This window comes from Schistocerca gregaria, chromosome 1, assembly GCF_023897955.1.
Source record: "Schistocerca gregaria isolate iqSchGreg1 chromosome 1, iqSchGreg1.2, whole genome shotgun sequence".
Lineage (NCBI taxonomy): Eukaryota > Metazoa > Arthropoda > Insecta > Orthoptera > Acrididae > Schistocerca > Schistocerca gregaria.
The window spans coordinates 140,979,424-141,102,876 of record NC_064920.1 but is presented as its reverse complement, the minus strand read 5'-3'; the positions used below and the strand labels follow the sequence as shown (position 1 = coordinate 141,102,876).

Sequence of the window (123,453 nt, the reverse complement as noted above, 5' to 3'; positions counted from 1 at the left end):
TTGTCATTGACACGTCCGGTATGATCTGATGCAATTCTTTCAATGTGAGACGTCTATTCGCACGAATTGCTTCCTCCGTTCTCCGAAGAAGGGCATCAGAGATCACAGAAGGCCGACCTGTTCTTTGGTCGTCATGAACATCGATCCTACCTTCAGAGAAATGACGACACCATTTCGTTACATTTTGTCGGTTCATAATGTTCCCATAAACAGAAACAATTTCTTTGTGAATATCCGCTGGTCGCTGACCTTTTGCATGAAGAAAATGTATGACGAAGTGCACTTCGCATTTGGCGGGATTCTGAATCGGCGCAGCCATTTTAAACACGCCCTACTCCAACCAGAAGCCACGTTCAATTGCCGAACGACCGCGAGGAGAAAGCTAACGGTTCAAAATTAACACCAGTGTTGCCAACTTGCTCCCCAAAACTCTTCTGTTGCTCTGGCGTACGGTGTATCTTTACTTTCCGAAATGCCCTCGTACAAGCCATGTTAAGGGATCTGGTCTCTCTGAACGAGAAATTGAATCAGGTGATAGTGCATCCACAATCGAATATTTTGAGACATAGAACCAATGGTCAGAAATGCAAATTTATTGTGTTATGGACACACAGCGTACACCATGTAGCAATAACACAGCTTCAAAGTGACGACTGACAGTCTCAATGCATGGATGGCAATAACACAAGAATTCCTGCCATGCTCTCTCAAAGATCCTTGGTGGCTGTTGTATTAGGAGACAGACAGCTTGGATGCCAGCAACCAGGTTTTCGTCTACTTCTACGGGGGTTTCACACACCAACATCTTTACATAACTCCAGAGGAAAAAGTCCAGAGGTGTGAGATCTGAAGATAGCACTGGCTATGGGACTGGACTCCCCTTCAGATCCAACGATGAGGCTATGTGTTGTTCAAGTGCTCATGGACATTAACATTGAAGTTGGCTGGCACCACTGTGTTGAAACGACACCCTTTGGTGGACAACAAGGGGTACAGCCTCCAAGAACTGTGGCACAACATTTTGCAGGAACACCAGGTAACATGGACAGCCAAATGGGGTAGCAGTAAATAAGGTGGTGATAGGTGATTTTGCACAATGCCCACCCGCATACGTTGGTGGAGCACTGTTGCTGGCAGTCATCGATGTCGTTGGCGTGGGGTATGTTCTCACTCCAGACGTGACTGCTGCAACTCTTAGACACACCATCATGGATGAATGAAGCCTTATCCGTGAACAATACAAACTGAAGTTCAACAGTACAGCACTGTGATGGATAATACGTTAACAGAAAGAACTCACGTCTCAAAATCCGTTGGTCTCAGTACTTGTGCAAGTTCTTTGTGGTAGGGGTGTAATTTTCTTTAACGTTTCTCTCTGAACTCTCTGTTCTCTGGAACTGTGGATTACACCATATTCTGCTGATTTTCGGATTTTTCTGTGTTAGATACATTTTATGCACAGTAAAGTATGCATTAAAAAACAAGAACAGTGACTCTAAATTTTTCAGATTGTGTTTTCTCATTCGTATTGTCATGCAATGGGTCGTCTGGGACTGGAGCATTCTGTAATTATGCGCTACAGCCATTGCTGAAAGACGATGTATAAGTGTTAGTCCATTATAATCACTAGTAATTTAGTTTCTCACCATTACTGCTGAAAATTAACAGCTGGGTATTGTTTCGTGGTAACTTCACACCTTATCTGCCACTGTCCTACCCCACATGCATTTGTTTTGAAAACATAGAACAAGGTGGAGTCTTATTCAGTTTGCTTCACTGTAGTCGCATTGTTGTCTCTCTGTGGTATTCTACCTCTTCGCTACTCGCCTTATCTATCTGAGCCCCAGTCGATTCTGTGGTCTCAGGCTGCACCTGAGAAGCTGGTCACTGCAGTCGGCATCATAAGGCGCGCCATGTATCTGTACCCATGATGGCGACACCAATTTGGCAGACGTCAGATTCTCAATAAATTGAGACAGAAAAAGGATGCAACAAGGGATAAGTCCACTTTCTAAGTCACACTCACCTGGGTGCTGTCATACACTGCCAAAAATCTGCATCTGAATTTACATCTACACTAGGTACGCATTCTTACGATGTATGACAGCGGGTTTTTGTGGGTATCACTATCAATTACCCAGTTATTACTATTAACTAATAGTGTGTTGTAAGTTTCCATTTCGGCCGACAGGAGTGGCCAAGCGGTTCTGGAGCTACAGTCTGGAACCGCGCGACTGCTATGATCGCAGGTTCGAATCCTGCCTCGGGCATGGATGTGTGTAATGTCCTTAGGTTAGTTAAGTTTAAGTAGTTCTAAGTTCTATGGGACTGATGACCTCAGAAGTTAAGTCCCATAGTGCTCAGAGCCATTTGAACCATTTTAAGTTTCCATTTCCTCGATTTTTCCGCCACAGTCATTTTTCGAGATGGATGTAGCCCAAATTAATTTATTGCTTGACTCCTCTTGGAAAGCACGCTCTCATAATTTTAATAGTAAACCTCTCTGTGGGCCACAACGTCTATCTTCTAGCGTCTGTCACGAGTATTTGACGATAATGTATGTGACGTACTTGCACTTACTAAACCAATTCGTGAACAAACGCATTACTGATGTCTGGATCTTCCCCAAGTCACCTATTGGTCCTGAGCTCGCAAATAGCCCTTCAGAACTTGTCAAAATGAAGTTTTGTGATCTACATCTTTGTGAGTGAATTACATTTTGTAAATATTATTCCAATGAATCTTAGTCTGGTATCAGTTTTATCTACAACTAATTTTATGTCGTTATTCTGTACACATACTTCTAGAAATTTTTCTTTTGTTACTGTCCCCAGAAATTGGCTGCCGATCTTGCAATAAAAAATATATTTCCTGTGGCCTACTTCAGGGCAACACACTACATTTACTCATGTTGAGCCTCAACTGTCATTTCCTACGCCAAGCATTGACCTTCTGCAGGTCTTCCTGCAATTCAATTTGTAACTTTTCCATATACGAAGTATTATCTGCGAACGGTCCCACGGAGCCTCCGACGTTATTCGATAGACCATTTGCGTCTTTTATGAAGAGTTACCTCCCAATAGCTCTGCCTTAGAATAGTCGGATTTCCTATTACGTACGTTGGTTTTGTCCTGTTAAGAAGCTTTGAGCTTCGTGTGTTAGGAAGTTCGTAATTCACTCATAAAACTGGTCAGATATCAGGTAAGCTCGTATTTTGTTCACTCCAGTGTGTAACTTTATCGAATGCCTACCAAAGTTAAGGGTCACAGCACCAACCTGGGCGCCTTTAACTACTGTCTTCTTGATCTTACAGATGAAGAGAGCGATCTGACTTTTACAACATTGATGTTCGCAGAATCAGTGTAGATTCTTACACTGGAGATTTTAAGTGTGCAAAAGTGATCGTAGCACAGGAGCATGAATCTGGTCCACAGTTCTACAACAGACTGAGAAAATCAGCTGATCAAAGTGATGACCCCTGTGTTCCCCCCTCCTCAACTTCGTCATAAACCTCTGCTTTACAACTATACATGAAAGTTTTAAGGGAGAGGGATGCTATTATCTCTGAAAGTAATTGATAATAGAGATGTTGTGTTCACGGTAACTACTCAGTTAAGAAGAGCAATACCAATAATGGCCTCAACCACAGCAGATCACATCTTCGCAGTATTCTGGTACACTGTGGACTCTTCACTTTGTGATATTCGCTTATGTTGGTCACATTGTTTTACCAAACGGATCACTTTACTGTGATCTACGCTATCCAAAACTTTTTTTTGTGGACATACTACGAAATATTGTAAACTGTGCTGTAGAGACCTGTATCACAGTCAGGTTCATGTCAGTGACTGATTCAGTGCATGTTCGGCAATGCATCTGGCATTCTCTACTGTCTTCATTTGTGCTTTGAATAGGAAATAGAGTATATCCAATAGATGGTGTTTTTCACAGTTATAAAAGATTCCAACAATGAACCACAGTGACATCAAATGGCTGATGTATCTGGCAAGAGCAGGGCTTTGGCCTAACCTCTTACTTATCTGTAATAATCCCTATTTTGCCACATCTTTCAGCACTGTAGCTCATGAATGATACATTCTTTCTTTTTAATGTGCTACTGAAAACTTAAGCTCGACATTAGCTTTAGCAAGATTACCTGATTTTATTAATAACATCATAGCAATTTTAATGCGTTTCGTATTTTGCAGATTGACGCAACTGAAATTTTACAAACCAATTGCATATAGAACTTGAAAACCACTAATTTACATACAAATGAAGATTCAAAATGATGATATACATGGACTATACCTTCCTGATTCTTAATACTTCTTTGTCAGTGAATAGCATGTTACTGAAAACATGTGGTAATAAATTGCTTGTAAGTGTTTCTCTATTCCTGGCAAAGCAACCTTTATAAGAGTGCAGATTCATTGTATCAAAAAGAGGTGCATGATATGGCAAAAGTCCAAAGTAAACGGAGCCAGAGTTTAGTGAATGCACATTTAGAGGCAAATAACGCAGAACACGATTCACTTGTCTCACTTGACTCTGAGTCTACATCTGTACCTTGTACTTTGCAGGCAAACATTTGGTATGTGATGGAGGATGAATGGCCTGCCATCAGGTAGAGAAAAATAAGTAAATAATCAGCAAAGTGTACTGTAGGAAAGATCAATCTCATTCGAACAGAATCTGCATGGTGGAAACCAAAAGTAGATAACAAAAGAATGAGACCGTGCAGAAATCAGTGATGGCTGCTACAGCTATACACTTTTGGAGGATTAATTTCTGTATAGTATAATATTCATAAAGCGATGTGGCTTTTGGAGTATAGATGCAGATGTAGAAGTAGAATTTTTCATCTTTTTTAAAACCACTTTTTAGTAGTTATAGAACGGTTTACTTACTAATAACAGGAATTCGCTAGTGGATCTTGAAAGTTGTGCTTCTGCTCGAATCAGTACGAATCTTTAACTTACAGATGTCATTGTTCTTATTGAATTGAGAATATCGAGAATAAGAAACTATAATGATTAGTTATGTATATAGTTTCTCCTATTGGGATATGTGTAACAACTATTATTTTATTTTTGTAACAGAGAAGTAAATCTAGCTGCCAGTACACCTAAAATTAGAAATACTAAAGGATGATACAGTGACTTTCCAATATTACACGTGATCTGAATCAGTTCTTGAAAGAGACATCCTGTAAATGAGCCCCACTAATTCTGGAACACCAATTCCACCTAAATTGCTCATTCTTGCTTCTAACATTCTGTGTAGCATAGCCAAATCTGCACTGTGAATGACACTCTTCACTTCACGAAATGTTCATGTCCACAATATGTACATCTACAATGGTATGTATATCCAAAAGAGTTAGTTGTGTGCGCTTATATCATGCAAATTTGGAGGCATGTAACCCAAAAATAATTCACAAAATGAAGTCCTGAAATTATGTGCTTTAGACTAATTGTGTGAAAGACAGGTGTGTTATGAGCAGAATACCAGTGAAACATCTGGAGAATTCAATCTGCCAAGTAACAAGCATATTCCTGACATGTAGAATATTCAGGTCTACTGCTGGATGTTTGTGTTGCTCTGGCATAAACATCTGGCAGTAGACCAGATTATTCAACATGTCAAGATCTCGCCGGGAAAGCCTGTAGAGTTACAAGCATATTCATTCATCACAGTAGCTGATACATAAAACTGAAATTTGTTTGTCATTGCAGGAACTGTATCATCAGTTGTTTCATTTATGACACTTTCAGATTTTTCATAGATGCAATTTCAAATTATTGAGCATCTTTTTATGGATACTGGTGGGGATTAACTGAGAGGTTGACTGCATGTTTTCAGTAGAATGTTATTGTATTCTTATCAGTGTATAAATCACTGTTTAAGTATTATCTCTATTTTGCACAATTTTGTGGAACCAGATTTTTTTTTTATTTTGAGCAGACAATAGTTTTTCCAAAGGTTTTAATCTTCAGGAATTTCGTATAGTGACAGGTTGTGACTGTAATGTGTAATATTGAAATTCGATGGAACAGCTACCATTTCATCACTGTGAAAGAAGTTACCATAAATGAAAAAGTTTTCATTATGAGCACACAAATCATAATTACGCTTGTCTATCGCTACTACAGTGTAGTTCATTCTGCAGTCGGTCTGTATGTCCACTCAGAACTAAAATAACGATGTTCCCAATATTTGGATATTTAGAGTAAACCAGATTGCTGGGGTAAACCCATTATTTACTTGTTTCTCTAATTCCTTATTGCAGAGATTAAATATAAGTACACTACATAATATAAAACTAATTCTAAACCATAGTTTACAATTAGTTCATTACTATATCAGTTTAATATTTATCACAGTTCAACTTAAACTAAAGACTGCTACAAATCAAATTCATATGAACTTAACACATTTAATGTCTACTGATAATCAAATAAACAATGATTTATTATTGTTTGTATGATAAAGCCCAAAATTGTTGTATAAGTGTGTATAATTTCTTTATTCATGAGTTTCTTCCTCTTTATTTTTGTAGACAATACATATCTGTGTCAAACAGATCACTCTTGAATCAGGTATGAAGGTGCGTAATTTACCAAATGACAGTAAATTATAGATTCTTGCATATTTATAAAATTGCAAAACAACCATGATGAAGTTATCAGGTAAGTAAAAAGTCACAGAGTAATATACTGTTTGTGAATCTTTGGAAAATGATATTTATTGTCACAGGAAGTGTTGCATGGTATTATGTGAGCAAAGTCAGTAGTAAATTACCAAAGAAATTTGCTATAACGAAATAAAAGTTTTAATAATGTGCTTTTCTCCTTTGAATGTAAATTATGTTGTATTAGTCTAATGCAGAGTTATTTTTAAATTTTGTTAGAATTCATTTAAATTACCTTTTTAGTGAAAATGAATAGCTAGTAACGTATCTAGAAATAAATCTTGAGCATAGACAGGTAGTTACAGAGTGGCTGTAGGGTATGTGACATGGTGCTAAAACTTTAAATTCCTTTTACACCTTCATCTACTTCTAGACATAGATGTCGATAATACATGTTGAAATGCAAGTTTAAAGCAAAAGTGACAATAAACCATTGTCTTACAAAGAATTTTTACACTTATTGGATACAGGTTGCTGTAGAGGTAAGTTACAAATGTAGCCATAAGGCACAAATGAAGATAAAATTTCACTTCAGTAATAATACAATCACAACATATATGCTTAGTGACACCAGAAAGTGCTATGCTACTGCACCTATAAGGTGCATCATTTATGTTGGCGGCCAAGTTTAGGTTCGTTCTACGCATGTGACGCCACAAAACACAGTCAGCCAATGAACAGAGAACGACGTTGCCAGATCTCGACTGCAGTGCAGAGCATGGACGAGTGTCTTCAGTTTTAGAAACGTTCAATCATAAATAAAATAATAGAACAAAAGCAATGCCTTGATAGCAGACTTTCTTTTATAGAAAGTTTGGACAAAGCATTCTTTATAGCAATTGCTTCATATTCTATTAATTAATTAAACCAAACAAGCAATAAGACTCCTAATTCAGGCAGTTCGGCGCTAGCGGCCGTGCGAAGCGGAGGTCCGATACTTCCGCCTGTGCGGCGTGTGCGAGTGTTTGTTTACTTGTGGACGGGCTAGTAACAACGATCATGGCGAACAAGTACAGGAAAACTACATTACGATTCAATTTCTGCAAAGACTACGAACGACCAAAGAATCTAGCTGTGGAACGATTCATTCGAGAGGACGTCAAGATACCGCCAAACGATACTGTCGGAATTCACCTGTTCATCGTTAGTCCCACGGTGTAAGTTAAGATGGTAAATGACGCGGCGTGTGAGAGAATTCTACAGGCGACAAAAGCAGGTCTCCGATTTTGCCATAGTAACGGGAATGTCGGCATGGTAACTGTAGAACATGCTGGTCTGGGTGTACGGACAATATGTGTTTTTGTGCTGCCATTTGAGCTCCCGGCTGACGAAGTTATCGAGGCTTTTAAGCCATACGGCACGGTACATGGTCAAACAGCAGAACGCTGGACACAATTCGCCACGTACCCCGTTCTTAACGGAGTGCGACAGATCACTATTGATCTTCAGAAGCATGTACCGTCCTATCTGACAACTGGTGGTTGTCGGGCGATGGTGATTTACGATGGTCAACCACGTACATGTTCTGGGTGTGGCCAGGAGGGACACCTCAGGTCGAACTGTATGCAACGGCGGATTACACAACTGCCTTCAGATGTGCGGGAGCCGTCGCCGGCGATGATAGTACTACCGATCACCTATGCCAAAGCCCTCACTGCGTCCGCTGATGACCGAAAGGACACAGCCCCGGTGGAAGATATTCAAACGAATATAATTTGTTAAGTGCGGCACTTCAATATTATTTTTAAATAATGAAAATATTAAGCACCGCACAAGGTTTGAGCTCATAACCTTTCGTGTAGAAGTCCAACACTTTAACCGTTGTTTTTTTATTTGTTTTTTATGTTTTAGAAGCAGCATGTTAGCGCTCTTTTATTTATTTATTTATTTATTTATTACGCAGTTCACAAACACTAAATGAAATGCATCCTCTGCAAAAATAAATAAAAATACAATAAAATATAAAAATAAAAAATAAAAAATAAATAAAAAAATAAAAAATAAAGAAATAAAAAATAAAAAGAACATTGTAAAACAAATCACAAATTTAAAGGAACAGGGATGTTATTTTTATTTATTTATTTTCCATCAAGATCACTCTGTTAAAAGGAACATGTAGATCATTTAATGGCATAGTACGTGCATTACATATTGAGTGGTGAGAGAAGCGTGAGGTTCATTATCAGCTGTCAAATGTGCACACCGACTGCACCCAGTACATCCCAACTGTGTGGTGGGTCATGGAAGACTGCCTAAAGATAGTTGGCAAAGGTTTTCCGATAGTGTGACCATCTATGAACCTCATTGTGGGCTTGCTGCAAGAAATACCAAAAGTCAAGTCGCGACTTGGCAGCATCCCCATAGAGGTACGCGATCGTCCAACCTTTGACCCAGATGAGCGACTGTGATTTAGTCACCGGAAAGTAGTCACTCTCCGGATGTAAGAAGGAAGCAGGTGTAATATGTTGTGGGGTCACACGGAGGTAGCAAGCCACCATCTGTCGTCCTAGGAGCCATATGTCCTCCACCGCGATACAAGTTAAGCGGTGATGGTCGTCATCCATTTGGCGACATTTCGGGCATAGTGGAGTGTCCAGTAGTCCAATTTCATGGAGCCGTTGGTTGGTGTTGTACTTGCCACAGGCGGCAGACAACCACAGTGCCCAAACGATAGTAGGAAGGAATTTTTGGTGCACATGTCTCCAAATCTTCGGCCAATGCAACTTGGGGTGTTTGAGTTCAATGACATTACGACTTATCCGTCGTAGCAGCCAATCATAAAAATCCTTCGCCCATGGCGGTCTCGTGCGCGGAAGCTCGTCTCTGATATCAGAGTTACACGATAAATGTTGATACATGGGCAAAATGTGGCGTAATGTTGCCCATCGCCGCCGGAGGTGTAAGGGACGCTGGAACTAGGAGATCCAGTGGGCGAGATGTAAGGGAATCACGCCCGCTACGCCATTGCTTGTACATCGTGGCTAGAAGGAGCGCCGTCGCACGGCAGTGAACATTCGTTATGTCCGAGTCCCCCCTTGTCCGTAGGGAGCGTGAGCGTTGCGTATCGCATCTTGAGGGGCGACCCAATCATCACAAAATAGTCTAGTGCTGATTGAAGTCGACGTCCGAGCGTGAGTGGTAGGGGCAGGATCTGCGAAATATGCACCATTCGAGAAACCACATAAGTGTTCAGATATTCGACTCGCTGCAAAGGATCAAGGCGCCGTAGGAGATGTTGTCGGACCATGGTACGTGTTGTCTGTAAAATACGTCGGAGTGTAGCCTCGACGATAAATAGTTTGGACAAGAAGAGAATAGAAGCTTTCGAAATGTGGTGCTACAGAAGAATGCTGAAGATTATATGGGTAGATCACATAACTAATGAGGAGGTGTTGAATAGGATTGGGGAGAAGAGAAGTTTGTGGCACAACTTGACAAGAAGAAGGGATCGGTTGGTAGGACATGTTCTGAGGCATCAAGGGATCACCAATTTAGTATTGGAGGGCAGCGTGGAGGGTAAAAATCGTAGAGGGAAACCAAGAGATGAATACACTAAGCAGATTCAGAAGGATGTAGGTTGCAGTAGGTACTGGGAGATGAAGAAGCTTGCACAGGATAGAGTAGCATGGAGAGCTGCATCAAACCAGTCTCAGGACTGAAGAGCACAACAACAAACAAGTTAACTGCCGCAGTATGTTTTACAAATGAGGTAAAGGCTATGCCGAGATATCGGAATCGTTGCACATAAGGAAACGGCGTAAGGCCCCTTCCAACCGGCATTGCTGCCGATTTGTTCATATTCACTGCACTCCCCGCCGTCACACTGTGGTCCAGCAACAGTTCAAGGACCGTCTTCACCTCTTCCTCAGAACGAACGAGCAGCAGGAGGTCGTCCGCATAGGCACGACATTTGAAGGTGTAGCCCCGCAGTTCCATCCCAGAAATAGAATTTGTTAGCCTCCCAATTAATGGTTCCAACGCTATCGCGAACAGCAGCATCGAAAGAGGGCAGCCCTGGCGAATGGATCGTCGAATTTGAATGGGCCCTGCTAAACGCCCATTAACCTGTACCAAGGATTGCGCGCCCCATAAATCCTTTTAATGACACCAGTAAAACGGTCTGGAAATCCCATTTGTTCCATTACAGCGTACAGATAGTTGTGGCGCACCTTATTAAAAGCATTGTCAAAATCAACCGCCACCATCGCCGCTTTAAGCCGGCACTCCTCCGCCAGCGCCTATTCCACCGGACCGAGCGAGGTGGCGCAGTGGTTAGCACACTGGACTCGCATTCGGGAGGACGACGGTTCAATCCCGTCTCCAGCCATCCTGATTAAGGTTTTCCGTCATTTCCCTAAATCGTTTCAGGCAAATGCCGGGATGGTTCCTTTGAAAGGGCACGGCCGATTTCCTTCCCAATCCTTCCCTATCCCGAGATTGCGCTCCGTCTCTACTGACCTCGTTGTCGACGGGACGTTAAGCACTAACCACCACCACCACATTCCACCGGCTATTGTGGAAGGCCTCTTGGTGCCAGTACATAAACCGAAGGCAGGAATCACGGTCACACATTATCGCCCCATCACTCTGCTTAATGCCGACTATAAGATCTTTGCATGGTTGCTAGCGTCCAGATGTCGTATGTTAATTCGTAGCGTTCTCTCTCCCGAACAGACGACGCCGGGTGGATCGGTGAATGTGAAAACAGCTACTGGCGAATGCCGTCGCACTTCACTGATGGACGGTATATTCAAGTCCTAATGTTTATGTAAGTCCACAGTTTTATTTAATGTATTTTGTCTACTTACTTTTGATTGATTGAAGTGCTTTAAAATAAAGCCGAACGTGCCCATTGTAAATAAAACTTTTGTTACAGTCGCGAAAGATGGAATATTTCTCAATATTACATATGACACCTATGTGGTACTTAAATTAAATGAGATATTGTTACACAGTAAATTTTATATGAAATTTAGGAATCTTGTCCACATTTCATTTTCAACATCGTGGCAACTAAAATCGACCATACGGAAAGTATACTCTATGGACTTTTACTTCTGCAAACTCTTCAAAAATTCGTGCAATGGTTTACTATATTTAATGCTGCATAATAACTGCATTGAACATCGAAACAAGTTAAGTCATTTATGGGGGGAAAGTAAGTCAAGAAGATGTGTAAAAATCTAATTTTTGGGCCAAATGGTTTTTGTGGAATCGAATGATAAGTGTCAAAACAGTCGGAACACCATGTGTCTGCACAGGCGAGCAGTGCAGTGACAAAATCGTGCACAGCGTGGAATGGAGGGAGCACGTCTTTGTAGCAGCGAAATGGTTAATGCGGCCGTGATGCCTTTACTTCATGAACTGCGCGCTCCCCCCTGAACGTAAGCTTGTGAGCTATGCTATACTATGGTGCTGCTTCTCTTGGCGCGTGCATCATGTGCAACTGGCAATGCAGCAATCTCCGCGTCTGAGCGGGCATGCGTGAGCCGCTAAGATCAAAGAATTGAACTATAGTGATGTTGTGCCAATGTCCGTTCAGTTAAGGAAAATGTATAATGTGGGAATGCTGTACACGTATGTGTGGTACAAGTGGGTGGCATCAATCCTTTGAAATATGAAAAAAGTGAACTAAATTTCTTAGATATGAAGTTATTTTTACAGAATAATAAAATTAGTCTCAATATTTTCCATAAACCCACCTACACAGAAAATATATACCTGCAGATTCATGCCACCCAAATGTCCATAAAACCACAGTTTTTCCCTCCACAATAAATCGTCCTCTGTGTACACTTCTAGCCAAACACAGTTTTCAAACAGAAATAAATGTAATCAGATCGATTGTAGTTAATAATGAGTATGAACCTCGTTTAGTTGATCACATCTTAAACAAAAAAATAGCTAGTAGATGTTCAATTTTAGATATGGTAGTAACAATAAGATAGAACAAGAAGTTTCTTTCAATATCGTTTCTACATAATGTATTGTACTTAATTAATGGATCCTTGAATAAAAAATATGACTGAAGAGTCAGTATCTTTGTTAGCAATTGTTTGAAACAAAATTTAAGCTGTAGAATCGATGCAGAAGATGATCACCACACGAAGTTAGGTGTATGTAGAATTGTATGTAACAACTGTCCTAATCGTTATGTAGACCAAACAGGCAGATATTTTAAAACAACATGCAAATAATATTTTATGGGTAAGGAAGGTTGAAATGTATACAATTCAGGTTTTATTGAACACTTGCTACTTCTTGAACATTTGTCATGGGAATATGAAGGTTTAGCGCCCATGCATCAGGAAATTAAAGGCTATAGACTTGATTTGTTTGAGGGATCTTTGTGCATCTTTAAACATTTCTCTCATGAAGATGGTTTTATTTTAAACAGGTACAACTTAAAAACAGTAATTTTTAGATAGTTTCAAGCCTTTATTTTTGATAACGTTTTTACTTATTCCTTTTGTATATAGGATAAGTTTTGGTCTCTGCTATAGACAGCGCATTATGTGACTTGCAATTTGTACTGATGCATTTTTAGGTGTTTTATATTAAGTTTGGCATATGTTCTGTGAATTTCCACTTCGAATTTATGGTGATGTTTACACTGTAGGCAACTAATCGAAACTCCCCTTTTCTCCCCCCTTTTTATTGTATTTTCACATCATTTTACTTACTCCCGTCTCCTCCTTCTTTCATCCTCCCTGCCCCTTTCTTATCACTTGCAGATGATGTATTTCAAATTATTTTTTATTTGATTTATGTCACTGGTTCCAAAAAATTTTGGATGATAATCAAATAAAACACTGCATTTATGTCTTTTCATACAATGATACTGGCACCATGTCACCCATTTCTTATGTTAATATGTTAATATTGTAATTGTTATCCAGTCAGTTCAGTGCCATTCTTTCCCTTACTTCCCCATTTATCCCATGCACACACAAACAGCACTCCTCAAATACTGAGACATCAGCATGGCATTAGTTCACTAGGTACAATTGAAGTACTTTCTAATGTAGTCAGTTTGTATGTTGTGATTTTATTATTATAGAGGAAAAATTTTATATTCGTTAGTGCTTTTGGCTACTTTTTTACTTACCTCCACAACATCATGTAACCAGAAGTGCAAGGTAGTGATTTATTGTCACTTTAAATTTTAATACACATCTAATGTTAACCATTTTAGGTGCCAATCTTTGATTTTTCTGAAGAAGCAGTTTTTAAAGGCATCAGGTCAAAGGTGAAGTGGTTCTAATAGACTTTTTTTTTACTATTGCAACTGATTTGGTTGTGTTTTACCTTTTGCTCACAAAGACTAAATTGTACAGTTGCTGCCTCCTGACATGTTCAATACTTTACAGTTGTCTCTACACATCAACACTATCCTCATTAATATACAATCACTATTTACTCATGGAAGCTATTATCAGGACTGAACTTGCTTTATAAACCTATCTGTGGAAGTTATCCATTATTTAATTTAAAGGGAATATGAATGGCCTATCCTGCTAATGTTAAATTTGCTATCTCCATGACCCATTTTCTCAAGAACTACTTCATGCACCATTATGAAACTTTTGTGGGTTACTTATACATGCTTTGAGTACCTATTCCTATTGATTGAAATATATATCACATAAGTTAAGATAGAAATTTTTTCTCTGTTGTACCTTTTTTATTACAATTTTCTATACACTTTTGTGCATTTTGCCAGAAATGTGCAAGTTATCTCTCGCATTCTAGAGGTATAGTACAATAACGGTATTACAAATTAACTGTAAAAAAAATGAAGAGTTGTCTTTTACAGTTATGAGAAAATGAGTCATTTGTCTCAGTAAAATAATTTTTCAGAAATTGCAATTGAAAATTATTTTTAAACAACACTCACCTTTAAATAGAATCAATAGCTAAAAAGCACCAGCACTGCAGTCTTTATCTTCATCTGCATTGGCAGAATGCATCCCCTTCCCCCTGTTCAAAGATCTTGCCTCCTTGAACACTCTCTGGACTAGCAGCTCAGCATTCTTGACTCGCTGCTTGTTCAGTTCCTCTAGTATGTCTGATGTATTCCAACCAGTCTTCACTTACAATTCCTCTAAGATTTTTAGTCTACCGGCATTACCATAATTAAATGTAACAAGAGCATCAAACACACCAAGCTTCAATGTATGGTACCCCACAAATACAGTTTTAGGTACTTTTGACCACACTACATTGTTGAATGACTCATTCACAATTTGTGTTTTCCCTGTTAGACATTTCTTCAATAGATATGGATTTTCCAAATCTCTATAAACTGGCTTTATAGCCAACATGATAGCCTCAGGTAAAGAGTTGTTGTGGGTAAACTTATCTACAGTTCCAGCTGCTTCAACTTTTTTATATTTACACCACTCGCCTGAGCAAAGGTTGTGGATCAGACTGTCATCTGTTGATATTTTATGGAAAAGTTGCCCAAACAGCCTTTTTCATATCATCTAGGTTATTTTGGTTGCTTCTTATGGCTTGACCATAGACCTCTGATGGCTGATTGATGGTTTTGTCTAGTACACAACCTCGAATAGTCTTGGCATCAGTCAGCTGCGTCTTCAACGGCTCCTGTTTCCTCCGTCAATTTCGTGTGCCCATTCTTTTCTGTATATGGTTGACACACTCCAACTTTTCTGGTATATTGTTGCTGTAAGGTCTGCTATCAACAACAGATCTGAATGAGCTACAGTCATCATCTCCAATGAACTGCACATAGCGAACCCCTTGATTTCGTACAGAGTGATGATAAATGTTTACAGCTGAGGTACTCCCCGTTCCTCCACTAGAGCCTGTATAATTCTTGATGCACTTTCGTTCATGTTGCCTCTTTTTGTCTACATTTGACTTAGCAATATTGGATCCATGGCAATGTTTACATTAAATTTCTACATCTAGGACATTAACTGTGTCAATACTTGTGACAGCTGCACAGGAGTTCAGAGATTGGTGGCCCCTCTTCTGCCAAGTATCATCAAATGCAACTGCTATGTCTGTAGGTGTCTCACTATCTCTATTTTCCTCAACTGCCTCCTGCGTTGCGGTTTTCATTGATTCCTCTGCTACTTTTTACACTTTGTCTAGTAAAATGTCTCTGGATTTTAATATGCTTGTAGTAGGGTGTGACAGATTCATTATACTGCATAATACTTCCCCAGCAGTAGGCCCTTTTTCAATGCTCCTGAGTCCATAAAAATACCTTATGTTTCTATCAAATAATTCGTTATATTTGCACTTTCCTCTACTAAAAAATTGCTTCTGAAGTATAAATTTTTCACATGAAACTGTCAAGCTACAAACTAACTCATATTGCTTTGAGGTGTCTTCAGTGACATTAATTTTTCCTTCACATAAACTACAACTTGTAAATTCGCTCAGTCACATTTCTCTTATTTGAACACATTTCACCACATTTCGCAAGTTTCTTTTTGGAAGAGGAACTTGTGGGTGTATCAGTAGGTGGAGCTGTACCTGTATTGACTGAACTGTCATCCCCAACCTCACTTGTAACCTCTGGTACACAGAGAATAAGTTCTGTAGTACATATTTCCTTGGTTTTCTACTATCTTGAAAACTCGTTTTGCTCTTGTCATAGTCAAAGTGATAATTAGCTCACAGCATCAAGAGTACACTAGCGCAACAGCAAAAAGAATTAAGAACTCACAAATATTATACCAACATTATCACATGCACAACACAAAAAAGTCTGGCAACTGTGATGCAAGTCTTACCAACTTATGCAGCAAAGTTTCCACTACAAATTCAATCAAACCACAGCCTTCTATATCTCATGGTTCTTGAAATATTAGGTTTTAGCTGTCCAGTGGTTTACTAAATCCTAAAAATGTTAAAAAAAGACCTAATTCCGCCAGCGGTATTAAGGCGTTTGTTTTATTGGCAACTAGTTTTGATGTTGTTAGAACATCATTTTCAGGACCATACTTGTTGACAGTAACCGTATGAGTCTAACACTAGTAGTCAGTGGTGAGATAGTCGTGTTCCATGCAGAAGGCGGGTAGTAACTACCTGCCATCCATATGGAACACGAAAGCTTAGTATCTGATGTATATGAATCACTTTCATACAACCATATTTGATGTAAGACTAAGAATCGTAGAATATTTTTGGCAGTGAAATCATTTATTTAGGAATATCAACATATATGAGTCTAAGGGCGAACTTTATGAACTTGTGATGACCTGACAGTGTGTGTAAAAAAAAACTGAATATTTCATAATGTTATAGTTTAAGAGAAAATTTGACAAAGTAGAGATGTGAGATTGCTTTATTCAATGACTCATCTAGTAAGGTACATGTGTAGCTCTATGGGAGCTCATAATAAACAGTGACACATTTGCAATCAAGTGATGCACAGAGCTCCAATTTAATAATATATTATATACATTAATGTACATATAATGTTAACTGAAAAAAGTATTTTGGTTATAGAGAGACAATCATTGCAATAGCAGAGACACAAAAGACTTTACAACCAGTACTGATTATTAAAAGAACTAAACTGAAGCTCTTTAATTTTGTCAAAGATTTGTCTACTAGGCTCAAAAAGCTGTGGTTGTACTTATCTACATCAAAGCTTTAGACTATTTTGTGTTAGAGCTTGGTGAAACTCAATAAATCTGTTATTTGTTTCATACATTGCTGGTCTCTGAAATAATATGAGACAGTTATCCACAGTTCAGAGGACAATTTCCTAATTTTCTAGATTGGTCTGATACAGTAAATTAAATAATCTGTAGGATCCATTTAGAATCTGAAAATAATGAATTTCGTTCAATTATTACAAAATATGTTATGGATTCACAAATAATAAATATTATAACCTATAAAGAGGCAACAGTGCTTACATAATTACCTAATATAATATGTATGATGCACATGTAAATCATGTGCAGATTTATTTTAAGCACACACACACACACACACACACACACACACACACACACACACTAACACACACACACACACACACACACACACACACACACACACACACTCACACACACACACAACATTTAAGTCATGGTCTCTGTCAGTCCAACAATGCACATGACAAATTACCCAATAAGCCTACAAAGGTACAGGAAAAAAGCAATAGTTTGATCACTATATTACAAAAGGATGAGTTAGCCATTTTTAACACAGAGACTGGAGTCTTTACAACACACAAAAGTTTAAGAGTTGCATTACATTGGTTTCGTCATCAGAGAAGTTCTCCACTTGCCTTTTCTTGACAGTGATGATCGTATAAGTTCAAGTGTTGTTGTGTTTAGGTGTCTGCTTCTTGCAAAAATTGTCCCCCAAAGAATTTCAGTACCTGCAGATTTAATGCACTGACTGTCTCACCACGAGGAACCAGTTACTGATGTGCAATTAGAATGTGTCGAAAAGCTATCAGCCTTGTTGTTTGACACTTACAGTTCATCATTTTTTCTCATTAGCTCATTTTTTCTTCCAATTGTATCCCTTATCAATTCATCTCACGATAGTACTTGCGTATAGTTCATTATTTGTAATTAGGTATGAAAAGAAGTTTGTTTTCCCTGACCAGTCTCCACAAACACCCAAGTGACTTTCTTATTGTTCAGCTCATCATTTCTTGTAAACAGTCATCACTCACTTGTGTGTGAATTAGGTGTGCAGTCTCTCGATTAATATCAACATCATTGTTTGCCATAAAGGGACAATCTGGATTGTGAGCTTGTTTAAACTTCTGGAGATAGATATCTTTATGTACAATGATAGAACCTCCTGCACACTCTTCATCCAACTCTGAACTTCAGTCTTCACTGAACATTTGGATGTGGTTGGAGAACTATTTTTTTCACAAGGCATTCTGTAAATTTGTTTTATCTTTTCAAAAATAAATGTATTCATTTTATTCAATTTCACTAGAATGTTCACTACAGCTCTCTGGTCAACAAAATTACTACAGCTTTCTATAACAATAACAGATAACACATGTATAAAAACAGATATACACCCAGTATGAAGTTAACTGAGTGGCTGAAACAATTATTTTTTTAATTTTTTTGGCAGTGATGGAGCACAGAATCAGTGTTGCCAACATGCCAGTGTTACTATGGCACCTACAACATATCAGTCCACAACTTTATAATGACACCACAACATTTTTTAATTTAAAATACTATTTTTTATTCTTAATATTGTTCTTGTTTTTTGTTTCAGTATCCATATCATTTTGACGAGCTATAGTTTCACATGATATTGTTCTGTTTTTGTTTTTTTCAATAATTTTTATGTACGTGATGATGTATAGCTCTTATACCATGTGTATAACTTATGCGTATGTTGCATGAAACAAAAATTAAATAAACAAAATGATCAATTACAATAAGTATCAAAAGCAAAACACAAATAGACAGTAGCAAGTGATGTTAAGGAAACAGGATGCCTTCACTACAGTGGAACAGGGAAAGATAATCTGTTTGACAATAAATCCTTCAGATTCTAATTTATTAGGTAACAAGTTGAGTACAGATGGTGAGCTAGTGTCTTCTGAGTAAAATGAAGACACATCTTCTGAACTGTCTTTCTAACTCTGGGTGTTTTAAGACTCCTTCTATTATTTACACTGATTTATTTAGTCAAAGATTATTTTTGAAATATGCTACTGTGACTCATCATAGGTGGGCCCTCTAACCAGACAGGTCCAACCCGAGCTATTCAATGTTTACAGGAAAGTTCAGCATAAATGGATACAAGTTTGTTTGACCCACAGGATAGTGTCATGGAATATCTAGAAAGCCTGAACTGACAGACAGCTGAAGATAGACACCAGCTATCCTGCTAAGACTGCTTACAAAATTTAAAGGACGAGTATTAAGTGGGTGTAGGAATATACAATGCTTCCTATGTAGTGCTCCTGTGGGGGCTATGGAAAGAAAAATACAATAATTACCATGCTCACGTTGGCATTTAAGCAATTATTCTTCATGCTCTCAATGCATGAATGACCTGGGAAGAAACCCCAAAATGTGGTACTCACTGCCGTTCGCTTTACCTTGGTTTGCAGATAAGAGATGTATATCTTGGTCTAGATGTGAGTATATGATTATAGACGTACCAGTATTCTTGAAATTACTATTATCTGCATTATTCTACATCAAAATAATGTATACATTCCTTTGGTAACAGCACAGTCCATACATGTTTTATGAGTGATGATAATAAAAACACAGTTTAGTGTGGTACTTATTGGTTGGTGTACAAGAATTGTTTGAAATTCATTTGAGCCTTTAGTCACTGTGCCATGCAAATCATATATATGCATCCATCTATGAGATCATGCTTTGATTGTAATTAGTATTACAAATTTATTTAAAATTATATTGTTTTATAATGACTCTTACGCTATCAATTCCTAAACTTGGCCACATCAGTCATAAGGCATCAAATATTTGATTTCAACCACAATGTGAAGTCAAACCAAACATATACCACTGCATTATACTTAACCAAAAGAAAACACGTATTAACTAATTCATGCACTTTGGTGTTCATGAACAAAATGCAACACATGCAGTGTTAGAAAGTTCACATTCTTAGTTACACTTATATTAACAGAAATAATTAAGAACCCCATTACAAAAATTGCTGCAATATTATGTTTTAATAACATAAAAGGTTTTAAGCTGATCCTTAATCAGGACACAACATATTTGTCTTCACTGCGATTCTAATGTTCTTCATATGTCTATTGTAACCTGCATTTTAGATCTGAGAATAAAAAAGGAGGTTTGTTGTTGTGGTCTTCAGTCCTGAGACTGGTTTGATGCAGCTCTCCATGCTACTCTATCCTGTGCAAACTTTTCATCTCCAAGTACCTACTGCAAGCTACATCCCTCTGAATCTTCTTGGTGTATTCATCTCTTGGTCTCCCTCTACGATTTTTATCCTCCACACTGCCCTCCAATACTAAATTGGTGATCCCTTGATGCCTCAGAACATTTCCTACCAACCGGTCCCTTCTTCTGGTCAAGTTGTGCCACAAACTTCTCTTCTCCCCAATCCTATTCAATACTTCCTCATTAGTTATGTGATCTACCCATCTAATCTTCAGCATTCTTCTGTAGCACCACATTTCGAAAGCTTCTATTCTCTTCTTGTCCAAACTATTTATCGTCCATGTTTCACTTCCATACATGGATACACTCCATACAAATACTTTCAGAAAAGACTTCCTGACACTTAAATCTATACTCGATGTTAACAAATTTCTCTTCTTCAGAAATGCTTTCCTTGCCATTGCCAGTCTACATTTTATATCCTCTCTACTTCGACCATCATCAGTTATTTTGCTCCCCAAATAGCAAAACTCCTTTACTACCTTAAGTGTCTCATTTCCTAATCTAATTCCCTGAGCATCACCCGACTTAATTCGACTACATACCATTATCCTCGTTTTGCTTTTGTTGATGTTCATCTTATATACTCCTCTCAAGACACTGTCCATTCCATTCAACTGCTCTTCCAAGTCCTTTGCTGTCTCTGAGAGAATTACAATGTCATCGGCGAACCTCAAAGTTTTTATTTCTTCTCCATAAATTTTAATACCTACTCCGAATTTTTCTTTTGTTTCTTTTACTGCTTGCTCACTATACAGATTGGATAACATCGGTGAGAGGCTACAACCCTGTCTCACGCCCTTCCCAACCACTGCTTCCCTTTCATGTCCCTCGACTCTTATAACTGCCATCTGGTTTCTGTACAAATTATTAATAGCCTTTCGCTCCCTGTATTTTACCCCTGCCACCTTTAGAATTTGAATGAGAGTATTCCAATCAACATTGTCAAAAGCTTTCTCTAAGTCTACAAATGCTAGAAATGTAGGTTTGCCTTTCCTTAATCTTTCTTCTAAGATAAGTTGTAAGGTCAGTACTGCCTCACGTGTTCTAGTATTTCTACGGAATCCAAACTGATCTTCTCTGAGGTCGGCTTCTACTAGTTTTTACATTCGTCTGTAAAGAATTCGTGTTAGTATTTTGCAGCTGTGGCTTATTAAACTGATAGTTCGGTAATTTTCACATCTGTCAACACCTGCTTTCTTTGGGATTGGAATTATTATATTCTTCTTGAAGTCTGAGGGTATTTCGCCTGTTTCACACATCTTGCTCACCAGATGGTAGAGTTTTGTCAGGACTGGCTCTCCCAAGGCCGTCAGTAGTTCCAATGGAATCTTGTCTACTCCAGGGGCCTTGTTTCGAATCAGGTCTTTCAGTGCTCTGTCAAACTCTTCACGCAGTATCGTATCTCCCATTTCATCTTCATTTACATCCTCTTCCATTTCCATAATATTGTCCTCAAGTACATAGCCCTTGTATAGACCCTCTATACACTCCTTCCACCTTTCTGCTTTCCCTTCTTTGCTTAGAACTGGGTTTCCATCTGAGCTCTTGATGTTCATACAAGTGGTTCTCTTATCTCCAAAGGTCTCTTTAATTTTCCTGTAGGCAGTATCTATCCTACCCCTAATGAGACAACCCTCTACACCCTTACATTTGTCCTCTAAACATCCCTGCTTAGCCATTTTGCACTTCCTATCGATCTCATTTTTGAGACGTTTGTATTCCTTTTGCCTGCTTCATTTATTGCATTTTTATATTTTCTCCTTTCATCAATTAAATTCAATATTTCTTCTGTTACCCAAGGATTTCTACTAGCCCTCGTCTTTTTACCTACTTGATCCTCTGCTGCCTTCACTACTTCATCCCTCAAAGCTGTCCATTGTTCTTCTACTGTATTTCTTTCCCCCATTCCTGTCAATTGTTCCCTTATGCTCTCCCTGAAACTCTGTACAACCTCTGGTTCTTTCAGTTTATCCAGGTCCCATCTCCTTAAATTCCCACCTTGTTGCAGTTTCTTCAGTTTTAATCTACAGGTCATAACCAATAGATTGTGGTCAGAGTCCACATCTGCCCTGGAAATGTCTTACAATTTAAAACCTGGTTCCTAAATCTCTGTCTTACCATTATATAATCTATCTGATACCTTTTAGTATCTCCAGGGTTCTTCCATGTATACAACCTTCTTTCATGATTCTTAAACCAAGTGTTAGCTATGATTAAATTGTGCTCTGTGCAAAATTCTAACAAGCGGCTTCCTCTTTCATTTCTTAGCCCCAATCCATATTCACCTAGTACGTTTCCTTCTCTTCCTTTTCCTACTGTTGAATTCCAGTCACCCATGACTATTAAATTTTCGTCTCCCTTCACTACCCGAATAATTTCTTTTATCTCATCATACATTTCCCCAATTTCTTCATCATCTGCAGTGCTAGTTGGCATATAAACTTGTACTACTGTAGTAGGCGTGGGCTTTGTGTCTATCTTGGTCACAATAATGCATTCACTATGCTGTTTGTAGTAGTTTACCCACACTCCTATTTTTTTCTTCATTATTAAACCTAGTCCTGCATTACCACTATTTGATTTTGTATTTATAACCCTGTATTCACCTGACCAAAAGTCTTTTTCCTCCTGCCACCGAACTTCACTAATTCGGTCTATATCTAGCTTTAACCTATCCATTTCCCTTTTTAAATTTTCTAACCTACTTGCCCGATTAAGGGGTCTGACATTCCATGCTCCGATCCGTAGAACACCAGTTTTCTTTCTTCTGATAACGACATCCTCTTGAGTAGTCCCCGCCCGTAGATCCAAATGGGGGACTATTTTACCTCCGGAATATTTTACCCAAGAGGACACCATCATCATTTAATCATACAGAAAAGCTGCATGCCCTCGGGAAAAATTATGGCCGTAGTTTCCTCTTGCTTTCAGCCGTTCGCAGTACCAGCACAGCAAGGCCGTTTTGGTTATTGTTACAAGGCCAGATCAGTCAATCATCCAGACTGTTGCCCCTGCAGCTACAGAAAAGGCTGCTGCCTCTCTTCAGGAACCACCCGTTTGTCTGGCCTCTCAACAGATACCCCTCCGTTGTGGTTGCACCTACGGTATGGCTCTCTGTATCACAGAGACACGCAAACCTCCCCACCAACAGCAAGGTCCATGGTTCATGGGGGGGGGGGGGGGGAATAAGGAGATATGTGTTGTAATACGACTTGAACATTGATGAAGAAAACCATTGCACTATTCATGTCAGTCCTATAAATGTTAAGTACAGAGTCATTCAGGATGAATGTTAAATATTTCAGAAGGCAGTTGAATAGGTAATGCTGTGTTACAAAGTTCATATAAACATATGTCCATGTTTCAGCAGATGGGAAATTACAGCTATTTGAAATGACCATGAACAGTGATGTTGTGGGTGTGAGTCTGGAATAGATGACATACACTCGCTCATATTTTTTATGTCTGATTCAGCAAAGAATGAAGTTTCAAGCTGGTTGTGTTCACATACAATTATTTGAGACAGTGTACAAGCTTTTCTTTCCCCTCTACAAAAAAGTATGCCACATGTTCATCGAATATGTCATCACAATGCCCTGCTGTATTTTATTTGAGGACTCAGAGGACTTCATGCAGCTTTGGACAACAATAATTGCAGCAGCTTAGATTTATTGAAAATAAATGGTTATGTTGTCATGTGTCGTTCTGTTGTACATCACTGACTGACGCTATGCTATTTTAATTCAACGGCTCCTTTGTGCAGTTTCAACTTAACAGTTGTTTCAGTCTTCGAAATCAGATGTGAGGGGTCACAATGCCAACAGCTTGGATTTAGCTTCAAATGACTTCCACTTATCTCAGGTATTAAAGGAACAGCCTGGCCAGTGATATTTGATCTCAAATACAGTCTAACATAACACATTTGATACACTCACTGCTGTGTACATTGTTGTCGCCATTTAGCTGGACACTTAGCGCCCCAAGTGGTGAAGGAATAATGTTTTTTGACTTGCCTGCGTAATTTGTGAAATAGTTATCAGATGATTGCATTTGATGCATTATTAAACTATCAAGAGGCATAAATGACTCTAAAATATGTGCAGCAAATCAAAAGACATAAGCGCAATTTACATAAGCAACAACTTATTCCAGAAGAAATATTTTCTAACTTATTTTCATGTTTTCTTTTCGATGATACGCAAATCTAAATCTGTCTTAACAAAAAGCTAGAGCGTTTTTTTTTAAAGAAACTGGATCCAATATTTTTAAAACTTGCTTTTCTTTAGGGTAATTTGTTTCCTGAGATATTTGAATGGGTATCCATTCTTATTATGACAGGCACTTTCCTTGTCACATAATAATTTAGCATGAAGTCTGATACTTTCCCCTTTATTAAACATCAATTGATTTTGCATCACATGAATAATTTTAATTCAGATACTTTTAAAAGTTGTCTGCTTAAGTTTCCAATGTTTGTGGATCTGATGCTTCTAACTATGATTTAGTAAAAACTCTGGAATTAGCTTATTCTGTGTGTTCATTTTTATTCCGTTTGACATTTTATTATCACAGCTGTATGGCAGTTTTCTCTTCAGTGATGGTGTTCATAAAGTGGTCTGCTTTAGAGTGTAGTGAACGAAACTTCACATTATTATTAGATATAAAGTCTTTCTGATAACAGTCTTGTCCTTCACAACATACCATCTATTTTATTCTTCTCAAAATAAATGTTAATCATCACTAAAGGTCTACAGATTACAAGAGATTTCCAGCTAACTAATCATGTATTGTGATATTCATACCTTTCTGGAAATCTAAAGAAAAATAAATGTGTGGGGTTGAAATCTGTCCCATTATTTACAGGGTTTCTCGTATTTTGGGCCAAAATTTTAATTTTTTGTCCAGTAAAATTAGATGAACTCAAGATGTCTGTAAAAGATAACATTTAAGGTTTTGGTACTGTCAACTGACAAACCACAATATTCTGTTTAAAACTGTTGCAAACTCTATAGTCGTATCTCTAAACTCTTGGTACAAAAGAAAATAGTCTCATGTGTTATGTTTGTGGTTACACAGGGAGAATGGTTGCAGCAAAGGAGAAATTGCAAACGCTTTCAGGTGTCACCGAAGAAGGACACCTTGTTAATTGGCAGAAGAAGCCAAGCTGGTGGCTTTCCTGCCATACTGTGGGGCAGCGAGCAGCAAGTTAGGATGTGTACTGCAGCAAGTTAGGATGTGTACTGCAGAGGCATGGACTAAGACCAGTGTTCTGGCCCTCCCCCAAGATACTGAAGGCTGTTGCACCCTGTTAACGACGACATAGTTCTTCATGTGCACTGTGTGTATGGCGTCCCTTGCGAGATTATATTAGATTTACTTTCATTCCATTTGATCCGTACTGAGGAGGTCCTCCGGGATGTGGAACATGTCATTGTGGCAGCGTCTATATAGGCCAGACAATCGTCACAGTTGCAGTGTTTTGTACCGCGCACAAGAGACATAGTAAACAAAGGGAGGTCGACAGGTCGACTATAGCTCAGCATGGCCTCGCAAACGAACACAAAATACAGTTTGGAAACACAAGAGTCTTGGCTCATGCATCAACATTCTGGGATTCTGCTATAAAAGAGGCGGCTGAAATTAGAATTAACAGCAACAATTTCAACAGAGATCAGGGCTACACACTGAGTAGGGTGTGGGGTGTGGGGGCTTTGGATGTCGAAAGGAAGCAAAGGCAGATACTTTAGGGAGGCGGGAACGGCAGTTTCAAACGTGGCGCAGGCCCATCCCGCCACCTGACGTCACTCGATACCATGGTGAGCTGGAGCTGTCCAACTCGCCTTCTGCGCATGCGTCGTTTCGGCTCTTCTCTGACTGGTCGCCAGCGGTCGTAATCGTAAGTGTATAAGAAGGAAATAGTGACAGCCCCAGCAGTCAGTAGTTTTACTCCTGACGACGATTGCAGTACTAGCCATCGAAAGCTCGAGAATTTTGTTCGAATTGACACGACTTGAAAACCGAGGAGATTTTGTCCGGCCAAATATTGTTTGCCGCATATTTAACGTATGTGATTGTGACGAAAAGTACAGTGATTCAGTTTCACCAAAAATAAGGAAGAAGTGCAAACAAATGTCTTGTTATCAAGCATCTTGGAAGGCAACTTACATGGTACTTGGGTAAAAATCAGCACATGGTAATGAGTTCAAAGCGACATGCATAGTATGAAATAGAATTATGGGGCTTTCTGAAGGAGGTGAATCAGATTTGAAACAGCAAGCCAGGAGTGAGGACCACAGATTCAGTACATGGTCATAACTTCAGTCTAAAGGAACAGGTCATCTTTTTCACAAACCGAATCACCTGAAAGTAATCTTATTTCTGCTGCAGAATTAGCCCTTGTGTTTCACGCTTTCAATCATAATCCGAGTATTCGAGCATGGGTTGTTTCAATAAGTTAATGCCTGATATACATTACGATTCGAAAACAGTAAGACAACGTTCCTTTGCAGAACCAAATCACCTCATTATGAATGTACTAGCCCCCAGATGTACTGAAGATATTGCGAAAGTACTCAGCCATGAAGATCTGTACTTACCGATTGCATGTGATGTCAAGATATGTTTCAGTTATGTTTAAGATATTTATCAGTATAAAATCGGATGGAAAACAAATTACTTGACTTCTATGAAACTGCAAATGAATGTGCTTAATTCTGTTCCTGAAAATGTCGCTGACATAATTAGTCAGAGTGCTTAAAGAATGTCTCATGTTTTCATACTCTGCCAATAATACTAATTTAATTCTTGAGTTTCTCCCGGCGTATTTGATAATCAAAATATCCACGGGTGTACTGCCGGTCTATAGTGTCCAACGGGCACAATATTTCGGCGATCAAACATGTCGCCATCATCAGGTGAACTGACGGACTGAGCTCCTGAGAACGCGCCGGCACAGAGATCCGTACGCTATGGCTGCTCAGGGTTCGGTCGCGGCGGCGGTGGCACTCTCGGGGAAAATCGCCCGCATTCTGAAGAAACACCGAGTCGGAACTCTGTTTTGTCCTCCGAATAAAACTCGTGCACTAGTGGGGAGCGCCAAAGATGACCTCGGTTTGAGGAAGGCCGGCGTGTACCAGATTCCGTGTCAATGTGGCAAGTCGTATATTGGTCAGACGATGCGTACCGTCGAGGATCGATGCCGTGAACTCCAGAGGCACACTCGACTGGTGTATCCGAGCAAGTCGGCGGTCGCTGAATATTGTTTATCGGAAAATCACGCTATGGAGTATGACCGCACGAGGATTCTGGTACAGACGTCGAGATACTGGGACAGCGTTGTTAGAGAGGCCATCAAAATTCGCACCAATGACGACCTCATAAACCGTGACTGTGGCTATAATCTTAGCAAGGCTTGGGAACCAGCGATTGGGTTAATCAAGAGTAAATCAAGTAAACGCATAGTTTTGACGACCACGGCGGACAGAGCCATCACACCGACGTCATCTCAGACGCCGTCGCAATCTGTTCCACCGCGCTACCGTGGCGCGGAGCGCGGACGGCGGAGGGAGCGCGCCGCGGGCGGAGGGTATTTAAATCATCCGCCGCCGCGACCGAATCCAGTTCCCCCTGAGCAGCCATAGCGTACGGATGTCCGTGCCGGCGCGTTCTCAGGAGCTCAGTCCGTCAGTTCACCTGATGATGGCGACATGTTTGATCGCCGAAATATTGTGCCCGTTGGACACTATAGACCGGCAGTACACCCGTGGATATTTTGAATACTAATTTAAATTATGGCAATCATACATCTGTGTTTAAGCTAGCAGTAGTTAAATCTACAAACGGAAAAAATTGGTGTTTTAACTCTTGTGCACATATTGTGCATAATACAAAGACACATGATAATGACTGTCTAGATGTTGATGTGGAATGTCTGAGTATGAATGTGGATTATCATTTCTCGGCATTTGCTAAGAGAAGAGAAGAGTTACAAAGGTATTTCGAATTTATGAATGTTAAATTGAGGGAGATTCTAATCTGTGTATAAACAAGCTACCTTTCTTTAGATGCTGCAGTTGATAGACTACCTACCTCATAACTGGCATGTTATTTAAAGTTATTTGTACTCAGTAAGGGAGGATTACCCCAAAACGTTGTAGAAATATTTTGATCTTGAAGATGATACAAAGAATGCTGTTGTTCTTCAGCAAAAATTATTGTAAAATGTGTCAAGAATTTGGAAAAAGATATTACATTTATTGCTAAAGTCTTTATGTGCATTTCAGCATTAAGTGTAAATTTAGAACAGAGCAGAGAAGACAATTTTTTTTAATTTTCAGTTAGAAATAATTGGAAACATCTCCTAAGGTTTGAGAGAAATAAAAGAGAAAAGTTTCTTGCATTCAGTATCTCCCAAATACTTATGAAAATAACGTTGCCAAAATCCTACAAATTTTTATGGAAATAATGTTGCCAAAACTCTACAAATACAGTTTTGTGAGTTGTAACAAGTAGCAGAGAAGCTTCATCTGACAAATGACATCAATATGGAAGAATTAAATGAAGACATTTGAACCTGTAAAGCTGATTTACATGGAATTTGTGGATGTCAACAAAGTTTGGTAGAAAAATCGACTGTTAATGTAAAACAACATGGTGCAGCTAACACAAAACAGTTCAAAAAGGTAGTGCCCTTTATTTTGACTTTTCCAGGTTCCAATGTTTGAATGTTTATTATATCTCTTGGTGAATAAGTAGACAAATAGAAGAAACAGATGTTCAGCTTCTCTGATTAAGAGTGAGGTTCTGATTGGTGTTAATAATAATATTTCTTCTAATGGATTCTATAATGTAGTTACAATGACATTACTTTCTTGAAAGCAGCTAAATCTGACGTGAAATACTCTTGGAGGAATTTGTAAAGTGATGGCTGCCAACTTGAGGAAAATAACAGACACTTTAAAGTTACTTTCAATAAGTATTATTTACTTACATTATTCTAATTAATGATGTGAAAGCATTAAGTCAGTTGTTGAATATCTAACCGTTTTAAATTTCTGACACATTGTTGACAACTGTTTAACATATCCAAGAACCTTATTTATATGTTTTTGTCCCTTATTTCATTGTTACAATTGTGGCGATCCTACAAACGTGCCTTCTTCTTGTGACCACTGCAATTTATTGCGTAGCAAACGCTCCATTTCGTAAAAACCATTACGCCTTATCACAAAAGACAATGTAAGCGATATTAGTCACATAAATCATTGTATTTAGCTGCGTAGTTTACTGGCTACATGGCGGACTGCAGTTACAGTGTGATTTAGAGGTTGTTTGGCACATCACTGTTACTGACTAGCTTACTGGTCACTTGACATACTGATGTCACACCGTAGCTTACTGGCTACTTGGCACACTATTGTCAGGGTGTAGCTTACTGTCTGCTTGGTGACCGGCTGTCACAGTGTAGCCCAGTGGCTACTTGGCACACTGCTGTTACACTTTAACTTAGTGGATAGTTGATGCACAATGTAGCATACGTCTGGTTCGTGCACTGATTTCATGGCATAGCCGGCCGCAGCGGACGAGCGGTTCTAGGCGCTTCAGTTCGGAACCGCGCGACTGCTACAGTCGCATGTTCGAATCCTGCTTCGGGAATGGAGGTGTCTTATGTTAGTTAGATTTAAATAGTTCTAAGTTCTAGGGGACTGATGACCTCAGATGTTAAGCCCCATAGTGCTCAGAGCCGTTTGAACCATGTTTGAACCATTTCATGGCCTAGCTTAGTAGCTGCTACACAGATTGCACAGATTGCTATCACAGTGTAGCTTCCTTGCTACCTGGCAGTCTAGTGGTGCAGAATTGTTCACTATCAGCCTGGTGCACAGTTATCAATGCAAAGCCGACTGGTTGCTTGGTGCACAGATGTCACAGTATAGTATACTGGCTACTTAATGCACTACTGTCACAGGGTAGTTTACTGGTTACTTGGCACATTCCCAGAGAAGCTTACTGGCAGCTTGGAACACTGCTGTAATACTGTAGTTTATTGCTGATTGGTGGACATCAGTCACAGAGAAGTTTACTATCTGGTTCATGCACCTCTATCATAGCATAACTTAAAGGATGCATAGTGCATTGTTGTCATAGTGTAGTCTGCTGGATACCTTGGTGCACCACTGTCGCGGTATAGCTGACTGTCTGCTAAGTGCCCCACTGTCACAGTGTGGCTTGCAACCTACTTGGCTCACTGTTATCATAGTATAACTTGTTGGATGCTTGGAGGACCACTGTCACACAGTTTACCGAATGCTTCACACTCTGTTGCAGTCACGGTGTAGACTACTGGGCACTTGGAGTACTACTGTCACAGTACAGCTTACTGTCTGCTTAGTGACCATTGTGACAGTCGCTTACTGGCTTCTTGGCTCACTGCTGTGACAGTGTAGCTTACTGACTACTTGGTGCACTGCTGTTACAATGTAGCTTGCTGTATACTTGATGCACTGCAGTCACAGTGTGATTTAATAGTTACTTGGAGCACTGTTGTTGCAGTGTAGCATACTGGCTACTTGGTATACAGCTGTCACTGCAGTTACAGTGTGATTTAGAGGTTGTTTGGCACATCACTGTTACTGACTAGCTTACTGGTCACTTGACATACTGATGTCACACCGTAGCTTACTGGCTACTTGCAGTACTGGCTGCTTGGAAGCTCACTGTCACAATGTGGTTTACTGGCTACTTGATGTACCACTGTCATAGCATAGTTTACTGAATGCTTGGCATACCACTGTCAAAGTGAAGCTTGCTGTTTGCTTGGTGCACGACTGTTACAGTGTAGCTTACTGCCTGTTGGTGCACTGCTGCAAGAGTGATTACTTTGCACAGGACTGTCAGAGGCTAGCTTACTGGCTGCCTGGCTCACTGCTGTCAGTGTAGCTTACTGTGTACTTGGCCCACCACTGTCACAATATAGCTTTCTGCCTGCTTAGTACATTGCTGTCACAGTGTAGCTTATTCTTTGTTGGCAAGCTGCTATTGCAGTGTAAATTAGTGGCTAACTGGCGTATTGCTGTCACGGAGTAGCTTACTGGCCTCCTGGCCCATCACTGTCACAGTGCAGCTTACTTTCAGCCTGCAATACTGATATGTCATAATTTAGCTTACTGGGCTCTTAGTGCACTGCTCTCACAGTGTAGCTCACTGCCTATTTGTTGAACTGTTTCCACAGTACAGCTTATTGGCTGGTTGGTGAATGCTGGTCTCCAGATCGTCAAATATGGGAAGACACTTCCTCAATTACACTGCTCTGCTACTGATGACGGAAGCTTGAATATTTCAGCGCGAAACCAATCTCCAACCCAGCTATATATCACCACATACCGTATCGATGTAGTAAACACACAATTCGTATCCTGCACCATACAAAATCATCACCTCTGCATCCTGCATACAGCTAGCAACCGCCAGACACTCGTACATATACCGCGAAGGCAGATAGGATAAGCACATGGATCGTATATATTCCTTGCAGCACTAGATACACTATGTGATCAAAAGTATCTGGACGCCTCCAAAAACATATTTTTTCATATTAGGTGCATTGTGATGCCACCTACTGCCAGGTACTCCATATCAGCGACCACAGTAGTCGTTAGATACCGTGAGAGAGCAGAACTGGACACTCAACGGAACTCAAGGACTTCGGACTTGATCAGGTGAATGGTTGGCACTTGTGTCATACGTCTGTACGCGAAATTTCCACACTCCTAAACATGCCTAGGTCCACTGTTTCCGATGTGATAGTGAAGTGGAAACGTGAAGGGACATGTACAGCACAAAAGTGTATAGGCCGACCTCAACTGTTGACTGACAGAGACTGCCAATAGTTGAAGAGGTTCGTAATGTGCAATAGGCAGATATCTATCCAGACCATCACACAAGAATTCCAAACTGCATCAGGATCTACTGCAAGTACTATGACAGTTAGGTGAGAGGTGAGAAAACTTGGATATCATGGTCAAGTTGCTGCTCATAAGCTACACATCACACCGCGAAACGACGCCTCGTAGGCGTAAGGGGCGTAAACATTGGACGTTTGAACATTGGAAAAACGTTGTATCGAGTGAAGAATCACGGTACACAAGGTGGAAATCCGATTTCAGGGTGTGGGTACGGCGAATGCCTAGTGAACGTCATCTGCCAATGTGTGTAGTGCAAAAGTAAAATTCGGAGGTGGTGGTGTTATGGTGTGGTCGTGTTTTTCATGGAGGGGGCTTGCACCCCTAGTTGTTTTGCATGGCACTATCACAGCACAGACGTACATTGAAGTTTTAAGCACCTTCTTGCTTCCCGCTGTTGAAGATCAATTCGAGGATGGAGATTGCATCTTTCAACATGATAGAGCACTTGTCCATAAAGTACGGCCTGTGGCAGAGTGGTTACATGCCAATAACATCTCTGTAATGGACTGGCCTGTACAGAGTCCTGACCTGAATCCTCTGGGATGCTTTGGAACGCCGAGTTGATGCCAGGCCTCCTTGCCCGACATGGATATTTCTCCTCAGTGCAGCACTTCGTGAAGAATGGGCAGCAATTCCCCAAGAAACATTTCAGCACCTGACTCGACGTATGTCTGTGAGGGTGGAAGTTGTCATCAAGGCTAATGGTGGGCCAACACCATATTGAAGTCCAGCATTACTGATTGAAAGCGCCACGAACTTGTAAGTCATTTTCAGCCAGGCGTCCGGATACTTCTGAACATATAGTGTATTTCCCACAAGGGCGGTAGGTCATCCACCGCAGCCAACAGTCACAAATCTCTGCCCCTGCACACACACTGGCCTGTCACGTGAGCAGAGCATCTTCAACAGACTGAGGTAACTCTCCACACTGTTGTACAAAGGCTGTGTCTGTTCCCCTCAGCACAAAGGCGTTACTATTTCTGGTCCCAAACTGCTTGCGTGCTTGCTTTCTACACCCAACTCCAGACTCTGGTATTACAAGAACATCTGTATTTTCTCATGGTTTGCCAAAATATATTACAATTTACGCGGTACTTCTTGATATCAGGTAAATAGCAGTATGCTACCTATTGCTTGCACAGATCTCCGAAGATATAAACTGGAAATTATTTCTCTAAAAACCTGAAACTTTAGCGAGGTGCAGCGTGCTCTAAACCACCGAGTAACTAGGAACGTATCCTGTCTGCGAAGATCTTAGAGGAAACTAATATTTTCACTCACAAATACCGATGTCAATGATATAACAGATTTCAAATCACTCCTATAATTTACAAAGTCACACTGACAAGCTTTTTAGCCGCAATTACCATGAAATCAATACCCCCAGCTGCGTACAGGAGTTGATATAAGTCAAGGAGGACAGCTGAATATGTGTACCCTGATCGGGACTCGATACGGGATCTCCTGCTTACATGGCAGACGCTCTATCCATCTGAATCAACGAGGGCACAGAGGATAGTGCGACTGCAGGGACTTACCTGTGGCACATCTATTGTGAGATTCACATTCCCAGCTTATTGTCCCACACTATATTCATAGTGCCCATGTCCACCGACTTGTTACATGTCCGAAAGCTACGGCCAAACTTTCAGGAAACATTCCTCACACACAAATAAATAAAAGATGTTATGTGGATAAGTGTCCGGAAACGCTACAAAAAGCTACGGCCAAACTTTCAGGAAACATTCCTCACACACAAATAAATAAAAGATGTTATGTGGATAAGTGTCCGGAAACGCTTAATTTCCATGTTAGAGCTCATTTTAGTTTCGTCAGTATGTACTGTACTTCCTTGATTCACCGCCAGTTGGCCCGATTGAAGGAAGGTAATGTTGACTTCGGTGCTTTTGTTGACATGTGACTCATTGCTCTATAGTACTAGCATCAAGCACATCAGTACGTAGCATCAACAGGTTAGTGTTCATCACGAACGTGGTTTTGCAGTCAGTGCAATGTTTATAAATGCGGAGTTGACAGATGCCCATTTGATGTTCGGATTAGCACGGGGCAGTAGCCGTGGCGCGGCACATTTGTATCGAGATAGATTTCCAGAACGAAGGTGTCTCGACAGGAAGACGTTCGAAGCAATTGCTCGGCGTTTTAAGGAGCACGGAACATTCCAGCGTATGACTCGCGACTGGGGAAGACCTAGAACGATGAGGACACCTGCAATGGACGAGGCAATTCTTCGTGCAGTTGACGATAACCCTAATGTCAGCGTCAGAGAAGTTGCTGCTGTACAAGGTAACGTTGGCCACGTCACTGTATGGAGAGTGCTACGGGAGAACCAGTTATTTCCGTACCATGTACAGCGTGTGCAGGCACTATCAGCAGCTGCTTAGCCTCCACGGGTACACTTCTGCGAATGGTTCATCCAACAATGTGTCAATCCTCATTTCAGTGCAAATGTTCTCTTTACGGATGAGGCTTCATTCCAACGTGATCAAATTGTAAATTTTCAAAATCAACACGTGTGGGCTGACGAGAATCCGCACGCAATTATGCAATCTCGTCATCAACACATTTTCTGTGAACGTTTGGGCACGCATTGTTAGTGATGTCTTGATTGGGCCCCATGTTCTTCCACCTACACTCAATGGAGCACGTTATCATGATTTCATACGGGATACTCTACCTGTACTGCTAGAACATTTGCCTTTACAAGTACGACACAACATGTGGTTCATGCACGATGGAGCTCCTGCACATTTCAGTCGAAGTGTTCGTACGCTTTCCAACAACAGATTCGGTGACCGATGGATTGGTAGAGGCGGACCAATTCCATGGCCTCCACGCTCTCCTGACTTCAACCCTCTTGACTTTCATTTATGGGGGCATTTGAAAGCTCTTGTCTATGAAACCCCGGTACCAAATGTAGAGATTCTTCGTGCTTGTATTGTGGACGGCTGTGATACAATACGCCATTCTCCAGGGCTGCATCAGCGCATCAAGGATTCCATGCGACGGAGGGTGGATGCATGTATCCTCGCTAACGGAGGACATTTTGAACATTTCCTGTAACAAAGTGTTTGAAGTCACGCTGGTACGTTCTGTTGCTATGTGTTTCCATTCCATGATTAATGTGATTTGAAGAGAAGTAATAAAATGAGCTCTAACATGGAAAGTAAGCGTTTCCGGACACATGTCCACATAACATATTTGCTTTCTTTGTGTGTGAGGAATGTTTCCTGAAAGTTTGGCAGTACCTTTTTGTAACACCCTGTATATATACGTAGGGTGGTCCATTCACGAAATAAGCGTCAAACGAAAAAACTACAAAGAACGAAACTTGTCTAGCTTGAAGGGAAAAACCAGATGGCGCTATGGTTGGCCTGCTAGATTGCGAGATGGCGCTGCCGTAGGTCAAACGGATATCAACTGCGTTTTTTTTAAATAGGAACCCCCATTTTTATTACACATTGGTGTAGTACGTAAAGAAATATGAATGTTTTAGTTGGACCACTTTTTTCGGTTTGTTATAGATGACTCTGTAATAGTCACAAACATATTGCTCACAATTTCAGACGATCCGTTGGTAACAATAAGGTTTTTTTTTATAAAAAAATGCAGAACGTAGGTACGTTTTAACATTTTATTTCGGTTGTTCCAATATAATACATGTACCTTTGTGAACTTATCATTTCTGAGAATGCATGCTGTGACAGCGTGATTACCAGTAAATACGACATCAATGCAATAAATGCTGAAAATGATGTTTGTCAACCTCAATGCATTCCGTAGTGATCGCACATGCATCGACAATGCGCTGACGCATGTTGTCAGGCGTTGTCCGTGGATCACGATAGCAAATATCCTTCAACTTTCCCCACTGAAAGAAATCCGGGGACGTCAGATCCGGTGAACGTGCGGGCTATGGTATGGTGCTTCAACGACCAATTCCCCTGTCATGAAATATGCTATTCAATACCGCTTCAACCGCACGCGAGCTATGTGCCGGACATCCATCGTGTTGGAAGTACATCGCTATTCTGTCATGCAGTGAAACATCTTGTAGTAACATCGGCAGGAAATCAGCATACATTGGATCATTTAGATTGCCATCGATAAAATGGGGGCAAATTATCCTTCCTCCTATAATTCCGCACCATACATTAACCCGCCAAGGTCGCTGATGTTCCACTTGTCACAGACATCGTGGATTTTCCGTTGCCCAATAGTGCATATTATGCCGGTATACATTACCGCTGTTGGTGAATGACGCTTCGTCGGTAATAGAACCCACGCAGAAACTTTGTCATCGTCCCGTAATTTCTCATGTGCCCAGTGGCAGAACTGTACACGACGTTCAAAGTCGCCACCATACTATTCTTGGTGCATAGAAATATGGTACGGGTGCAATCGATGTTGATGTATTCTCAACACCGACGTTTTTGAGATTCCCAAATCTCGCGCAATATGTCTGCTATTGATGTGCAGATTAGCCGTGACAGCAGCTAAAACACCTACTTGGGCATCATCATTTGTTGCAGGTCGTGGTTCACGTTTCACATGTGGCTGAACACTTCCTGTTTCTTTAAATAACGTAACCATCCGGCGAACGGTCCGGACATGTGGATGACGTACAGGATAGCGAGCAGCATACATAGCACACGCCCTTTGGGCATTTTGATCACAATAGCCATACATCAACACGATATCGATCTTTTCCGCACTTGGTAAACGGTCCATTTTAACATGGATAATGTATCACGAAGCAAATACCGTCCGCACTGGCGGAAAGTTACATGATACCACGTACTTATACAATTGTGACTCTTACAGCGCCATCTATCACAAAGCGAAAGAAGTGGTCCAGCTAAAACATTCATATTTCTGTACGTACTACACGAATATGTAATAAAAATGGGGGTTCCTATTTTTTTAAAAAAACGCAATTGATATCCGTTTGACATATGGCAGCGCCACCTAGTGGGCCAACCATAGCGCCACCTGGTTCCCCCCTTCAAGATAAACGAGTTTAGTTCTTTGTAGTTATTTCGTTTGATACTTATTGGCCCAGTCACAATCAAGAGACCACCCTGTATTTATGTAAGCCTCACCGGCCATTTGACAATCTTCTTGTGTGCGGATGCACAAACAGTGCACGAACTCTTACAGGAATCGGCAAAAAGCCGCGAGTAATGAGGATAATGGGCAGGGGCACTACGAATATAGTGCGGGACAATAAGTTGGGAATGTGGGTGTAACGGGATGTGTGCCAGAGATAAGTCCCTGCAGTCGCACTATCCTCTGTGTCCTCGGAGGCTAGCCGGCACGGTAGCTCAGCGTGATCGGTCAGAGGATTAGCTACCCTCTGTAATAAAAAATAATAATAATAAAAAATATAAAAAATGGATGTCTCACGATATCCACTCCAAGCAGATGCAATGAACGAAAGGGAACAATATGAGATTTAAAAAAAAGGCTCAGATGAATAGAGCATCTGCCATGTAAGCAGGAAATTCCGGGTTCGAGTCCTGATCGGTGCACACATTTTCAACTGTCCCCGTTGACTTATATCAACGCCTGTATGCATTTAGGGGTATTCATTTCATTGTAATTTCATTCTAACGAGCTGCATGGTCACCGACGGTATCTGATCTTTCGGACATGTCCAAAACAACAGATACCATCTTCATATATACGTTTTAGCTGCGCCTGCATGGGTGAGTCGCTAGGGAAACATCTCGCTCTGCAACTAGGCCAGCACTGGACTCGCAGGTAAGCACGGTGGCTAGGGAAACACATGCAAGGCCAGAGGTGTCGCACATTTTGGATGGGCTGTGCTGTTAGGATCACTAGTAAGAATACATCCTGTATTATTTTGGGAAGCATTGTAAAGGATTTCTATGGCGCATTCAGAGGGGGACTTGGCTGTTATTTACATAGACATGAGACATCAGCATAACACTGACAACCTTTTAGTAGCATCTGCGAAAGTGAGCCGCTATGGAAGCATCTCGCTGGACTACAGGTACACAGGCTATGCATCAGCCATGGTGACTAGGTAAACACTTGGTTTGATGGGAATTTCTCAGGTGTCAAGTATGAAAGCAGCGCCACTGCTTCAAGCTTCCAGGACACGAATGGAAAGCTGCGAATGGCTTGGCAGCTGATGGCCATGTCATGGCTTTGTGGAGCCCAGCGATGCACCCCGTCTCCTGGCAGCTTGTGTGGTGGTGTTCTGTGCAGTCCCGTGGACAGCAGGCAACGCACGCTTCACGATGGAAATATTTTTAGCTGTGTAATTGCGCATGATATGTGTTTCATGATGGTATTCCTTGTGAAGTCATAATAAAAAGAAAGCCAACTGATTTAATTACATCTTACAAGACCTGCATCTTCCCAAAAAGCAGAGAATGATAGGCAATAGAAATCCAACCCCCATAAACAGAACTGTTTATAAATACACAATATATTCTGGAATTTCCTGTCATGAGATCCTTCCTCTCCACCACAGAGTCGCCAATTTCCTTGTAGAGGAGGGGAGGTGAGAGAGGAAGGGGCGGGTGAGGGCTGATACCAGAGGGAAGGAGTCAATTAATTGACCAATATAATGAAGTAGTCAATCAAATTGATAAAAGAGTGAGAGGATGCTATTCAAAGAACTCAGAACTGAAATTGTACTTGTATCAGCGAAGGGGAGGGCATGGTTGGAGGTTTCCTCAGGGGTAGAGGTGTGGGATGTGGCAGGGGAACAATAGGTTAAAGGACCTGTCAATCAAAAGGAAGGATCCTTTTAGAAGAACAATAGGTTGATGACCTGTCAGTCAAAGGAGAACAATAGGCTTGCCCCTGAGCGCATTCCTGCCCCTTATATAGGCAACTCGCACTAACCAGCACACCTTTGCCTTTCTGCTCAGGGGTTAGCACACTAGAATTGTATGCAGGAGGACAATGGTTGAAATTTATGTCCAGCCATCCTGTTATAGGTTTCCTGTGATTTCCCTAAATCGCTGTAGGCAAATGCTGGGATGGTTTCTTTGAAAGGGCACATCTGACTTCCTTCCCCATCCTTAGCTAATCCGACTGGATCGACGGTCCCCCCTCCCCCCAACCAAACAACAAGATGGTCTGTGTTTTTTTTTCTTTTTCTGTAGATTCAAGGCCTATTCGTAGTAAGTGGATACTGACAATTGTTTTTTGTCGATGAGTAATTATGAACTGCCAATTAATTACACTCATATTGTTAACTGATAAATGTACTTAATACATGACAGCATCAGTAACTAAAGTAAGTGGGTGACGTAAATCTCCACACTATTGTAGAGACAAAATTCAGCTGGACTTCCTTGTGAATGTGGGGAATGATGTGTTCGAAACTGTGTAACTGAGTCTGTTGCCTTTGTGAACCATATTCTAAAGATGACCTATGAACACTTCATACAAAGTCAGTTTATTTAGGTACAAGATGAAGCCAGAGCACCTGCAAGCGTTATTCCTTATGTAACGCAAGCAGTGCACTTATTCCGATTCTGGTACACTTTGCACTTAAATGTGGCATTAAACCCTGCAGTAGCACTGAAGTCAAGTACAAGCATTAAAGTGGATTGTCTACATGCAGGTGCAAAGACAGCACATTGCAAGATGCCGATAAGTCACGCCCCTTCAATCTACCACGTGACATGCCGTGCTCTGTTATCAACACCGGGCGAGGTGGCGCAGTGGTTAGACACTGGACTCGTATTCGGGAGGACGACTGTTCAATCCCGCGTCCGGCCATCCTGATTTAGGTTTTCCGTGATTTCCCTAAATCACTCCAGGCAAATGCCGGGATGGTTCCCCTGAAAGGGCACGGCCGACTTCCTTCCCCATCCTTCCCTAATCCGATGAGACCGATGACCTCGCTATCTGGTCTCCTTCCCCAAAACCAACAAGAACTCTGTTATCAACAACATCATGTTGCGCTCTCCTTTCCCTCTTCAGTCCTCTCGAGCTTCACACCATAGTATTTTGGTCGGTATTAAGTAAGACAGCCACTAAAAATACATTTGTCAAATTCCATAACACTCTCTTGATTTGTGTAAAAATGGCACCAGTTGCGAGAAGAATTCACGCACTGATGGCTCCATACAAGCGTAATTAGGTATATATACAGTTCATCCATTCCAGGGATAGAGAATGTCCACCATTTTTGCCAGTTATTGACATTGATACTGGTAAGATATCGGCCCCAGGGGTTCCAAAACTTTCTAGAATGTATAATTTCAACTGTGAAGTCAGATAACGCATGGCAAGAGAATTTTTTTTTCATGTAATATAACTACAAATTAACATTCTTCTGCACCTTTTCCTTTATTTATACAGCTTCGAGACCAACATGAAGTGCCCTATAGGTTGCGATGAGAGAGTTTTCGAATATCAAAATATATGACATAAATGGCGGTATATTTTGACTGCACTGACTTAGAAGCTAACGTTTATTATACCGCCAAGGAACTATAGATTTTGGTACGTGACATAAATTTCAGCTTGATACGTCTAACCATTCCAAAAAAGAGGGTCTTAAGAGATGGGTGGACACACAAATAGCCTGGTAAGAAATGACAAATTTTTTTCGTGTGATGGAATTACAAATGAACAATTCTTTTAAAGCGAATATGAAATGCAGGTTTGTGTGTGTGTGTGTGTGTGTGTGTGTGTGTGTGTGTGTGTGTATGTGCTGAATGACGCCAACTGTCCATTCAGAGACAAATATCTTTGTATATCATGCCAATTCAAGTGAGATTTTTAAAGTGTGAAAATACTGTAATATTGACAGATACGTCTTACATAGTTTAAGTGAAGGTTACGTGCTTCTTCGATATGGAAATACTGTCTGTCTTTGAACGTGGCGCCAATTTTACGCAAGGTTATATAATGTGACAGCTTAGTTATGATTGGCTGCGTTAGTTTAAGACCCACAATACTAAGCTCTGATTGGCTGAAGAGGAAAGGGGAGGGGGAAGTGCAAGGGAGAGGAAGGGAGATGGAGGAAGAGGGAACGAGGTGTGAGAGTTGAGTGTCCTTGATAGGGGAGGTGTGGTGTGGCATGTGATAGATAAAGAGTGATATGGCTTACAGCCACCTTGAATTGTAACGTCTTGTATCTGCATGTAGGCCAGCCACAGAAGCACTTGCATGTGATATCAGTGGTATCGCAAGGTTCAGTACCAAATTTAAATGAAAATGCACCAGAATTTGCATAGAGATTGGATCAGATCCAATGGTTACATTCGTTTGCTATCAAAGTCGTTGGTCCACAGTCTGTAGGAGAGGAATCAGTAGGTCTCTTTATGAGCAGTACCACCATCATAAAAGTACATAAAGCTGCTCTCAGACACCCTACATACAAGAGAGCTTAGAGCTGAAAAATATCAGCAGAATAGGCAGTTGGATTATTGTAAATATGATTTAACCTGTTGTAAGCAGTTTGTGTATTTCTTCATTAATAAATTGCTTCATAAGTTATTTGTGCGATACTGATCTCATTTGCAAGGATTATTTTGTGAAACAGTTCAAGTACCTTTTACCCCACAGTCACTGGAACACATGTTTGTATGTTGACATGGAGACACTCACGTGACCATCTACTGTAATATTTGCTGCTCTTCCTGAACGATCACGTTTATGACAGTAGCTGTAACCATTATTGTGAGCTGCGATCTGTTAATAACCACTAGGTAAGAGCCGTAGACCAGTGCTAACGAAGGCAGTTTTTTTGTGTACTTGGGGCACAATAAAATCCTAACGGAACTTGTAATGGTACTAGGAGAAACCCAGATTTTTATTACGCATTTATGGGCCTCTTCAAAGGTGTCACTGACAGAAATTGCTAGGCTGTTTCTCACAGAGCTTTCAGAGTACTGGCCTGCAGAACAGACTGAGTGTGGTGAACGTGTACACCGAAGGCAGAGGTCTGTTGCGCCTACCTGCAAGAAGGTCTCCCTGGAGAGAGTGTACATCTTGCCGACCCTTATCTCCAGCAGGCGAGCTGACCTCACCATGAACACGGACAGCGACAGCTTGAAGCGGGCATCGGCGTCCGGCCAGGCGCAGCTGAACGCCGAATTCACCAGCCGTTCACTCTGCAACATGGGGTGCATTTCGAGAAGCAGTATGTTACCAAGGTTCTTTTTTCCTGGAAATTTCATTAATGGTTTGAGTCGTCACTGAATTTACAACAAACTCTAACAGAAAATGACCAGCAAACGACAGATAAACCTGTGTGTTGTTCATAACCAAAGGAGGCTGAATCTGCCATCGACTGATTACTTATTAAGTCGTACGAGACATTTCCTTCGTTTGTGGCCTTGTGCGGCCATTACATGGTGCTCTTGGGAAGGTTTGTTGTGTTATACTCTGTACCACTTATCCAGTAGGGTTACCATATGACCCGCTTTTACCAGGGGCCACCAGTTTTTGAAACCCTTCCCCGAGCCCACTCCACACCATTCAGTTTCGGAATCTTTCACAAAACCAGCTGCCTTTAGTATAAAATAAAAATATTTTTTCAAATTTATCACTTCAATATATTTTGAAACCTGGCTCGTGCAACACATCCAGGAAATTTATTTCACTTTTAGCACCTGTTTTGTAAATGTACACTCCTGGAAATGGAAAAAAGAACACATTGACACCGGTGTGTCAGACCCACCATACTTGCTCCGGACACTGTGAGAGGGCTGTACAAGCAATGATCACACGCACGGCACAGCGGACACACCAGGAACCGCGGTGTTGGCCGTCGAATGGCGCTAGCTGCGCAGCATTTGTGCACCGCCGCCGTCAGTGTCAGCCAGTTTGCCGTAGCATACGGAGCTCCATCGCAGTCTTTAACACTGGTAGCATTCCGCGACAGCGTGGACGTGAACCATGTGTGCAGTTGACGGACTTTGAGCGAGGGCGTATAGTGGGCATGCGGGAGGCCGGGTGGACGTACCGCCGAATTGCTCAACACGTGGGGCGTGAGGTCTCCACAGTACATCGATGTTGTCGCCAGTGGTCGGCGGAAGGTGCACGTGCCCGTCGACCTGGGACCGAACCGCAGCGACGCACGGATGCACGCCAAGACCGTAGGATCCTACGCAGTGCCGTAGGGGACCGCACCGCCACTTCCCAGCAAATTAGGGACACTGTTGCTCCTGGGGTATCGGCGAGGACCATTCGCAACCGTCTGCATGAAGCTGGGCTACGGTTCCGCACACCGTTAGGCCGTCTTCCGCTCACGCCCCAACATCGTGCAGCCCGCCTCCAGTGGTGTCGCGACAGGCATGAATGGAGGGACGAATGGAGACGTGTCGTCTTCAGCGATGAGAGTCACTTCTGCCTTGGCGCCAATGATGGTCGTATGCGTGTTTGGCGCCGTGCAGGTGAGTGCCACAATCAGGACTGCATACGACCGAGGCACACAGGGCCAACACCCAGCATCATGGTGTGGGGAGCGATCTTCTACACTGGCCGTACACCTCTGGTGATCGTCGAGGGGACACTGAATAGTGCACGGTACATCCAAACCGTCATCGAACCCATCGTTCTACCATTCCTAGACCGGCAAGGGAACTTGCTGTTCCAACAGGACAATGCACGTCCGCATGTATCCCGTGCCACCCAACGTGCTCTAGAAGGTGTAAGTCAACTACCCTGGCCAGCAAGATCTCCGGATCTGTCCCCCATTGAGCATGTTTGGGACTGGATGAAGCGTCGTCTCACGCGGTCTGCACGTCCAGCACGAACGCTGGTCCAACTGAGGCGCCAGGTGGAAATGGCATGGCAAGCCGTTCCACAGGACTACATCCAGCATCTCTACGATCGTCTCCATGGGAGAATAGCAGCCTGCATTACTGCGAAAGGTGGATATACACTGTACTAGTGCCGACATTGTGCATGCTCTGTTGCCTGTGTCTATGTGCCTGTGGTTCTGTCAGTGTGATCATGTGATGTATCTGACCCCAGGAATGTGTCAATAAAGTTTCCCCTTCCTGGGACAATGAATTCACGGTGTTCTTATTTCAATTTCCAGGAGTGTATATTGTTATGATTTGTTTGATCTCTAGCGGGTCTTTGTTTAACTCAGCTTAAAGTTGACAACACCTCTTCTCTTTACTCTTTGTTTTCTCTTTACTTTCATAAAGATGCGATAAACAAGAGAAGCTTCACAGTAATATTTTCAGTGGACCAACATTTTCTGGAGTCTGGGCGAGTAGTGTGTTATAATATACACAATATATCGTTATAGGGATCATGATGCCAAAAGATAACTATAAGTAGAAGCTAAAGTTTGTTACAAAACTGAATTTCCTTTTGGTGTGCCAGGGTACAACAAAATGGTTCAAATGGCTCTGAGCACTATGGGACTTAACATCTGTCGTTATCAGTTCCGTAGAACTTTGAACTACTTAAACCTAACCAACCTAAGGATATCACACACATCCATGCCTGAGGCAGGATTCGAACCTGCGACCTAAGCAGTCACGCGGCTCCGGAATGAGTGCCTAGAACCGCTCGGCCACAACAACCTGCAGGGTACAACAGACATAGAAATAGAACACACGTTAGGGAAACGAACGCCGCTTACGCGGTTTCGCCACGCGGATGCAGTGATCTTTTAGTGAGCCCTCAGCGAGTACGTTGTGAACAAATAGTACACTTGTTATGATCTGAGGCTTTCCTGGCATGTATACTGCTTCTAGTGCTCTCAGGTGTAATGTCGATCCAGTCGGTGAAGGTCCACGGTATTTCGTGGAATAACCGTTACGCCTTGATCAGGTGGTGCTAATGGGATGATTATCTGCCGACTGCTAGCGGTATTTATGCTTGCCGGTGCAAAGTTCGGTCCTCGCTAACATCGCGCCATAATTGGTGCCATTTTTAAGGACAGCTGATTACATTATTGCACTCTATACTGCCATTGCAACCGCTTTAACAGATTATCAGCTCTTACACTACACCTGTCGATTGTTTATGACTTGTGCTGTTATCTGTTAGTCGTTTACTAAACTAACCTCTATCTTGATCTTTTCGACGACTTTTGGAAAAGACGGACCAAGAAGCATCTCATGAAGCTCAGGAGTTCAACATAGCTAGAGGCACATCAAGATGTATTGACTTCCGACCCGGTGATCTGGCTTTGATTCAAGGGAATGGACGATCAAGACATATGAGGGAGAAAGGGAAAATAGAAAGATGTACACAGGGGAGAGAAAATAAAATATTGACGGTAATGCTGCACACAACAGGACAGCAGGTAGCATGTTCGGTTCACATGGTCATCCCCGTGGAGGTTGACCAGGGTGGGGAGGATGTTGGGAACTGAAGTCGTCGGGACATTTATATCTCTGATTAGTGATACTCTTTGTAAGACATAACATATTGTGAACGCTTTTGATATATGTACTTTCGATGACTGTTAAATGAAATGTTGTGTTAGACTGCAAATCGCTACTTACTGTTGTGATTTAAGACATAAGAATTGCTGTCGAAACCCGGGAGATTTCCACGACTGCTGCTGCGCTAACACGATTTTTAACGTACTTCACGCGGCAATAACACCAGAGGCTCGCGCCAGGCAACAACGACTTCCGACGGACAACAGCCAGTGCACATAGTTGAGTTAAACTACATTATCACGCTACACTTTTTGCAGTGCAGTTTTTAAGGGCAGTTGTTTACATTAATCTGTTCTGTAACTGCTATTGCAGCTTCTCAGTTCTAGCTTTAACGGTTTGTCAACGCTTACACTACACCTACCGATTGTTTATGATTGGTGCTGCCATCTTTTGGATGTTTACCAAACTAGCTACTATCCTATCCCCTTAGACAACTGCAATCGCTTCACAAAGTCTGACACGGAAAACGCTGATAGCAACCATCTGTTACAACGCTTGAAAAGAGCACATGTGAGAGCAAGAGCTAATATTACACGTATTTTGAAAGAAGTGCACAACTTTGATGACACAACTAGCATTGAAGATTATGGACATTTCTAAAAATGGTTCAAATGGACCTGAGCACTATGGGACTTAACATCTGAGGCCATCAGTCCCCTAGAACTTAGAACTACTTAAACCTAACTAAGCTAGGGACATCACACACATCCATGCTCGAGGCAGGATTCGAACCTGCGACCGTAGCGGTCGCGCGGTTCCGGACTGAAGCGCCTAGAACCGCTCGGCCACACCAGCCGGCGGATATTTCTAGTATCGATTGATAGGGGAATACATCGGCGCCTCGTAAAACGCCCGTAGAGGACTAAGCGGAAGGAGGGGCGAGGAAGAATTTCATTCACCATTTAATGCAAGTTTTCTTCATGTAAACAATTAATTCAGACAAGAATTATAATGAAAAATTTTGCCAAATGAGTGGCTACCATATATCTAAATAGGCACAAGTTTGTCTTTGAGACAATAATTCTGATACAGATACAATCAGTAAAAGCAACAAAATAGGTTAAAATAACAATTCCCTGAATAGTTTGTCGTTATAGTGAGTATTAGTTATACATCAGAAGGCAGTAGCCGATCTACGCTACGGTAATGCAACTTTCATTGCTATGATTAACAGTAGAATGATAATGTATCAAACGGAATAAGCCAGTTTACGTTAATGGAAATTTTATGGGATTATAGTAATGCGATCACAATGAAATGCTTTCGATGTTAAGCATCTCGAGGACTAGACAAACTGAACAGGGACAAAAAAGACTAACAGATAATAAAGAATACATAGAATAAGCAGTTTTAAATATGCAAGTCTTTCATCTGAAACACAACTTAGATAAAACCTGAAGAGGCCAGGCAGTAATTACATATGCAGAAATTACCTTTAAGATTGTGAACCTCGGACAGTAGACGACACGTATGAACACACACATCAAAAAAGGTTTTGCATCACCTCGGTTCCGAGAGTTCCGGAACCTGTACAAAAAATTGGAATAGAGATCAACATAAACATCATTCCCGCCCTTTTTATTGCTCATGAAAACCACACATTACATGTTGTGCCACCATACAGTGAGATCTTCAAAGGTGGTGGTCCAGATTGCTGTACACAACGGTACCTCTAATACCCAGTAGCACGTCCTCTTGCATTGGTGTATTTGTAATGGCGTACTATCCACAAGTTCATCAAGGCACTGTTGGTCCAGATTGTCATACTTCTCAACGGCGATTCGGCGTAGATCCCTTAGAGTGGTTGGTGGGTCACATCGTCCACAAACAGCCCTTTTAGATCGATCCCAGGTATATCCGATAGGGTTCATGTCTGGAGGAGATGCTGGCCACTCTAGTCGAGCGATGTCGTTACGCTGAAGTAAGTCATTCACAAGACGTGCACGATGAGGTCACGAATTGTCGTCCACTTAGACGAGTGCCTCACCAATATGTTGCCGATATGGTTGCACTATCGGTCGGGAAATGGCATTCACGTGTCGTACAGCCGTTATGGCGCCTTCCATGACCACCAGCGGTGTACGTCGGCCCACATAATGCCACCCAAAAACATCAGGGAACCTTCACCTTGCTGCACTCGCTGGACAGTGTGCCTAAGGCGTTCAGCCTGACCGGGTTGCCTCCAATCACGTCTCCGACGATTGTCTGGTTGAAGGCATATCCGACACTCATCGGTGAAGAGAACGTGGTGCCAATCCTGAGCGGTCCAATCGGCATGTTGTTGGGCCCGTCTGTACCGCCCTGCATGGTGTCACCATGGATGTCGGGACTGAAGTTGCGCATCATGCAGCCTATTGCGCACAGTCTGAGTCGTAACACGACGTCCTGTGGCTGCACGAAAAGCATTATTCAACGTGTTGACGTTGCTGTCAGGGTTCCTCCGAGCCATAATCCGTAGGTAGCGGTCATCCAGTACAGTAGTAGCCCTTGGGCGGGCTGAGCGAGGCATGTCACCGACAGTTCATGTCTCTCTGTATCTCCTCCATGTCCGAACAACATCGCTTTGGTTCACTCCGAGACGCCTGACACTTCCCTTGTTGAGAGCCCTTCCTGGCACAAAGTAACAATGCTGACGCGATCGAACCGCGGTATTGACCGTCTAGGCATGGTTGAACTACGGACAACACGAGCCGTGTACCTCCTTCCTGGTGGAATGACTGGAACTGATCGGCTGTTGGACCCCCTCAGTCTCACAGGTGCTGTTCATGCAGGGTTGTTTACATCTTTGGGCGGTGAAGGGGACTGTGTCTGCGATATAATATCCACAGTCAACGTCTATCTTCAGGAGTTCTGGGAACCAGGATGATGCAAAACTTTTTTTGATGTGTGTATATCTGAGCTCCAGGCGCCACCCAGGTTCGGATACGAATGTCGTATACAACAGGCAGCATGGACAACAGCTGTTGTCCCGCTTGACCACCAGTTGTCGGCCCGACCAGTAGTGCGAGGTATACAAGTCTCAGACCGACTTAGTCTCACCTATACTCCCTCAAAAAGTATTAACTTCAAAACAGGCAACCGTTACTGGGTGTACCTGGAGTATAAACCGAACGTTAAAGTCTACTAAACATGAGACACAACAACGGCCCGAAGGCGCAGGTCAACCCACAACCAAGCCTCAGAATACAACAAATCGTAAGAAATTACGATCCAATAGCTCGCGCGTCCCAATACGATAACGAACACGCTACAACTTAAACACCTTAAATAAATAATCTTATCTTAATAAACCCAAGACAGAGCACTTAGAACAATATTAGATAAAACATCAAATTAGTACCAAGAACAAATTGTCACTTAGAAGTAGCAGTAACCAAATCACACTAAAATAGCAGGTATTTTAAACAAGGAATTCAAATCACACTAACATAATAATACCTCAAGAAAGGTATAAAATGATAAATTGGCCTCACAGTAATTACACGTCTTTGATGGGCCCAAATATTTAAGACTCAGCAAAAGATATGGCGAAATGATCATACATTGGTGCATCGGTCTGTTCAGTGACACACAACGTTTTCTGGAACAGACTTAACACTAAGATTAAAGAGGCCCCAAGGTTTAAATGGTAAAACACAATATCGACGCTCTCATACGCCAACACGAATTACTACAGTCAGAATGGCACAACTAGATAAACTGCGCTCAGAATTTCGTGATTGAGAATCAACAGGTAATCTGTCTCCGCTTCATCACACTTGCTGAACGGAGAGCGGAAAATGTGTCTCCAACGTATGACGTAAATGCGATGCTATCACATTATTATGTCAGTTGAAGTCCGTATTCAACAGCATCGGAAAGGTAGGTCATGAGTCAGGACTCCCAACAACATATAATCGGATAACGACCACCAGCTTCTTCGTTACGCAGTTCATCTCAAAACGCGCTCAATATAGCCGGCGTTGACCCGACCGTATGTTTTAATAGTGACAGTATTCGCCAACAGTGCTGCGTCTCCTGTCCACTAACGACCAACACGCAGTTGCTAACTGCCCCTCACTCCGCAGATTCGCTTAGTCGATCACCTCTCTCGTGTGCGCCTCCACGAACCGCAACACGAGCGCTGAAAAGGTACGATCTCCTGGGGAAAATTGATAGGACGAAAGCTGGCACGGCTGAAATTGAAACCACTATTGTGTACACTAACAGATCGTGATAACAAAATACATGATCTTCTCGAAGATCCCGATTACGCAGCTGAGCTCTTAAAATGTGTCAAATACATAGACGCACCCAAGCTCTCTGTTGTAAGTACATCACGGGGAATAGTTGGGAAACTTAAGAATTCCATGGTTCACACTATCATCAGTGATACTACCGTTTATCTGTTGTTCCACCCCCTAATATCAGTTTGCCCACTATAAAAATTGAGTCTTTTCTGGAAACGTTGGGACCTGGGCCCGTTTTTGGGAACGATTTCAGCAATCGATTGATCAAGATCCCTCGACATCTACCAGTCACAAACACGTATTTCTGCGTGGATACTTAGAAAGGGTACCGAGGTCTTTAGCTGATAGTAATGGAAATTTGTGGTAAGGTCTTATGGGGCCAAACTGCTGAGGTCATCGGTCCCTAAGCTTACGCACTACTTAATCTAAATTAAACTAACTTACGCTAAGGACAACGCACACACCCATGCCCGAGGGAGGACTCGAACCTACGACGGGAAGGGGGGGGGAGAGGAGGGGGGGGGGGGGAACCGCGCTATTGGTATTGCTGTGACCTCTGATACATATTAAGAAACCAAGAGAATCCTCACAGGACGCTATAGCGATAAAAAATAGAACCATTCAAGCTCACCTAGTTCGTTTGGAATCTATTAAACCCGTTCAGTTTTCGAATCCAGAATACCTTAAATCTACACTTATCGAGTTCAACCGCGGCATTCAAGGTTTGCGAGCGCTCGGTGAACACGTAAATGATTGTGGTACTAGCGCCAAAAATTCTCAGAACTTTTCCTGCCGCTTTCCGCGACGCTGGCTCATTCATGTCAAGTAAACCGGTCTTTCAGAAGGGGACGTACTTCAGTTGGTGTATTGTATAGGAACAGAAACAGATGCAGAGCTTGCTTCACAGAAACTCCGCTGTGACAATAAAACCTTGACTTACACTCCCACAGCTGCAGCCCTTCATGTCCGCGCTAATCAGGAATAAACATGATGTAATGGCAACAGAAGCTACGATCCATTTTCCGACTTTAGCGAAGAAAGTGGGCATTGGGTCCAAGAGACTAATAAAGTTATTGACGTCACTGAAAGAAAACAGAAATTGTAAAGTACTAACCGCTATTTTCTATGCCTAAACAGAGGACATAAAACGTCATATTGCATGAAGAAGTGGAGGACATTTTGTGATAACTGTAAAAAACCACGTCACAAGTCGGTATACGCGGAAAGTACGACTTGTAAGAAAGCATCTAAGAGCAACGTCACTTCTGTTAGTAAAACGGACGCAACTACACCCCACCTTTACCTTCTTCCAAATTGCTTAGCTGCGCATCGTAGCACCAATAGGACAATGGAAGTCAAGCATCCTTCACAGCAAAGTCATTAATAGAAGATTTGAAATTGCTTCCTAGACCAACGACAACATAGTGTTTGAACTTTCGAGTCTCATATTAGTTCCTCACGATGCCGTAGTCTTGTCAATTTCGAAATTAGAGGAGTGTGGGCTAATTCTACGACTTACGCCAACGCATAAAGTGACCACTCCTTTACGCCTCCGCCCAGTTTTTCATAAAATATTGAGAATGCAACACATGTGTGCACACTACAGGTAGATGTTCCACAGACAGATTCCCAAGAAGACATGCCCATCGAGCTTTTAATTGGTAGTGATCACTACTGGAAGATTGTGACCGATGGTTTACTGATCCGTATTTCTAAATCCATGTTAGGCTGGATCCTCAGTGGATGCAGATTTACCGTCTCTGAGAATTTAGCTGTTGTTAACTTTGTACTTCAGACTCAAATGCCCACGGATGTTCAATTGAGACGATTCTAGGATCTCCATACTATTAGCATAGCTGCACATCATGATGCGGTAAAGATTCATCAAGATTTTGCCCTCCTACAAGAATTTCAGGCATCTTTTCTTGTTCAGGATCATCGAAGAGTCGTTCTGCCTCCTAAGAGACAAAATATTACTTTATACTAGGTCTACAACTTTGCTTCCGCCGTTTTTTCTCGAAGTTCGGGGCTTTATTGTGAAAATTATGATTCACAGTATTGCCCATCGCCGGCCACTACATTCTCCCATCTTTCGGATAGCATACGAATTCCGTGGCGGAAGAACTGGGCGTCTTTTGTGGAGACCCATGATTCGATTCAATTTTGCACTTGTTCATATGATCGGTAAGTGCTGGTCAGCCAGACTGTATGCCACTGGTTGAAAAAATGGTAGTCCGCGAGAGCAACGTATTGAGAATACGGCGGGAGGGATAGAAAGTCTCATTTCAACGTTTCCATGTACATTTTGACGGGTTTTGCGACTGATCTGCTGCAAAATTACCTTTACGTGCCTATCGCTGTATTGTGGCCGTTTGTGTTTCAGTGCTCGACTCGAAAGCATCAATTTATTTCGATAATGATGACGTGTGACTGTCTTCGTCTGCTTCAGTAGCTACGAAAACGTTCTGTCTCCCACAGGCGTGCCGGTCTTCGACATCAAAATCACCGTTCTTAAGGCGTTGAAAACATTCTCTGCACGTTCTTCCACTAGTAGTTCCCTCGCCATTGCTCTTATTCAGCATTTTAAGAGCCAGAGCCGCAGATTTCTTCATGTTAAAGCAGAAACTTAAAACTTCCCGCAAATGGAGAGGAATGGGTACATAAATTGAGGTACTTGATCGAGAATAATCTTATGATACAATCACAAACCGATTAATATTTTTATGACATTATGTTTACAGATGTCTAAGCTTATTGTACACTCCTGGAAATTGAAATAAGAACACCGTGAATTCATTGTCCCAGGAAGGGGAAACTTTATTGACACATTCCTGGGGTCAGATACATCACATGATCACACTGACAGAACCACAGGCACATAGACACAGGCAACAGAGCATGCACAATGTCGGCACTAGTACAGTGTATATCCACCTTTCGCAGTAATGCAGGCTGCTATTCTCCCATGGAGACGATCGTAGAGATGCTGGATGTAGTCCTGTGGAACGGCTTGCCATGCCATTTCCACCTGGCGCCTCAGTTGGACCAGCGTTCGTGCTGGACGTGCACACCGCGTGAGACGACGCTTCATCCAGTCCCAAACATGCTCAATGGGGGACAGATCCGCAGATCTTGCTGGCCAGGGTAGTTGACTTACACCTTCTAGAGCACGTTGGGTGGCACGGGATACATGCGGACGTGCATTGTCCTGTTGGAACAGCAAGTTCCCTTGCCGGTCTAGGAATGGTAGAACGATGGGTTCGATGACGGTTTGGATGTACCGTGCACTATTCAGTGTCCCCTCGACGATCACCAGAGGTGTACGGCCAGTGTAGAAGATCGCTCCCCACACCATGATGCTGGGTGTTGGCCCTGTGTGCCTCGGTCGTATGCAGTCCTGATTGTGGCGCTCACCTGCACGGCGCCAAACACGCATACGACCATCATTGGCACCAAGGCAGAAGCGACTCTCATCGCTGAAGACGATACGTCTCCATTCGTCCCTCCATTCACGCCTGTCGCGACACCACTGGAGGCGGGCTGCACGATATTGGGGCGTGAGCGGAAGACGGCCTAATGGTGTGCGGGACCGTAGCCCAGCTTCATGGAGACGGTTGCGAATGGTCCTCGCCGATACCCCAGGAGCAACAGTGTCCCTAATTTGCTGGGAAGTGGCGGTGCGGTCCCCTACGGCACTGCGTAGGATCCTACGGTCGTGGCGTGTATCCGTGCGTCGCTGCGGTCCGGTCCCAGGTCGACGGGCACGTGCACCTTCTGCCGACCACTGGCGACAACATCGATGTACTGTGGAGACCTCACGCCCCACGTGTTGAGCAATTCGGCGGTACGTCCACCCGGCCTCCCGCATGCCCACTATACGCCCTCGCTCAAAGTCCGTCAATAGCACATACGGTTCACTTCCACGCTGTCGCGGCATGCTACCAGTGTTAAAGACTGCGATGGAGCTCCGTATGCCACGGCAAACTGGCTGACACTGACGGCGGCGGTGCACAAATGCTGCGCAGCTAGCGCCATTCGACGGCCAACACCGCGTTTCCTGGTGTGTCCGCTGTGCCGTGCGTGTGATCATTGCTTGTACAGCCCTCTCGCAGTGTCCGGAGCAAGTATGGTGTGTCTGACACACCGGTGTCAATGTGTTCTTTTTTCCATTTCCAGGAGTGTATTACAGCTGTGACCAACCACCTGAACCCCACTTGCCGCTACTGCCGTCTACTGCAAAACGGCGAAAGCAAAGTTGTAGACCTAATATTCTACTAACCGACTGAACGTAGAAAGTAGATTTCGAAGTATACACAGAAGACTTTCTCGTAACGAATCCTTAAGAGACACCATCGTCTTATGTTGGAGTACATTACAAAGAACCATGTAGAACTCGCTCCTCCTGAAGGCCCAAGTAACACCATATTTTACATCCCACATCATGCCACTTAGGAAGGAGAAACTTGAAAAAATAAAGTGGAGGATCGTTGTTGATGCGTCCTCTCACGAGATCAACGCCCCCTCTCTCATCAACAGTTTTAGAGGCGGGACCAAGTCTATGCCAGAAATACTTGCTGTTCTTATACGGTTCCGAATACACCCTGAGGCTATTATTACCGATATTGCGCAAGCATTTCTGCAACTTAATTTGCACGGAGAAAACAGGAACTTGACAAGATTTCTATGACACGAAGTTTCTGAAGATGGTCATGGAAGCTACCATACGACGAACGAAGTAACGACTTTACCGTTTCACTAGACTTCCATTCGCCTGATATACAGTAAATTCTTGCTTTCGGTAACCCTGAAATAACACGCTTCTATACATGAGACCGCATTTTCCCTCGCCGCACAGATACTAGCCAACAATGTTTTAATTGAAAGTATGGAACTTCCAATTAGCGAAATGGGCCATTACCTTAGATCAGTTACAGGACATATGAAGAGCCGAAGGGCGAGAGATTACTACATCTGCTCAAGTTTTAGGCGTATATTGGAACACAGCAACGGACAGCTCTTACATTGACACATATAATGTTGCAGAAAAATTATCTGATGAACCAACTACAAAAGGAAGCTATTACAGACTGTAGGTAAATTTTACGATGCAATAGGATTATTCTCTTCTGTGTCAATGTGCCAAAACAATTATTCGAAGAAACTTGGTGTAGCAGAACTGAGTGGAATGAATTGTTACCCAACATTCTGGCAACGGTATTTTCCAAGAATGACTGCTTATCGAAGTCGCGGGGTCCAAACGATACGTGTCGAACGTGCGATCCTAAATCGATCATGCGACTCTGGTGGCGAGCGTTATGAGTATGTTTACGGTGGTCACTACAGCAACGACAAAAGTAGAGCGTTACAAAAATACTTGCTATTATAAAGGAGACGACTTACCTTACCCGTCGTCGGTGTTGTCATGTGAAAGCCCATGTGATGTGTACGCTACGTGATCAATTCCCTTTGTGCCATAGCCTGGGAAAACTCTGCCAATATCACGCAAGAATATGGGTAGAGCGTCACATACGCTAACTTTTTCCTGCAAACGCAAGTTTTGGAAATAGAGGTACTGAAACAAATATAGTTCGTCTCTTTGTCCTGGACGTTCTTCTCTTTTAATGGATGACTTCACAGATTTCCATAGCCGCTCGATGTTCTGCATGTGCACACTGAGGTCATCCGAACACACGAACTCCACAGAGTGGGTGACGAACTCGAATCCTTCTGCTTTGAGTGCCTTGTAGGACTGAAGCCCATCTGTAATGACTTTACTACCAGGCAGTATGAAGTGCTTTACTGGGCGCACTAAAGTGATCTCGTCTCTGGACAATACTCTCTGACTGTGAAACACTTCCGGCATTCTCTTTGTATTCCACCAAATATCCAAATATGATCGATTTCACTCTTCAAAGGTCGTCCTCTCTGGTTCTTCCTTCTTGCTGTGTGAGATTCGTCCACTTCAACAACTTTACTCGGTCCACCAATCGGTACACTGTCGTTCGTCACTAACACATAACACAGTTCTCTGTAAAACCCGAAATAGTCGCACACGGTATTAGCAGGTAACTCAGTTTCGGATGCTGTTGCTCGCAACGTGTAGTCTCGAATCCAGCAAGGTAGAAGAATTACGCTGGTCTGGATGGATAATTTGGAAGAGTCGAACCATGTATTCTTCTTAATACTCGTTCGTTATGTGCTCCGTCCGCAATGAAATTGTAACGGTATTTCAGCATAGAAACTGTTCTTACGAAGTTTTACCTACTTCTCACCACCACAGTCTACACAGTCCCTCGTTTCCTCGTCCAGTAGTACAGTATATTTGCGACAAAAAATCAAACAATTTTCTACGCTGGATAAGAATGGAATTAGATTTTTCCATGTGAGAGAATGCGCCGAAGAAACGTCAAGAACACCAGACATCCCACTCACTACCGACATAAATCGTCTGGGGTTCCCTAGCAACTCAGAAATGATTCGCGGAGGTATGCACTGTAGAGCAACTAATGGAGCGACAGAAAAAAGATAAAAATGACGATCACAAATAATTGATCATAACGCCTGCCACCAGAGTCACATGATCGATCTAGAATCGCACGTTCGATATGTATCGTTTGATCTCCGTGACTTCGACAGGCAATCATTTTTGGAAATTACCCTGGCAACACAATGGATTACTTAGGTGACTTTACCTCCAGTGTCCTGGATTAGTATCTCACGATGGATATCAACTATCAAAGATAGAGACGTTCAGTTTCATGTATTTTGTGATGCTTCGGAACGAGTGTTTGGCGCAGCTCTGTACATCCGCAGTGTATTACACGGCAAGACAACGCTTTATGAAGCCTGAAGCGAGAGCAAACTTGCACCTATCAAATGGATAACATTTCCACATCTCGAACTTCTAGGTGCACTTGTGGGAGTACGATTACTAAGATATTCCTGGATAGCTACAGGGCACGTGATTAGTCATGTAATGTTCTGGACGGAGGGTGCAGTGACCTTAGGCTGGATACGCAGTGATGTGAATCGATGGAAGACTTTTATCAGTAGTAGAGCGACATAAATTCACATATTTGCATCCCCTAGTCAGTGGAGATAATGTTCTTGAAATGATAACCCAATGGATCACCTAACACGGGGACCTCTTGGAAATCAAATCCCATCTGCGCATGTTTAGCGGGAAGAACCGCCGTGGCTTGCAGATCCAGAAGAACATTGGTCATCTGGTACTCCAAATATGCGTCATGACCTCCCGGAAGAAAGAAGGAATGTAAAACACGCAATGGCAGTTGCTATACCTCCCAGTATCGTAGACATTTCCAAATTCAGTTCCTACTGGAGACTAATTCGTACAAGTGGCTCCATCCTTCGCATCATACGTAAGATTCGTTACAAAGATAAACTTACTGGACAGCTGACAGCAATCGAGGTCACAAATGCACGCACTTATTGGATAAAAATAGTTCAACGTCACTGCTTCGCTTAGGAATTCAACGCATTCCAGAACGGTACACCGATCCCGCAAGACTCTAAAATTGGACGCTTTCGCCCATTCATTGAAGATGGACACATTTTTATGTGAAGTAGACTGCAGTTCGCAGACTTCACCAGCGTGGAATGAGATCTATTACTTCTAGATGTTTCACATCGTTTCAAACCATTAAAAAAGTCCTGCATACATGATTACCATGCAAGATCATGAAGATTTCAAGACGACAACAAGCTAAAGCTTCCACCACCCATAGATCGAATGATACTACCTTAACCTTTTTCTGTCACTGGCGTAGATTTTGCTGGCCCTCTTTATATCAAAACAGGTACGGCCATGGAAAAGGCCTGTATAACAATCTTCACTTACGCAACAACACGCGCAGTTACAGCGCTGCTCCAAAATGAATACCAACACATTTTTGATGACCTTACAGAGATTTGCTAGTAGATATGGATTGTCCTAGGCGCTTCACTCTGGAACCGTGCGACCCCGGTCGCAGGTTCGGATCCTGCCTCGGGCACGGATGTGTGTGTTGTTCTTAGGTTAGTTACGTTTTAGTAGTTCTAAGTTCTAGGGGACTGATGACCTCAGATGTTAAGTCCCATAGTGCTCAGAGCCATTTGTACCATTTGAACACAATCTACACCGCCAATGCAAAGACCTTTCATGCCGCTAACAAAGAATTATCGGAACTATGGAACTCGCTAACCACCTCAGAGATCCATAGCTTCGTCGCCAAAAACGGTATCACTTACATATTCATTGCACCATGGGCGTCTTGGTGGGGAGGACGGTGGAAGAGGATAGTGGGCACCGTCAAGCGACGCTTATGGGAAGTGTCGGCACGACAAGTCTAACTGCAGAGTAACTCTATGCAATCTTCGTCAGCATTGAAGCTGCAGTGAACTCAAGACCAATCTCTTCAGGAGACGACGAACAATCTCTCATACCAGCACACTTTCTGGTTGGTGAAGACCTGTTACATGTGTCCACTGGACCACAACCTGCCGTCACACACAATCTGATCAAATAGTTTGAACTACTGCAAAAAATGGCAGACGACTTTTGGGAAAGATGGACCATGGCACATCTGCCAGACGTATTGACTTCCAACCTGGTGATCTGGCTTTGATTCAGGAGGATAGATGACCAAGACACATCTGGATGAAAGAGAAAATAGAAAGATGTGTAAGGGAAGAGACAATAAAATACGGACGATAATATTGCACACGCCGTAAGCACAGCAGATAGTTCCCCCACCCCCCCTTCCCCCCTCCACCCCCACCGCTGGAAGTTGATCAGGGTGGGGAGGATGTTGGAAATTGAAGCCGTCGGGAAATTTCTATCTCTGATCAGTAATAGTCTTTGTAGTACATAACATGTTACAAGCTATTTTGATATATGTACCTTCTGTGACTGTCAGATAAAGTGATTGCAAATCGCTGCTTGCTACTGTGACTTACGACAGTGGTGGTGGCGGTTGTAGTGGTGGTAGTGGTGGGGGGGGGGGGGGGGGCGGGGGGCATGTAACTGTGGTGATGGGTGGGTGGAGTCTCAGTTGCCTTCCTCCCGCCACCCGGTCGCATCTCGCGTTCAGATGTCGCGTTCTACTTTGACGGAGCTTAGTATTGGCTCCCACGCCTAGCTCAGTTAGAAGCCTGGATCTCTTTTGACTTAATTGTCAGTCACACGGAACTCAATCGCTTCTTTCAAAATGGAGTCCCAAAATTTGTCGGTTGTTTGCCATTTGTTCAACTTCCTTGGTAAACTGGCTGTTTTTATTGGCGGAATTCAGATGCTCCAAGAATTTCTATAGTTTTTTGGGCCACCGTGACCAGATGACAAAGGTATCGTCGACGTAACGAAAAAAACAAACGGGTTTCCAATGCTCAGCCTTCGAACTACTCCATGAACAAATTTTCCCATGGTTACGCCATCAGTCTGCTCACAGTATTGGTCATTGAAAATCAAATAGGTCGAGGTCAGAACGTGTCTATAAAGCTGCATCAGCTCAGTGCTGAACTTCTCGTTGATTAGTTTTATGGACTCTTCCAAGGGGAGTCGAGTGAAATGTGAGACGACATCAAAGCTAATCCTAATGTTGGATCTCTGCAGCCTTAGCTCCTTCAGCGACATGCAAAATTCATTTGCTGGTATAGGAGATTTCAATTATCATGCAGACCATCGTATACTTGCTCTGATTGCGAGTGTAGTGTTAAATGCACAGAGGAAATAATTATGCACGATCCCAGTTGAGACAGAATAACTTTGAGCCCTTCTGAAGTTTCCATACACCATTTCAGCCGAATACAACAACAAACCATTGAATAAGATTGGACCAATTATTTGCTCGGTACTAGTGTAACTGTCCTCTCCTTTGGTTCTAATACCTGATCTACGGAATATGAGCAAAAAATTAGACAAGTTCTGAAGTTTTTTCAATTTTGTGTCCAGGTATAAATCTGTCATGATGAACTTCGTTACCTACCTGGTCGATTATGGTTTGTCCAATTAAGCAGAAGAGCCCAGTCTGGTACGTGTAGATTGCAAACGCACACATCATCTTGAAAGTCTTGTCAAACTGAATTTCATCCTGCAACAGCTGAAATTATCTTTTAGTCTTAAAGACTTCAGAAATGTTAAAAAAAGAAAAAGGTTTCCATTAGAATGAAAAACGTGCTGTGGAGAAATTTTACAAATAGTTATAGAGTGGGATGACGCCTACACTATCGAGTCACATTGTTTCGACGCCTCTTGGATCTCACGTGCGAAGGAGGGACGGATCCAAGTTGGAGGTCACGATCATTTTCCTAAAAACATTTACATTTTGACATATATCAGTAAACAAATTTCTCAGTCAACTTTTGGAGAAAAGTTAGTAAACTCTTTATTATTTCAAAAGTAATCGCCATATCTTTTAATATATTTGTCCCACTACAAAACGGTCAATACGTTAAAGAAACCCGCGCGGGGTAACCGTGCGGTTTAGGGCGCCTTGCCACGGGTCGCGCGGGTACCCCAGTCGGAGTGCATGGGTGTGTGTGTTAAGTTAGTTTAAGCTAGATTAAATAGTGTGTAAGCCTAGGGACCGATGACCTTAGCAGTTTTGTCCCATAGGAACGTACACACATTTCAATTTTTTTTCCTTAATGGAAAACATTTGCTGTTGTCTACGGAACCATGTTTGTATACAGGCGTGCATTTCTTCGTCCGAAGCAAATCGACGGCCGCAAATCTCTTACAGGGCTCCAAAAATATGGAATTCGCATGGGAAGAGATCGGGATTGTACGGAGGATGTGTAAAAACTTCCCAGGAAGAAATACAATCATGGTTCCATAGACAACAGCAAATGTTTTTCCACTAAGGCATTGACCGACTTACTTCACAGTGTGATAAATGTATCAACAGTCATGCCGATTGCTTTTAAAACATTAAACTCGTCACTTACTTTTTTTCAGTCTGTTCCGTTTTCATTTGACTGCCCTTAAAACTCTTAAATCAAACACATGGGAATGTGCTTCTAAAAATTTTTGGCAAATGATTTTCAAATGATGTTTTTCTCTATATTACAATTCCTTGGAAGTAACGCTAAAGCTAAGTTATGAGCACTGAGGTCAACAAATTATTGTTATCATATTAAAAATTTCATGTATTTTACTGTAATTTTAATTATTAAAATCCAAGGCACGTTAAAATGGGATTTAAGCCAAGTTATATTTGGGTTGGGATGTCGGGGAGTAACAAACCGTTCAATCCCTTCCCCCCTCCCAGGAGCGATCATTGTCTCCGCGCCTGGTCTGTAACCCATATTTCATTACGTAATTTGAGTGATGTCAGCTGAGTAACAAGGTCACACAGTTAACTAAAGCTATTGTAAGGATGTTTTGGAAAAATGCGCGAACGTGTGAGAAAGAAACTTGCTCAACAGTGCTCCCACCCACACTGATTTATCAGCGAAATAACTTTGGGCTGGTACAATCATTACAGTTCTTGAACAATAACAACACTCACTTAATTTGGCACCGTGCGATTTGTTCTTCTCTTTGTGAAAATTAACCCTGCGCTGAAAAGGAATTGATTTGTGACGGCGGAAGGGATAAAAGACAGATACGTGGGGGAATATATCTAGTTGAAAACAAATTTGTAGTATCATCCTAGTTCAGACCTCGTAATGTGGCTAGACAGTGGACGATCACCTCATTATTTATGTTCTGCATATTGTTGAGAAGAGCGTGGTAGGTTTAGTGTTAGTCCGTCCGCTAAATGAAGAGGAGAAAATAACTCGTTACATGGTTGTTCTATTATTGATATTGATATATACTGTATATATGTTTAGTATTTGAAATATTTAAACGACTTTTGTGCAGTGGAAATCAACATATTATTAGACTCATTCAAAGCCAATTCCATGGTAGTAGACTGTTCTGCACGAGTAAATAGGCCTTTCTCCAATGTCTGCTGGTTCAATATTTCTTAGCACATTATATCATTCAAATAAACAGGTGAGCAGCCATTTAATTCTCTGGTGCAGTGTTCTCTCACATGTGGACGACAATATGGCTATCACATCCGGTATGTAGTAACGCTTTGATCTAGCTGACCAGAACTCCCTAGCACTCCCTTACTCCTTTTTTGCAAGACCCCCGAAAAATATTTCGACATATGTTTACAAAAATTGCCAATTAGAAAAAAAATTGATCTTATGTATTTCCCTTTCACTCAAAGTCTTCATCTTCAGGTTAGTTACTGTTGTGGTAAAAGCGTAAAAAAAGAATACAAAATAACAGTGGTTTCAAAGTGGTTTTAACTGGTGCTTCTATAAAATCGTATTTGAAAAGAATAAATGGTGCCGATCAATGCAAATTTCAAAACCATTTTCGAACTTTCTGCTGAATACAGAGTGCTACGATGTTGACAATAATGCCCTAGTAAAACTGAGTAGCGTGGGTTTCCTTCATATTTCTTTCTTTCCAATGAGTTCGAAAGTTTATATGCAACGATCTATTGCATACAGATTCCTGGACAGTTTTCATGGAATGCATTTCATTGTAATAATGTTCCTTCCTCACACATGAAAGTGAAGCTATTTTTGTTAAAATTAAATGAAAAAATCCAGTTTTTCCTGTAATTAGTTATGAAGAGATAACATTCTAGAAAATTGGATGCGAACACTGGATACTTGATACACTCAGGAAATTGTGCATAGCTCTCTTCTACCACCAAATTTAAGAATTTTTCATCGTACTTACCACTGCCGTCACGAAGATGTGTAAGCAGATGCAGACCATATTGGATGACAGGAGTATCAGCGTTGAGTGACTCATCACGGTTTCCAACTGGCTTAGACAACTGAAAGCATGAATTATTGAGTAGCACCTCGCTTCATCCGTTACTTAAAAAAAGAAAAAGGAAACATGTAAAAGGAAACAGGACATTGAGTTCTGTGCGCCAAAGTTTTCTTCCCTCGTGACGAGGCAGTATTATTTCCATTCCTAGATATCCGTGAATTCTTGTGACGACCATCAACGAATGAATCAATGATTCTGAGTATAAAAAGTGGTCACAAACAGTCTGAAAAGCTTGTAAGGTGCTGTAGGGTAGGCTGTGCTGAGAAACAGTTGTTTATGAAAAAATCTATACATTGCGCCGTCCCTGAATTAATTAGCGTTGAAGTTTGCCAATCAGACCGCTGCGCGCCCAAATTGAACCGGTTCGCCAGATACAGTTAATGTCAGTTAGTGTTAGATAGTAACGTACGAGACTGTTCAACCTTTGGCTCGTGTTCGATACTTACTACCGTCCAGTTCCTGTATAGCTCTCTTGATCAGTTTTCGGAAAGCAAACGAAGAACACATCTGAAACATCGTGTCTAACGGGCCGCTTGAATTTGCTCCCACAACAGTCCGACTGGCTACCATAAATGCTAATTAACTTGTAAGTGGCGCGACATACCGAAATTCTTTCTTAACAGTTATTTCCCAGCACAATCTATCGCGCAACACCTTTATAAACTTTCAGACTGTTTCTGGCCGCCCTGTACACAAAATAGACTAAGGTAATATGATTTTTAACGACAGTACTTTCTTAGCGTGAAAATCGTTGTGGAATGGTCACTTGCAACTACAGGCACCACCCGATTGATCAGGAGAAGAATTATTGTCATTTATCTAAAATGTGGCTATATACAGATAAGAACGTACAGTATGTACGAACATATCCACACCAATCTCATATGTGTGCGTTTCTTGGATCCTTGTACCTACACTACTGGCCATTAAAATTGCTACACCACGAAGATGACCTGCTACAGACGCGAAATTTAACCGACAGGAACAAGATGCTGTGATATGCAAATGATTACCTTTTCAGAGCATTCACGCAAGGTTGACACCGTTGGCGACATCTGCAACGTACTGACATGAGGAAAGTTTCCAACCAATTTCTCATACACTAACAGCAGTTGACCGGCGTTGCCTGGTGAAACGTTGTTGTGATGCCTCGTGTAAGGAAGAGAAATGCGTACCATCACATTTCCGACATTGATAAAAGTCGGATTGTAGCCTATCGCGATTGCGGTTTATCGTATCGTGACATTGCTGCTCGCGTAGGACGAGATCCAATAACTGTTAGCAGAATATGGAAACGGTGGGTTCGGGGCGCGGTAATACGGAACGCCATGCTGAATCCCAACGGCCTCGTATCACTAGCAGTCGAGATGACGGGTATCTTATCCGCCTGGCTGTAACGGATCGTGCAGCCACGTCTCGATCCCACAGTCAACAGATGGGGACGTTTGCAAAACAACAGCCATCTGCACGAACAATTCGACGACGTTTGCAGCGGCATGGACTATCAGCTCGGAGACCATGGCTGCGGTTACCCTTGACGGTGCATGACAGACAGGAGCGCCTCCGATGGTGTACTCAACGACGAACCTGGATGCACGAATGGCGGTGAACGCACATTGGAAGCGTGTATTCGTCATCGCCACACTGGAGTATCACCCGGCGTGATGGTAGAGGGTGCCATTGGTTACAAGTCTCGGTCACCTCTTGTTCGCATTGTCGGCACTTTGAACAGTGGACGTTACATTTCAGATGTGTTACGACCCGTGGCTCTACCCTTCATTCGATCCCTGCGAAACCCTACATTTCAGCAGGATAATGTACGACCGCATGTTGCAGGTCCTGTATGGGCCTTTCTGGATACAGAAAATGTTCGACTGCTGCCCTGCCAGCACATTCTCCAGATCTCTTACCTACTGAAAACGTCTGGTCAATGGTGGCCGAGCAACTGGCTTTTCACAATACACCAGTCACTACTCTTGATGAACTGTGGTATCGTGTTGAAGCTTCGTGGGCAGCTGTACCTGTACACGCCATCCAAGCTCTGTTTGACTCAATGCCCAGGCGTATCAAGGCCGTTATTACAGCCAGAGGTGGTTGTTCTGGGTACTGATTTCTCAGGAACTATGCACCCAAAAAATGTTTTTGCGACTCCAAAGTTGCTGTTCAACTTCCACTGCCGTTAACGATAAAGTTAAGATTGACGAATACCGAAAAGAAAAGTGTAGAAATGCCTATAAGTTGTGGATTTGAAAGTCTGTAAATATGTTTGTGTGTGAACCGATTTTTCGAATTGCTTGACTCTGAAGACAAATGTGCACCCGACAGCGGACGATACCGTTTAACGTCTCTCCGTCAATCTGTGTGGCTGTCAAACATTCCGAATAACTGAGAAACACGTATAAATTAAGCAAGACGATTGAGTGTCAGGTTGGGAATGTCATAATAGCGGAAGTAGAGGAAAGTTTACTCACCCTATTACTGTTTGGTGGTGCTTTATATTGCTGACGAGATGACTGTACATCTCATCCTCTGCTGTATCTGTGTGAAGTTGAATGTATCCGTGTCTATCACTGGCTTCGTCCTTTTTCCTCTGCGGCGACGCGTCGATTTTGATGTCCTCTGCTCGCTTTACTGCGGATGGGCCCACTTCCCGGTTGTAGATGGCAGCTACGTTATCGTTGAGGACCTCCAGTTCGGCAGCCAACTGCAGCATCAGGATCTGGAAGGTCGTGTCTAGGAAGACGGTCCCCTGGACGACGGCCCAGATGCAGAAGACCTGGAGGAGGTAGACGACCTGGTAGGTGGGCGTGGCGCGCATGTCCAGCGGCAACCAGATCGGCACGGGGAAGTCCCGCGAGCCCGACGAGCCCCCCAGCAGCGGCGCCACCGACCACAGACTCGTGCAGAACACCGTCGACACCTGCCCAACACCAGCACCAGCACACCTGTGGTCTCCAACACTTCGAGCAGACATCACTGCTGCACTGAAATCTTTCTTTGCTGGTAACCTTTAGAGTATAAATATCTCTGGAGTGAGCATTTCGTCCTGCGCATGTTGTCAACATTAAACTGGAATTGTCACGTGGTATAGGGACGACGTCTATTGTTTAATGCCAATTCGCGTCCGCCATCAGGTGACGTCACGTCTCGTCACATAACATCAAAACATTCTACAATACCTTTCGAATGGAGGCATTCGCACAAGTCGTCAACGGAACGTCACGTCATTTCACGGTACGTCAAGGTTTCTCGGGAAGAAAATTGTGGCGGTACCAGTCTGTAAACATCTTTAACCTATTTGCGCCGCGCTCACTCTCCTTATAATAGTGTATTTTGTACTGTTGTATCTAAATAATCTTTATTGTATAATAGCGCTTTGTTTCAGTGGCAAATTGGAGATGTTCCATGACGATTGGGATATTTTTTACACTTTCTTACACAATCGAGGTCGCATACCTGAAGGCGAAAAGTTATTTAGGTTTTACGATAATAGTCGGCAGTGGTGGCCGAGCGGCTCTAGGCGCTACATTCTGAATCCGAGCGACCGCTACGGTCGCTGGTTCGAATCCTGCCTCGGGCATGGATGTGTGTGATGTCCTTAGGTTAGTTAGGTTTAAGTAGTTGTAAGTTCTAGGGGACTGATGACCTTAGAAGTTAAGTCCCATAGTGCTCAAAGCCATTTGAACCATTTTTTTTTTTTACTATAACACAACAGCGCTGACGCCCGCAATGTATATGTATAAGAACATAAGTAGACGAAGCAAATTCTACCATATGATATTTTAAACAAAAAAATTAGCCTTAATGAAGGAGTAAAATACAGTTTTTATGACGTTATTAATTACGTAAGAAAAAAACATAATGGATAAGTTTAACAGGCTTCATTAATTCGTTCGAAGCCGACCCGTGTGGCCGAGCGGTTCTAGGCGCTTCAGTCTGGAACCGCGCGACCTGTACGGTCGAAGGTTCGAATCCTGCCTCGGGCATGGATGTGTGTGCTGTCCTTAGGTTAGTTAGGTTTAAGTACTTCTAAGTTCTAGGGGACTGATCACCTCAGATGTTAGGTCCCATAGTGCTTAGAGCCATTTGAACCATTTTTGAATTCGTTTGAAGCTTTCTTTGATGTGTATGAATGTACATATTTTTCCTAGCAAATAATTGTCGATGTTTTGAAACGTTGTCTCACTTCTCAGTAATTTACCATACCTAATTGTTCAAGAACATAGGTTATAAAGTTTGCTTTGGCCATTGACAGACTTTGTCGTTGTTAGCTCCTCAGGTCTGATACGTTTTATGCATATTAGGGATGGTGACTCAAAGCCCTAATTTCGCAGTTCGGTACTGTGTTAAGCGACTTGACGAGATGTGACATGAAAGACAGTGTAAATACATACTGACGTGAAGCTTCTGTGACGTCATGCCCGTTCATTTTGCTCTTCAAAGCTAAGAGCCAAATTTATTTCAAATATCAGACGTAAACTGCTACGGTGCCTGCAAAACGTCTATACTAAATCCACAGCACTTACGAAGGGAATCTGTCTTCGCTAGCGATATGACAACATTCAAAATTTATGGGACAAATGTCGGACGAATCTACGGCGTCCCGAGATCACGTGACCATTGTGGCAACGTATGTTGACAACACAAAATCAATTCTCGCTTCTGAATGCTCACTCCAGAGATATTACTACTCTATGCTGATAACACCTAATCATAGCTTCGCACCTGATGCTGTGGTTCGTTTTCAAAGTTGTTCTTGAAATATAATGAAACCCCAGACCCACTCACACTCTCCACTCTCTCTTAACGAACTTACAGCGCCTTGCTCTCCAAGATAATAAAACCCATGCATCCATTCTATCACCTCTCACTCTTTAGTTCCTTACTTTACCCCATGTCAGGGTTCACACCCCGCCCTTTCCACGCCTCCTTCTCTCGTCATACCAAGCTGGTCCCCACCCTAGTCCCATCCAGGGGTGTACCCAGGGGTTGGGAGGAGTGGCCCCCGCCAGGGGCGCAAGAGGAAGGGGGGCGCAAATTCCAAAGGCCGCCCACGATGACGTGACTGAACGCCGCGCCGAGAAAATAACCCTGCGACGCGGCCAGTCTGGTACGAGAAATTGTCGAAAAATTTGCTACAGAACGGAGGAGAGATAGTAAAGGAAGGCGCTCTGATGACGATCTTCGCTGTACTGGGAGGCACTTTCCTCGTGTCACTCCGAGTGACCAGTCCAAGAAACGCAGACTATGGCATAGATGTGCAGTCTGCTCGAAACAGAATGTGCGTCGCGGCCGGTATTATCTTTTTAAATAAATATATATATTTACTTATATTTGCAAAGAAACGCCTTCACATTTTCTTGGAACAAGGGAAAATATTAATCTCTCTGTATTGATAAGGGGGTGCATTCTTTGTTTCCTGGGGGTCCTTTAGAGGGCGCCATTTTAAATTCTTCCAGGGGCGCCACATATTTAAGGTGCATCACTGGTCCCATCTGCTCACTTTCAATTTCTTACCATTACGATACCCCTTTTTCAAAATTAGTTGCACTATTGACCATTCCTCAGATGGAATAACTCAGCGTTATTATCTGCGAAAAAAAATGATGACATTAATTTCTTTTGCGATGGATTTTGCATCCTTCGCAGTGACACGCTCTCTCTTCTTGTGTATTGTGGTAGACGCATGTTGTAATTAGAAGCGAGGGTAGTGGTGACTTGTTGGCTGGTTAAAAAGGCTATGAGCACTATGGGACTTAACATCTGTGGTTATCAGTCCCCTAGAACTCAGAACTACTTAAACCTAACTAACCTAACGACATCACACACATCCATGCCCGAGGCAGGATTCGAACCTGCGACCGTAGCGGTCGCGCGGTTCCAGACTGAAGCGCCTAGAACCGCACGGCCACACCGGCCGGCGGTGACTTATTGCTAGTACAGAAGATGAGTACATCTACATCTACACTGATACTTTGAAAATCACATCTAAGTGACTGGCAGAGGGTTCATCGAACCACCTTCACAATACTCTATTATGCCAATCTCGTATAGCGCGCGGAAAGAACGAATACCTATATATTTCCGTACGAGCTCTGATTTTCTTTATTTTATAGTGGTGATCGTTCCTCCCAATGTAGGTCAGTGTCAACAAAATATTTTCGCATTCGGAGGAGAAAGTTGGTGATTGAAATTTCGTGAGAAGATTCTGTCGCAACGAAAAACGCCTTCTTTTAACGACTTCCAGCCCAAATCCTGTAACATTTCTGTGACACTCTCTCCCATATTTCGCGATAATACAAAACGTGCTTCCTTTCTTTGAACTTTTTCGATGTCCTCCGTCAGTCCTATCTGGTAAGGATCCCACACCACGCAGCAGTATTCTAAAGCGAAGTGTAGGCAGTCTCCTTAGTAGGTCTGCGTAAAGAAGCACTGACACGGCGAAATGACCGATTGTCGGGATCAGATGGCCTTTAACGATGGTGTGTTTTGTTGAGACTGTGGAAGGTGTAAGAGGAAAATTAAATGATGCAAAGTAAACCTTTACATATGTGTTCCATTAGAGGATGCGCAATGAATTTAATACTGTAGTCCACGCTTCGAACGAAAAACATGCAAACTACGTCCAATGCAAATAGTGTTGTATTCTTCTTTATTCCACTTGTACTGTGAGAAAACGTAAGTGTAACGTCAAAAAAAAAAAAAAAAAAAAAAAAAAAAAAAAAAAAACCACGAGGCACACAGCAAACAGCAAAGACACTCTTATATCCCTGCGACAAAAAAGCGCGCTGTTTCCGTATTCATTTGCTGATAGGAGCTCGCGTTTATGGGCTAACAGCGAGTTTTGTAGCTATACAGATCAACATTCATTGCTCACCAATAAGTCGTTATACTGCTATGTAGGTTGCTTCTGTCATTTAGGCAAGTTGGACATTTTGTGACATTTCAACTTAGTCTTGGGAATGACTATAAAGCCGAAATCGTGACAGTGTTACAAAAATGAATAGTAATTTACAATTTAATGGCGGGAATTTCTTTCAAGTCGGTTGCGTATGTACATATCGGAGTGGCATCACAGTAATTGCACTCGCAAAAAACATTCGTCAACTCAATGCCTCGTGGTGCGGCGTGCAACTAGAAACCACAAATGGTGCGTGTTCAGGGCACTGTGACGAGAGCGACTTACGCGGATGATATCCTGGGACCCGTAGACGTACCGTTCCTACACAACTCCCCAGACGCCACTTTTCAGCAAGACAATGCACGACCACACGTTGCTGTACGAACACGTGCCTTCTTGATGTCACAAGATGTCAGGCGTTTGCCCTGGCCTATCGGATCACCAGACTTGTCGTCAGTCGAAAATGTGCAGGATACGGTGAAACAAGTGGTAGCGCTGTGACCCAGTACCAACCACCACAGATGAACTTTGGAACCAGGTGAATGCAGCATGGATTGGCTATACCACAAGACGCCATTCTCTCCTTATACGCGTCGATGCCGTCATGCGTGGAACGGGTTATCAGGATCCATGGCAGACCTAGTGCCTACTAGGCAACAGGAGACATGCTGAGCCGAGACGACTGAAATGGTAATCATTTGTGCAGAACATACTAATGTGCATGTCCTGTGAATATGGATTTCCTATCCCTAGGCGTTCAAGGTGATCTATTTTTTTTTCTCAACACAGGAGCGCATCAGTATAGTTGCTGTACTGGCAGTGTCTGTATAGTTCGATGCAATGTTCCTTCAGAAATGCACGCATGTTAACGCGGCACTTCGCGACAAGCGGAAAACTCGCTTTCGAATACCGGTCTGGCACAAATTTTCATATGTTTACAGTAAATTGAATAGATGTTGTGTCGCCATATTCGCACTTTGAGAACACATTTGATAATTCAATAAATCAAAAGTAAATTGAAAAGCAGTTGTGGTAATTCAAACACAAACAACAAAAATGTGCAACGAACGAACGCACTTTCACAAGTAGAAAGCACGGAAAATGAAACTTAATGCGCAAATTTAGTTTCATTGCACTCTTTCACTCACTTTTCTCTGACAGTAAAGTTACAGTGACTAACAAAAAGTGACTAAAAAAAAAGAACATCAACATTTTCTAGGTATAAAAGTGACTGTCTCAGGGTGACAATGCAATTAGCTGAAATAAAATTTCTTCTCGAACCCGAGATGGATACTTGTATACACAATTTTTTTCTGGCGGTGTTATAGAGAGTTTTGTTTGTTCCTAAGCAAGTAAGAAGTCACATTTTCTTCGATTTTACAGTACTGTTTTAAATAATTTCACGATTTGCCATTTTTAGTAGGACTATACTCGATATCCGATCACAAAGTGAACTTCTTTGCTTCCCTGGTAGAGAATTTGACAAAAGAATGGGCTTCACTTGACTCGTGGCCCTTTCACCATAAAGCTTTTCGTCCGATTACAACTACACAAAGACATTTAATCCATCGTTTGGCAGACCAGCGCCTATGTGAGCCCTACTGCAAACGTGACTGGAAACAAAACTAGATGTCCTGTTCTCGTTCAAAAATGGATCCAAGCACTATGAGACTTAACATCTGAGGTCATCAGTCCCCCACACTTAGAACTATTTAAACCTAACTATAACCTAAGGACATAACACACATCCATGTCCGAGGCAGGATTCGAACCTGCGGCCTAGCAGCAGCGTGGTTCCACATTGAAGCGCCTAGAACCGCTCGGTCACAGCGGCCGGCTTCCTGTTCTGGAAGATAGTTGAATCGTTTCGTAGAATTTCGGGTCTGGGACAACGTCGGTGCCAGATTCGACCCAGGAGTCTGATAAGGCGTACCTGCATCTCCTGCACTTATTTTCTATCATAAGAAAAGATAGAAAAGTTGGTGATAGTATAAAGTGCCCTACACACAACGGCACAAAGTAGCGCCCCTGGGCCCTGCCGTTTGACAGACCACAGCTCGCCGCAGCAGTCAGTGCTACCGCCATCCCGCGTCTGCTCACAGAGCAGGCCCGCCCTTTTACAGCTCTTGTTTAACAGGTTGAATAGTCCATGTTCTCCCCATCTCTGAGGATTAGCAGTGTTTGCGTTGTGGGCGATTAACCAATCCACGCAACTTCTTACAGTATTTCTTACAACTTATTTGATACTGCATGTATGAAGTGAACCAAATAGCAATTATCATTTAAAGAGATATTTAAAGTGCCCTTCTTATGCAACCGAAAAACATAAATGTAATATTACACGGTGATAGAACGTAGGCTCGGAATTTGCGTGATAGGTCGTAAATATTAAATGTAATGGGTTAAGGACTGTGTACCAATGCCTTCAAATATGGTTTCTATGCAGTGACATTTATTATTTATTAGTTTTGCCTGCATATAGCCATTAGTGTTCGACCCCGGTAGCTGAGTGGTCTGCTGGCACGGGAACTCAGCGTGTTCGGTCAGAGAGCCGATTGGCCTCCGTAATAATAAAAAAAAAGAAAAAAGAAAAAAAACTGAGTGGGAGGATCAACAAACGAACTTGAATGGATGTCTGTGGCGTGCCACCAAACACAACGATCAACAAAGAAAAAAAAAAAGAAAAAAATGGGCGGTGCGACAGAATGTCAATCCTAAGGACCAGGGTTCGATTCTCGGCTGGGTCGGAGATTTTCTCCGCTCAGGGACTGGGTGTTGCGTTGTCTTAATCATCATCATTTCATTTCGCGCAAGTCGCCGAAGTGGCGTCAAATCGGAAGACTTGCACCCGGAGAATGGTCTACCCGACGGTAGGCTCCAGTCACACGGCCATTTGTATCACAGGTGTTTATTTTTTTTCAAAAGAAGGTACTTTAAGAAACTCCGCATCTTTATTGTACAGAGGAGGGGAAATATAGTTTTATCTTACAGTGAAAAGATTGTTTATTAATAATTTCATGTATCATTTAACCAGTATTCATTTTACGTACTTCTTGATAGGTTTGTTGCTTGTTGAACGATAAAAACTTCATTCTTTGAAGGTTATGTTACCTGTGCAATTTCTCTCACAATGACCAGTTCGCCATCTAAATATCCGAATTATCACTTGTTCTGTCGTGCCTACACAAGAAATGGAGTTAAGTAATATTCAGTTTGTGTATGTATGTTTATGATAAGAAGTATAAATACATCAAAAATATTCCTCTTCACTTTTCCAATTGCGAAAATATCACAGGCATCGAAAAATCTTGAGACGAACTGCTTCACTACAGTGTTCGAGTGGGAAGGAACGCTGTTACATATAATTAGTTTCATGTGTATAACTACTTTTATTACCTTATATTTACAATCCACAACTAAGCGCCGAGCGGTTCTCAATTGTCTCTCCGGTGGTCTATGGCCCTTCTTGATTCAGAGTCACTAGGGAATCTAATCATGCGAAAACTATTTTTGCGATACTGCCGTTCACAGCTGAGCAGCCACCCATATTTACTACGAATTCATCAATGCATTTAATTGGAAAACTCCACTCGCATCGCGACTCCTATCTAAACAAGTATGGATATCCTATACTTAGGGGAAAACATGGCGACAGTTCAGCTTAGGTTCTGGGAGTCTCAGCCCGTATCATGTCGTCACTGGCTCGTTTCGTCAGACACGGGAGACAGAGGATCGACACTTACGGACTGGGGGTCTAAACAGTCGGCGGGCCATGGACCTAAACGTCAGAGACACAAAAAAGGACATAAATTTTGATCATTATATAAGTTTCTCCTTACAAAATGTACGAGTATTATGAACAAAGTTGGTAACTGGTACAATTGTACTGAAAAGTACTGCTCTATTCATCAAAAGGATCAGCTTTAGGCAGGTAGCAAGGAATTTCCGACTCACTTCAGCGTAGCTCCTCAGAGAGGCCCTGATCTACGGGTGGGCAACTGGTGCATCTGCCCCGGGCGGCAATTTCAGGTGACGCTACATTCATTTTCTTTAATAAGAGAAACTAGTTTGAAAAAGCACCTAGCAATCAGCGCACGTTGGTCTATCAATTATTCATATGATTTGAAACACATATCAGGTGGGTTTTGAACATTTCTGAACGAATCGTAAGTTGACTTTTGAATGCGAACGAAGTGCATGGTATGTCTCTGTCAGGGGAATCCCCGTCGCATCTACATACATCAAAATTTTTTTTGCGTCACCCCGGTTCCCAGAACTCCTGAAGATAGACGTTGACTGTGGATATTGTACAGCAGACACAGTCCCTTTGACTGTTCAGAGATGTCACTAACCCGCCCAAAGATGTAAACAACCATTCATGAGCAACTCCTATTAGGCAGAGGGGGTCCGACAGCCGATCAGTTCCAGTAATTCCACCAGGAAAGAGGTACATGGCTCGTGTTGTCTGTATTCAACCATTATTAGACGGTCAATACTGCGGTTCGATCGCGTCCGTGTTGTTACTTTGTGTCAGGAAGGGCTCTCATCTACATCTACATCTACATCTACATGACTACTCTGCAATTCACATTTAAGTGCTTGGCAGAGGGTTCATCGAACCACAATCATACTATCTCTCTACTATTCCACTCCCGAACAGCGAGCGGGAAAAACGAACACCTAAACCTTTCTGTTCGAGCTCTGATTTCTCTTATTTTATTTTGATGATCATTCCTACCTATGTAGGTTGGGCTCAACAAAATATTTTCGCATTCGGAAGAGAAAGTTGGTGAGTGAAATTTCGTAAAAAGGTCTCGCCGCGACGAAAAACGTCTATGCTGTAATGACTTCCATCCCAACTCGTGTATCATATCTGCCACACTCTCTCCCCTATAACGCGATAATACAAAACGAGCTGCCCTTCTTTGCACCCTCTCGATGTCCTCCGTCAATCCCATCTGGTAAGGATCCCACACCGCGCAGCAATATTCTAACAGAGGACGAACGAGTGTAGTGTAAGCTGTCTCTTTAGTGGACTTGTTGCAACTTCTAAGTGTCCTGCCAATGAAACGCAACCTTTGGCTCGCCTTCCCGACAATATTATCTATGTGGTCCTTCCAACTGAAGTTGTTTGTAATTTTAACACCCAGGTACTTAGTTGAATTGACAGCCTTGAGAATTGTACTATTTATCGAGTAATCGAATTCCAACGGATTTCTTTTGGAACTCATGTGGATCATCTCACACTTTTCGTTATTTAGCGTCAACTGCCACCTGACACACCATACAGCAATCTTTTCTAAATCGCTTTGCAGCTGATACTGGTCTTCGGATGACCTTACTAGACGGTAAATTACAGCATCATCTGCGAACAACCTAAGAGAACTGCTCAGATTGTCACCCAGGTCATTTATATAGATCAGGAACAGTAGAGGTCCCAGGACGCTTCCCTGAGGAACACCTGATATCACTTCAGTTTTACTCGATGATTTGCCGTCTATTACTACGAACTGCGACCTTCCTGACAGGAAATCACGAATCCAGTCGCACAACTGAGACGATACCCCATAGCTCCGCAGCTTGATTAGAAATCGCTTGTGAGGAACGGTGTCAAAAGCTTTCCGGAAATCTAGAAATACGGAATCAACTTGAGATCCCCTGTCGATAGCGGCCATTACTTCGTGCGAATAAAGAGCCAGCTGCGTTTGCACAAGAGCGATGTTTTCTGAAGCCATGCTGATTACGTGTCAATAGATCGTTCCCTTCGAGGTGATTCATAATGTTTGAATACAGTATATGCTCCAAAACCCTACTGCAAACCGACGTCAGTGATATAGGTCTGTAGTTAAATGGATTACTCCTACTACCCTTCTTGAACACTGGTGCGACCTGCGCAATTTTCCAATCTGTAGGTACAGATCTATCGGTGAGCGAGCGGTTGTATATGAGTGCTAAGTAGGGAGCTATAGTATCAGCGTAATCTGAAAGGAACCTAATCGGTATACAATCTGGACCTGAAGACTTGCCCGTATCAAGCGATTTGAGTTGCTTCGCAACCCCTAAGGTATCTACTTCTAAGAAACTCATGCTAGCAGATGTTCGTGTTTCAAATTCTGGAATATTCCATTCGTCTTCCCTGGTGAAGGAATTTCGGAAAACTGCGTTCAATAACTCCGCTTTAGCGGCACAGTCGTCGATAACAGTACCATCGGCACTGCGCAGCGAAGGTATTGACTGCGTCTTGCCGCTTGTGTACTTTACATACGACCAGAATTTCTTCGGATTTTCTACCAAATTTCGAGACAATGTTTCGTTGTGGAACTTATTAAAGGCATCTCGCATCGAAGTACGTGCCAAATTTCGCGCGTCTGTAAATTTTAGCCCATCTTCAGGATTTCGCGTTCTTCTGAACTTCGCATGCTTTTTCCGTTGCCTCTGCAACAGCGTTCGGACCTTTTTTGTGTACCAAGGGGGATCCGTTCCATCTCTTACCAATTTATGAGGTATGAATATCTCAATTGCTGTTGCTACTATATCTTTGAATTTGAGCCACATCTCGTCTACATTCGCATAGTCAGTTCGGAAGGAATGGAAATTGTCTTTTAGGAAGGCTTCTAGTGGCACTTTATCCGCTTTTTTAAATAAAATTATTTTGCGTTTGTTTCTGATGGATTTGGAAGAAATGGTATTGAGCCTAGCTACAATGACCTTGTGATCACTAATCCCTGTATCAGTCATGATGCTCTCTATCAGTTCTGGATTGTTTGTGGCCGAGAGGTCAAGTGTGTTTTCGCAACCATTTACAATTCGCGTGGGTTCGTGGACTAACTGCTCTAAATAATTTTCGGAGAATGCATTTAGGACAATCTCGGAAGACGTTTTCTGCCTACCACCGGTTTTGAACAAGTATTTTTGCCAACATACCGAGGGTAGGTTGAAGTCCACACCAACTATAACCGTATGAGTGGGGTATTTATTTGTTACGAGACTCAAACCTTCTCTGAACTGTTCCGCAACTGTATCATCGGAGTCTGGGGGTCGGTAGAAGGAGCCAATTATTAACTTAATTCGGCTGTTAAGTACAACCTCCACCCACACCAATTCGCACAGAGTATCTACTTCGACTTCACTACAAGATAAACCACTACTGACAGACACCAACACTCCACCACCAATTCTGCCTAATCTATCTTTCCTGAACACCGTCTGAGACTTCGTAAAAATTTCTGCAGAACTTATTTCAGGCTTTAGCCAGCTTTCTGTACCTATAACGATATCAGCTTCTGTGCTTTCTATTAGCGCTTGAAGCTCAGGGACTTTTCCAGCGCAACTACAACAGTTTACAACTATAATTCCGACTGTTCCTTGATCCAAGCACGTCCTGTAATTGCCAAGCACCCTTTGACATTGCAGCCCATCCCGCACTTTCCCGAGGCCTTCTAACCTAAAAAACCGCCCAGTCCACGCCACACAGCCTCCGCTACCCGTGTAGCCGCCAGCTGAGTGTAGTGAACTCCTGACCTATTCAGCGGAACCCGAAACCCCACCACCCTATGGCGCAAGTCAAGGAATCTGCAGCCAATACGGTCGCAAAACCGTCTGAGCCTCTGATTCAGACCCTCCACCCGGCTCTGCACCAAAGGTCCGCAGTCGGTTCTGTCAACGATGCTGCAGATGGTGAGCTCTGCCTTTATCTCGTAAGCAAGACCGGCAGCCTTCACCAAATCAGATAGCCGCTGGAATCCAGAGAGAATTTCCTCAGATCCAAAGCGACACACGTCATTAGTGCCGACATGTGCCACCACCTGCAGCTGGCTGCACCCTGTGCTCTTCATGGCATCCGGAAGGACCCTTTCCACATCAGGAATGACTCCTCTCGGAATGCACACGGAGTGCACACTGGATTTCTTCCCCTCCTTAGCCGCCATATCCCTAAGGGGCCCCATTACGCGCCTAACATTGGAGCTCCCAACTACCAGTAAGCCCAACCTCTGCGATTGCCCGGACCTTGAAGGCTGAGAATGATCCTCTGAAACAGGGCAGGCAGCTGCATCTGGCTCAGCCAGAGACAGTGCCTGAAACCGGTTTGTCAGACGCACCGGGGAGGCTTTCTGATCAGCTTCCGGGGACGCCTTTCGCTGCCTGCCACGCCTTGAAACGACCTCCCAATCAACCACAGGCGAGGGCTCAGCCCCACTGCGGGCAGCAACCGGGGCAACCACAGCGGCAGACCGATCTGGGGACAGACGGGACGAGGTTGACATCCCCGTGATACCCGAGTCCGGCTCCCTACAGTGGTGCCCATTGGCAACAGCCTCAAGCTGCGCGACCGAAGTCAGCGCCGATTGCAGCTGTGAGGGAAGGGATGCCAAGTCAGCCCTCATCCGAACACAGCAATCGCAGTCCCTGTCCATTCTAATCGATGTTTAACAACAGTTACTGAAACACGAGTCGGTGCCTAGATAACGCAAGCGGAACACGCAAAGAATGTATCAACTAACCTGTACAAATGCCTAACGACTGCGCTACAATCTGCTGAATTTACGATTACAGTAACTAAAACTCGAAATTGCACCTCCTATACGAAACTCACACGCAATTTAAATAAGAATCTACGAAGTAAACACTAAAGCGCGATGCTACAACTGTCAAATACTATAATACGCCCGAAATATATGAATTAAACAATGCAAGTACCCAAAAACACGCAAAGAAATTAATTAAACTATCTAACAAATAAGTAAGCTAGGGTTATACGACTTGCTGCTGCAGCTGCTTATCCAACGGCGGCAGGCAGCACACTGACTGGCCAACCGACACTGGCCGTTCACAACAAAAACAGAAGACAGACGACTACGCGAATTTGCACTATTCAGGTACTAAGGCGCGATGCTACAACCCTCAAATACTATAATACGCCCGAAATATATGAATTAAACAATGCAAGTACCCAAAAACACGCAAAGAAATTAATTAAACTATCTAACAAATAAGTAAGCTAGGGTTATACGACTTGCTGCTGCAGCTGCTTATCCAACGGCGGCAGGGAGCACACAAGGGAAGTGTCCAGGCATCTCGGATTGAACCAAAGCGATGTTGTCCGGACATGGAGGAGATACAGAGAAACAGGAACTGTCGGTGACATGCCTCGTTCAGGTCGCCCAAGGGCTACTACTGCAGTGGATGACCGGTACCTACAGATTATGGCTCAAAGGAACCCTGACAGCAACGCCGCCATGTTCAATAATGCTTTTTCTTGCAGCCACAGGTCGTCGTGTTATGACTCAAACTGTGCACAATAGGCTACACTCCCGACGTCCATGGCGAGGTCCATCTTTGCAACCACAACATCATGCAGCGTGCTCACAGATGGGTCCAACAACATGCCGAAAGAACCGCTCAGGATTGGCATCACGTTCTCTTCACCGATGAGTGTCGCACATGCCTTCGACCAGACAATCGTCGGAGATGTATTTGGAGGATGCAGGTTCCCTGCTGTTTTGGGGTGTCGGTATGTGGAGCTAACGTACGCCGCTGGCGGACATGGAAGGCGTCGTTACGCCTGAAGGATACGCGAATGACACCCTCCGACTGATAGTGCAGCCATATCGGCAGCATACTGGCGAGGCATTCGTCTTCATGGACGACAATTCGCTTCCCCATCGTGCACATATAGTGAATGACTTCCTTCAGGATAGCGACATCGTTCGATTAGAGTGGTCAGCATGTTCTCCAGGCATGAACCGTATCGAACATGCCTGAGATAGACTGAAAAGTGCTGTTTATGGACGACGTGACCCACCAACCACTCTGAGGGATCCACGCCGAATCGCCGTTGAGGAGTGGGACAATTTGGACCAACAGTGCCTTGATGAACTTGTGGATATTATGCCACGACGAATACAGGCATGGATCAATGCAAGAGGACGTGCTGCTGGGTATTAGATGTACCGGTGTGTACAGCAATCTGGACCACCACCTCTGAAGGTATCGCTGTCTGGTGGGACAACGCGCAATGTGTGGTTTTCACGAGCAATAAAAAGGGAGAAAATTATTTTTATTTTGATCTCCCGGAACCGAGGTGATGCAAAACTTTTTTTGAGGTGTGTATTATTACAAACTTTCGCACAAACAAAAGGGGACGGAGCTAGCGAGCTGAGCCGGATAAATCAGAACGAGTGATTGACAATCGCTGTTTGTTTATGTGCGATTCTGACATCGATTATTTTAGGTTTGTGATGACGCTAGTGTTTACAGCGTGTGTGAGTGTTGTCTTTCCGGAGTTACTCTCAAAATTGAGGTTTTAAATTCCATTACACAGCGCGTACTTGCTGCATTTTTGCCTTGAAAATGGCATGATGCGCTCCAGTCGAAATATCGGCGTTTACCGACGACGTCATACGGCTGCATTCCAGGTCTCAGTTTGGAAATTATTTGCTTGTGAAATTTCTGGTCGTAGATGAACTCCACATGCGGTGATACATGAACTTTTATGTAACATGCACTTCTTTTGAAGAAGGCCACTGAACGACATGGTGGTGCAATCGCGGGCAGCTGTAGGTCAGTGAGTGTTTTGGAAGTGTAGTTTCTCCGGATTGGACGTATTTAAGGTTCTGACAGCTTTTCGTGTGAAATCCTGTATTAAAATAGTAATGGAGTAGCACTGATTATAGCTTGCAGCCGCAAACGCTGACTTGGTAGCGATTTAGAATTTGTTTCAGAGATAATAAAACCTACTTAAATGAACTTTAAATCTTTTATGAAAGCAGCTAGCATCCAGAAAGCCCGACATTTTCTTTCGAACTTACAGGTACTGCCCCCAAGCTTGAGTAATGAGTCCCTTGTTTGATAGGTGCTAGTCATTGTTTCTTCAACGTGCTTTTCATCGGTTGAACCACATCAGTCAACACAGGGTGAACTGCACGCACTAAAATCTATCGAGGTAAGTGGACAGAATTACCTGCACCGAAACTACAAAATCGGACTTTTCGACCGAACTGTGATCTGAAGCAGGTGTAAGGAATAGAGCAAAGAACCCGCCCGATTGCAACAGGAGTTCTTCCACTGCCCAACCTGAGCCATTTTACGGCATTTCTGATTAAATATACGCACGAAATATGTACAACGTTGTAATTTGAAACAGAACAAGGAAATTCATTGTTTCGGGCATCTTTGCACATATGTAGTGTAAACAAAGATAACAATATATTACAAAAAATAAAATGAAATTTTTCATTAGTCTTGCTGACATATATGGCTCATAACATCGCTCGTGAAGTCCAAAATGAAAGAAAAACTTGCATTAAAGGGTTAAATATGAGGAAACACACGCTCTATAAAAGATGTAAGAATCGACTTTCATATGAGTATTAGTGAAATTTTAAAACCTAAGACGGATTTATTTTTACGCTTCTAGTGTACATTAATTACTTAATATTCTGAACTGGCATCTAAATGCATTTATATTGTTTTTGTTTAGGCTTACTGTGTTTTAAAATAGATATACACTCTATAAATTGCTTACCAGTCGCGTTTCCACTGATTGAACGAGTAGAGAGCGTCGATGAACGTTGCGCATACATGTAAAAGTCAATTATCTCGCGCGTTTCGTTCCCCACTACAAAAAACGGCACGAAACTAACAACTGGGTGGGCTCCATTGGCGGTCACCGCTGTCGAATGGAAGCACTAATTGTTGCTCCAAGACAAGTTCAAACTCTGTGGCGACAATACTACAGTGGAAGCACCCCCTCCGGAGAGTCGAAAGTAAACTAAAATGAAATGGAAAGTTTTGCAAGTTGCGCCAAAGCGGTCTTAGAATGATGGTCAACGGATTCATCACTCATTCTAGTATTCCCCAACCCACCTTGCTTTGAGTGCCCGAGAGAATGTACTCCCTGTACCAGTGACATGTGCTCCCCCTCCTTTTCGAATTGTGGGCGCCGAGTATTAGCAGAGCTTCCCGATCTGCCACGGCAGCACACACTTCGCGCTTCCTTTCGGGAAACTAGCTGCTTTGACCTAATTGTTGTCATTGTTACTGTTGTTAGACTGCTTGCCCAGAATTCAGGAGGATATCCAAACAGTTTGGGCGCCTTCGCGTGACGCTACCGAGCTATACTTCTCCGCAGCCCCTGAGCCGACTTTTCATAGGTGGCATTCGAGGCTTGGTCGATAAAACGCGCCACCGGCTGGCGTCCTGTGTAGACCGCTATTGGAAACAATATCCCGCCAGCGGTAGCTCAATGTGAAGGGGACGTTCGTCTTGACAGTGTGGAGTTTCAGACTTTAGCGCGACGTGAAACAAGTTTCAAAAATAACATCTTTCATCTCTAAAAAACAGAAGATAACAGATAAGTGACTTCTCGCGTATTATGTTGACCAGTGCCTTTTGTTCCTGTATTACCTAATTTAGGAATTAATGTTAGTAATGTAACATTATTTGAGATTACTCACAAATTTTTAGTCGTTTTCGTCCATAGTGGAGTGTTTTTAATGCTAAAGTTAAATTAGAAAGTCCAGAGAATTTCTACATCAGTCGTTTTACTTGATAAGTATGAAGTATTTTTATGTTCACCCATTATCTTCAGGTGGTAAATTGATCAACTAATTGATGAAACTAAATGAATTTTACTGTATTTACTTAGGGAGCGAAAGGTGAGTTTTCGTGGATAGACGTACTTGTTGATGCAGTGAGTCCTCTTGAGCAAATGGTAGTGTATATTACATACAAAACTATGGCTTTATATACCTGCACGTAAGCTTTGACTTACTGTAACGCTGTAATATCATTCTCACTGTTTACATTGTACTTCTCTGGAGCTATTAGTCTCAAATACTTTGTCTTGATAACGTAATTAATATAATTATTGCATTCTTATTACCATTATGTTTGTTTAAAATCGAGTATCATTGTGAATTGTATTGAAAATAAAAATTAGAAAGAAATATTTGTGTGTCTATTGAAGATTTTACAACCATTATCTTCAAAACGTAACTATATATGTACCTCATTTTTGTCGATGATACTTCACTTTTTACTTCAGGTGGAGATAAACTTCAACAAAGAATACAAAAACATGATACCGCAGTTCTGAAAGTAGGTCTGCAAAACAGGTATAATAAAACTAAAGAAGTTATAGCTAACAGATGAAAAAGGAAGTAGTACAAATTAACAGTGAACTCACAAAAACTCTTCACTAATTGTTATACTTAGTATCTTTTACAATGACAACTTGACAGACAGCAAAAGAAATAAACAGAAGTGAAAAGACGGTTTGGAGTACCTTTGGTGAACAAAATAGTGTTCTCATAATTACGCTTGCTGTGCGACTGAAAGACAATCATTGTGTGTTGCCTGTATTGACTTACAGCAACGAAACATGAACTTTTAACGTGAAAATAATTGAAAGTTTCTCATCGACACGCATGTTCTGAATTACTAGGAGAGACAGAAAAACAATCAAATTGGTCAGGGAAGTGACTAGATTCGAAAACGCAATTATGACTGTAGTGAACAAGGAATGGAGTTGGGCGGGACACACGTCCAGGTGAACAGATGGAAGATAGACCAAGAAAGCTTGTTGTTGGACTTTAATACAACCGACACTACGACGTGATGGAAGCTGGCATCAGAAAACGAGAACGAGCAATGTGGATGTATGTACCCAAATACCGCAGTACACGGAAAAAGTCAAGAAGTGGATGTGAAGTGAATTCTGTTATTGCTGCTGCTGCTGATGATGATGTCTGTCCTGCAAGATTGGCTATGGGTGAGTGGAGCTCGGATTACAAAAGGGTATGGAAAGAAATCGGCGGTACCCGTTTCAAAGTACCCATCCGGCACTTCCGTCGAGAGATTTAGCGATTCACAGTAAACACAAATTTGGATGCAGTGACGAGGGTCTAAACCATCGTCTTGATGAATGCGAGTCGGATGTGTTGGGTACTGCACCATCTCATTCGGTCCACGCGCTGAAGAAAACCAGCTCATATTTAACGTCGACTAAAGAAAGATCTGAACAGCTCTCAGCTTCTCTAGTGTATCTTCTGCCATCTACCTACAGCTAACACAATATCCTGTGAAGTCTAGAATTACGCAGAGCAAATGAGAAAAGTTGTGAATTCTAGTGCAAGTTAACAACTAGCAAATTAAATTGTAGGAGAGGTAACTGTAATTCAGACTGTGTAACACCTTTATCGAGGAGCAAGAAAGGTACAGTATATGTCTGATGGTCCATATACACTAAATGCAAACTTGATGATGAATACTCCACCTACTTGTCAGAGCAACCTAACGGTTACGGTAGTTCGTTACCAAGTCATAACACTGGCCACTGGCTCAATCTACAAATCTAATGTCCGTCAATGAGATAGACATTATATCCTGCACGCCGACAACATCGGCTCCTTTCATCAACCCCATATGTCCAAACCGCCAGTTACGAAGTTATTTCGGTTTTAGTACTTATAACGCAACGGTCGGCGTGACTGACATTCCAGAGATTGCTAGGTTGGTATTATGAACGCCTCAAAGACAACTTTTCTCTATGGGTTAATGCTGATAGCATCCTCTTTGAGTTTCTGAGTGTAAAGTATTCCTCTATTCGGATCACCGGGGACTGCTCAGGAGTATGTTGTCATCAAGGAAAAATAACTAACTTTCCAGTGGTCACAGTGTGAAATGTTAAATTCCTTAATGGGATATGCACGGCTAGAGAATTTATAAAGGGCAATGAATAGGTTGAAGTTAGATAAAGTGGGAATTAATGAAGTGCGATGGAATAATGAACAGCACTACTCGTCAGCTGAGCGTACGGCTATAAAGAAAAAAAATCAAATAGGGGTAACGCATGAGTAATAATGAATAAGAAAGAAGAAAATCGGATCAGCTACGAATAACCGTAACCGAGGTAAATACGAAGCCAATATCCACTACAGCAGTACATGTTTATAAGCATACTACAAAAAGTGAAACAACGTATGATGAGACAGAAGAAATTATTCAAATAATTAAGGGAGACGAAAACTTAAATGTGATGGGTCATAATGCGAATACGGAGAGAAGCGAAAAAGTGGTAGGAAGACATGGACTGGGAGAAATGAATGAAAGGCAGCTGGTTCAAAAATCATGTAAGGAATTATATACACTCCTAGAAATGGAAAAAAGAACACATTGACACCGGTGTGTCAGACCCACCATACTTGCTCCGGACACTGCGAGAGGGCTGTACAAGCAATGATCACACGCACGGCACAGCGGACACACCAGGAACCGCGGTGTTGGCCGTCGAATGGCGCTAGCTGCGCAGCATTTGTGCACCGCCGCCGTCAGTGTCAGCCAGTTTTCCGTGGCATACGGAGCTCAATCGCAGTCTTTAACACTGGTAGCATGCCGCGACAGCGTGGACGTGAACCGTATGTGCAGTTGACGGACTTTGAGCGAGGGCGTATAGTGGGCATGCGGGAGGCCGGGTGGACGTACCGCCGAATTGCTCAACACGTGGGGCGTGAGGTCTCCACAGTACATCGATGTTGTCGCCAGTGGTCGGCGGAAGGTGCATTTGCCCGTCGACCTGGGGCCGGACCGCAGCGACGCACGGATGCACGCCAAGACCGTAGGATCCTACGCAGTGCCGTAGGGGACCGCACCGCCACTTTCCAGCAAATTAGGGACACTGTTGCTCTTGGGGTATCGGCGAGGACCATTCGCAACCGTCTCCATGAAGCTTGGCTACGGTCCCGCACACCGTTAGGCCGTCTTCCGCTCACGCCCCAACATCGTGCAGCCCGCCTCCAGTGGTGTCGCGACAGGCGTGAATGGAGGGACGAATGGAGACGTGTCGTCTTCAGCGATGAGAGTCGCTTCTGCCTTGGTGCCAATGATGGTCGTATGCGTGTTTGGCGCCGTGCGGGTGAGCGCCACAATCAGGACTGCATACGACCGAGGCACACAGGGCCAATACCCGGCATCATGGTGTGGGGAGCGATCTCCTACACTGACCGTACACCTCTGGTGATCGTCGAGGGGACACTGAATAGTGCACGGTACATCCAAACCGTTATCGAACCCATCGTTCTACCATTACTAGACCGGCAAGGGAACTTGCTGTTCCAACAGGACAATGCACGTCCGCATCTATCCCGTGCCACCCAACGTGCTGTAGAAGGTGTAAGTCAGCTACCCTGGCCAGCAAGATCTCCGGATCTGTCCCCCATTGAGCATGTTTGGGACTGGATGAAGCGTCGTCTCACTCGGTCTGCACGTCCAGCACGAACGCTGGTCCAACTGAGGCGCCAGGTGAAAATGGCATGGCAAGCCGTTCCACAGGACTACATCCAGCATCTCTACGATCGTCTCCATGGGAGAATAGCAGCCTGCATTGCTGCGAAAGGTGGATATACACTGTACTAGTGCCGACATTGTGCATGCTCTGTTGCCTGTGTCTATGTGCCTGTGGTTCTGTCAGTGTGATCATGTGATGTATCTGACCCCAGGAATGTGTCAATAAAGTTTCCCCTTCCTGGGACAATGAATTCACGGTGTTCTTATTTCAATTTCCAGGAGTGTATGTGGAAGAGACCTGGAGACACTGCAAGGTGGCAAATTAATTCTATAATGGTAAGGCAGATTTTAAACTAAAAAAACATTTTCGGGGGCAGATGTGTGCTCTGACCATAATTTATTGATTACGAACTGCAGATTAAGACTGAAGAAATTAGAGAAAGGCAACAAATTAAGAGGATGAGACCTGGATAAATTGGAAGAACCAGAGATTATTGAGTGCTTCAAAGGAAGCAACGATTGATGGAAAGAGGGTAAAGAAACACAGCAGAAAGCGAATGGATAGATTGGATAAACAAAATAGCCAATACAGCAAAGAGTCAAATAGGCAAAGAGACAAGCCCGAGTAGAAATCCTTGGATAACCCACGAGATATTGAATTTAATTGGCGATAGAAGACAATGTAAAAATACAGTAAATGAAGCAACGGAAGAGAAAACAGACGTCTAAAAATAAGATTGAGCTTAAGTGCAAACTGGCTAAGTAGGCATTATATGGGGACAAGTGCGAGGCGTGGTGACGTGTGTGACTAGGGGAGACATAGATGACGCCTATAGAAAAATCAAAGGGACCTTAGGACAAAAGAGAAGCAGCTACACTGACCAGCTAAAGAAACTTGTACACCTACCTAATATCGTGTTAGGCCCGCGCGAGCACGCAGAAGTGCCGCAAGACGACGTGACATGGGCTCGACTAATGTCTGACGTAGTGCTGGGGGGAACTGAAACCATGAATCCTGCAGGGCTGCCCATAAATCCGTAAGAAAACGAGGAGTTGGACATCTCTTCTGAGCAGCATGTTGCAAGGCATACCAGATATGCTCGATAATGTTCATCACTGGGGAGCTTGGTGGCCAGCAGAAGAGTGTTGCTGGAGCCACTCTGCAGCAGTCCTGGAAGTGTGGGGTGTCGCACTGTCCTGCTGGAATTGCCCACGTCCGTTGGAATGTACAACGCACGTGAATGGATCAGACAAGACGCTTACGTACGTGTCACCTGTCAGAGTCATATGTAGACGTATCAGGGGTCCCATATCACTCCAGCTGGACACGCTCCACACCATTACAGAGCCTCCACCAGCTTGAACAGTCCTCTACAGGCATGCAGGGTCCATGGATTCATGAGGTTGTCTCCATACCCGTACACGTCCAACCGCTCGATACAATTTGAAACGAGATTCGTCCGACGAGGCAACATGTTCCAATGTATGTGGTGACGGGCCCAGGCGAGGTGTAATGCTTTGTGTCGCGCAGTCGTCAAAGGTACAGGAGTGGGTTTTCGACTTAGAAAGCCCATATTGCTGATGTTTCGTTGAATGGTTCGCACGTTGACACTTGTTGATGGCCGATCATTGAAATCTGTAGCAGTTTGCTGGAGGGTTGCACTTCCGTTGAACGATTCTCTTGGGTCGTCGTCGGTCCCGTTCTTGCAGGATCTTTTTCCGCCGGCAGTGTTGTCGGAGATTTCATGTTTTACCTGATTCCTGATATTCACGGTATATTCGTGGAATGGTCTTATGGGAAAATCCCCGCTTCATCACTACCTCGGAGATGCCGTGTCCCATCTCTCGTGCGCCGACTATAACACCACGTTCAAACTCACTTAAATTTTGATAACCTGCCACTGTAGCAGCAGTAACCGACCTAATAAATGCGCCACACACTTGTTATCTTACATAGGCGCTGCCGACCGCAGCGCCGTATTCTGCCTGTTTACATATCTCTGTATTCGTTGCTAGTCCTACTGGTAACGTAAGGTTCTAACGAAATGTAATGGACCTGAATGAGGAACCGGCCGATGTGGCCGAGCGGTTCTAGGCGCTTAAGTCTGGAACCGCGTGACCGCTACGGTCGCAGGTTCGAATCCTGCCTCGGGCATGGATGTGTGTGATGTCCTTAGGTTAGTTAGGTTTAAGTAGTTCCAAGTTCTAGGGGACTGATGACCTCAGATGTTAAGTCTCATAGTGCTCAGAGCCATTTGAACCATTTGTATTCGAATGCGCAAGCCTATACCAGTTTCTTTGCCGCTTCAGTGTATATGAACATTGTGGAAAGTGAAGAGCAAGGAAAACATGGGAGATATTGTACTGCGAGAAGAATTTGACATAACACTGAAAAGAAATGAAGGCCCTTAAAGCAGATGACATTCTTTCAGAGTCACTGATCCTTCGCAGAGCTACCCATGATAGAACTATTCCACTTGGTGTGCAAGATATATGAGACTCCCGAAATACCCTCAGACTTCAAGCATGTAATAATTCCATTTCCAGAAAGGCAGATTCTGACAGATGTGTATGAACTGTCAGGTTAATAGGCCGTAGTTGCGAGACACTGACCCAAATTACTTACAGGTGAATCGATAAATTAGTAGAGGCCAATCTTGGGAAGATCAGTTTGCGTTTCGGAGAAATGTGAGCACATCTGAGGCAGTACTGATCCTGCGATTTATCTTAGAAGATTGGTTGAGGAAAGATAAACCTCTGTTCGTAGCTTTCACGAAATCTTCTCGGCTTATCAGCCAAATTGTGGCTGAATATTTAACTCATAATATCCTGCCTATGCTGATTAGACAGATGTTAGCATCGGGAATAAAGATGGCTGCCAATAGCATGACTGTGTATACGCAGGAGGCCATCACCATCTTGGAAAACGGGATAAGTAAAATCAAATACATTTCGGGATGACGTTTTTAACGTCTCATAACTATGCAGCGATGATACGTAGTTTCACTTCAGTATCTTACGATGATTTCAGAAAATAGCTAACGGGGTACATAATATGCAGAAATTCGATTTAATGAATTATTCCTTAATACCAACGTCAGTATTTTAGATCCCACTCTTTTATGAACTTTCTTTCTACAAGCTTAGCTGCATGTAATTACTGAGGAGCTGACCCGCTGGACACAGCATTATGAAGACGCCAAATAGTAAGTGGATACTAAACCAATACAGAATAGTAAGCATCAAAGGCGGCGATAAAGCTAAATTAATGTTCCATTATTGACTGCCCTATTTAATTTTTGTTTAAAAAGACACTGTCTTTTTACCTTTTAAAGTACTGCTGTAGCAAATGTGGTTATTTTACATTTTTTACAGTGCTTGCTTGTTACTAGATGAAGTAGATATATTTACTGTCTTTTGATCTGATGCCAGTTGTGCTCAGCTTTTATCATTGTTGTGGAAAGTGTCATATTAAATTGTCAAGTTAATATGGGATAGTGGAATAAATACGCCAGTTTCATCGATTTCGGGTGAGTAGTTAATTAGAAAAAAAATCGGAGGCCTTAGAACGTGAATGCACCTCGTATAGTGAGTTTTCGATGAGCCGGTGTCTTATGCTACAACGTATTGTGTAACACCACATTTCAGAAGCTCGTATTCTCTTCTTCTCTAAACTGCTTGTCGTCCTCGTTTCATTTCCTTCAGACAAATACATTAAGAAAACACTTCCTAACATTTAAATTTATATTCGATCTTAACAAATATCTTTTTCTCAGAATCTCTTTTCTTTCTATTATCAGACTGTATTTTGTATCTTCTCTACTTCAGCCATCGACGGTTATTTTCCTATCCAAAAGGAAAAAAAAACTAATCGACTACTTTCATTGCCCTACTTTCTAATCTTATAATCTAATTCTAAGGCTATATCCATTCCATTTAACTAATCTAGTGAGTCCTTAACTGTCTATGACAGTGTTGGAATGTCATCGGTGAACCTCAAAGTTTGTATTTCTTCTCCCAGAACTTTATTCCCTTTCGAATTTTTTCTTGGTTTCTTTTACCGCTTGCTCAATGTACAGACTGTATAACGTTGGGGAGAAGCTACAACTTGGTCTCACTTCCTTCTCAACTATTGCATCCCTTCGTGCTCAACGATTCCTAACTGCAGTCTGGTTTCTGTACAAGTTGTAAATAAAATTTCACTCAGTATTTTATTCGTGCTACCTTCAGAATTTCAAAGAGTGTGGACCTGTCATCATATGAAGGTTTGCCTTGCTTCAACTCATCTTCAGAGATACATGGTAGGGTCAGTATTACCTCGCGTATCTACATCTACATCTAGATCCATACTCCGCGGTTGGTACCTTGAGTACCTCTATCGGTTCTCCCTTCTATTCCAGTCTCGTATTGTTCGTGGAAAGAAGGACTGTCGGGATGCTTCTGTGTGGGATCTAATCTCTCTGATTTTATCCTTATGGTCTCTTCGCGAGACATACGTAGGAGGGAGCAGTATATTGCTTGACTCTTCGGTGAAGGTATGTTCTCGAAACTTTAACAAAAGCCCGTACCGAGCTACTGAGCGTCTCTCCTGCAGAGTCTTCCACTGGAATTTATCTATCATCTCCGTAACGCTTTCGCTATTACTAGACGATCCTGTAACGAAGCGCGCTGCTCTCCGTTGGATCTTCTCTATCTCTTCTATCAACCCTATCTAGTACAGATCCCACACTGCTGAGCAGTATTCAAGCAGTGAGCGAACAAGCGTACTGAAACCTACTTCCTTTGTTTTCGGATTGCATTTCCTTAGGATTCTTCCAGTGAATCTCAGTCTGGCGTATGCTTTACCAACGATCAACTTTATATGATCATTCCATTTTAAATCACTCCTAATGCGTACTCCCAGATAATTTATGGAATTAACTGCTTCCAGTTGCTTACCTGCTGTTTTGTAGCTATATGTTAAGGGAACTATCTTTCTATGTATTCGCAGCACATTTCACTTGTCTAAAGTGAGATGCAATTGCCATTCCCTGCACCATGCGTCAATTCGCTGCAGATCCTCCTGCATTTCAGTACAATTTTCCATTGTTACAAACTCTCGACACACCACAGCATCACCCGCAAAAAGCCTCAGTGAACTTCCGATGTCATCCACTAGGTCATTTATGTATATTGTGAATAGCAACGGTCCTATGACACTCCCCTGCGGCACACCTGAAATCACTCTTACTTCGGAAGACTTCTCTCCATTGAGAATGACGTGCTGCGTTCTGTTATCTAGGAACTCTTCAATCCAATCACACAATTGGTCTGATAGTCCATATGCTCTTACTTACGACTGTGGGGAACTGTATCGAACGCCTTGCGGGAGTCAAGAAACACGGCATCTACCTGTGAACCCGTGTCTATGGACCTCTGAGTCTCGTGGACGAATAGCGCGAGCTGGGTTTCACACGACCGTCTGTTTCGAAACCCATGCTGATTCCTACAGAGTAGATTTCTAGTCTCCAGAAAAGTCATTATACTCGAACATAATACGTGTTCCAAAATTCTACAACTGATCGACGTTAGAGATATAGGTCTATAGTTCTGCACATCTGTCCGACGTCTCTTCTTGAAAACGGGGATGTCCTGTGCCCTTTTCCAAACCTTTGGAACGCTACTCTCTTCTAGAGACCTACGGTACACCGCTGCAAGAAGAGGGGCAAGTTCCTTCGCTTACTCTGTGTAAAATCGAACTGGTATCCTATCAGGTCCAGCGGCCTTTCCTCTTTTGAGCGATTTTGATTGTTTCTCTATCCCTCTGTCGTCTATTTCGATATCTACCATTTTGTCATCTGTGCGACAATCTAGAGAAGGAACTACAGTGCAGTCTTCCTCTGTGAAACGGCTTTGGAAAAAGACATTTACTATTTCGGCCATTAGTCTGTAATCCTCTGTTTCAGTACCATTTTGGTCACAGAGTGTCTGGACATTTTGTTTTGATCCACCTACCGCTTTGACATAAGACCAAAATTTCTAACGATTTTCTGCCAAGTCAGTACATAGATCTTTACTTTCGAATTCATTGAACGCCTCTCGCATAGCCCTCCTCACACTACATTTCGCTTCGCGTAATTTTTGTTTGTCTGCAAGGCTTTGGCTATGTTTATATTGGCTGTGAAGTTCCCTTTGCTTCCACAGCAGTTTTCTAACTCAGTTGTTGTACCACGGTGGCTCTTTTCCATCTCTTACGATCTTGCTTGGCACATACTCATCTAACGCATATTGTGCGATGTTTTTGAAATTTGTCCACTGATCCTCAACACTATCTGTACTTGAGACAAAACTTTTGTGTTGAGCCGTCAGGTACTTTGTAATCTGCTTTTTGTCACTTTTGCTAAACAGAAAAATCTTCCTACCTTTTTGAATATTTCTCTGGGACCTAATCTGATCTTACCGTGGCCGGCTTCTATCAGCTTTTTCATTCTTTTGTAAATAATGTGTCACTATTTTGCAACCATGTTGTATTAAATTAACTTTCACACCAGTCAGAATATCGCTTCTTTGGGATTGGGTTTGTTATATTCTTTATGACGTTTGAAGGCGTTTTGCCTGTCTAATGTATTTTGCATGCAAGGCTGAATGGTTTTGTACGGAGGTTCTGCCAAGGATCTAACATATCTCGCGTGCAAGGTTGAATAGATTTGTACGGAGGTTCTGCCAAGGATCTCAATTACTACGAAAGATTGTCGCCTACTGGAGGTGCCAGTTTCGACTTAGGTCTTTCAGAGCTCTGTCAATTTCTTCTTGCGGTTGTGATCATTTTACTGTAATATTTCTTTTTTTTCCATAGCAAAGAGAATTGCAACAGTGCACGTTTTCGTTCCTTTCTGTATACGTTCTGTAAGTGCCGTCTATGGAACCGTTATTCTTATGCTATGTGCTTAAAATATTTCTAAGTGTATAAAATGGTATATTAATGTAAAATTGTAATTTCGATGGAAATATTAAAACATTGTTATCTATGCAATATTCTACCAAAAACCAGCTTTGGATATGTATAGCAGAGACTGATTATTGTCGTGCTTGAGCGAGAGAATGTCGTCTTTCTAGCATATATATTTAAGAGTGTATTTTTGGTGTACAACACGGACCTTTCGATACACACTGCAGACTTTGAACTTAGAAGACACACAATTCATGCGTGTGGACCATCATCTCACAAAGTAAGCACCAGAACTGCCATGTGCGCGTGGAGAAATAACGTGTTGGCTGAGTGGACGGTTTTCGCTGTGTGGCAAGGAATGGGTGTGCGCATCAAAGGGATTGCAACAAGTCTTGTTGCAACCCTTGTTCACAGTACGAGCAGCCCTTAGCGGCTCGCCATCTCACAAGTGTTCATGACGTCGCCTTTCCAGCTTAGATCTTTTTTAATATGTGACTTGTAAGTACTGCATCTTTTCGAGTCAGTACAAACTTTAATTTTATTAATGTACTATATACCTAATGTTTTAGTACAGTTAGTCTAATTCTGAAGACGACGCTCATAGCAGCGTCGAAACCAGGTCAATTTTGACTTAATATTTGTGACCGAGGGCTTATTTGTTACAATATAAAATTATTAGATTCGAAGAGTGGTGAGAAGTGTTCAATAAGAGCAGTAACGTTGCTAAACATCACGTTTTTCTCGGGGAAGCACGTTTGCTCTACATCGCCGGCTACAGATATTCCAAACAACGAGGGAAGGGCAGTTTCTACTGCATTGCTATACAGGTGGATGACAATTCCAGGAGCTGGATTTCATACGGGTTACACTAAAACGGTTCACAGACGGCGTGGGATGAGGGGCTGCTATTTCTCACAGCTAAGTGTTTCTTCATTGGATATTATCAGTGTTAGACTCTAATCATTCATGGTGGTGTCTGTTTGTTCTATATCGTGTCTCCCTACCACTTTCGCGCAACGACGCTCTGAGCGTGTTTTTTAGGGAATTGACTAGTTTGAACCTGGGACCTGTTGCTGGTAAGGAGACGCCAGACCACACATGACATGTAGAATTCAGAAGAGTTCAGTGAGACTAGCGATGATATAACCACATACTTAATGATTTCAGCGTCAGCTCCACTGCACTCCCTGTAAAAGAATCTTAATACTAACTAAATTTAGTGGAAGGGGTTCAAGGCTTTTCTATTTTTAGTTAGCTGGTAAAATAACGTCGAAAAAGCAGTTAAGTTTACCATTGGAAATTTTATTCTACTTACAAAAAAATTGTTTATAAATTGCACTATTCATAAAAGGAAGTGTTTTAATACAGGATGGTAAAAAAAACTGCGCTCAACAAAAATGTGAACGAATATTCCCTGAGTGGGTTTCCAAGTTCTACAATGGATCGAAGGATGACCTATGCCATATCACATCTATAATCTAGGTTTAAATTAAGTTTCACAAAAGAGTAAACTATCAAAATGGTCTACAGTGACCCTAAATCATCTTTGATTACTTATCTAACTTGTCGTAAATTACAGTTGCTGATGTGGCTTTTCAGTAACTATATAAGAGAAAAATCATCGCGTTTCAGACTTTTACTTCAAGTGGCAAATGTGAACGCCATGAGCTTTAATTGACGATCGACACTAGTATTACGCAAAAAAGGGGTGTAACAAATGAGACTTCTGCAGTTCTGAGTGAAGCCTTATGCGCTCAAATATGCGGCATAGCGTGCGTTCATTACCTTGTCGGCGTTTAGGCAGCGTCAGGGCGGTAGCGGCCGCCGCTGCAGCCATCCATCTCGCCGTCTCGGAACTAACTCACTCCTAACTTCTCCTTACTACAATTTACCGAAGTTGGTTTAAAAAAAAACTATCTGGCTATGTTTTCATCTGACCAATCAGGGTCTCAGTGTTAACCTTAAGCTCTGCCTACAAAAATTCTGTCTATCCAATGAGAAACCTTATACTTTTCGTGGTGGGGCAATGTTTTTAAAGTTTGCAACGTAACAGAGACGCGAGAAAGTCTCACGCTAAAACCTGCAACTGGTGTGGTCCGTTTAGCGTTATCGTAAGGTCTATACTGTTCTTCTGGAGGGCTCTATCTTTTAACATGGGCTGGGGGGTGGTCCTAACGTAACAGAGACGCGAAAAAGTCTCACGCTAAAACTTGCGGGTGGTGTGGCCCTTTTTGTGTTATCGTAAGATCTATATTGTTTTTCTGGAGGGCTCTAGCTTTTAACATGGGCTGCGGGGTGGTCCTTGACGTAACAGAGACGCGAAAAAGTCTCTCACTAAAACTTGCGGGTGGTGTGCCCTAGTGGATAGCTGGCGACGTGGGTGTCCAGTCCGTTCCTTATCGTAGGGCCTTCTAGCTTAACACGGTTCTGTTCTCGGCTTCTGTTCTCGTTTCTCCCCTCGGAACTCCGTCGGTCTCATGGTGGGAAGGTACGACATGCATTTAGGCATTCTTGTGTTAGTCTGTGGTATTCCATTTGCTCACTCGTTACTCGTATTACTTTGGTTAATTTAATGTAACGATTTATTCGGAGCTATGTGACATACTACTGGATTTGCTTATCATGTCAGGGTTTTCATGGACGGTGTTGGATTTGCCTGTCGCCTTACAAGGCGGCTCATCGTCTTAAGTAATAAACAAACAATTTTTTGGCAGAAGTTGCTTTTATGACTCGTTGTTGTTGTTGCCAATCTCACGTATCTTAAATCCAAGGCATATCATATGATACTTTCAGTAATTAGAAAACATTAAGTGAAATTTATTTATTTTATTAAATTCTCTTTTCTATCAAAATGTTATGATTTTGAGAAAACTATGCCTTTTGAACTCGTTTTTAGTCCTGTAGCGTTGATCTACACAATCATTTAAATAGATATAATTTTTTTTATTTGTTGTTTTCTCCATCTTGCACTACATATAGCCTAACAGTGTTCTGGTAGTGTTTGCGAGTGTTACTTCATTCTTTTGCACGTTTACCCATACTGCCCTCCGAATTACGAGTTTTTTTAATGCAATGTGCTATGAATTACGAGCGTCATGTATCGTTCGCCATGAAGCCAGTTGACCTCGACAGATCAGGAACGAGTGAATGGATTTTCATTGAAGAAGCATTTAGACAGCATGAAAGTTTTAAATCTGACAAATGAGTGTTGGGTGAGGTTTGTCTACGTAATAGAATTCGTCTTACTATGATATTTAACGTCCATTGTATAGCCTTGCTTACTTGCTACTTTCAGTCTCAGTGAATTCTGGGAACAGTCAAAATTTTATGTTTTTTACTTGTTCTAACATTATGTACTATGTCATGTAATTAGAAACGTGTCAAGTTTCCCCCTCTTCCGTATGTTTTTGGATCAAATTCTGCTTTAATTGGAAAGAACAGTTATTTTATTAATAATTTTTTGTGTGAACTCAGTTATTTCTGTAGAAGTAATTTTATGGGAAATTCCTGTTTCATCATGTAGTTTCATATCTTCCATCTCATATGCATTTACATTGAGGCAACAGAAGTCATGGGTAGTGATATGCACACATACAGATGGCGCCAGTATTGCGTACACAAGGTATGAAAGGCAATTCATTGGCTGTCATTTATACTCAGGTAATTGACGTGAAAAGTTTCCTGCGTGATTACGTCCACACGACGGGAATTAACAGACTTTTAACGCGGAATGGTAGTTGGAGCTCATGGGACATTCCATTTCAGAAATAGTTAGGGAATTCAGTGTTTTTGAAGTCCACAATGTAAAGACTGCGCCGAGAATACCAAATTTCAAGCATTGCGCCTCACCACGGACAACGCAGTGGCCGACGGCCTTCACTTAACGATCGAGAGCAGCGGCGTTAGCGTAGACAACCGTGCCAACAACGCTGTATTAGGTAACTGTGGAAACCATTGTGAGACGTAGGACAAACGTATTTATTAGGATAGTGCGGGGAAATCTGGTATTAATCGGCTGCGGCAGCAGATGACGGACGCGGGTGCTTGTTCTAACAGCACGACATCGCCATTCGCGTGCAAAGCCTCGCCTGGGCTCGTGACCATGTCGGTTGGACCCTAAACGACTGGCCTGGTCAGATGAGTCCCGACGTTAGTTGCCTAGAGCTGATGATAAGGTTCGAGAGTGGCGCAGGTCCCACGAAGCCATGGACACAAATTGTCAACGACGCAGTGTGCAAGCTGTTGGTAGCTCAATAATGGTGTGGACTGTGTTTATATGGAATGGACTGAGTCCTTTGGTTCAACTGAACCGATTATTGACTGGAAATGGTTGTGTTCGGTTACTGGTAGAACATCTGCAACCATTAATGGACTTCATGTTCCCAAACAACTATGGACTTTTTATGGATGACAGTTGTAGCAGACCTGTTTCTGTTTTCACTTTTTCGCCTAATAGGTGAAAGTTTGATTTAATTTTTTACACTTTGACTGTCATTCAAGGGTTTTACTTTTATTTAATATTGTCCCGGCTAAGTATCAGTTTGATTACTTTTAAAACCCAATGTTAAGCGTGGGTCACTACATGTATAGTCTTGCCAACTCCGAGAGAAAAAATCTTTAGTAGCTTTACTACTAATTTTTACAGACGACGATACTTTAACCTTTTGTTCAATTGTTTTAGTTACGAATCGCTAGTTTGTTCTTGGCATAGATCACGTAACCTTAACGTTTATTAGTCTAAGTTAAATTAACGTTCAAGACTTGTATTATGTTTCAAATTAACAACGTCATTTTATTGACAAGGATTATTAATAAATAGGTTCACTCATACGATCTCATTCAAAGAAGTTCTTTAATTAGATGTCTAAGTAGGATTCCCGATAGCATCAGAGATGTTAGATAATATCCTGTCACTCCCGGTAAATAAGTTATTTCTCTTTAATATCCGCAAACTGTCATTAACTATGATCACTAGTCGCGTGAAGTTAAAGTTTACCACTATCACAATGCAAAGTCCGGATCCGGTTAAAATTCTCAATTCAGTAAAGCGTTTAAATATTCACACGAACTGACGTTAAAGCCAAAGAGATTATTTTTTCCCGTTTATCTAATCTGATAAATGTCCAAATTAAAGTCTTGAATTGACAATCCTCAAAAACAATCTGGTCACGATATATTCTTGATCCCCGTTTAATGAAGTCCGAGTTGTTGTTCTCTAGAGCTGTACGTCCTAAATAACTTCCGAACTAGAACAGACTAGAGACTGGAGTATCGTAATTACAACGTATGGCTATTTATACTTTAATAAGCACTATCTTTAGTGTCCAAGCCCTACGTTCTATAACTATAATACTGATTTTCTTACGTATTGGAATAACTAATATTTTAATATTTTCTACCGTTTTTCCCTTTTCTCATGTTTCTAAAACTTATAATTAAATTTTCCTTTTCTTTTCTTGCCGGCCAGTGTGGCCGTGCGGTTCCAGACGTTTCAGTTTTGAACCGTGTGTCCGCTACGGTCGCATGTTCGTATCCTGCCTCGGGCATGCATGTGTGTGATGTCCTTAGGTTAGTTAGGTTTAAGTAGTTCTAAGTTCTAGGGGACTGATGACCATAGACGTTAAGTTCCATAGTGCTCAGAGCCATTTGAATCATTTTTTTTCTTTTGGTTTCTCTACTAGATATTTCCGTCTATTTGTTTTTTTATTCATTTTTCGTAATTAGTGCTTGTGGAGGGACTTGGGTCATTTTGTGAATTGATATTTTAAAGACATGGGAGCTAATTTGGGAGCTGTTTTGTGTTTCAACACCTAGAGGCGCTGTAGGTGTTACACAGTTGTTCACATTGATTTGGAGAACATTCTGGACAATTAGAGCGAATGATATGGCCACCCTGATCGCCCGACATGAATCCCATCGAACAGTTATGGTACATAGTCGAGAGGTCAGTTTGTGCACAGAAACCTGCACCGGCAACACATTCGCAATTCTGGACGGCAGTAGTGGCAGGACGGTTGAGTGTTTCTGCAGGGGACTCGCGACGACTTGTTGAGTCCTTGCCATGTCGAGCTGCTGCACTAAGCCGGTAAAAGGGTGACATTACTAGGTATCCCGCGACTTTTGTTCGTATAATTGTTTCGTCCTCCACCCAACACAGCTGCACTCGTGGGCTCCGTCAAAGATGATTTTCTGCTCCAAAAATATGGAGTTTACAAAATCCCATGTGAATGTGGCCTTTCTTACATCGGACAAACAACTCGTACTGTCCAAGAAAGATGTACAGAACGCCGGAGGTACACACGATTTTTACAACCTAACAAGTCGGCAGTGGCAGAGCACTGTATTTATAATGGTCACCGTATGTTGTATGACAACGTTGAAATTTGGGCAACTACATCATCCTTTTCGCACTCGATAGTGAAGGAGGCAATTGAAATTCGCTTGACGACGAATTTAATTAATAGAGATAGTGGCTTTAATCTTGATAAATCATGGAATCCTGCACTTGCTGTAATAAACTGGGAAAGACGTCGTCACAGTGCAGCTAACAACGATATATCGATATGCCAACGGAGATCAACTGCGGAGTCGTAGATACAACTCGCGCATTATGCACGTCTCTGTCGCCAACCAACGTCTCTGGCGCATTTGCATCTGTGGCCGCATGCGCAGTCGGGCGGTACTCGAGTATGAAGGGACGAAGCGAGCACTGGAGCGGCAGTCTTGCGGCTCGCTCTGAAGATGGCTGAACGTTATACAGCCGAAACATTAGAAGAAGAAGGAGATTTCTTGCGGCTGCACACCCGAAACTTAATGGAACAATTCTTTGCCAGTTTCTGTACGCTCATTAATCTTACTCGGTGCAAATTAGGCAATTTACGAAGGTCGCTCTGGCCGAAGCATAGCTGTAAATGTGCAAGGGACTGTGAAGTGTGCGAGCTTTCATCCTGAGGAGTGCCGCGCACCTGTGTGAACCTGTAGAGCGCGGTGCCGAAGGCGAGCCTGCGGGCGCGCGTGGCGGCGTTGCGGCCGCCGGGGTCGGCGTGTGCTCGGCGAGCGGCCGCCAGCCGCACCAGCAGAGCGTTGAAGCTGCCGCGGTCCACCACGTACGACACCACCTGCAAACGGCGCCGCTGTCACTGGCCGTCCCAGCACTCTCGGTCATTCTTATCTCTACTCTACTCGCTAAGAATATAGCATGTGCGTATCAACGTATCTTCCACATACTCGTTACATATACATCTGCAGGGTGTTACAAGAAGGTACGGCCAAACTTTCAGGAAACACTCCTCACACACAAAGAAAGAAAATATGTTATATGGACATGTGTCCGGAAACGCTTACTTTCCATGTTAGAGCTCAGTTTATTACTTCTCTTCACATCACATTAATCATGGAATGATAACACATAGCAAAAGAACGTACCAGCGTGACTTCACTTTGTTACAGGAAATATTCAAAATGTCCTCGGTTAGCGAGGATACATGCATCCACCCTCCGTCGCATGGAATCCCTGATGCAGCCCTGGAGAATGTCGTGTTGTATCACAGCCGTCCACAATACGAGCACGACGAGTCTCTACATTTGGTACCGGGGTTGCGTAGACAAGAGCTTTCAAATGCCCCCATAAATGAAAGTCAAGAGGGTTGAGGTCAGGAGAGCGTGGAGGCCATGGAATTGGTCCGCCTCTACCAATCCATCGGTCACCGAATCTGTTGTTGAGAAGCGTACGAACACTTCGACTGAAATGTGAAGGAGCTCCATCGTGCATGAACCACATGTTGTGTCGTACTTGTAAAGGCACATGCTCTAGCAGCACAGGTTGAGTATCCCGATGGAAATCATGATAACGTGCTCCATTGAGCGTAGGTGGAAGAACATGGGGCCCCATCGAGACATCACCAACAATGCCTGCCCAAACGTTCACAGAAAATCTGTGTTGATGACGTGATTGCACAATTGCGTGCGGATTCTCGTCAGCCCACACATGTTGATTGTGAAAATTTACAATTTGATCACGTTGGAATGGAGCGTCATCCGTAAAGAGAACATTTGCACTGAAATGAGGATTGACACATTGTTGGGTGAACCATTCGAAGAAGTGTACCCGTGGAGGCCAATCAGCTGCTGATAGTGCCTGCACGCGCTGTACATGGTACGGAAACAACTGGTTCTCCCGTAGCACTCTCCATACAGTGACGTGGTCAACGTTACCTCGTACAGCAACAACTTCTCTGACGCTGACATTGGGGTTATCGTCAACTGCACGAAGAATTGCCTCGTCCATTGCAGGTGTCCTCGTCGTCCTAGGTCTTCCCCAGTCGCGAGTCGTACGCTGGAATGTTCCGTGCTCCTTAAGACGCCGATCAATTGCTTCGAACGTCTTCCTGTCGGGACACCTTCGTTCTGGAAATCTGTCTCGATACAAACGTGCCGTGCCACGGCTATTGCCCCGTGCTAATCCGAACATCAAATGGGCATCTGCCAACTCCGCATTTGTAAACATTGCACTGACTGCAAAACCACGTTATTGATGAACACTAACCTGTTGATGCTACCTACTGATGTGCTTGATGCTAGTACTGTAGAGCAATGAGTCACATGTCAACAAAAGCACCGAAGTCAACACTACCTTCCTTCAATCGGGCCAACTGGCGGTGAATCGAGGAAGTACAGTACATACTGACGAAACTAAAATGAGCTCTAACATGGAAATTAAGCGTTTCCGGACACATGTCCACATAACATATTTTCTTTATTTGTGTGTGAGGCATGTTTTCTGAATGTTTGGCCGCACCTTTTTGTAACACCCTGTGTACTTTCTATAGGGTACTACTTGTTATTTATTTATTTACACGTCTAGTTCCGTAGGAGCAAATTGAGGAGCAAATCTCCAAGGTCACGGAGCGTGTCAGTACATGAAATCACAACAAAAAAGTAATAGCAGATAAAATAAATTGTTTGTTGTTGTTATTGTTGTTGTTGTTGTGGTCTTCAGACCTGAGACTGGTTTGCTGCAGCTCTCCATGCTACTCTTTCCTGTGCAAGTTTCTTCATCTCCCAGTACCTGCTGCAACCTACATCCTTCTGTATCTGTTTAGTGTATTCATCTCTCGGTCTCCCTCTACGATTTTTATCCCTCACGCTGCCCACCAATACCAAATTGGTGATCCCTTGATGCCTCAGAACCTGTCCTACCAACCGATCCCTTCTTCTAGTCAAGTTGTTCCACAAACTTCTCTTCTCCCCAATCCTATTCAATACCTCCTCATTAGTTATATGATCTACCCCTCTAATCTTCAGCATTCTTCTGTAGCACCAGATTTCGAAAGCTTCTATTCTCTTCTTGTCCAAACTAGTTATCGTCCATGTTTCACTTCCATACATGGCTATGCTCCATACAAATACTTTCAGAAACGACTTCCTGACACTTAAATCTATATTCGATGTTAACAAATTTTTCTTCTTCAGAAACGCTTTCCTTGCCATTACCAGGCTACATTTTATATCCTCTTTACTTCGACCGTCATCAGTTATTTTGCTCCCCAAATAGCAAACCTCCTCTACTACTTTAAGTGTCTCATTTCCTAATCTAATTCCCTGAGCATCACCCGACTTAATTCGACTACCTTCCAATATCCTCGTTTTGTTTTGTTGATGTTCATCTTATATCCTCCTTTCAAGACACTGTCCATTCCGTTCGACTGCTCTTCCAAGTCCTTTGCTGTCTCTGACAGAATTACAATGTCATCGGCGAACCTCAAAGTTTTTATTTCTTCTCCATGGATTTTAATGCCTACTCCTTTACTGCTTGCTCAATATACGGTTTGAATAACTTCGGGGAGAGGCTAAAACCCTTTCTCACTCCCTTCCCAACCACTGCTTCCCTTTCATGTCCCACGACTCTTATAACTGCCATCTGGTTTCTGTACAAATTGTAAATAGCCTTTGGCTCCCTGTATTTTACCCCTGCCACCTTCAGAATTTGAAAGAGAGTATTCCAGTCAAGATTGTAAAAAGCTTTCTCTAAGTCTACAAATGCTAGACACGTAGGTTTGCCTTTCATTAATCTATAAGATTAAGACTTATAAGTCGTAGGGTCAGTATTGCCTTACGTGTTACAATATTTGTACAGAATCCAAACTGATCTTCCACGAGGTCGGCTTCTACCAGTTTATGAACCCAAAAAAAGACAAGCCATAAGTTTAAGTAAACGCACTCAGCAATGTAACATAAGAATCGGCTTAAGTTTTCAAGGAACTCTTTAACAGAATAGAAGGAGTTGTAAGTAGGCTGTTTAGGTTTTTATGTTGGTAACGCCACGTAGCGCTCTATATGAAAATCACTGGCTGTGCTGTGAGCAGACTGTGGCTGGTTTGCATTGTTGGAATATTTGCTATTGTAGTGTTGGGCAGTTGGATGTTAACAGCGCGTAGCGTTGCGCAGTTGGAGGTGATCCGCCAGCAGTGGTGGATGTGGGGAGAGAGAGCGGACGATCTGGACATTCTTTATTCTCTGTCAAAATCTTTCATTTGTTAACTGTGCCTATTAGTAGTTAGTGCCTTCAGTAGTTAGACTCTTTTATTTAGCTGGCAGTATTGGCGCTTGCTGTGTTGCAGTAGTTTGAGTAACGAAGATTTTTGTGAGGTAAGTGATTCGTGAAATGTATAGGTTAATGTTAGTCAGGGCCATTCTTTTGTAGGGATTATGGAAGTCAGATTGCGTTGCGCTAAAAAATATTGTGTGTCAGTTTAGTGTTGATCAGAATAAGTAAAGAGTGAAATGTCTGAGTACGTTCAGTTCTGCTCAGCTGTATGAAATTAAATAACGTAAGAGGTTTATCAGCACAGTAATTCACTAATTTTTCTAAGGGGATGTTTCAGAGTGACCCATGAGGAAAGTCTTCAGTTTAGATTTGAAAGCCTGTCGATTACTGCGAAGATTTTTGAATTCATGTGGTACCTTATTGAAAATGGTTGCAGCAGTGTACTGCGAGCCTTTCTGCACAAGAGTTAAGGAAGTGCTATCCAAATGCAGGTTGAATTTCTGCCGGGTATTAACTGCGAGAAAGCTGCTAATTCTTAGGAATAGGCTGATATTGGAAACAACAAACGACAGTAGAGAATATATATATACTGAGAGGCCAATGTCAACGTACCCAGACTACTGAACAGGGGTCGACAAGAGGTTTGCGAACTTCTCGTACCAATCCGTTACATCTTTACCCATTATATTCACGAATAGTAAGTGGGAAAAACGACTGTCGGTAAGCCTCCGTGTTTTTTTTTTTTTTTTTTTTTTTTTTTTTTTTTGTCGACTGGTCTGGTCATGCCCGCTACGAAGTTCTCTCCTGTGCCATGTTCTCCGCCTCAGAGTGACATTTGCACCCAACGTTCTCAATTGTTTATTGGATCTATTCCAACGTCAGTCTTTCACTACAGTTTTTACCACCTACAGGAGTTGTTGCAGGCGGCCTGAATTGCGTACTCGTGCTGCCCTCGGTTCTCGGAGACATTTTTAATAACACCCGGCATTGTCGGTTATGTATTTATTCCAATTTTCTATTAGTCCATCCACTCCTCCCCCTCTCTCTGTCCATCTCCTCCAACCCCTCTCCATCTCCTCTTCCTCATATCTGTCAGTTTGCTCCTGTCCCCTCAGTTCATCTCCACATCCACTCTCTAATCTGATCGCCTCTACACCACGCTCTTTGTGCATCACCTTTTCCATCCTTTTTTCCTTTCTCTGTCCATTGCTTCCTCACCCCTCTCTCTCTGTCCATCTCCCCCTCCCCTTTTTTTCTTTCTCTGTCCACTGCTTCCTCAGCCCTCTCTCTGTCCATTTCCATTCCCCCTCCCCTTTTTTCCTTTCTCTGTCCACTGCTTCCTCACCACTCTCTCTGTCCATTTCCATCTCCCCCTCTCCTTTTTTCGTTTCTCTGTCCACTGCTTCCTCACCCCACTCTCTGTCCATTTCCATCTCCCCCTCCCCTTTTCTCCTTTCTCTGTCCACAGATTCCTCAGCCCTCTCTCTGTCCATTTCCATCTCACCTTCCCCTTTTTTCCTTTCTCTGTCCACTACTTCCTCACCCCTCTCTCTGTCCATTTCCATCTCCCCCTCCCCTTTTTTTCCTTTCTCTGTCCACTGCTTCCTCAGCCATCTCTCTGTCCATTTCCATCTCACCCTCCCCTTTTTTCCTTTCTCTGTCCACTGCTTCTTCAACCCTCTCTCTGTCCATTTCCATCTCACCCTCCGCATTTTTCCTTTCTCTGTCCACTGCTTCTTCACCCCTATCTCTGTCCATTTCCATTTCCCCTCCCTCTGTCCATTTCCTCTTTTCCCCTATCTGTACCCATAGCTTCCTTCCCTCTCGCTGTCTGTCCATCTCCTCCTCTCCCCTTCTCTCTACATGTTGTCACGGTCACCAATATAGGAAGTTGCTGGATATTGCCTCCCACAGTATTTCTTTCTAGATTATAACTAATACTTGAACCAAATTTGGTTGAAATCGTTTCAGGGGTTTAGGATGAGCTTTGTATTCCATGACTTTACCTATATACACGCTTGTCAAATATAATACACATACATTTAACATATTTCACACATATTTGTACACATACACTCCTGGAAATTAAAATAAGAACACCGTGAATTCATTGTCCCAGGAAGGGGAAACTTTATTGACACATTCCTGGGGTCAGATACATCACATGATCACACTGACAGAACCACAGGCACATAGACACAGGCAACAGAGCATGCACAATGTCGGCACTAGTACAGTGTATTTTCGCAGCAATGCAGGCTGCTATTCTCCCATGGAGACGATCGTAGAGATGCTGGATGTAGTCCTGTGGAACGGCTTGCCATGCCATTTCCACCTGGCGCCCCAGATGGACCAGCGTTCGTGCTGTACGTGCAGACCGCGTGAGACGACGCTTCATCCAGTCCCAAACATGCTCAATGGGGGACAGATCCGGAGATCTTGCTGGCCAGGGTAGTTGACTTACACCTTCTAGAGCACATTGGGTGGCACGGGATACATGCGGACGTGCATTGTCCTGTTGGAACAGCAAGTTCCCTTGCCGATCTAGGAATGGTAGGACGATGGGTTCGATGACGGTTTGGATGTATCGTGCAGTATTTAGTGTCCCCTCGACGATCACCAGAAGTGTACGGCCAGTGTAGGAGATCGCTCCCCACACCATGATGCCGGGTGTTGGCCTTGTGTGCCTCGGTCGTATGCAGTCCTGATTGTGGCGGTCACCTGCACGGCGCCAAACACGCATACGACCATCATTGACACCAAGGCAGAAGCGACTCTCATCGCTGAAGATGACACGTCTCCATTCGTCCCTCCATTCACGCCTGTCGCGACACCACTGGAGGCGGGCTGCACGATGTTGGGGCGTGAGCGGAAGACGGCCTAACGGTGTGCGGGACCGTAGTCCAGCTTCATGGAGACGGTTGCGAATGGTCCTCGCCGATACCCCAGGAGCAACAGTGTCCCTAATTTGCTGGGAAGTGGCGGTGTGGTCCCCTACGGCACTGCGTAGGATCCTACGGTCTTGGCGTGCATCCAAGTGTCGCTGCGGTCCGGTCCCAGGTCGACGGGCACGTGCACCTTCCGCCGACCACTGGCGACAACATCGATGTACTGTGGAGACCTCACGCCCCACGTGTTGAGCAATTCGGCGGTACGTGCACCCGGCCTCCCACATGCCCACTATACGCCGTCGCTCAAAGTCCGTCAACTGCACGTATGGTTCACGTCCACGCTGTCGCGGCATGCTACCAGTGTTAAAGACTGCGATGGAGCTCCGTATGCCACGGCAAACTGGCTGACACTGACGGCGGCGGTGCACAAATGCTGCGCAGCTAGCGCCATTCGACGGCCAACACCGCGGTTCCTGGTGTGTCCGCTGTGCCGTGCGTGTGATCATTGCTTGTACAGCCCTCTCGCAGTGTCCGGAGCAAGTATGGTGGGTCTGACACACCGGTGTCAATGTGTTCTTTTTTCCATTTCCAGGAGTGTATTTCACTTGTATCCCTGGTGGATTTCACCCAGCCATTTCAATTTCACGCGCATCGATGTTTATTACGTCGTATCTCCTCGTATATGTACTGTGAAAAATTTAATTTTGGAGGTACATTCAGTGGTATATGGAGGAGATGTAGAACATACATACATACATATATACATCCACGCATGCATTTACAGGGTGAATCACCTAAAATTAGCGCCGCAAATATTGCGGAAATGCAAAATGCTATTGGTGTGCGGTTTTCATAGAGAGGCTCGTATTGTTAGGCAAGAAGCAGATTGTAATCATATTAGAAAATGTATTTTTTGTGTAAACACACCCTTCTTTAAAGGGAACAATGCTTATTGGCACCAACAAACGAAAAGTAGAATTGATTACAATGTCAGTGGTGTCTGTTGGAGGAGTGTAGTGGGAGTCTTTTACGAGATATCGTATTTTGAAGTGAAGTTTTCACACTGACAATAGTTTGTGCCAATTAGTCTGCATAATTGCCAGGTACAATGTTGTTATGTTTGCTTAAAGTGTGCTTGTGTGCTCCTTGAGTGCATTGCGACTTGCCAGTCAGTTAATGTGCGACATCTGAAGCAGTAGGCTCTGAGTGGACGACGGGCTTTACCAGTGCAGTAATAGCCGACGTGCTCATGGTGGATGGAGAGTGTAGGAAGAAAGCAGTTCGTTCTTGTACAGTGTATGAGTCTAGGTATCCAATATCTCGGCAATTATTTATTTACCTCTTTACCCAGTTACGTGAAAGCGGTAGTGTAACACGACAACGCAACAGAAGGAAGCAAGTGACGACAGAAGAGAGGGAAATTATTGTTCTTGCTGCTGTTGCAATTGATCCGCACGTAACTTACCACGCTATCGCACGAGGAAGTGGCATGAGCCAGGCAAATGTTCTGGGCATTCTCTATCGACATAGGTGCCATGCCTACCACATCTCTCTCCATCAAGAGCTGCATGAAAACAATTATGAGAATCGTGTTAACTTCTGCACAAGAGCATTAAGACAGGACACTCCAGATGTATGTTGTCTCTCGTTTAGTGACGAAGCGGTTAAACCGCCGAAACATGCACTGCTGGTCTATTGAGAATCCCTGTTGTCTTCCTCAGGCGGAGCGTCAGCATCCACGAAGTATAAACGTGTGATGTGGGCTAGTGAACCATCAGCTCGTAGAATCGTTTTTCATAGGCGAAATACTGAACGCGCACAAGTATCGCAGCTTCCTAACAGAGCATCTTCCACGGATGCTAGGAGACGTTCCACTCTAAACTAGGAATAACCTGTGGTACCAACATGATGTCTGTCCAGCCCATAGAGCACGAACTACTACGCCATGTCTTCACGAACTTTTCCACATTGTTGGATTGGCCGCAGAAGACCTGTACCTTGGCCGGCCCGTCCCCCGGATTTGACCCCTTTAGACTTTATTCTGTGGGAAAATCTGAATGACGGTTACTACAGGGACTTATCAACTACACCCGATGATATGCAGACGTATTGCTACGGCGTCCTTGGGCATCTCTGCCGAAATGCTAGCACCTGTGCAGCAGTCGTTCCATACCAGACTGGAAGCGAAGCGTGTATTGCCACTGCTGGTATGACGGTGAATTGTCTCGTTACTAGTCGGAAACCACATAACTGCACTCACGCTCATAAATTAAGGATATTGCTGATACACGGTGAAACAACGCTCTGGTGGGCGGTTTGCGGGCTTAAACCACTTCTGGGTATGACCATGCGGTGCATTTGTCCTGCGGTCGTCGCACAGTGGCGCTGGCGGCAGTCCACATACGCAGAGGTGTGGGGGTGCATGACAGAGAACGGTGCAGTGAGTAAGTGTGCAGACGTTTTCAGACGTACTAATGGTGACGGTGTGTTGAAAATGGCTCAAAGAACACATATTGATGACGTTATGAGGGGTAGAATACTAGGGCGACTGGAGGCTGGTCAAACACAGTAGGTCGCAGCATGGACCCTCCGTGTCCAGGCGCTACAGTACGGGACGTCCACAGTGTACAACACCACAAGAAGAGCGATATCTCACCATCAGTGCCCGCAGGCGGCCACGGAGTACTGCAGGTAGCCTTGCTCGGCACCTTACCGCAGCCACTGGAACAGTTGTCTCCAGGCACACAATCTGCAGACGACTGAACAGACATGGTTTATTCGCCCGGAGACGTGCAAGGTGCATTCCACTGACCCCTGGTCACAGGAGAGCCCGTAAAGCCTGGTGTCATTGGAACAATGGTCCGAGGTTCACTTCACAGACGAGTCCAGGTATAGTCTGAACAGTGATTCTCGCCGGTTTTTAATCTGGCGTGAACCAGGAACCAGATACCAACCCATTAATGTCCTTGAAAAGGACGTATATGGAGGTTGTGGTTTGATGATGTAGGTTGGGATTATGACTGCTGCACGTACACCCCTGCATGAGTTTGACAGAGGAACTGTAACAGGTCAGGTGTATCGGGACGTCATTTTGCGCCAGTATGTCCGCCTTTTCAGGGGTGCATAGGTCCCACCTTCCTCCTGATGGATGATAACGATACCATCGTGGAGGAGTACCTTGAAACAGAAGATATCAGGTGAATGGAGTGGCCTGCCTGTTCTCCAGACATAAACCCCATTGAACACGTCTAGAATGCCCTCGGTCGATGTATCGCTGCGCGTCTTCAATCCCCTACGTCACTTCAGGAACTCCGACAGACACTGGAGCAAGAATGGGAGGCTATACGGAGCAGCTGCTCGACCGCCTGATCCAGAGTATGCCAACCAGTTGTGCGGCCTGTGTACGTGTGCATGGTGATCATATTTCATATTGATGTCAGGGTACATGCGCAGGAAACAGTGGCATGTTCTAGCAGATGTGTTTCGGGACGATTTTCTCAACTTATCACCAATACTGCGGACTTACAGATCTGTGTCGTGTGTGTTCCCTATGTACCTATGATATTAGCGCCAGTTTTGTACAGTGCTACGTTGTGTGGCACCACATTCTGCAATAATCCTTAATTTACGAGCATGAGTGTAGTTGAACATGTGTTGTGCTTTATTATGTGTTACCACAGGTATTGTACAAGTGTCGATAGGGGAACTTTTCGAAATACGATATCCCGTAAACGACTTGCACTAGAATTCTGCTGCACCATTGACATTCTAATTCCTCCCAAGTTCAGTTTGCTAATGGCAATAGACATTGATCCATTTAAAGAAGTCTATGCCTGAGCAAAAAATTCACATTCTAATATTACACTCCTGGAAATTGAAATAAGAACACCATGAATTCATTGTCCCAGGAAGGGGAAACTTTATTGACACATTCCTGGGGTCAGATACATCACATGATCACACTGACAGAACCACAGGCACATAGACACAGGCAACAGAGCATGCACAATGTCGGCACTAGTACAGTGTACTTCCACCTTTCGCAGCAATGCAGGCTGCTATTCTCCCATGGAGACGATCGTAGAGATGCTGGATGCAGTCCTGTGGAACGGCTTGCCATGCCATTTCCACCTGGCGCCCCAGATGGACCAGCGTTCGTGCTGTACGTGCAGACCGCGTGAGACGACGCTTCATCCAGTCCCAAACATGCTCAATGGGGGACAGATCCGGAGATCTTGCTGGCCAGGGTAGTTGACTTACACCTTCTAGAGCACATTGGGTGGCACGGGATACATGCGGACGTGCATTGTCCTGTTGGAACAGCAAGTTCCCTTGCCGATCTAGGAATGGTAGGACGATGGGTTCGATGACGGTTTGGATGTATCGTGCAGTATTTAGTGTCCCCTCGACGATCACCAGAAGTGTACGGCCAGTGTAGGAGATCGCTCCCCACACCATGATGCTGGGTGTTGGCCTTGTGTGCCTCGGTCGTATGCAGTCCTGATTGTGGCGGTCACCTGCACGGCGCCAAACACGCATACGACCATCATTGACACCAAGGCAGAAGCGACTCTCATCGCTGAAGATGACACGTCTCCATTCGTCCCTCCATTCACGCCTGTCGCGACACCACTGGAGGCGGGCTGCACGATGTTGGGGCGTGAGCGGAAGACGGCCTAACGGTGTGCGGGACCGTAGTCCAGCTTCATGGCGACGGTTGCGAATGGTCCTCGCCGATACCCGAGAAGCAACAGTGTCCCTAATTTGCTGGGAAGTGGCGGTGCGGTCCCGTACGGCACTGCGTAGGATCCTACGGTCTTGGCGTGCATCCGTGCGTCGCTGCGGTCCGTCCCAGGTCGACGGGCACGTGCACCTTCCGCCCACCACTGGCGACAACATCGATGTACTGTGGAGACCTCACGGCCCACGTGTTGAGCAATTCGGCGGTACGTCCACCCGGCCTCCCGCATGGCCACTATACACCCTCGCTCAAAGTCCGTCAACACATACGGTTCACGTCCACGCTGTCGCGGCATGCTACCAGAGTTAAAGACTGCGAATGAGCTCCGTATGCCACGGCAAACTGGCTGACACTGACGGCGGCGGTGCACAAATGCTGCGCAGCTAGCGCCATTCGACGGCTAACACCGCGGTTCCTGGTGTGTCCGCTGTGCCGTGCGTGTGATCATTGCTTGTACAGCCCTCTCGCAGTGTCCGGAGCAAGTATGGAGGGTCTGACACACCGGTGTCAATGTGTTCTTTTTTCCATTTCCAGGAGTGTATTACATCCCGTTGGTTCAAATGGCTCTGAGCACTATGGGACTTTACAGCTGTTGTCATCAGTCCCGTAGAACTTAGAACTACTTAAACCTAACCACCCTAAGGACATCACACACATCCATGCCCAAGGGAAGATTCGAACCTGTGACCGTAGCGGTCGCGCGGTTCCAGACTGAAGCGCCTAGAACCGCTCGGCCACACAAGCCGGCACATCCTGCTGACTGGGCAGCGAAATGAACAACTGACTACCAATCCATACCGTGAAAACCGCACGTCAGTAAAACTTTCTCTGTACCCGCAATATTTGCTGTGCAAGTTTTGGTGCGATTCACTGTGCATACGTACATCCATTTTTTTTAAATATGTATGGATGTGTTTGGCAGCTAAATGCCGAATCTATAAACGTCAGCTAACGCTAAGAGCCTATTAAGAGGGTAGTTCTCTTACTCAGTATCAAAAATTGTTGACTGCCCCCGGTAACTGAGTGGCCAGCACGACAGAATGTCAATCCTAAAGGCACGGGTTCGATTCCCGGCTGGGTTGGAGTTTTTCTCCGATTAGGAACTGGGTAGCCGGCCGGAGTGGCCGAGCGGTTCTAGGCGCTACAGTCTGGAACCGCGCGACCGCTACGGTCGCAGGTTCGAATGCTGCCTCGGGCATTGATGTTTGTGATGTCCATAGGTTAGTTAGGTTTAAGTAGTTGTAAGTCTAGGGGATTGATGACCTCAAATGGTAAGTCCCATAGTGCTCAGAGCCATTTGAACCTTTTTTTTTAAACTGCGTTTCGTGTTGTTCTAATCATCACAATTTCATTCCCATTGATGCGCAAGTCGCTGAAGTGGCGTCAAATCGAAAGACTTCGACGCGGCAAACGGTCTGCGCGACGCGAGGCCCTAGCCGCACGACATTTACATTTTTTTACACAAAAAATTGTAACAGAGCCAGTAATATTTTAAGATGTACTTAATTTTAATTGACGTTGCTGAATTTCGGTTGTGAGCTTAGCAAAGTTGACGCTTTCCTCAAGTAGCGCGGCCGCTGCCATATTAGCGGATGTGAGAGTTGGGATGTTTTATTATTAGCCTTCCAGCGCTGACAACTCGTGGGCGTGGGTGCCTTGCACCGAGTGTCAGATGAAGTGTAAAATTCAAACGGAAGTAACATGGATTCGTCAACTGCCTTAAAGAGACGGTGACCTTCACATACGTTACGTAGTTGTACCAAGGAATATGAAATAAAATTATGGATGCTGTAATACAACACAAAGAGTAAAAGAAAAACGACATTCAAAACATTTAGGAAACATTTGTGATCATGTCTCTAATTGTACAATGCAGTTAAATTTAAGCCTAAGTGCAGTTACTGTTATTTATCAGTTACTCATTCGCTCACACAGGCAGCACAACCCTTAGTCAGGACACTGGTATCGCTGTAAATGGCAGCAACAGGAAGCAGAGAATAGTAAAGACGAAGTGTTCTGAACGATTCAGACTTTAAACGACCAGTGCTGGGGGCCGCCGGCCAACTTGTCGCACCCTTACTATAGCTAATCTGACCTCACAACATCCTACATTACGTACGCTACCAATTAATAATAAGATCGGTACATACCCAGTCCTAGGTAGCTACACACAATGTCAGCACTGGCTCTAGAGCAAAAATTATTTGACGACTATCGCTCACTGCCGTACAGTTTCATCAGGTACCACGGAAAATATTACTTATTCTTTATCTTACCAGCCCATCTACTTTTCAACATTCTTCTGAGGCACCGAACGTAAAACAATTTGGTTCTCTTCTGTTCTGGTTTCCCCCACAGTCCATTACTGATTTCCGTAGAATGCTGATCTCCAAATTTACATTCGCAGAAATATCTTCCTCAAATGAAGGTCTACGATTCGTATGAGTGACTTCTTTCGTCCAGGAGTGCCTTCATTGCCTGAAGTCGTCTACTTTTTACGTCCCCCTCGCTTTGTCCGTGATAAGTCATTTTGCTTGCAAGGTAGCAGAATTCTGTCACTTCGTCTGCTTTGTGATCCCCAATTTAAATTTTAAGTTTATCGTTAATCTAATTTCTGCTACTCGTTGTTACTTTCGTATTTCTTCAGTTTACTGTCAGTCCGTATTCTGTAGTACGTAGACAATTCCATTCAACACGTCCTATACAGCTTCTTCGCTTTTAGTTAGGTTAGCAATGTCATCAGAGAAACTTATCATTGGTATCCATTAACTCTGAATTTTAGTCCAATTCCTCAATTTTTTTCCTATTTCTGTCATTGCTTCTTTGGTTTACAACACGGACGAAATACAACACCCCTGTCTTATACCCATTCTCATCTCAACATTTTGTTCTTTACCTACTCTACTTATTTTGTCCTCCTGTTTGTTGTACATACTGTTTATTACCGGTCATTCCCAATAGCTTACAACTATTTTCGTGAGAATTTTAAACATTTGATTCCACTTTATGTTGCGGAATGCTTTTTCCGGGTGGAAAACCTTGATTTTTCTGAAGTCTTGCTTCCATTATCAAGCACAACCTCATAACTGGCTCTCTTGTGCCTGTACCTTTCCTAAGTCCAAACTGATCGTCATCTACCAGGTCCGCCATTTTCTTTTCCATTCTTATGGGTGTTATTTTTGTCAGAAACTTGGACGTATGACCTGTCAACTGCGATAGTTCTTGCACTTATCTGCCCTTACTACTACGGACTGAATGGCTGACCTTTTTTTCTGATGGTATGTCTCAAGTTTCATAGATACTGCGCTCTTTAATACTCGTTTAGTTGCGACTTCCTCCAATGGTTTCAAAAATTGAGAAGCCATATTACCAATTTCTATGTCTCTGTATGAGCTCTATTTTCTCTGAGTTTGTTTTTATTGCCACTTTTGGAAATATGTCGGTCTAAGTAATATATTATCGGAGTCTTGAGTGGTATGTACGCTTTCGGATTTTAACGATAAACCTCTCCGTGATGCGTGACACCTTTCTGTAAAGTTTGCCACTGGAGTTCGGTGAGTATCTGCGTAAGGCTCTTGCGCTCACTAAACGAACCAGTGACGAAATGCGCCGTTATTCTTTGAATGTTCTCTGTCTGCTCTGTTAATCCTACCTGGTAAGTGTGCCATTGTGTCTAGAATAATCGACAATTGACCTAAACGCGCGTTTCATAAGCCACTTATGTCGTGGATCATTTACATTTCTTAGGATTCTTCCAATGGTATCTGTTTTCCATTCACAATTTAAATATCGTGGTCGATGTATAAAACTTTCTCCTAACGTTTCCTCTCCGACTGCGGGAGACATTTTCGGAAGTAAAATGCCAAACTGCAACCAGAACTCGAGAGAGCGCCGATGATATAGGCGGTGTAGGCACCACAGTATTTCACGTGACGTCGGCTACGTGATTATCACTAGTATTGCTAACATTTGTCACAAGCACAAAGGAAGGCGCTGAGGGATATCAATCCAGACAAAAACGGGCCGGCCGAGGTGGCCGATCGGTTCTAGGCGCTACAGTCTGGAACCGCGCGACCGCTACGGTCGCAGGTTCGAATCCTGCCCTGGGCATTGATGTGTGTGATGTCCTTATGTTAATTAGGTTTAAGTAGTTCTAAGTTCTCGGGGGCTGATGACCTCAAAAGTTAAGTCTCATAGTGCTCAGAGCCATTTGAACAAAAACGGTATCGTTCTTACCACAGACAAGGGTAATGCCGCGGTCCTGATGAGGAGTGGGGATTATCATGAAAAGATCAATAATATTTTGGATCCCACCAATTACAAAAAAACTTCTGGAGGATCCGACTCAAAGATATTAAAAATCACTAATCGACTAGTGAAAGAGTCTTCTTCTCTGACGGTAAGAAGCTGCCCTGCAAAATGTTTCACCCACCTAGGCTCTATAGACCGCCCAAGGTACACAAACCACAGATTCCTTTGAGGCCTATTGTAACTGCAATAGGGTCTCCCACCCACGAATTAGCTATACACATTGCCTCATTGCTGCAACCTTATGTTGGTGGAACTGATGGTCATATTAAAAATTCATATCATTTCACTGACATATTAAAAGAAATACGCGTGGGCAAAGGTGATAGCCTTGTTAGTTTTTATGTCGTGTCCTTATTTACCATGTTTCCAGTGAACGAAGGTATCTCAGGTATGGCTTATACTTTTCCAGCAGATACTGTGGAGGTATTCAGACCGTGCCTCATCACGACCTATTTTTAATACAATAACGATTTTCATGAACGTATTGATGGAGTGGCTATGGGCAGTCCTCTTAGTACAGCCGTTGCCAATTTATTTACGTAAAACTTTGAACAACAGGTGCTGCACATTGTCAGAAAAAGACCAGACAGGTGGTACCGACATGTCTAAGGTACTTTCGTAGTACAGACACACGGTGCAGGGGATTTGGATGCCTTTCTGATACAGCTCAACAGCATCAGTCCGAAAATACAATTTAGTATGGAGACGAAGAATAACGGCCAGCTGAATTTCTTGAATTTGTTTGTTATCAAGCGAGGGGACGGGACTTTGGGCCATAGAATATACAGAAAAGCCACGCATACTGATCGTTACTTGCATAAAGATTCTGACCACCACCCCAGACAGAAACGAGGGGTGATTAAAACGTTGGTAGATAAGGTGCACAAAATTTGTGAACCGACTTACTTAAAAGATGAGGTTTAACATCTGCTGTCGACATTCAAGAAGAATGGATATTCTGGCCAGAAGAAAGATAGAGCACTTTGCTCTATCGAGAGAATCAGGACAGTTGAGGAATGAAGGACGCCCAAAGCGAAAGTTTTCCTTCCGTTCATCAGTACGATTACAGATCGCAGAGAGAAAGTGTTGAGCAAGTATGGTGTAGAAACTACCTTCAGACCCTCTAGCAAGATAAAAGAATATTTAAGACCCGCAAAAGGTATACGACATCGTTTGGTTGCACATGGTGTAGATAAAATTCCTTGTAGTTGTGGATTGGTTGAGACTGTTACCACGAAAAGAAGTGTAACATCCGTCTCGTTGAACACAAGAGAAATTGTCGCCTAGGGCACACGGATAAATCTGCCGTCGTGGAACATCTTTACCAAGAAGCTGATCACGAAATAAAATTCACTGAAACGAGTGTCGTATCGCATTATCATCCGCGTATGTACAGAGAGGCTACTGAGAGCTATAAGCACCATAATAATTTCAATAGAAAAGAGGAAGGTGTCAAATTAGGCAAAAATTGGATGTCGACGTTGCAACGTAAGGATGACGATCGATTACTTTCAACTGAGATTGTTAGCAATACGAGTGATAATATCGTAGCCGAGTCACGTGATAGACTGTGCTGCCCTCTACACCGCCTAAATAATCACCGCTCCTTTGAGTTCTTGTAGCAGGTAGCCATTTTATCTCTGAAGATATCTCCCACAGTTGGAGAGGAAACGTTCGGAGAAAGTTTTATACATGGACCACGGCCTAATAGCCCGGAAGTTCTAAGTGATGTCACAAATTAAATAAATAAAAAACCATTTTGCAACCGATACAGCATATTTTTTGTTGAACATCTCAACAGATTGCTGTATCATTAGCCGAAAGATGGAGTGTGCGATTTTCATTGTTAGAAGTTGTGATACCAAGTGTGTATTTTGATCTATCTTGAAATGTACAGAAAATCTGAGAAATATGTTTTTTATTATTTAAAATTTTAAATAAAGGAAAATGAAGCTGCAAAGTTGTGGGTGTCATTGTACTGCTTAAGTCCTTATGTATCATATATATAATACCATCTGTAAAATATTCCGTATGGTTTGAAAAATTTTTGTGAGTCGTTCGTTGTTAAGTAACATTAACACAATAGTAGCTCACAGGTGCTTTCACTATGTGTTCTGGACAGAAAATGATATATCCTTCTACCCATAAAATTGCAGCACCATGAAGGCAGGCTGCAACAAAGGTCAAATTGACAGAAGTGTAGCACAGGCTCAGATATGCAAATGATTACTAATTCAGCAAAACCCTGCAAAGTAGCCCTGCAAAATGGTTAGAAGTAACTCCATCTACACTCTTCACTTGAATTTTAATTGTTTGTGGGAAGATGGTGTCACCCTTCACATAATAAGTAGAGACATCTACCAGCACGCGTCGGAATTCGACAGTGGCTCGATATGGGCATATCAGGACTGCAGCCTGTCTTTCCAGGATACTGCTGCTCATGTTCTACGGGATCCTGTAATGAAGACATAACAATAGATAACTTCAAGAGGACTGAACTCAACGCCACACAGGATCTCAGCCGCCACAGACACATCCTCATCCGCCTAGAATCGCACAAGAACATCACATACTTTGATCATGCACGATTTTCGCTTACAACTTTCGACTCGGTCGTTTTCGGACCAGGGCCCCCGTAATTTATGAAGCTCAGAGTTTCTAACAGTCACAGTACTGAACATCTCGCTTAGGTGATGGTCAACAGCATGCACTGATTTTTAAAAATGTGTAACATGGAGCTGTATGTAATAATGTTTATTTTTATTTTGCTTCTCGTTTCGGTTCTAAACCATCGTCAACGTTAGAACAATTATCTTAAATATGTCACATGCCATACATGCTTAAACTTAAGTTATTACATAAATCGATAACTGCCAAGAAAAATCCATAAATTGTGACAAGATTGAAATATAATGGCATGTCATATTACTGCATAGAATATATTGTTTAATATGTAATTTTATAACAGTATTCTTAGTAGGTTCTTTTTAGTAATACCTTTAATTTTCCCAGGCTGTGTATTGTACAATTTTTTTCTTGGTTAAAATGGGTATTTTGAATTTGATGTTCATTCTCTCCTGGTGAATGTAAGTTCAGTCCAGATCTTGTTGTATGATCATATCAAAGCTGTTTGTGGACTAATAATCAATGTTATTTTTGATGTGCACAACTGACTGGTAAGTGTACTCACAATGTGTAGTTAAAATCGCCGCTGTGTTGAATACATATTTACAATGTACCCGACTACTATTTTTGGATGATAGTCTTATGTCCCTTTCCTGTAGTTGGAAAACTGTTTTCATTCTTTGAGCATTTGTGTCCCAAAGAAGAATTTCATAGCTAAGAATTAACTGTACATATGAAGAGTACCTAACTCAGAGACGCCGGCTTTTACACTCTGATGACTGGACTTTAAGGGCACAACATGCTGTTGGCACTGTGTTTGCAAATGATTTAATGTGTTCACACCTCTTCAACTAAGAATCAGTGTTCATTCCCTGAAAGTTTGTTTGTTACACAGCCTGCATTTATTTTAACACTATCATTTTCCTTCCTCAAACTGAATATCATGCCATTTGTTTTCTTTTTGTTCAATACCACGTTATTGCACACTGACCAAGTGTAAGCTTCCTTGAGGATTTCATTAGTTTTTTCTGCATGGAGTTCTCTTGTTTTCTGATTGACTATAATATTGCTATTATCGGCTAAGATAATTTTTTCCGTTTGGTGTACTCTACTGGGACAGTCATTGATGCAATTCAGGAACATTATTGCCCTTAACATGTTACCCTAACACATATATTTATGTATTTTGTTTCTGATAAGTGTTTCACTATAAGTTTCACCGTACTTGAAGTAATTCTGCTGCACGACCGTGTTTAAGACTCCATTTACAAATCTACATTGTCGATGTAGACATTAAAGGGTGATCACTCTTTATTGCAACCACCTGAGTCGGATTTTATCTCCCGCTGGAAGCCAGCTGGCGACAACGCTGTCGGGGAGTGTACTCGATATTTTACCTCCGCTGCGAGGTCTTTGGTCGCGTAAAAATCTTGTGCAGGTAGGTGTTTGTTAGGCGATGCAATACAGTGTATTGAGTGAAAGTGTTTGGAGTGAAATGGTGAAATACAAGTATTCTATCTGCCAAAGAGTATTCATGTATGATTCATACCTGAGTACAGAATCAATGCGAGCAGTAAGGAGATTATTTCAAGAGGAATTTCCTGATGTTCAAGTTCTTTATCGGAGTACGATTCATCGAATAATAAATAAATTTCGTGAAAAGGCAAGTTTTCGTGACAGGAAACACAGACAACGACATATAGTACTCACACAGGAAACTCTGGATAGCACTGAGCATGTTCTGGGAAGGTCTCCTAGAAAATCAGTTCCACATCTTTCTTAGCAATGGAAATATCCTATGTCTCCGTTCAAATGGCTATAAAGTTACTGAAGTTCCCTATAAAATAACTGCACTGTAAGAACTTAAACTGGATGACTTTACAAAAAGGTTGCGGTTTTGTGAATGCATTTTGAAAAGGGAGCGTCACGTAGAAATTGAGCCTAATCTATATTTTCGGGCGAATCATGGTTGCACCAGAATAGATACGCTAATTCACAAACTGACCATAGAGTTCCGAGAAGCCGAGCGTAATAATCAAGGCACCTCTGCATGATCAAACAATAGAAGTGTGATGCGACATTAGCGGCGAGAGAGTAATAAGTCCTGTTTTTATTTTTTTTCAGGAAACAATAAACAGCGAGAGATATGTGGAAAACGTTTTGTACCCATTTTCCAGCTAATTTGGCTTTCGCGATCTATCTGCAGGATTCTGCAACGGCACACACAGTCAATTTCTCATTACAGGGAAATCATGACGTGTTTCAAGACAGAGTTATCACTAACGGCATATGGCCTCCTCATTCCCCCGTTGTAACCCACTGCAATTTTCTCTCTGGAAGCTATTAAAACAGAAAGTGTACAAATCAGTTCCACACACTTTAGATTAACTTAAACTAACATTCGTCAAGAAACTGCTGCCATTTCTCAGAGGGAAACGCAGAGTGTAATGAGCAAGTGCCTAAGCAGGTGTCAGGAATGCTTGAACAACGGAGGGAATCAGTTCCAGTCTATCCTTGCTAAATATACGTGAATAATTAACTATTCATTTTAAGTGTTTATGTTATCTGTCTTTGAAATAACTTATCCGCCAAACCGTACTACATTACCTGACTTTACTTGGCATTGTTGCACTCGACCTCGCGTGGCCGTTACCGGAAACACGTGGTGACGTTTCAATTAACAAGTACAATGCTAAGGAAAACACACCGCTCTGTGAACTATGTCAAAGAGTTGTGCATATACTATCGAGTGTTTCAACATATCCACGTGGAATATCACGATAAAAACTGAAGAGAAACTGACCAAAGCCCTCTCTCTCCCACGTGAAATAGCACTGCAGCCGACTAATACACTACTGGCCATTAAAAGAAGAAGAAATGCGGATGATAAACGGGTATTCATTGGACAAATATATTATACTAGAACTGACATGTGATTACATTTTCACGCAATTTCGGTGCATAGATTCTGAGAAATCAGTACCCAGAACAATCACCTCTGGCCGTAATAACAGCCTTGATACGCCCGGGCATTGAGTCAAACAGAGCTTGGATGGCGTGTACAGATACAGCTGCCCTTGCGCTTCAACACGATACCACAGTTATTCAACAGTAGTGACTGGCGTATTGTGACGAGCCAGTTGCTCGGCCACCATTCACCAGACGTTTTCAACTGGTGAGAGATCTGGAGAATGTGCTGATCGGGGCAGCAGTAGAACATTTTCTGTATCAGGAAAGGCCTGTACAGGACCTGCAACATGTGGTCGTGCATTATCCGGCTGAAATGAAGGGTTTCGCCGCAGGGATCGAATGAAGGGTAGAGCCACGGGTCGTAACACATCTGAAATGTAACGTCCACCGTTCAAAGTGTCGTCAGTGCGAACAAGAAGTGACCAAGTCGTGTCACGAATGGCACTCCATACCATCACGCCGGGTGATAACCCCAGTATGGCGATGACGATTACACTCTTCCAATGTCGCCAAACATGGATGCGACCATCATGATGCTATCAACAGAACCTGGATTCATCCGAAAAAAAACCATGCTGCTGCAAACGTCGTCGAACTGTTCGTGCAGATGGTTGTTGTCTTGCAAACGTCCCCATCTGTTGACTCGGGGATCGAGACGTGGCTGCACGATCCGTTACAGCCATGAGAATTAGATGCCTGTCATCTCTACTGCTAGTGATACGAGGCCGTAGGGACCCAGCACAGCGTTCCGTATTACCCTCCTGATCCCACTGATTCCAAATTCTTCTAACAGTCATTGGATCTCAAACAACGCGAGCAGCAATGTCGCAATACGTTAAACCGATCTTTATCAAAGTCGGAAACGTGATGGTACGCATTTCTCTTCCTTACACGAGGCATCACAACAACGTTTCACCAGGCAACGCCGGTCAACTGCTGTTTGTGTAGGGGAAACCGTTTGGAAACGTTCCCCACGTCAGCAGGTTATAGGTGTCGACACCGGCGCCAACCCTGTGTGAATGTTCTGAAAAGCTAATAATTTGCATACCACAGCATCTTCTTACTGTCGGTTAAATTTCGTGTCTGTAACACGTCATCTTTATGGTGTAGCAATTTCAATGGCCAGTAGTGTACTTACTGTGGACATCCTGTCACCCACACCACGGGCACGACATACGCCCTTGTCGGGCGGTCGCACGCCGTGAAAGCGTTTTGCATTCACGATTGATCAGCCTATGGAATCGGAGATAAACTACATCCTTCTCTCACTCCTTTTCTTTGTTGGTGCTGGGTTTTTCAGTTTATGCACTTACATCCAACACAAATGTGTTTCCGAACAGGGTGAGTTGCTGTTACCAGATTGCAGGAGAATCGCCTTGGCTTTGAAAATGCTTTATGGTAGTAACATCAGCCAGAAAGTGGTTGTGACCTTGACGATCATCCCGAGTGTGGTCATGCAGGCGAAGGCGTTGATGGTGAGCACCTCCAGGTCGTCCGGCGTGTCCATGACGAGGTTGGCGGTGGAGGTGGAGAAGAGGCCGAGGTGCGCGGCCACCACCAGCGCCAGCCGCAGCGACCCCCCAGGGGGCCCCGTGTCCCCCGGCGCCGCCCACAGACCCAGGTGCCGCACGCCCACGGCGCTGGGACCCAGTAGCGAACTCTCCTCCATGGCCGCTGAAAGTCAGCGAAAATCACCATATGTAGCGCCTTTCATCGCAAGTCCTGTCCTACCTAGAAAACAGAACGAAGTTAGGGCAGCACTTCAAAAATATACCATTTTCACTGTAAAAACCATATTTTCATATTTATAATATATACCCAAAAATGGAAATATTTCCTGAATAACTTCAGTATTGTCCTCTAATTATATCATTTTTAAGTATTATAAGAAAAATAATATGACAAAAATAAATAGACAAAAAACGAATCTTAAAAGGTACATCTTAAAATTTCTATTATATCAATTTTGAATTTAATTAATCATGTAAATAAACAAACTGCATAAATCTTTACCACTTTGAATATAATTAATCATGTAAATAAACAAACTGCATAAATCTTGACCACCTAATTGTTCGCCTCATCAATATTCCAAAGACTATGATGAATAATAACCTACTTTTAAAATTAAATATGTGAGACATTTAGTTGAAAGGACAGGTGTAAATCGTACA

At 43.0% G+C, this 123,453-nt stretch overlaps 1 protein-coding gene across 1 annotated transcript; it reads right to left on the bottom strand.

Annotated features, from left to right (window-relative positions):
* Positions 1-17,228: 17,228 nt before the first annotated feature.
* LOC126334883 (odorant receptor Or2-like) lies at positions 17,229-122,948 on the bottom strand. Its single transcript, XM_049997585.1, has 7 exons — positions 122,709-122,948; positions 100,161-100,313; positions 65,554-66,002; positions 62,984-63,083; positions 60,222-60,335; positions 42,554-42,709; positions 17,229-17,501 (listed from the first exon to the last, which is right to left on the bottom strand). Exons 1-7 carry the CDS (start codon positions 122,946-122,948, stop codon positions 17,442-17,444), a joined length of 1,272 nt encoding a protein of 423 aa, XP_049853542.1. The 3' UTR covers positions 17,229-17,441.
* Between the last annotated feature and the right edge of the window lie 505 nt (positions 122,949-123,453).

What these genes read in the sequence shown, in the direction of transcription:
- LOC126334883 (XM_049997585.1), bottom strand. Translation starts at nt 122,948, where the DNA reads ATGGAGGAGAGTTCGCTACTGGGTCCCAGCGCCGTGGGCGTGCGGCAC. An exon ending in CGCTCTACAGGTTCACACAG is followed by an intron (nt 66,003 to 100,160) that starts GTGCGCGGCACT and finishes GGTGTTGGGCAG; the next exon opens with GTGTCGACGGTGTTCTGCAC. An exon ending in CCAGGGAGACCTTCTTGCAG is followed by an intron (nt 17,502 to 42,553) that starts GTAGGCGCAACA and finishes CATTATTTTCAG; the next exon opens with ATTCTAAATGGATCCTACAG.